We start from the raw sequence: 144,179 nt of genomic DNA, 5'->3' as shown, positions 1-144,179 counted from the left end.
CTGAGAACCAGCCTCAGGTTTCTCAAGAGCACTATCCATTCTTAATCACTGAGCCATCTCTCTAGCCCTTGTCTTTCTAATTTCACAAATATCAAATACTTATTGCAGTGGCTGAAGCAATTATGAAAAAGAAAATGGCCAGGCAGTGGTGGTGCCTGCCTTTGATCCCAGCACTCAGGAGGCAGAGGCAGGAGGATCTCTGTGAGTTTGAATCCTGGCCTACAAAGAGAGTTCCAGGACAGCCAAAGCTGTTACACAGAGAAACCCTATCTGAAAAAAAAAAAAAAAAAAAAGACAAAAAGAAGGAAAAAGATAATAAAACCCATACAGTTTAATCTGAGTGATAACAAGTAAGATCTGCTGGTTTATCCCAATCCTTTTTCAGTATATGTAACATATATATATATATCTGTACTTAAAGCAGCACTCAAGTGCCATTTCACCCAATGTTATGAACACTTCCCTATTTTGCTAAACTTCTTCAAATACATTAATATGATAATATGTTTTTATTGTTCTGTTGCTCCTGCATCTTCTTTCTTTTCCCCTTTCCTGATTTTTATTTCTTTGAGACAAGCTGGCCTGGGACTCACTCTGTAACACAAACTAGTCTCAGCCTCGCAGCGATCCTCCAAGAGCTGGAATGGGGACTTTCATTATTAAAAATGCCATGCAATAATCATGAATCTATTGATTTATTTTGAATGTGGAGGAAGCTTATTGCTGGGTCGAGGTACACACCAAGAGACAGTGCAGGCTTCTCAGGACACAGAAGCCACACAACTGTGGTTTTCCATGCAAATATATACTTTTATTTCTCACACATATTTTTCTGCTTTTTAGAGACAGGGTTTCTCTGTGTAACAATCCTGGCTACCCTGGAACTCTGTCTGTGAACCAGGCTGGCCTCGAACTCACAGAGATTCGCCTGCCTCCCAAGTGCTGGGATTAACGGTGAACACCACCACCGCCCAGCCTCGCACATATTTTCCTAAGAACAAGTGAGTGAAGGGCCAATGAGATGGCTTTGCAGGGGAGGGCGCTGAGAACAACCCCATGACCTGAGTTTGATCCCCTGGATTCTTAGAGCTGACTCTGGCAGCTGTTCTCTCTCACACTGACATTGCACATGCATTCATATGTGTGTGTACACATATACACATACATACACAATACATACATACATGTTAATTGTTTAAGTGGAATAAAACCCAACTGGAACTGTTAAGGCCACAGTTCATCTCTGCAGGGAGGAGAGATGATATTAACCAGATATTAAGATGGTACCCATTTCTTCAGTAGAGGAAGTTATGCATCTACTTAGTGTCAGGCCCGAGTCAGGGACAGAAGACATCTCAGTAAGCATAGGATGTGCACCATTGTTGCTGGGCCTGCATGGTTCTGGCAGAGACTAGAATGATTGAAGGGGGAAAAACCAAGATCTCTAGCCATGAAGGGGGAGGAAATGGACGGGATATCACTGAGTAAAGAGTCGGTGTGATGGGAATTATGCCCATGTAGCTGGGAGGGCAGACCATCCTGGGGCCTGCTGGGGCAATCCGGGAGAGATGCAGTGCTCAGATTTACCTTATCCAGATGCCAGGACCTAAAACAGCTGTGCCTTCAGCATCGTCGGCTGGCACATGGTGGAACGCCATCACCAGCGGCTGCAACTGGAACCTGTGATCAAATACTGATCAGATACATCAATAACTATTTCCACTGAGTACCACATTTAAAGACTATAAAGAGTTTCACATAGTTTGGATCACAATTTACCATCCAATCAGCTCATCAGTCAGCTTCCTGAGAAACGGTGTGAGAGGTACTTCAGAGGTCCTTAGATCTTGGAGCTAAAGAATGAGGGCCTGTGTCAATACTGAGATGAATACGTAAACCTATTGCAAACTATACCATTTACTGCTTTCTTCCTTCTTCTTAAAAGATCACCCCAGAAGCTTATGAGAAGCTGGGATTCCCTGGAGCGGACGAATTGGCCAATATGTTTCGTTTCTATCATATGAAGCCCAACCGTGACATCAAGCTTACCCACTGTCTAAACCCCAAAATCAGAAGCTTCAGCCAGTTCATCTCAGACAACCAGGGAGCCTTTAAAGACTTGTGAAGACCTTCAGCTGTTGAGTCAGCATGGCCTCCTGTCCCTCAGGTCATGCTGTCCTGGCAACACAACACTCCCCTTTACAGAGCAGCTAGGCCGGGGAGGCAATTATCTGCACCCCCCCGGGGGTTCCCTCTGCCTTCTTTCTGGGGGATACACTGTACTGGGGATCCAACACGGCAGTCTGATTCTCTTCAAACTTTCCAACTAGGAATTAATGGTGGTAGAGCTGCTTGGTAAATCGAGAAGTCCCAGAATGCATTGCGTTCTCCAGATCTTTCTCTCCAAGATCCAAGTTGTCTCAAAAGGCTAATGTGATGAACTCAGAGCATCTCCCTTAATATAAGTGGGAGGTCACTTAGCTCTCTTCTGAATGAGGGATCCCCTTCTGAAATTTCCCTAGCAGCTGTTTCCTCAGGTGGATCTCAAAACTTTCAGCAAATCGAAAACAACCTAAGTGGCCATCAAAAGATGGATAGACAACACAATGTTTTAGGTATAGTGAAATATTATTTGACCCTAAAAAAGGAATGAAGTACTGATGTATACTACAACATGCTGAGTTTTGAAAATACTGAACTAATTGAAAAAAAAGTCAGACAGAGCAAGATAAATATCGAATGATTCCAATTATGAGAGATATCTAGATGGGCAACTTCACCCAGATAGAAAAGGTTTATGACTGGGGCAAGGAGGAAGTGAGTCAGTGGTTACAGGGTTTCTATTAAAGCTGAGAAGAGGGTGTGGACAACAGAGGCCACAGAAACACTATATTGTGAATGAAGTTACTGCCAATGAATCGTATGCTTGAAATGGCAAATTGTGAATATACAATTGCATATACTTATTATGCCACAATAAAAATTTTTCCAAAATGTAAGTGTTACAGCTCTGAAGGGAAAGATATCCTCACAGCTGGAAGCCAAAGAATATCACAAAGTCACACAGCCTAACAAACTTCATACAAGATATTTGTTAGGAAAGATACAAGAGGGTGGCTGTCTCTGCTTGGGAATGAAGCAGTTGAGAACTGGCGGAGGGTGTGGGGGTTCAAACTCGGAGGTAGTTGCTTGTGGGAAGAGGAAGACTTTATTTTGCCCCATCTAGAGCCTTTTATACCTTTAGGCAGCTGGACTGAGGCCTGTTGAGCAGCCAGAACCTGAGGTCAAGGTCAGGGCATCGTGTAGGAAGGACACTTCTGCAAAACACCACACACCAGAACACAAACATCCTTGTCAAATACAGGGTACAAGGAAGTTCAGCTGTCGGTCGGGGGAGTGGTGGTGGCCAGGCCATTTGGGTGCAGCCAGATCACAACAACCATGTGGTTGCTAGGAATTAAACTCAGGACGCCTGAAAGAGCAGCCAGTGCTCTTAATCACTGTTGCTGTCATTCTTCAGGTTTGAGAGATGGTACCTGGAAGTCACTGGCTTGGTGTGGCTGTGCACACCTGAGGCTGAGGCAGGAAAGCCTTCATGGTGCCCAGGACATCCCCCTCCTCCTTAATTCACCAGTAGCAGTATGGCTGCAGAAAATTTAGTTTTGCAACCTCTGGTGTTTTATTTACAACGAACGCCCTTGTATACAGAAAGCATACATAGACTAATCAGTTCAAGTGAGTGGCTCTATAGAATATATTCCTTGGGAGCAGAAATAGATGTTAAAAGCTACAAGGTTTTTGTGTTTGTTTTCTTTTTTAAGGCAGGGTTTCTCTGTAGCCCTGGTTGTCCTGAAATTTACTCTTTGAACTCACAGAGATCCACCTACCTCTGCCTCACAAATGCTGGGATTAAAGGTGTGCACCACCACCGCCTGGCTGGCACATGCCTTTAATCCCAGCACGCGGGAAGCATAGGCAGGTGAATCTCCATGAGTTACAGGACAGCCTGGTCTAAAAGAGCTAGTTCTAGGACAGGCTCCAAAGCTACAGAGAAACCCTGTCTCAAAAAACAGAAACAAAACAAAAAAATTATATAGAACTCTCTGGAGAATGCTGTATTCAATGAACAAGCATAAAGTATTAGTCCTGAAATTCAAGTAAGTATAGGGACACACACCTGTAATCTCCACATTAAAGTGGAAGGACCACCTACAATTCAAGATCAGTCTGAGGCCGGGCGGTGGTGGCGCACGCCTTTAATCCCAGCACTTGGGAGGCAGAGGTAGGTGGATCTCTGTGAGTTCGAGACCAGCCTGGTCTACAAGAGCTAGTTCCAGGACAGGCTCCAAAACCACAGAGAAACCCTGTCTCGAAAAACAAAACAAAAAACAAAAAAAAACAAAAAAAACAAACAAACAAAAAAAAAGATCAGTCTGAGTTACGTAGCCTGGGCTACAGTGTGAGGCCCTGCCTCAAATGACCAAGACCTGAACTGTAACAAAACATTAAACACCTCTACAGTTCAAGCTTTGCTTCAAGACTGAGAGATCCCTCTGATTCGCTCATTAACGCATCTACGCATCCATTAAAATCACCGTTCGCTCAGCAGTTGCCCTGCGTTCAATTCTGCAGTCCGTGTTTTAGCATTGGTTGTGGGAGGGGTGCGTGTGTGGACTTCTCCCTTCCCTTGTTTGTGTTCTTACTGCATTGGTCCATTGACTAAGGGTGATAGGAAGCCGTCTCAGTTTTTGGCTACACTTATGACAAGCCAGAGCTGAGGTGGTCATCTAACCATCAGGCTCCCAGTGGAATCTAGAGCATCTGCCAAGGATGAGAGGGCAGGGAGCTGGAGGTGCGGCCTGGTCAGGGCAGGGAGAAACCATCCCACAGTTATTTGTCTCAGTTGCTATTCTTCTGGCTACGAGTGATTCGTATTTATCTTGTTCTTTTGAGACAGGAGCCCAGGCTGACCTTGACTTTACTGGGTACCAAGGATGATCCTCTAACCTCTGCTTCGCTGAGTGCTGGGGTTGCAGATGTTGTATGTCAGAGCTTTCCCTGAGAAGATGCGAAACACAGGTCCACTCACCCTAGATAGGGAGCTCAAGCCAGACCAAAGTATGAATACCACCAAAGTCCAACTTAGTGAACCATGAATTTTACTGGGGTTACTTACAGGAGTATGGATGAGGAGTTACTTACAGGAGGAGAGATGGCTCAAAGACAGCTGCATTGCTAAAGCTCACCTCAGCATGGGTGACAGCTCATAAAAGCCAGGAACCTGGAGGTCATCGCACAGCCACCGGGTTGAAGAGTGTCCTTTCCAAGTGACCTCTTGCACGCAGCTTGGCTTGTCTGAGAGTCCTATTTGCAGCTCAGCTGTGCTCTCTCTGAGAGGGAAACTCAGTGTTTATTCTTTAATCTGGCAAGGAGGGGGCCTAGTGAGTCTGGTCAGTTTCAGGGACTTCCTGAAGTTGTTAAGAGTTGTTTACCTTATGGCTCAAGGAGCTTCCGTTTAGGATGGAATGTTTCCACCGCACCTGCTCAGTGGTCCTATCCCCCCCCCCCCCCCCCCCCGCCCCAGCTAGTAAGCGATCAATAAATGTTAATTGAGCAAGGTAGTAAATAGAGTTAATTGCATAGCAATTTATTAGGCTTCGATCCCCAGCACCGCATAAACCCGACATAGTGGTGCACCTCTGTAATCCCAGTACTCAGGAGGTAGAGGCAGCAAGATCAGAAGTTCAAGGTTGTTATTGGCTACATAGCAAGTTTGAGGGGGCCTCGAATACATAATGCAGGGACACTAGCTCATTGGAACATGTGACGCTGGCAGGTCGTGTCCCCCAGTCCTTCTGCCACGTCTGTCTCCCCTCTATCCAGAGGCAGTCCTTTGTCCCTCTGGGGCAAATAGCCCTTCTCCCTTTCCCTATTTGCCTTCCCCTTCTCTTTCATCCCCTATCTTCATTCCCATCGCATCCTAGCCCATTCTAACACAGACCTCTTCTTCCCTCCCCTTAAAAGTTACACCTGCGAGGTCATTTGCTGCCTGAATCAGAAAGCAGCCAATTGAACTTCCCTGCTTAGCATAGGATCTCTCTGTGAAAACAGGTGTTTGGATGTGATCTGTGCCTCACCCAGGGTCTAGGACAGTTGCTGTAGGAGGCTCTCCTTCACATAAGACTCTGTTTCTAAAAGTCACAAAAAAATGAAGAGAAACAAAGGTTGGGATTGCGGGAATGGTTAAAACTAGCCACTAAGACTTCAAGGGCCAGGGCTGCCTACTTCTGCAGAGGCAGGGGACCCTGACTTCCCTAAGGTATGTGGTGCATGCTTCTGGGTTTAAGAAGGAACAGAGATGGTTGGTGTAATGGATTTGCTGCCGGGATCCTGGACCGTGCAAGTCCCCAGCAGTGGGCAGTGGGAGCAGTAGGTCCTAGGCAGGGACTGCGCACAAGGCCACTCTGGCAGGTCTCCAAAGGTGGCTGGTCCCCGGCCAGGCACGGCGCACGAGACCATGCAGCATATCTCCATGTGGCAGTGGGGGGTGGGCAAGAGAGAGATGGATAGGCACACCATACAGAGTGGAGTTGGACATTTATTTAGGGGTTATGGAAGGGAAGGGAGAAGGGCAGGAAGGGGGAGGAGAGAGAGAGAGGCAGAGAGAGAGAGAGAGGGAGGGAAGAGAGAGGAGAGACCGAAGCTGCCTCTCCGAGAGAGAGCCAGAATATATAGACTGAGGAGGCAAGCAGGAAGACCTGCCTGCCTCAGCGGATGGGGGAGGGAGTGGGCGTGGCTTGTCTCTTAAAGAGACAGAACAACCATTACAGTTGGAAGGAGATCGTGGGTTGGGATATGACCCAGTAAGAGGCCTTCAGGATGGCAAGCCGCCTTTCTGTAGAGATCTCAGCTCTGGGGAAATCACACTGAAGACTGTTGTCCTTCTTGGTGCCACTGTGAGCACTCAGAGCAGGAATTAGGTCTCAACATGTAGTCGAGATTGGAAAAAGAAACCCAAACTAAACTAAAAGTCGATGATTTGTTACTCATCTAGGTAGGCCATGTGGGAAAAATGGCTGCTAGCCTTATATATCTCCTGTGTTCAGTAGGATGGTGTGTGACTTCTTCCTCTCTGGGACAAGACGGGGCAGCCATAGGCCAACTTCCACTGCTCTGTAAGAGTGTTAAGTGCTTTTAGAATGTTCATTCAAGCTTTACAGAGGCCACCAGTGAGATCACCCCCTTTAGGGACTCCCGTCTCACACAGCAGGAAGGGAAAAGAACCTCACACATTAATCTAAGACATCTGAGGATGGCCAGGTATGGTGGCATTCTAATCTCAGGGCTGTACTCTGGGAATTCCAGGCTAGCCTGGTCAAGGCAGTGAGTGTAAGGTCTCAGGCCACAGAGCCGTAGAGGGAGACCCTGTCTCTATTGAGAAAGAGAGAGAGAGAGAGAGAGAGAGAGAGAGAGAGAGAGAGAGAGAGAGACTCCATTAGTCTCCAGAGACTAGAGACAAAGGTGTCTTTGGGGAGCACGGTGGGTTATCCACTGGAGCAAACTGCTTGGACATGGGTTTAAGACAACCGAAAGTCTTTATTAGCTGGCTGGTGACCACACTGGGTGTTCGGGATCCGAGTGCAGCACCAGCTCTTTCTCAGGGTGAGCTTTTATGCACAAAAAGCACGTCCTGAGTTGACACACTTCAGTTGAGACGGAACAACAGAACCCAAAAAGCAAGGTTAGTCCATAAGTGTGGGCTTTGGCAGGTTTAAGCCTTTGTTTTTGTCCTGGCAGGTGGAGCTGTGCACAGGCTGAGCTTTATGACCTGAGTGGTACTTTTATCATGGAGTCAGCTGTGCTGAGGTCTGGGGGCTGTTACAGGAGATGCTTGGGCTGCAGACTTGAGGACCCGAGAGGCCTTGCAGGTGGAATGGAACCATGCCACACAGTGAACATGAAAGATAACCTGCTGTGTTTGGTCATGGATGGAGGAAAGGACCGAAGGAAGGGGGTTTTGATGCTTACCCATGGTTGTTCTAGAATTTGCTCTGGAGACTCAAACTTTAGGCAATCCTTATGTCTATTTCCCTAGTGCTGGGATTTTAGGTATGCGCCACTAATCTCTGCTAAGAGTGCCATTGGATACTCTAAAATCCTTCCCCAGCCACGAAGTCAGATAACCCTGGATTTAATTGCCAAGTAAAGTGAACCCGGTCAAGTTCTTTGACCCCTGGGTTCTAGAACGTTCTGCCTCCTCACAAGGACTGCAGGGAGAACCAAAAGGCAGAGATCACGGAAAGTACTTTGTGTGGTGCTTGTCAGAAGGAAGTGATGGGGAAACGGGATCATTCTTGCCCCAGACTCCTTCATAATGCTCCAGCCCACCCTGAGTTCTGGTGAGCCCTGTAACCCCTACCTGCCTACCCTACCAATCTTGACCTCCCCAACCACCTGTGTCTAGTCTTTACCATTCCCGGTGCTTGCCACTAGATGGCAGGCCAGGCCAGGCTGAGAAAGAGTTACCGGAGCCTCATTCCAGGTAGATTTTATTTTTAAGGGCTTTTTTGGGGAACGGAGTCAAAGGAGATATGTAGAGCATATTAAAGACCTTTGGTCCCTTGTTTCTAGGCTCTCAGTCACCTCCAAGGCCTGGAATCTTCTCTGGGTCTGGCACTAGAGGTGTGTCTGTGGCTGATGTGGAACTCCCGGAAGTAGAGACAGAAGAGCTTATTGCCAAGTCTCCAGTCCACACAGAAGGAGCCCTCAGGAGGACAAGCCTTCAGTGTGGACAGAGGGCTTCACGGCCCTGCCTCATGAGCTCAAAGCACAGAGCCTGGGAGATGGGCTCTTTGCTTTGATGGTTGTGGGGCCTGCGGCAGCTACTAACTTCACCCTCCAGCATCTTCTTCCACCCCAGGTATTCTTGCAACTCTGAATTTGCTAGAGGCTGCACAGGAGCACTTTTAGAAAGAAATCAGCTTAGTATCCCTGCACCTTGTGCTTTCTCTGACAACACGGAGCTTCTTAAAGAAGCAAATAAACAGGCAATAATGAGCTTTGAGGATTAGCCTTGGAACTCTCTATCCCAGGCTGGCTTCAAACTCATGGCAATCCACTTGCCTCAACCTTGCACGTGCTGGAATTAACAAATGTGATTCATCACATCCAATTAATAGCATGAGGGTTTTTTTTCAAATTATGTGAATGGGTGTTTTGCTTGCACAGATGTCTGTGCATGCAGTGCCTGTGGAGGCCAGAAGAGGGCGTCAGATACTCTGAAATGGGCATTAAAGACAATTGTGAGCTGCCATGCGGGGTGCTAGGAATTGAACCTGGGCCCTCAGGAAGAGCATCTCTCTAGCTTCTAAATCTCTATATGAACACCCTATTCACACTTATCTCATTTTACAGATAGACGCACTTTAGAGAGTTTTGGTGGCTCATCCAAGCCACACAGCTGTTGGAGAGGTCTGTCTGCCAAGAATCAGCTGTCCAGTTAGAAAAGGATTGGGTCATCCTGTTTGGAGTTCAGAAGTTTGGGATTTGGACACGGTTTAGCAACCCCATGAGTGCCAATCTGCCGGCAACTCTCCCCACAGCTAGTGAAACCACACCCACTTACAGCTGATAAACCAGTTTTCTCCCACATGGACACATGGGAGAATAAGGAAACTAATTCTCAGCCGGTACAAAGCCGTAGCTGGGGATGGAGGCCAAGGGTCTTATATGGAGTCAGGGGATGGAGGCCAAGGGTCTTATATGGAGCCAGGGGATGGAGGCCAAGGGTCTTATATGGAGCCAGAGGGGTGGTACAGGCCTTTAGTTTTAGCTACAGAGGAGGCCAAGTGGGAGGGTCGCTCGAGCCCAGGAGGGCAGGGATAGTCTGGAAATATAGGGAGTACTGATCTAAATAGAGCAAAAATGAACACTTACACACACAAAGCCAGTGTTGTCAGCACGCCCAGTGCGTCAGCCTTCTGAAGGCTGAGGTAAAGGATGCGAGGCCAGCCTAGCAAGGCCCTGCTAAACCAAACACAAAAACCTAAACAAACAAAATTATTCTTTTATGTGTAAAGAAATTGAAAGCGGAGACATAGTGCACCTCAGGGTCCAGGTAAAGCCATGGGGTCAAATGTTCGACCAGTGGGCAAGACAAGGTTGAGGGTGGAATTCATAGAACTGTGTGGATTCCTACATAGAAGTCTCCCTCAGTGCTGAGAGTATATCATATGTTCCTGAGAGCCACACAGGCAAATGAAGGATGCAGGACAGAAGGGAGGGGAGGGGATTATGCCACGGGTGCCTGGGTCACACACCATGAGGTACGAGCAACACGTTTTAGTGGCAACACTGGCAGCCAGCAATTCCAGAAATGATTGTTTCCTGACATTGGGGCCTGACTCCTTGAGCTTGCTGACTTGGTGGCCGAGGAAGGACTTGGTGACCTAGGAAGGACTTGGTGACCTGACACTGTGGGTACCATATGGGAAGTGGCCCCATCAGGAGTCACGACAGGATGGCAGATCCTGCTGTTTGGAAATCGGGAAGTGTGGGCCAAGGACTATGGGGCAACAGGCGCTGGGCAGCTGCAGTTCCTGTCTGTGTCATTACAAAGGACAAAGCGCTTGGCCACAGTGGAAGAGGAGGAGCCACGTGACAGCTACACATTTGTGGTGTGCATTTCGGATCAGCCTCTTCTCTCTCAGTCTTAGTGTGTGTGGCAAAGACTCAGGAGACAGCGCCCGCGTTTCCTGGTACACAGCTGGGGTTCATTTCCTAGTGCAGTCTGCAGTGAATTGCAGCTGTGTGACTGACTTACAGATGCTCCGTGGATCAGAGACACTGCGGGACGCTTGTGGGCCTGCGCACAGCGCTTAACCCTGTGGTAATGCTCCACCGTCTTCCCGGGCGCTGGACTGATGCATACAGGAAGTTACATTAGGGAATGGTGGCCCCAGCTACCTAAATCCCATCTGAAAGGACAGCCCCCACCCCCGCAAGGCATCTCTTTAAGGAGCTGAAGCAATGGTTCATCAGTTAAGAACGTGCACTGTTCTTCCAGAGGACCCGAGTTGGGTTCCCGGCACCTTCATCGGGCAGCTTACAGCCACCTGTGATGCCAGCTCCAGGGTGTCCCAGTGCTTCTGGCCCTTGTCCTCGGGTGTTTCGTGTAACACGTACAACTGAAAATATATATAAAAAAACTAAATCCCGCAGATTAGAGATACCCACTCAGAACTTTATTTGATCCAGAAATAAATTTCCATAGTACTAAAAGGCAATTTGCTTGGTGCTTTCTGTATTACCAGTGGTTCTCATGCCAGGGTTACAAAGAGGGAAGTGAGTTCAGGAGGGTCAAGTCATTTGCATAAGGTCACACAACTGAAAGGAACTCACTTGAATGAACCTGATTGTCCAGCTCTCAAGCCCAAAATCCTGCCCATGGCAACGTCGTGTCCAGCGTGAGGGATCAGTTCTGCGGTGCCTAGGCTGTGATTTCTCTGCCTATTGTAAGTCACCTCTCCGTGTAATGGAAGCCTCAATTGCAAACCAGAGAGAGGAAAGGGTCCAGGACCCCACCCGATCTATACCAAGCTGCTTAGGGAGAAATCTGAGCAACACACTGTCGTGTGCCCCCCAACCCCCCCCCCCCCCCCCCGCAGCAAGCTGCAGCCTCCCCACAAGCGCTGAAGAGTTTTTGATCCCTTAGTGACTCGGGCTGGTCCTCTGTCCATTGTCATCTGTGTCCCTCCAATCTGGGCTCAGAGGTGAACTCTGTGAACTGTCCAAAGAGGTCCCTGCTATCTCTTTGTTCAGGGACAACGGCTGTGGTAACAAAAGAAAATCAGATGCAGGTGAAGGTTTATTTTTAACATTTCTGAGGCTGAATGGGGATTTAACATGAAAATCAGAGCTTTGTGGCTCTCGCCTTCCAAAAGGGGCGCTTTTGGCTGGCCGGGACGCCAGTGTGCTTGCGTCCTTTCCAGGGGCTAGGGCTGGGGGAGGGGTGGGATAGACAGGGAGTAGGGAATGTAGCTCAGTTGTTAGAGCACGTGATTGGCCATGCCTGTAATTTAATATCATCCTTGGCTAGCCTCGGTTCTGGGGGACCTAGCTTAAAAATAAATAAATAAATAAATAAATAAATAAATAAATAAATAAATGAATAAATACCTTTTACTTTTGTTTGGAGTGGGAGTTGAGCTTGTACTCTTTGGTGTGATCAGTTTAGGAAACCAGGCTGCACCGGCCACCCCCCCCCCATAAATACCATTTCTTTACATTTCAATCAAATCAGACTGACCCCTGAACACAAATGTGTAATGAAAATGAAGAGGCCATTTGTTGGGCACAAGGGCATGTGACTTTCGTCACAGTTGGGAGGCTGAGGCAGGAGGGTTGTACATTTAAGTGTATTCTACTTAGAAAAGTACAAAAGCAAATCAACCAATCAAACAAAACGCAACAAGACAAAAAAGACCATTCCTTGAAATTCTTAGCCGGCTCCTTAGCCTTAGTCTTCTCTTGGGCCCCGTGGAAGCCTACAGGTTGGCCTGGGGTGCGCGTGCACAGCAGTTGAGGTGCCTGCGAGCTGCTGCAGGTAACTTATCTGTCAAGGACTTAGCCCTCTTTGCTCACCCCAGTGACTCATCAGTAGCCATGCTTGGTCAGGGAGGGCATCAGCTCAGAGCTAATCCTCAGCGGCAGAGTGTAACACCACTCAAAAGCTTAGTGACTGTCCATCGTCCTGTGGTGTGTATATAAATGCTCATTTTCTTTTCTAAGATTTATTTATGAGTGTCTATCTGCACGTACGCCTTTATGCCAGAAAAGGGCATCCATCAGATCCACTGTTGATGGTTGTGAGCAGCCATGTGGTTGCTGGGAATTGAACTCAGGACCTCTGGAAGAGCAGCCAGTGCTCTTAACCTCTGAGCCATCTCTCCAACCCCCTGAACATTCATTTTCTTTTCTCTGATTTTGCCGTATTCGGGTGGTTGGGTGGATAGTGGGGGAGGGTCTAGTGCTGGCTTTCTCCCAGGAACCACCGCTACATTTTTCCTATCTGGATCTGCAAATGAGAAGTTACAGGTTCATGGTACCACAACTGCAATAAAATGTTTCCAGGAAACAAAACAATTGCTAGTAATGATAAAAAAGAATGGTGTGTTCTTCTTTTTGGACTTAAAACTAAATTGGCTTTCTGATTGGAAGTGATTTTCTGTCCTTTCTTTCCCTTCTTGTACTGGCAAGTTCCGGCAGAGTGCGGCAGAGAGAGAGGGGAGAGAGGAGAGGAGAGAAGGTGGCCTTTCTTCTTCACCTGGTGAATGTGCTCTGTCTTCCTCGTATTTTGTGTCTTTATTAGAAACGTGGAAAAGATGGGGTACTAAAGGGAAGGGTGGGGTGAGGAGGTAGAGTGGAAAAGAACAGCTATTTTGGCCAAGGGCTGCTGAGCTCTCCCAGATGGGGAGGGCAGCCTGCGGTGGCACAGACAGTCTGGGAACTGGGCCCCTTTGGCCGTCATCTCTGCCCTTCAGCAGCTCTGCGGGCCTCTGAGTGGCCAGGTCACCACCATCCTGCTCTTTTTCTGGATGGAGAGGTGGAATAATTCTTGTGAACACTGTGAATATGTATTACTCTCATTGGTTAATAAAGAAGCTGGAAACCGGGCAGTGGTGGCCCACGACTTTAATTCCAGCACTTGGGAGGCAGAAGCAGGTGGGTCTCTGAGTTCAAGGTCATCCTGGTCTTCAAGAACTAGTTCCAGGACAGTTAGGGTTGTTACACAGAGAAACACTGTCTTGAAGAAAAAAAAAAGGAGTTGGCTGGCCAATAGCTGAAGAGGATAACGTTAGTGGAGAAAGCCAAACTGAGAATGCTGGGAGGAAGAAGGGTGGAGTCAGAGGAGTCACCAGCAGATGCAGAGGGAGCAGAAGATGAATGTGCCATGCTAAAACAGGTACTGCCGGGGCGGTGGTGGCACTCACTCTTAATCCCAGCACTTGGGAGGCAGGGGCAGGCAGATTTCTGTGAGTTAGAGGCCAGCCTGCTCTACAGCATTCATTCCAGGACAGGCTCCAAAGCTGCACAGAGAAACCTTGTCTCAAAAAAACCAAAAAGAAAAAAAAAGGGGGGGGGAATGGTGCTGCCACTTGGCAGAGCATAAATAAGGGATAACGCTTAATTTAAAATTAAATGTTAGCTAGTAACAAGCCTGAGCTATTGACTGAGCATTTGTAATTAATATAAGCAGCACTTCCTCCACGGACCCCACATTCCCCCATTTTCATCCTTAGCAGCTCCTGTCAACCTCAACAAGGGTGAAGTCAAGGGTACACTCTCACGCAGCAACTTCTGTTTTCTCTTTGTTGGCTTCTCCTCCTCCTCTTCTTTCTGTGCTCTTTAGATAGTGTCTCACTATGTAGCCATTGTAGGAAAATTTCATACAATTATTTTGACCACATTTATACCCTATTCCTTCCTGACCCACCCTGCCTATCTCTCCCCCTAACTTCCTGTCCTTCTCACTTTTAGTAACCCACTGACTCCGTTTCTGATGCTCACATGCTCCTGGATGTGGTGCCATTCACTGGAGCATGGCCAACCCTTTCATAGCCGCAGCATTCAAGAGAACGGACTCTCTCTTCCCCAAAGCCATCTATTGGCCATAGCTTCTCGGCTGGGGGGAGGGGGCTCGTGAACTTGCTATACTCCATGCTAGAGTATTGACTGGCTTGATCTCCTGCAGGTCTTGAACAGATAGCTACAGCTGCTAGGGGTTCGTGAGCGCAGCACTCCGTCCTCTCTCTCTTTTCTTTTCTAATCAGGATTTCTCTGTGTGTAGCCCTGCCTGGCTGTCCTGGAACTTGCCCTGTAGACCAGGATATCCTGGAACTCACAGAGATCCTCCTGACTCTGCCTCCCGGGTGCTGAGATTACAGGCATGTGCTACCACCGCCTGACTCATCTCAGTTTTAATGAGGACTTTGCCTGAGCACAGTTAATACTGATTCTTCTGTTATTTTCATGTCTTTCATCGCAAAGCCTTTTACCTTTTCTTATGACTTGAACCTGAAGGAAGTACTGTGTATGTTCCCACATGGGAACTGAGGCATGGGGGAGCTGAAGGGCAGAATCTGGGTTGAATCTGAACAGTGTGAATCCGGAACCAGCACCTGTGTCCATTGCATGTCGGTGCGACCAGTCCACGTGGGCCTTAGTCACTTTGCCACACGCCCCAAGCACCCCCACTCAGGATCTTTTCCTTAGGGATGCCATTCTTTTTATGTCACCCTTGTTTCTTACAGCGGCTCCCTCCCCCCACGAGAAGGAAACTGGATCTGGACTTAGTTCTCTATTTCCATCTCACTTTCCATCTGTCAAACCCCTTGTCGACTCTCAGTTCCCCCGTGTCTCGGTGGCGCGTCGCTGTCTCCCTCACAGCCTTTATGACTGAGCGCAGATGCCTGCATGTCCTCGGTAAGCTCTCCAGATGCAAACCCCTTTGGTGTCTTAAAGCAAGGATCCGTCTTTTAAACTTTGACTTCCTCTTCTAAGAAGAGGACCAAAAATGTACATTGTGTGCTCTTCGGCCCTTGATCTTTCTTTAGCTGATGCTGAAACATTATTTCTGCCTCCTGTTCGCAGGGGAATAGTCCAAGACCACACCTTCCCACTTCCCCCATTCTCTGAATGACGGACGTTTGTCTCCTGGCTTAATTCCGCATCCACAGTGTGTTATTTGTTTACCAAAGAATTACCAAAGAAAAACACTGTGCAGGTTCCTTTGTGGCACCCACGTGGCCTTCCACCAACAGCCCCAAGCCAGTTCCGAAGCGGCAGAGCATTCTGCAAGCTTAGCAGCTCCATGACCCTTGGAGTGCTTGTTCAGCTGAAATTACCGGGTCTGGCACAGGCCTTCCCTTTTGACTTTGGCAGTGCATGAGGGAGCGAAAAAGCTGGGTTAGTGTTAGGGCTGGGATTAGAACAGATCATAGCGTTAACACTTCTCTCTTTGCTAGCTATATGAAGTTCAAGAAAAGCTTTCTGGGGACCGACACCGGTTCATGTGCCAAAAGCTGAGATGGGCCAAGGAAAATGTAGTCAGCATTTGGAACTGCCTTGCCTTAGAATTTGACAGCCAAGGTGGGGGAGAAGAGTCTGCTGGGGAGCAGGCGACCATGTGGGTAGTGTGTAAAAGGAATTTAGAAGGATTCGGGATGCTGAACAGGCTTGGCTCTTGGCACTCCCGCCCCCATGATGTCTCTCGAGCCATCTCTCTCCCTTCTAGCCCAGAACCTTGTCCAGGTCCTCGTCATCCTCACCAACTAGAGCTATAATTTCTGATGCATCTCCTTGTCCCTTGTCTGTTCTAAACCCCGATCCCTGTTTTTATGAAGCCTGTTCAAGTCTCCTTGGTGTTTGTCAAGTCATCACCTGTGAGCACTGCGTTCAAGCCCCTCCCCCAGGAACCACACAACTTTCTCTTCTCACAGAGTCCTTTATTTTCTCCAGACTCTGGTGCCAGCTAGATCCATGCTGTCCTCCACATGTGACATGGCATGCCCAGTCTAGCTGGCCTACTCTGGTTCCTCTGCCCAGATCGCCTCATGTCTGTTTTTGTCCTGTAGGCTTCCTATCATCCTTGAGGACGTGGTTCAGACGTTGCCTCTTCTGCAGAGCTCTCCTCACCTCCTCTGGGCAAAGCTTACAGCCCATTGGTTTACTCTGCAGACTCATGTACTACACTTGTGTGTGCCAGTAAGGGACCTTGGGGACAAGACTATGCCTTGTTCATAATTATACACCTTCGACTTTGTGCCAACTGTCTGGTTCAGCATGCTATTTTATTCATTCATTTATTTGTTTTTGTATTTATTTATTTGCACACTGATGAGCCAAACTCCCATGATGCCCGGGAAGAGCCGGAGTGGTAGGTTGAGTGTATGACTGTGTCAGGCTCACCGACTCTGTCTGCCCAGGGTACAGGCTCTGCCACAGCGTTCATCACGGGTAGCTGCTCATTATGAGTGTATCTGTCTCTGAGAGAGTGTCCCAGGGGCAAGCTTTTGACTCAACTCGGTTTACTGTATCAGTCACTTTCCTGGTCACAACGTGTCCACAGTCAAGAATGGTATCCGTCAGCTGACTGTCTTCTTTTTATTCATTCCAGGACCCAGACCATGGGGTGGTGCCACCTACATTCAGGGTGAGCCTTCCCACGTCAGTCAAGCTTTCTGGAAACACCTTCACAACCACTCCCAGAAATGTGACCAGATCCTAAATCTAGTCAGGTTGACACTGAAGATTGATCATGACACTCACAAAAGTTATCTTCATTGTGTGGCAGAGCCTCTGCGGACTCGGGGGACATCCTCAGTGGGATACTGAACTGGACAAGGAGGTCTTAGTGGGTGAGATTCAAACTCAAGTCATGAAGCTTCATAGGTTCTGGTAAGCCTGGGAGCATTAAGGTAGGCTTCCTGGAGGAGGTGACCGAGGCCTCGGACATTGAAGGATGTGTAGGAATTAGGTAAAGGTGGCAGATGTAAGGACGGTGGGCACTCAGAACTGGAAGATCATTGGTGGAGTGGGGAGGAGGGATCTGTCAGTGGGGAAGATGCTGGCATGTAAGATGGCTTTGGGACGTTAGACACAGCAAGAGAACACAGTCTGGAGAAACATCTGGGCAGAGGAACAGTGTGAGAAAATGCACGGAAAAGTAGCCAGCTTGCTGTAACAGTCATCTCCAGGCTGTTAAGAGATAGACTGTGGGAGGAGGGGCCTGGAGAGGGGCAGTGCTCTGGGCCGTGGAGGGTCTCAGTGTCTCCCAAGAGCTACTTTAGAATGACATGGAAAGACCTGCACTTTGACCAGGTTCCGATGATCTTTACCATCAGTGAACTCTGCAGACCCAGAGACAGGGACTCCTACTGACCTCTGTATTCACTAGAGAAACTCAGCAGGCTGATCACTTCTTTCCTTTCAGTGTCCACGCTGGTATGGTCAAGCCGACTCACCTAGTAGCAAAGGGGGGAGTGAAGGCGGTCTGGATCCCCACCACGCTGACAGGCTGCCCAAGAATGAAGAGTGTTTCCCGAGCGCCCCCTTCCTGCGTGGAAGTGAAACTCTGCACGTAGGACTGTTTTGATGGGCTGGCGGAATGGTGGGGTTTGAGAGGCTCTGGGCCTCCCCCAGATTAGCTGGGGTCCTCTGCTATAGTCCGCAGGAGAGAACTGTGATATAGCCTGTTAGCCTCCACCTCAGCTCAGAGGTTGGTCCGGTCATTGTCTCGCTGCTCCTTAGTCCCAGGCTTTGCCAGAGGTGAGGGTCTGCCAGAATGTGGGACTCCTGACCTGGCTGGAGGAAACATCAATCCTGGGGACCTCGGCCTCAGGTTTAATATCAGGGTCCCATGAAAGATACACAAGAAGGGTCCCGGAGCCACGTCTTCCCTTTCTGGGTTGGCTCCACTTTCAGTCTTGAGTTTGCGATTATAAGTTGCTCCACAAGGCTACCTATTTAGTTTGTGTCTAATGAGAAATGAGTAATGATTTCTTTCTCAGGACCATTAGCAAAAGCCTCACAATCTTTTCACTGTCTTTCAGAACTCTGGTCTTCTGTAAGAATAGCAAGATTTCTTAAATGTGGAGCCCTCTCTCCGTTTGTTTTGTCAAAATAAATTTATATCTTTGTTTGTTTGATTTTTTGAGACAGGGTTTCTCTGTGTATAACTTTGGCTGTCCTGGAACTAGATCAGGCTGGTCTCGAACTCACAGAGATCGGCCTGCCTCTGCCTCTGAGTGCTGGGATTAAAGGTGTGTGCCACCACCACAGCCCAGCTATTTCCTTTTAAATTTTATTTTGTTCATGAGGGCCGGTTACTTTCATCTGAAAGAATCCAAATTGTTATAGACTCAGACACCCCCAGAGTCTGTGTTTAATTCGGTTTTCTCTGTACAGCTTCACAGCACTAAGGGGTCGCAAGCGGAAGACTCCACATCATTCATGGCTCTGAAAGGTCATGGCAAATGGCTTCATTGATCTACTGTGAAGAGTGTGTTTGCTTATGGTCACGTTATGTTCTGAATTAGTTATGGGCTAATTATCTCTTCTCTAGGATTAAACAGCCAGGGGACAGTGTTGACAGAGGAAGGGAATCAACATTGCTCCTGGCAGTGTGTGTGCGTGTCCTCTTTGCATTTTTGCTTACTACCACAATGCCTTTTGAAATAAAGTCCTTAGCCCTGGCTACCTTGAGGACCTCAAGGAGTCCAGCACACCTCCCACAGGTAACCCCGCCCATCCCACTGAACCCCAGTTTCCCACCTGAAGACCAAGTAGAACCACATACCTCCTACAGGCCTCTTGGACTAACACACCAACCCCTAACTTTCAGTTGACTGGAACTTACTCAAGTGGACATGGAGAACCACACCAGAGGGCAGCAGGGAAGAGGACCTGCAAGGGTTGGATTGACCCTTGGATAGCGTCTGTCTGTGCAAATAGTGGCAGAGTCTCGGAGCTTGGGGGTAAGACCTGTAGCCTTCAGTCCAATTTCCACCAAGGAAAACAAGGTCCTACCCCTTTACAGCTTAATCTGCTCCTAAACATTGTATGTTTACACAGAAAGAAAGATACGATTAACAAACTACTTCAGATGCCCAAGTCCCAGAGAAGAAATAAAAGTAATATGAAGAACCCAGATCACATATTCACCCCCAAAGTTACTAATCCCATGGTAATGAACCCCAGGAAGAACAGCCTGGAAAGCCTTCCAGACAAAGAATTTAAAAGAACGATTATAACTTTGTTCAAATAAATAAAAGAAGACAAAAAACAAAGAGCTGAAAGAAATGTGGAAGTCAATCCAAGATAGGAAAATAAAAAGAATTGCTGGTCAGACAGTGGTGGCACACCTTTAACCCCAGCTCTTGGGCGGCAGAGTCAGGAGAATCTCTGAGTTTGAGGCCAGCGTGATCTATAGAGTGAGGTCCAGGACAGCCAGGGCTACACAGAGAAACCCTGTGTTGAGAAACGGAGAGAGAAAGAGTGAATTGCTGAAGAAAAACCTAACTGACCTGATACTGACATCCAACAAGCCAAATGAAAAGCTCGGTGAAGCTGGGTGTCGTGGCACACACTTCAGGTGCTCAGGAGGCATAAGAAGGCACCTCTCTTGTGAGTTCAAGGCCAAGTTGACCTACAAAGTGAGTTATAGACAAACAAACAGTCAAAACCCTCAGTTAAAAGCTCAAGAGTGTATAGTGCAGGAAAAAAAATCAGGGCTGGATGACAAGGTAAAGAAATTACGCAGTGGGGGAACTGGGGTTGGTATGTAAAATGAAAAGGAAATTCTCGAATAAAAAATATGAAAAGGAAAGAAATCACACAGTAAAAGTTAATAAAAAGGTTATACAAATCCATAAACAGAGGACACGAGAGCTTCAGGACACTGTGAAAAGACCTGGTTTTGAGATTATGAACACAGAAAGAGAAGACCTTCTCAAAGAGACAGGCCTGCTTTTCAGTTGAGTCATTGGAGAAAATTCCTCCAGGTCCAAAAGGCCTATAGAAACCCAAATAGAGAGGACCCGAAAGTGATTTCCTTCAGCATATTATACTTAAATCACTGAAGACACAGAAGAAAGAAAGGATTTTGAAAGCTGCAAGAAAAGCAGGCCCACCAGAACCACACCCAGTTTGTTGTTTTGGTTTGGTTTTGAAGACAAGGTTTCTCTGTGTAGCCCTGGCTGTCCTGGAACTCACTCTGGAGACAAGGCTGGACTCAAACTCAGAGATCTGCCTACCCAAGCACCAGGATTAAAGGTGTGTGCCATGACTGCCTGGCTGTAGCACCTGATGTTTGGACAGAACTTTTAAAGCCAGAAGGATGTGGCAGTCTTCTTAAGGTTACACGCTTTTTGGTGTTTCACCATATGACCCATGTAAAATTAATTTCTAAATCACCATTAGAATAATCAAATAAGACTTACATCCATGGAATGTACAAATCTTAGATTTATTCCCTGTTCTCCAACTGTCAACACAGGCAAAATTGAAGGAAAAAGATTTCTCAATAAGAACAGATTAAAGGAGCTGGGTGGCTCAATGGTTAAGAGCACCGGCTGCTCTTCTAGAGGACCCAGATTTGGTTCCCTGTATGCACATGGTGGCTCACAACCATCTGTAACTCCCGTTCCAGGGAATCTGATGTCTCCTTCTGGCCCCTGCAGGCACTAGGCACACGTGTGATACACAGACATGCATGTAGGCAAACATCCATATATATAAAATAAAAGTTAAAAAAATAAACTCAAAGAATTCATGACCACTAAACAATCTCTACAGAGACTACTACTGGAAAGATTAGTTTAGTATGAGGGGAAAAATAAAGACACCCAACAAGTTACAATATAGAACAGCTAAGTAAGAGAGGTCTATGAAAATGACCACAAAATCAACAAAACGACAGGAATGCATATTTCCCAACAACAACTCAATATTAATGGATTTAATTCCTCAATTGGTGTGGGACAATTCTGTATTCTGTCAATTATGTTTTAAATAAATGCTGATTGGCCAGTAGCCAGGCAGGAAGTATAGGTGAGATAACCAGACAGGAAGTAGAGGTGGGTAAAAGAGAACAGGAGAGCCGGGCGGTGGTGGCGCATGCCTTTAATCCCAGCACTCGGGAGGCAGAAACAGATGGATCTCTGTGAGTTCGAGGTCAGCCTGGTCTACAAGAGCTAGTTCCAGGACAGGAACCAAAAAGCTACGGAGAAACCCTGTCTCGAAAAATCAAAAAAAAAAAAAAAAAAAAAAGAAAGAAAGAAAAAGAGAACAGGAGAATTCTGGGAAGGAGGAAGCCCATTCCTCCAGACACCGAAGAAGCAGGATGTGACCTGACCCACTGAAAAAGGTACTGAGTCATGTGGCTAACATAGATAAGAATAATAGGTTAATGTAAGTTATAAGAGTTAATAAGAAGCCTGAGCTAATGGGCCAATCAGTTTATCATTAATATAGACTTCTGTGTAATTTCTTTGAAGCTTACCAGCTGTGGGAACTGGGCAGGACAGAAACCCCAACAAGCAGGCCCTCATGTTACACTTAGTAAAAAGACAGAGACTAGCAAGTTGAATTAGAAAGCAGGATCCATCTTTTGCTGTCACCAAGAAACATACCTCACTCCCAGGCGTGGTGACATATGCTTTTAATTTCTTTAAACTTGGGAGGCAGAGGCAGGGGGATGTCTGAGTTTGAGGCCAGCCTGGTCTACAGAGTGAGTTCCAGGACAGTCAGGGCTAAGGAACTTTGAAGAAAAGAAGAGAAAAGAAAAGGAAAGAAACAGATTTCACTGTCAGTCAACCATAGACATGATCTTAGGGTCAAAGGATGGAAAAGGGATTCCAAGGGAATAGAACTCAGAAGCAAACATAGTTATTCTAATGTCTTAAGAAAACAGACTTCAAAACAAAACTAATCAAAAGAGATAAGGAAGGCCACTTCATACTCTTTAAAGGGACACTCCACTGAGAGAGCATCACAGTTCTAAACACATACCTACCAAACACAGATGTACCCAACGGTGGTGGCGCATGCCTTTAATCCCAGCACTCGGGAGGTAGAGGCAGGCGGATCTCTGTGAGTTCGAGACCAGCCTGGTCTACAAGAGCTAGTTCCAGGACAGGCTCCAAAACCACAGAGAAACCCTGTCTCGAAAAACCAAAAAAAAAAAAAAAAAAAAAAAAAAAATGATGTTATAAGCTGCAGAGATGGCTTAGTGGATAAGAGTACATACTGCTCTTCCTGAGGACCCTAGTTCTATTCCCAGCACCATATCAGATGGCTTACAACTGCCCAGTTCCTGGGGGATTTGATACATCAGACCTCTGTAGGCACTTAATGTTCCCACATGATGTGGGAAGGTCATTTGCCAATCTGTTGTTTCATTGGTTAATCAATAAAGAAAACTGCTTGTCCTGATAGGTCAGAAAATTAGGTAGATGGAGTAAACAGAATAAAATGCTGGGAAAAAGGCAGTGAGGTAAGACGCCTCAGACAGACGCAATGAAGCTCCAGCCCAAGATGGACGTACGCTAGAATCTTCCTGGTAGGTTGGTGCTACATACATTAATGGAGGTGGGTTGATAAGGAATTGAGAGTTGGCCAGTAGGAGGCGGGAGCTAATTGGCCAAGCAGTGTTTATATGAATACAGTTTGTGTGTTGTTCCTTCGGGTGTAAAGCTAACCATGTGGGAGCTGGGCAGGACGAAAAACAGGCCTGCCCGCAGCTCTAACTAGATCTACCATGTAATCCACTATCATATATGTCACAAGCTCTAACTAAATCTCCACGTGATCCACTATCATATATGTCACTTCTGGGCACATTCCCAAAGGATTCTGTATCCTACTAGGGATACTCGCTCCATCCGTGCTCTCTTCTGTTGTATTCACTATAGCTAGGGAATGGAATCTACCTAGATGTCTGATGTGGGAAGGTCATATGTCAATCTAATGATGTGGGAAGGTCATATGTCAATCTATTGATTTCATTGGTTAATAAAGAAACTCCCTTGGCCCATTTGATAGGCCAGCCCTTAAGTGGGTAGAGGAGACAGAACAGAATGCTGGGAGGAAGTGAGGCAGACGCCATGCCGCTCCTCTCTAGGGCAGATGCGATGAAGCTCCAGCCCAAGATGGACGTACACTAGAATCTTTCCGGTAAGCCACCACTTCGTGATGCTACACAGATGATTAGAAATGGGTTAGTCAAGATGTGACAGTTAGCCAAAAAAGGCTAGATATAATGGGCCAGGCAATGTTTAAAAGAATACAGTTTCCGTGTTGTTATTTCGGGGCATAAGCTAGCCAGGCGACCGGGAGCTGGGCGGCAGGAACACAGCCTGCAGCTCCTTCTACAGATATCCATCAATGAATGAATGGATAATAAAAATAAAGTCCACACACACTATGAAATATTATTTAGCTGTAAAGAAAAACGAAGTCATGAAATTTGCAGGTAAATGGATGAAACTGGATTGATCGTTCTGAGCGAGGTAACCAGTTTTCACTTTTTGAGATTTTTCTTTTTCCTCCTATGTGGTTGGGTGTTTTGTCTGTGCACCACATACATGCAGTACCTCCAGAGGCAAGAAGAAGTGGTTAGATCCTCTAGAACTTGAGTTATAGAGTTGTTAGCCGTCATGTGGGTGCTGGGATTTGAACCCTGATCTTCCAGAAGAACAGTCGGAGTTCATGACTGCTGAGCCATCTCTCCAGCCCAGATGCTGCTAGCTTTGAAACACTCTGGATATCTGTGTTAAGTTGGAGTATCCAGATAACAGGAAAGATAGCCATGGGGGAGTTTCAAGGGAATGGGGTCTAGAATGAAGGTAGAGGGAAAGGCATAACAGCACAGGAAGGGTGGGTGGGGGTGGAAGGGCAGGGTGAAGGAAAGCTAACCAGCACTAAATACCTTTGAAAACACCATTACTGTAGAAGTTTCCTTAAACAGATGCACACACACATATAAAAGGGGTTTACACATAGCTACCCTATAATGGGAGACAATGCCTCTCCCCAGACACTATAGACTATCAGATAAAAAGCCCAGTGCCAAGTATGAATTACATCTTTTCAAGTTGTTGGTGAGTGTGGTTCCATAGTGCCCCTATCAAACAATATTGCAGGTTATTGCCTTTGCTTTTGGTTACCCTCCAGAATTTGATGGTAAGCATCTGTTGCTTACCCCATATTTAAGCCATAGAACAGGCAGAAATCAAGCTAACTTGAAGAAGTATCACTACTAGATATGGTGTTTATACATGCTGCTAGGGGAGTTCTACCCACTGTAAAGCCTGTGATCTATCGTAACAACTAGCTTGCCAACATATGTTCACTGGCGCAACAGTGGCACAAGTACTGTGGGGACAACCAACCACTTTCTTATTAGATTTTAAGTCCCCTCCACAAGGCAAAACTGCTACCCAGTACCCTTAATTGGATCAAAAACTCATGGCTGGCTAGGTCAGAGGCTCCAAAGGAGAAACGGACACTTTGGTTCTACTAAATAGACACAGTAATAAATGACATATGTTCTTATCTTTATACCACAGATCAACCCATTTATCTACCCTGATGAGTGAAGTTTCTTTTGGCAGAAGATGGTAACTAATACAGAGAACCACAAATGTCAACATGTAGAGACGAAGAGACTGTGGGTCGGCCAACTCTAAGTGGGACATTTATATCACAATGTTCCCCCACCGCCCTCCCCACCCCCTGCTTAAGGCTCGGGGATCCTTGTGGAAGAGTAATGATCCTAAGAGCCAGAGAGAATAGAGGCCCACAGGGTAGCAGTATTGGCTGAACACATCAGGGCTGTTACACATGAACTCAGAGCACCTGGGGCTGCCTACACAAGACCTGCACAAGCCAGCTGCAGTCTCAGCATGGATCAGGGAGGGGCTCGTGAAGTCCCACCTCTAGCTGAGAGGCCGCTTTTCTTTTTAAGGATGCAGGCCATGATCCAGTAGATGGGCCCACATCATATTCATACGGGCCACCCTGCATTGCCTCAGTGGGTTAAAAACGTTGGAAGAAGTGATCAGAATAGGGAAGGAATTGGAAGGAAGGGGACGGGGGTTGGATTTGATCAAAACACATGATATATGTGTATATGACATTCTTAAGAACACCACCAACAAAACAAAGCAAAACAAAATGAACAGCAACAACAAAGGACCAAGGTCCCTAGAACAGCAGTGGCTGCATCATGAGGGAAGTTGTTGGAAATGCAAATTTTCCACCTCTACCCTAGAGCCCTGGAGCCCACACAGGTGCACCCCAGGGGTCACCCCCAGTGTTGGGGACTAAAGCCAAATGCGATGGTAGCTCTCCAAGGCCGCTGCAGTATTTGGTCAGGAATGAGGAAAGTCTTAGGAAATGAGCATGGCTTTGTGAGGACTCTGGAAAACGAAGCAAATGGATTGAAGCGAATGCAATTTCATAAATAATATTCCCACTCCAAGGAGGAAAATTTTGAAAACTCTCTACGCAGGCAAATTAATTGCCTCTTTTATGTAGCTGCCTTTCCATCTTTGGCTCTTGAGTCCATACACACACTTATTTGTAACTAACAAAGAATTTTTCTACTTTGGTTTGGTTTTTGTTTTCTGAGACAGGATTTCACTCATCACTATGTTAGCCCTGGCTGGCCTGGAATTTTCTCTGTAGACCAGAATGGCCTCAGAGATCTGCCTGTCTCTACCTCCTGAGGGCTGGGATCAAAGATATATGCCATCATGCCCAGCTATTAACTAAACATTTTAAAAATCTAGAATACAATTTGGGAAATTTATTCAGGAAAACTTTGAAGTTATCTGTGGATTTATTATCTTAACCTATAATTGCTATTGCCCTCTAATCTTTTTCTCTTGGAAATCACTTACATAATTGGTATAGCAGTAGACATATATTGTATTTGTAGCTATATATAAGAGGCTAGTAAATAAACTCACCATGGTTTGTATTTAGACAGTGTCTTATCTCCGACTCCTTCTAATGTCTGTAGTGATAAACATCTTTGCTTGTGAGGTGCTTTTCCCCTTGTTCTAGGTTAAACCCTTAGCCTAGATTTCCAGAAGTGGAATTTCAGGGTCACCGGATAGAAATTGGTTTATGATTCCCAATACATTTTGCCAAATTTCTTCCAAAAAGTTTTGTGCTGGTTTATATTGCCACCAGCGATGTGTGAAGATGCCAGCTTTCCCACACCCTTGGCAAGTTTAGAGATTTTAATTAAAAATTTCTGCCAATTTAATAAGCATAGTTTTTACTCATTTTAATTTGCATTTTTATTACTTTACCTAATATGTTTTTCCTATGTTGCTTTAAAGTTCTCAATAAATCCTTTTTTATTTGCCAAGCCCTTTTAGCGTTGGGGTTCGGGTAGAGCCATCCGCTTTAGAGACCCCCACACAGAGCCGGTGCTGCCGGCCTGGAGGGCTCACATGCTGCCTTTCAGGCTCAAACTCATTGTCTTCAGCTCCCGCCTCCTAGCCCGCCTCCTCAGTAAACAGTAATACCAGCCATCTCGATTTTTCCAGACAAAACCCAGGCATGGGAATCACTGTCAGTGCCTCCCCGCTCGTTCCTAACCAGTTTCCCTCCATTGCTCTAGAGATTCATTTTATTCCCTTCATCCGCTCTTCTACCGCCCAAGTTCAAAACCCTACCCTCTTCTGAAGGACAGCAGTCAAACTCCTGTGGATCAGATTTTCTTCTAAACCGTGCTTCACGCTGCAGGTGGACCTATGGTTCTAAGTTCTAAATATAAATCAACATTTTGTCTTTTTTTTTTTTTTTCAACTTCTCTTTGCTTCCTGGATCTAGTTCCCAACTTCCAAGTCCCTCTTGCGGACCCTGTATCCTCTGAACCTCACGTTGCTCTTAAACTTTTATTTCTTACGGGTGTTTAGCCTGCTTGTATGCCTGGGAACATGCATACCTGGTGCCCACAGATGCTAGCAGAGGGTGGCAGATCCCCTAAGACCGGAGCTACAGATGGTTTTGTGTTTCTATGTGGATGCTGCGAATCCAACCCGGGTCCTCTGGAAGAGCAGCCAGTGCTCTTAACCACTGAGCCATCGCTCCAGCCCCGGCTGTCCCGCTCTGACCTGCGCCGTGGCACACTGTCAGGAGGCTTGCTTGCCCCAAGACTTTGGACACGACAGCCATGTATTCAAAATTGTTAACTGAGACCAAGGTTAAATGATGGGAAATAGAATCGAATTCCGCAAGCGACCTCATTAACATGCCTGCCATTGCTGAAGGGCGGTCATCAGAGTGGTATTTTGTCTAACTCTGGCTTGGTCTCTGAAGGTTTTGCTACTGGTACAAGATGGGACGAATATGAAGATAGTAAATAGTGCCAGGTGGTGGCGCATGCCTTTAATTCCAGGACTCAAGAAGCGGGTGCCAGCGGATCTCTGTGAGTTCGAGGCCTATCTGACCTATAGAGCAAGTTCCAGGAAGAAAAACCCTGTCTCAAAACAAAATAAAAGAACAAACAAAAACCCAAAACCAAACTGAAGAAGAAGAAGGAGGAGGAGGAGGAGGAGGAGGAGGAGGAGGAGGAGGAGGAGGAGGAGGAGGAGAAGAAGAAGAAGAAGAAGAAGAAGAAGAAGAAGAAGAAGAAGAAGAAGAAGAAGAAGAAGAAGAAGAAAGAAAGAAAGAAAGAAAAAGGAAATAGCCTTTAGAAACTGTCACAGCAACTGGGATAGAATAATTCTCCACTTAGGGGCTAATAACAAAACCTGGGTTTGTACTTTGGTTCTTAAATTTTTGTACTTGCTGCTGGATGGCACAGAATAACAAAGGGGTTGGAAACAGATGGGTGACTGCGTTATTTGCCAGTGTTAATTCTGCTTTCTATATGTTCAGTGTACATGCGGACATATGTGTGCATGTGTATATGTATGTGTGTGTGTGTGAGTATTTGCTTGTGAAGACCAGAGGACAACCTAGGGTATGGTCTACAGGTAATCTCCGCTGGTTCGCCAGTGAGCCGCAGGGGTCTGGCTGCTTCTGTTTTCCCAGCTTGGGAGCTACAGGTGCATGCCTCCACTCCTTCCTTCCTTCCTTCCTTCCTTCCTTCCTTCCTTCCTTCCTTCCTTCCTTCCTTCCTTCCTCCCTTCCTTCTTTTCTTCCTTCCTTCCTTTCTTCTTTCCTCCCTCCCTCCCTCCCTTCCTCCCTCTCTCTTTCTTTTTTAAATTTTTTTGGGTATATTCTGGGGATTGAACTCATGCCCTCATGTTTGAAGGAGAACACTCTACCAACCAAGCTATCGCCCTAGCTCCAATTTTTTTCAGTGGAGGGAAATGCCAAGCCTAGAGTTATTGATCACAGACTTGGTGCTCCACCTTAGAAATGGCTGTGTGACTAGGCTGGATTTTCTTTTTACTTGTCTGTGCCTTGTGCTTTGCACTGAGGGCCACAGTTGTGTCGCCGGCCTCCCTAATGTGCCACAGGCTACAGAGGAGAACCAAGCGGTACTCCCTGGGAGGTTTCCTACCCTCAGCCAGATGAGCTCCTCTTCTGTGTTTAGAAGTGGGCCTTTGTGTAGGGTTTAACTACAGGTAAGATTTCATTGTCACTAAGTAAATGGTGAAACAGGCTAAATAATTACCAGTATCCCTGCAACCAACCTTCTTTCCTTCCTTCCTTAGTTCCTTCCTCCCTCCTTCTCTCCTCACTCCCACTCTCTTCCCTTTCTTCTTATTTAAAATGTAAATATATTCTTTGACAATTTCATGCTTATATACAATGCGTCTTGATTATGTCCACTCCCCAGACCCCCTCCACTCTGTTTGAACCACCTCCCCACTTCCAAACAGATGCCTCATCATCTCTCTCATATTGATCTCCTCCCCCACCTCCTCCTCCAATTAGTGCTACTCACGTGAGCATGGCCCTACCAAAGGAAAAGGACTTCCCCACCGCCGGCAGCCATTCTCTGATAGCTCTCCGTCGGGCACTGTGACATGTAATGCCAGACACCTGACTCACAGGCATAATGCAAGGTGTGGGGATTGGATATTTGAATGCATAGAAGACAGGCATGACATCCGACTGGTTACACACCCAATAGGCAGCAGGTTGACTGTGGTGGATGGAGAAGTGCCCTGTTTAGGGCTTCTGCCTATGGCTGCCACGCAGCATATGAGCCTATTCACCAGGATATACAGTCTAGAAGCTAACCGTGCCTCATTCCCTCTGGACTCTGTAGTTCTGAAATTCTTGGAAATGTTTTAATGCTGAATAAGTGAGGCATATGAAGTATCCAGCTAGTGGACCGGTGGCCTCTGCAGTTGCTTAGCACTGTGTCTGGCCCACGCTGAGTCGACTATGGATGCTAGCTGTCATTATCATCATCATCATTATTACCTAATAATGGTGTAGCAGACTTGAATCTGCCTATAATTGCCATGGAGTTGCAATGTAATTATACAATTTTGTGCCATTCAAATTTAATTCCTCTAAAAAAATATCATAAAACTGGAACATTTTGGGGGAATTATTGACAGCAGGAAAAAATAAAGTCTCAGATGAATTTGGGTCAAGTCCAAGGTGAGTCTTGTATTCTTCTGCCAAGTGTAGCCCTTCAGATTCCTGATTGCTCACAACAAAAGTGCGTGGGCGGCCGATGCATTGTCTCATTCTGTGTGCCAAGTCAGGCCTATTCCAGAGCTCAGTGACAGACAGGTGTCTAGATCTGGGGCTTCTTTCTCACACACGACTGCTGCAGTTTTAAAAGCAACATCCTGTAATTCTATGATAAATCTATGATAGCAGGATTAAACCCTCTACCTCTGCCTTACTTACAGAGAATATAAATGCCCAGAGAATGACTTCATGTATCGCTGTGAAATTTTAAGCAGGCTTTGGTTTTGCTCTTTTAAAGTCACAGAACAAACAGAAGAGGAAATAAAAATGTTCTCTCCATCCTAACCATCTTCTAAGACGATTGTTTCTTCAGATGCCTTCTCTTGCCTGTTTTATATTAAATAAAGTAAGTCATAACATTACTGAATTTGTTAAAGATTGGTAAAGGAATATGGTCATGCCACAAAATTGTCTGTCTCTCTCTCTCTTACACACACACACACGCATGCACACACAAAAGCAAAGCAGCAATGAAAATCCTACACAAACAAAGCATTCAGGTAATTTCTTTTTGGAAAAAAAAGTGTGTTGTTCCCTAACGCAGACCAGAGAACACACAAGGCCAAGAAGGCCTCTGGCTTTTTTTCTAGCATAGATGGTGACTGAGTCTCATTCTCTTGGTGAATGCTTGATTGCATAGTCTGACGCGTGGCACAGGGGAAGGGTATGGCAGATGTGGGGAAACAGGCGCATCAAAAGATCACATTTCCTAATCAAGTCTATTCCAGTGCTTGTCCACCAGCATAGTTACAAATAGACGGCTCAGGTCTGTGGTTCTTAGCCATCGCTGCACATGGCTGCTGCAGTGGGGGCTTGTGGAATGTTGGCTGTTGGAGGGCCGAATGCCTTTGATAGAAAAAACATTTCTCATGTCACAAAAGTGGGTAGGATATAGTGTACTTTTTGTGGTTTTGTTTTTTTGTTTTTGTTTTTTTTAACTCTTTGGCGCCCATTACCCAGCTCCAAAATAAACACATGGAGAGCTATTCTTCTGGATGAATGCCTGGCCTTAGCTTGGCTTGTTTCTAGCCAGCTTTTCTAACTTAAGTTATCCCATTTCTCTAACTACGTTTTCCCTCTGGGCTTTTTCCCTTCCTTATTCTCTATGTCTTTCTTTCCTTCTTACTCTGTGGCTGGGTGGCTGCAGCCGGTATTCTCTTCTTTTCTCACTCCTCTCTCTCTTTCTTCTAGCCTGGATTTCTTCTATTTATTCTCTCTGCCTGCCAGCCCAGCCTGTTCCCCTCTCCTGCTTACCTATTGACTGTTCAGTGCTTTATTAGCTCAATCAGGTGTTTTCTTTATTTTTTAAAAATATTTTTAAGGTTTTTTTAAAAATTCATTTAACTTTATTTTATGTGCATTGGTACAAAGGTGTCGGACCCCTGGAGCTGGAGTTTCAGACAGTTGTGAGCTGCCATGTGGGTGCTGGGAATTGAACCTGGGTCCTCTGGAAGAACGGCCAGAGCTCTTAACCCCTAAGCTGTCTCTTCAGCACCAATCAGGTGTTTTCAACAGGCAAAGTAACACAGCGTCACAGAGTTAAACAAATACAATACACACAAAAAAATGCAATACATCTTTGCATCATTAAACAAATATTCCACAGCATAAACACATGTCACACATCTTAAGCTAATATTCCACAACAATACAGTTTTTACTGGGGTGGGGGTAAAGAGGGTGGTTGAGGAGGAAAGGGCCTGAGACCTGCTGGAGAGCACACCAGAGGCTTCGCTGGATGAGCACGCCACAGCTGACCTATTGTGGCCGTCCCAAAGAACTTAAAGCAGACTGAGAAAAAAAAAAAAGATGGCTAAAAGAGATGAGCATGAAGAGGAGGGGCTGATCGAGTCTGACTGTGGAATGATGAGTCTAGAGATCCCAAAGATGTCTCTGAAACTTGCTGTCGCGATGGAGAGGCGGCTCGGTGGGTAGAAATGCTTGCTGTGCTTTGCTTTCCAGCCATGCAGCTCACACTCCTGTAGTCATGCAGCTCACACACCTGTATTGTCCTACGACTTCTGGAGAACCTGATGCCTCTGTTTTAGAACATGTTATGTAGATCAGGACGGCCTGGAACTCAGGGAGACCTGCCTCCCTCTGCCTCCTGAGTGTTAACAGTTCAAGGTGGGTACCACCTTGCCTAGATTAAAAGAAATAAAAGGTTGTATTTTATTTCAGTTGTGTGTATGTGTGTAAGTGAATGTAAGTGCTGGGAACCACGCTCGAATCTTCTGGAAAAGTGGCAGCTGCTCGCGCCGGCTCTACTGCGCCTGTACTATTTCCTATAGTTCCCCAACACACAGCTTGCCTTAAGGTATTTCCACCCCCCATCTTTTTTTAGACAAGTCTCATTGAACTTAGAGCCTTCTGATTGGCTAGACAAGCTGGGCTGTAGCACCCAGGAATCCTGTGCCTCTGCCCCCCCGCCCCCAGTGCTGGGATTATAGGTTTTTTTACATGGGTTCTGAGGGTCTGAAATCCTCTTACTCGTTGTGGCAAGCACTTCATTGATTGAACTATCCCTCTAGCCCAGAGTTTCAGTATGTGTATTCATTGCAGAACAATTTGAACAATGTAATTAACATATTTATCACCCTTTTGTGTGTGTGTGTGTGCTGAGATTTGATTTTTTTTTTCTCTTAGCAACTTTGAAATATACTGAGTATCGGGCTGGGCATGGTGGCGCACACCTTTAATCCCAGCACTTGGGGAGGCAGAGACCAACCTGTGAGTTCAAGGCCAGACTGGTTTACAGAACGAGTTCCAGGATAGACAGGGCTACACAGAGAAACCCTGTCTCAAAAAACCAAAAACTGACAACAAAAACAACAACAACAAATACTTAATACAAGAGAGACAGCTTCTTGCTCTTCCAGAGGACCCAGGTTCAATTCCCATCACCCACACTGGGTAGCTCACAACTACCTGTAACTCCAGCTCCAGGGAAAATCTGATGCCTCTGGCTTCCACAGGCGCCTGCACTCCACATGCGTATACCACTGCCCACCACACACAAACACACTAAAAAAATAAAACCAATAACACATTGCCACTTAACAGCGTCACCTTGCTGTGCATTGGAGCTCAAAACTGCATCATCCCCTATGTCAGAAAGGGACACCGATCTGTCTGCTAGGGGCAGATCGATCTCTAGCCCTTTACCCTGCCTGCCTCTAGCCTTTGGCCATTCCACACTCTTCCTTGGATTTATGGGTTCATCATTTTGAGATTATAAGGTAAGTGAGATTATGAGTCATCTTCCTGTAACTGATTTTTTTTCAGGGACCATTGTACAGTTTGAGCCATCATTTTGAATTTCAAATAGAAATTCTGAGTAGAGGGAAGGGATGTGGATTTTCTTCCTCCACTCCGGAGGAACTGGGGACAGATCCTGGCTGACCCTGTGGGGAGCCTGACAGTGGAGAACAGGCCTTCTCTCTGCTTGGGCCTCGTCCAGGACTCTGGTCCTTTTCAGAGAGCCCCTTAGGGCCTGGGTGGGCAGCTGCTTTCCTTTGGTGCCACTTTCTGGGCAAAAGCTTCAGTGTTGGGATTTTTATTAGCCAATAAAGTTAAGGGGGAAATGCTGGGAGGAAAAAACTCCCAGCACACTGTTGCTACTCTTATGAATGAGCAACTAGACTATTAATGTCTAAATGGGTTTTCTGTGCTCCCAGCCAAAACACATTTCATAAAGTTACACAGAGATGGACTGTATCCCAGTTAATAAAAACAGTCGTGTGCAGAGGATGCTGGTCCAACCAGAGGGGAGCTGACTGCTGGGTGGTTGCCACAGTTACTGTTCCAACTGTGGTTTGAGTTGACTTTTCAAAAACAAAGCATTTCATTAAATCATTAAACTTAAACATTATTACCAAATTTTAACTCCAAAAATTTATTTATTGTGCAAGATGTTGGAAAGATGTGGACGGGCTTTTTTAATGAATTACTCTATCTATCTCTTCGTAAGGCAGGGCTCACATATCCAAGGCAGGCCTCAAGTTCTCTGTGAGCGGAGGATGATCCTGAACGTCTCATCTTCCCATCTCTACCTCTCAAGTTCTGGGGTCACAAGATTGCCATCATGTCTAGTTTATGTGGTGCTGGAGATCAAGCCTAGGGCATTGTGGGTTCAGCGAGCACCCTCCCAATTTTCAGCATTCTATTAACAGCCGCAACTAATTATTTGTAAATAGATGTACTGGTTTGAAAGAAAATGTCCCCAGAGAGAGTGGCATTATTAAGACGTGTGGCTTTGTTTGAGTAAGTGTGGCCTGGTTGGAGGAAGTGTGTCACCCCGGGGGTGGACTTTGAGGTCTCCTATGTTCAAGATACGCCCAGTGACACAACTCAAGTCCTGTTGCCTGTGGATGTAGAATTCTGAGATCCTTCTCCAGCACCATGTCTGCCTGCATGCCGTCATGTTCCACCATGATGCTAATGGGCTAAACCTCTGAAAATGTAAATTGGCCTCAATTAAATGTTTTCCTTTAAGAATTGTTGTGGTCATGGTATCTCTTTACAACATTAGAAACTCAAACTAACACAGAAGAGATGTTCCTTTTTCTCTTTTATTCCCTCACTTTTTTTTTTTTTTTTTGAGACAGGGTCTCACTATGTAGCCTTAGCTGGTCTGAAACTCTTCATGTAGACCATGCTGGTCTTAAACTTGCAGACATCCTCCTCCTGTCTTTGCCTCCTGAGTGCTGGGGTTAAAGGCATGGACTACAACATCTGGACTTTTTCCTTTCTTTTTAAGATGATATCTTCCTATGCACCTTTGTCTGACCTCAAATTTACAATGCGCTAACTTCAGCTTCCTAGTGTGAGAAACACAACTTAAATTACATGGGTTTGTCTGCAAGAGATGACAAACATCTTTCCTGCCCCTTCCCAGACATAATATTTTTGTTAATTATTTGGGAATTGCATACAATGTACTCTGATCATGTTCGCTTTCCATTCCTCCCAGGTCCATCCTCCCATCCTTCCACCCTCCTCCGAAAAAGAAAAAAATACACCAAGTCCATTTTGTGTTGCCCATATCATCACTGAAGCATGGTCAAACTCCTAGCAGCCAGTCAGTCCCTTAAAGGTAACTGGGTTGTGCCCCCTACTACCACCAGAAGCCATCAACTGTGGAGAACTACACTGCAGCATCTTTATTCCAATTTTTTAAGGTCTCTCTGCAATAGCTTCCTGTCCGGACTATTTCTTTTTTTTTTTCTTTTCTTTTCTCTCTTATTTATGGGGGGCATTGTCAAAGAAGCCTTCAATGTCTCCTATTCTCAATTATGAATCTGCAGTCGTCCACACCATGCAAAATGAGCTTCCTTGCCCATAACAGCTAGTAGCTGTGTGGAACATGAACCTCAACATAGTCTTTGGGAACAACATGGACCACAGACATCAGTATGGTCTCCTGCAGCAGGCCTGATGGTGGACCCCAACATGTTCTCTGGGAGCAGCATGGACCACTGACATCAGTACAGACTGTGGCAGCCGCACAGGTCATACAACATGGTCTCCAGCAGCAGCATGGACCATGGAGGTTTCTAGGAGACTTAATCTGGAAAACGAATCATTCTTCACCTTAGATATTTTTTTAAAGATTTATTTATTTATTATGTATACAACATTCCTTCCATGTATGTCTATATGCCAGAAGAGGGCACCAGATCTCATTATAGATGACTGTGAGCCACCATGTGGTTGCTGGGAATTGAACTCAGGACCTCGGGAAGAGCAGTCAGTGCTCTTAACCTCTGAGCCATCTCTCCAGCTCTTCACCTTAGATATTTTGTTGTTGCTCAGAGTCAGGGTGATCCTGGGGCTGGGCAGTGAGTTCAGGGGCAGAACCTGTGCAAGCTCCAGGTTGGTGCACACCATCCGCTGGCCCTGCTCAGCCCATTCAACCATCTTTCCCATCTCTCTATTGAATATTCATTTATTAAAATGACGCTGCAAACTGCTGCGTCACACAGCTTTGCGTGCAAATACTTATTGTGTCGAGTCTGGTTCAGGTTTCTGAAGCACCATAGGTACTGGACTAACTCTGAGACTCATCTCAGATAACCTGCTCTTGTCCAGAGTCAGGGCCATCTTGCAGCTGGGCAGCACATTCTGGGACAGGATCTGTGTGAGCCCCAGGCTGATGGCAAACACCTTTACTCCCAGCATTCAGGAAGCAAAGCAGGCAGATCTCTTTGTGAATTTGAGGTCAGCCTCACATATATAGTGAGTTCCAGACCAGTCAGAGCTACACAGTGAGACCCTGTCTCAAAAACCAAAACAGAATAACATCAAAAAGAAAGAACAAAACCAAAGGATTTGATCCAAAACATATTATATGCATAAATGAAGTTCTTAAATTAAAAATTATAATAAAACAAATACAGAGTAAGTAAAAATAGCAATATCAATAAAATGATCCAGTTAATTTTATTGCTGAGGAAATGGAAAAAAATAAATAAAATACAGGGTAACAAAATTTTTAAATTTTTAAATTATACATGGCCCAACTGGTAAAAGTGCTTGCTTGCTTCTTGGGCCTAATAACTTGAGTCTGATCCCTGAAACACACGGTGGAGGGTGTTTTAAAAGGAGCAGCGGGCCACTTCCCACTGCCCGGCTCCCGGCTGCTTGGCTAGCTTATATCCCGAAATAACAACACACAAATTGTATTCACTTAAACACTGCCTGGCACATTAGTTCTAGCCTCTTATTGGCTAATTCTCACATCTTGATTTAACCCATCTCTAATAATCTGTATATCACCACGAGCTCGTGGCTTACTGGGAAAGATTCAGCATGTCTGACCTGGCAGCTTCATGGCAGGCAGCTCTCTGTCTCTGTCTCCTTTCTCCCAGCATTCTGTTCTGTCTACTCCGCCTATCTAAGTTTTGCCCTGTCAAAAGGCCAAGGCAGTTTTCTTTATTCAACCAATGAAAGCAACACATAGAAAGAAGACCCTCCTACACCAGGAGGGAGTAAATTGACTCCTAAATGTTGTCCTCTGACCTTTCACATATGTGCCATGGCATGCATACATATCCTAATAATAAATAACAAAATTAAAATTGTATTTAATGGACTGGGGATGTGGCTCAGTTGGTGGAATGCCTGTCTAGCATGCTCAGGGCCCTGGAGTCAACCTCCAGCACTGCAGAAAACTAGGTGTGATGGTACATACCTATAATTCCAGCAACTGGGAGGGTGAAGCAGGAGGATCGGGAGTTCAAGACCATCCTCAGATACATAGTGTAAGGGGGGCCTAGGTTATATGAAGCTGTCTCAAAACAGAAAACAAAATAAAAAGTTTTAGATGTCTACATCAATCTGGGAAAGGCATTCATTACATTAACGAATAAATCCTATTTTGTTTATTGATTGATTTTCGAAACAGGATCTTATGTCTCTCAGGATGGCCTAGAACGGCTCCGGAGACCAGGCTGGCCTTGTACTCATTGAGATCTACCTGCCTCTGCCTCCCGAGTGCTGCAGTTACAGGTGGGCACCCCTGCGGGCTGCACGTAGGACTGTAATGCTGAAAATGACACTGATCGCTGGGGGGTCCTCAGCTTGAAGAGTTATGTATGTGATCGCCTCCCGTGAATGGGGACAATATATTTCAGAGCTCAGCATCCCCAGGCAAAGAAGAAAAGAGAGAAGGAAAGGTGGCTGCAGAAAAGGCCCAGAGTTCCTCCCGAGAAGCCCACCTTGTGTTCTTAGAAACCCTTCCCCATTCCAGGACCACACAGAGTTACAGCGGCCTCCTCGGCGAGACTGAGAAATACACGGCACAGGAAAGTGCTTGCACAAAGCCAGGTGTCTTCATGCATTCCTTTCTTCCCTAAAACGGAGCATGGACAGAATGTGGAATATTAGCAAAGTACCAAAAATAAATTCGACGTGTATATGGAACTATATCAGACGTACGCCGCCAGATCATCAAATTCGGAGTGATTTTACTTTGCTGATTTATTTATTATTTGTGCAGTACTGCGAACGGAGCCCAGGGCTTTGATGCATGCTAGGCAAGGCTCTACCACTGAGCCTACCCCACCCCACCCCACCTTTAAACTTTCAATTTGAAATAGGATCTCTTTAAGTTTCCCAGGATGGCATCAAATTCACTGTGTGGCCAGATTGGCTTTAAATTCCCAATCCCCCTGCCTCAGACTCCAGACTGGCTGGGATTACAGCTGTGCAGGACTGTGCTTGGCAGGATGGATATCGATTTGATTTGTTTGTCCTTTTATATAATGAGTCTGTCCCTCTTAGGAAAAAAAAGCTTATCCCCCACTGTGTGTGTGTTGTGGTTTTTGGGTTTTTGTGGGGGATGTTCAAGACAGGGTTTTACTGTGAAGCCCCAGCTGTCCTGGAACTCACTCTGTAGACTGGGCTGGCCTTGAACTCAGAGATACATCTCCCTCTACCCCAAAACTGCAGGGATTAAAGGCGTGCACCACCACCTCTCAGTCTCTGCCAACTTCTAAGTATATATCCCCAGACTGGGAAATGACGACAGGGTGAGTCTGGGGTCCCACTGGACCTACTGTGAATTGAACTTCAACCAAAACTCCATTAATCACATGACCTCTATCACTGTGGCCCTCCAACTAAAGTAAGGGATGATAGTGTCATTTCTGAACGAGTATCCGACGGACCTCAGAAAGTCTGATTGTTTCCTTTCCCCCAGTGTACCATTGCCTTTGTAGAAGGTCATAGGTCTCTCTAGGGAAGGGCAGGAGGAAGGCTAACAGTAAAACTCTTAGGTGTTTAGCAGAGTCTTTCCTCAGGGAGACCTGGCATCCCCTTAACTCAAGAGGTTCTGGTTCTGCACACTGGCTCAGATCTGGAAATTAATTCACAAGCTGAGATTCCCTTCTGCAACAATCCAATATAGTCTTTCTGTCATTTGTCTGAAAATGTTTCTTCCACAGAGCAAATAAAAATGCAGTAGATTTCCTATCTATTTCACATCTGGAAACACCATGATTGATTAGCCAATACCATATGAGTCAGGTGACCATAAAAATCACTTTGTCTATACCGACCATTACAGGTCAGGCCTGTATGGACATTTCTTTGTCTGTGCTGCCCATCACAACAGCTACAATCATCTTGCTTTTGGTGATGAAGTGCTGCCAGCTGGCCCCTGCTACTTCAGGGCCCAATGCACTTATTGCATTCAACTGAGCAGTGCATCTCTAACACTAAGGTCTGGCACAAAGAAAAGGGCGACAACAAAGCTCAGCTGTGCTGGTACCCTTCTCACCGTTTTGTGTCTGATGGCGTTAGTGAAGGGCATATCTTTTGGGCTTCCCCATTGTGGAGGATTAGGTTTTACCCATCATACCACCCTAACATTGCAATTTCCCTGAGCCTTCACCACCCTTCATCAGCCCTAAGCCAAAAATATCAGGAATCTCCAGCTCCTTTCAGTAGGCCATCTTTTGACAAATGCTTCAGCGAAGCATTCAAAGAAACTTTTGGACATCCTTCTCCTTCTTCTTCTTCTCCTTCTCCTTCTCCTTCTTCTTCTTCATCCTTCTTCCTTCTTCCTCTTCCTCTTCTTCTTTCTCCTCCTCCTTCATCTCCATATTTTTATGGCGTCCACTTGGAGCCAGCACAGCTCATGCGCCAAGTCAAAGCAGATGACAACAATTTAGTGTGATCAATCCACTGCTGACGGATCAGGTCCGCAGAACTGATCTGAACTTGGCGGTTGAACTGCAACCCTGAACCAGAATGTTGCAGTTTTAAAGTCTGAAAACCACAAACATCTGTGTCAAGTTACAGTTCCACTTTCCACCAGTCAGGATCCGGGACAGGGGACTTTCCTAGGAACACTGTTCTGTGGTCCACTTATCCTGTTTTCATTGGTTGGTTTACCTGAGTGAGTTAGGGTGGCTTGTCCACCATTCAAGTCTCACCTTGGCAGTCAGGACATCAGCGAAGTCAGTTACACAGGGAGATCTGGAGAGGTCTTAGGAATTTAAACTTTATTTGAGCTTTATTCAAAATTCAAAATGGCTTCAATTTGTTTCCTTCTTACAATAGTAAACCTAGATCTCCACACAGTGGGTCCATATCAATAAACTCAGACTGATGGAATTTTATGTTCCTTCTGCCATTATCCCACACCCTTAAAATATGTTCCCACACACGTTCCCCAGACTTCAATTTGCATGAATTAGCAAGCTCATTAAGCTCTTTAGTAGTGTGACGCACCTCCTCATGGACTACACTTTCTATCTCCCCTCTAGGAGCCTGCTTAACGTTATTATAAGGCAACTGTTCTTGGACCCTGAGGGACATCGGTAATGTCTTGTCTAGCATCTCCTTCAGGGAAAGTCATTGCTGGTTTAGCAGACAATCAAGGATTGATTTCTTCTGTTAAAGGTGGGAAGGCAATATTTTAGGGGGTAGAACTATACCTTCTGCTGAGATAAAGAGACTACTTCCTCAACGAGATAAACCCTTGAGGATCTGAGGGTTCAATGTTCTCGGCTTCATCAGTGTGCTCCCACACAACCCCATTCCAAGTTATAAGATCCCATTCTTTATCAATTAATGCCCTTACTTTAGCCATTGATACCCTCTGAGGCTGAGACTAGAATTTTAGCAGTAATCCAGGCAACCTTATAATAGCGGCTTCTGTTTGATTTTTCACAACTTGATCCTTGTGGCTGCTAGAGAGAAGATTCTCTTCCAGGGTGCACTTAAAAACCTGTAGAGTCTGAAGGTTAGACTGTTTATGTGCATCTGGAGGTGGTCAAGTTTATCACCGAGTTCACTGTTGTCCTTCACTGTATTCTGAGATGCTAGAAGCTGATTAATGCTATAACAGAGCTTAGTCTTTTCCTTCCTCGGTTTACCCAGAGATGCTAGGACCAACTAACCAGCATCATTATCTTCCTTATTGTTTCCCAATTTGTCAAAAGTTATATATACAGAGTCAACAAATTCCTTTCCTCTCACAACTGGTGAATCAGGATAACCAATTGCATTTGTCTTAATAATTTTGTGAAGTAGTTTATACCACGGGCTTTCAGGACTCTCCAAGTTTGTAGGAGAGGCTTTAGCAGATGTCAGCAGGTTGGAAAGCCTATTCCAGATATTTAAACTCATCCTTATACTTCTGTTATTCTAGCTCCACTCCCAGTACCAAAATCTGTGCTAGTCAGGTTTTCTAGAGGAACAGAACTGATAGATAGATGGATGGATGGATAGATAGATATAGATACATAGATAGATACATGGATAGGTAGAAGTAAATAAACTATCTAGATATATCAAGAGGATTTATTAGAGTGGCTTACAGGCTGTGGTCCAGTTAGTCCAACAATGGCTGCTCTAAGAACTGAACACAACATTCATAAGTGCCAGTGGATTGAAATACTATATACATTAAGAAGCACACATACGAGAAAAAAAGACATCGAAATACATAGATAAAAGGCCAACATTAAAAACATCTTTAAATGTATTTTATTTTTACTTTTTACTCATGTGTGTGTGTATGTAAGTGTGCTCAGGTACATGGGGGAGCTTGAGGAGGAAGAGCATCAGATCCCTTGAAGCTGGAATTACATGGGGATTGTGAGCTGCCTGATGTCTTTGCAAGAGCAGTATACACTCTTAACTTCTGAGCCATCTCTCCAGTCCCTAATAAATTAATCTTATCTTGCTTACTTATAATATACAAAAAGTCCTGAGAAGTATAATGCTGTGTGACTTGTTTGTTTGTTTTGAGACAGGGTCTGGATCTGTGGTTCAGGCTGGCCTGGTATTTACCATGTAGTCCATGCTAGTCTGGAATTCAGGGTGATCCTCCTGTTTCAGCCTCTTAAGTACCAGGATCATGTGTGTGTGTGTGTGTGCGCGCGCGCGTACCATCATTATGTGCCGTTTTAAAATAAACTTTTCATTCTGGAATAAGGTCACATTTATAGAAAAGCTGCAAAGATAGCACAGCAAGTTCTCCCTGCTGTGTGTGGGACAGATGGTGCCTCCCGGGCCCACAGGCAGCTGGGATTCTGAGGAGAGAGCCCTGGCTCATTCTCCACACAGACCCCAGAACATCTGACTGGTGATGGGTTACCACCATCTTTCCACCTCCGTGTCTCATTTGGGAAGAGGAACACAATCACTGGGAAGGTGGAGTAAGTCCCTGCCCAGTGCCAGGCTAGCTAAGTGGCCCTGAGAGGACACTCAGCTCTTTGAGCACAGGCTCCTCCTACTCAGAGAAGTGAAGAGAGCAAAGCCTTCCCTCCAGGTGCGAGTGGAAAGGGAGCTGTTTAACGGCCGCCTTCTGCGTGCTTCTGCTTTTCCTTTCTTTACCCCTAAGCTATGTTTTCCAAGCTTCTCCTTATGCTGAGCTTTATTCGTGGGGTGAAAATGGTAGGTCAGACATCTGCACGGTACATGCTGACACTCCAAGAGATCCTGTTCTGAAATGCTTACAGCTCCTGACACACACACACACACACACACACACACAGAGAGAGAGAGAGAGAGAGAGAGAGAGAGAGAGAGAGAGAGAGAGAGAGAGAGAGAGAGGAGAAAGACAAGAGAGCACGGCAGGGGAAGAGAGTGTGTGTTGGGAGGAGTAGGTGAGAGAGGAGAGGAAGAGAGAAAAGGAGAAGAAAAGAGAGGGAGGCAGGAGCAGAGAAAGAGGTGATTTTGGTGACTCTTAAGGACCTTCCAACCTTGAGGTTCTTCACACCAAGAGAAGCAGAATGTAGGCTGAATACTTTTCTGCTAGGAGTAGTGCCTAGCTCTGTCTGGAAATTTCCAGGAGGCGGCTTCTTCAGTACATATGTCTGAGAAGAGCTGATTTGTTCTAAAACGAGCAAGTGCGTGGGCTGCTGCGCACCGCTGCTCCTCCTCATCACCCTCCCCTCGCCCCCACTTCTCCCAGCACCAGCTCGGCTTCAGTTTAGGAACTCTGCTGCCACCACTCTTTTTTTTCTGGGCTTCCTGGGCCCTTTTCTTCTCTTCCATGATGGCAGAGACCATGGGCCACCCATTTTAGTGCTGGCTGTCTCAGTCTTGTCTATATTTTACTTTGGAATCTCTTGGCGGGGGGGGGGGTGGATATCTGAAACCCATGGAGAGTCTGATAGCTTTGAGACAGGCTATGGCTGTGGACCCCAGACTGTCCTTGAACTCATCTCAATCCTGCTTCTTCAGCCTTCCTCATGCTGGGATTACAGGCACACACTACCATGTCTAGCAGGCAGTTCTGATTTATCTGGACAGGAAGAGGCTGAAGGTTTTTGTTCGTTGTTTGTTTGTGTGTCTGTTTTTCCAAAAGCACCCTCCTGGTGATTCAAAAGTTCAACCAAGATCGAGAACTACTGCTTTCCCCCACAGGCTCCCAGATCTCCTCAGACAGAAGGCAGAGACAGCAGTGCTCTCCCCAGCATGTTTGTTGGACAGGTGAGCAGACTTGCTCAGCAGAGCCCTAGAGAGGTCTTTGGAAGCCGTGGAAGGATGGAGACGGTGTTAGTTTTTGGACTCTAGGCCCCATCTTTAGTTCTACTGGAACAGCTCCTGTTTATCCGTTATTATATTTTTTAACTGCTTCCCAGTAAGTTATGTGCTATACTCTGGATCAGAAGTCTCCATAGATCCATGTGTTAAACACATGGTCCCAGGTGCTGTAACTGGGAAGTGCTGGTGCCTTAAAGAGGTCGGGTGCGAGTGTGATTGAAGCGGGTTGTGTGGCCCTGTCATTTCCTCTTTCTCTTTGGCCTTACCTGGAGGCAAGGTAAGCAGATGGTCATGCCAGATACTGCCTATCATTGTAGCTTGGCAACCCTCCAGAGGCCTGAATGCAGGGGCTGCCTGACTGTGGGTTAGAACCTACAAAACTATGGGTCAAAACAACACTTTTCGTTATGTTGCCTGTTCTAGCAGTGGGACGCTGCCCAGCACCGTGTAGAAGCTGCTGACTGACACACAACTCCGAGTTCTGTGCAAGGGAGCAAGGGATGGTTCTCTTGATATGTAAAAATAGCCCACAGAAGCAGGAGAAAAATCCAACATATACTAATTAACAAGTTAAACTGGGATTTGTTGTTGTTGTTGTTTGAGAAACAGGTTTGATGTGTAGCCCCAGACGACCTGAAACTCATTCTGTAGACCAGGCTGGCCTTTGCCTCCTAAATGTTGGGATTAAAGGTGCTTGCCACTATGCCTGGTCCACAAGTTGAGTTTTGTAACTCAAGAATAATTTAAGGAGTTGGAGAGAGGTTCTGGTTAAGAGCATTTACTCTTCTTCCCAGAGGACTTGGATTTGATTCCCAGAACCCACATGGCTGTTCCCCAACGTCTGAGGAACCCAGCACTCTTTTCTAGCCTGTAAGCACACGGTGCACACATGCATGTAAAAACACTCATAGACATAAAATACCCCCCTCCCCCCAAAAAAGAATACTGCCAAGTAGTGGTGGTGCACACCTTTAATCCCAGCACACTGGAGGCAGAGGCAGGTGAATCTCTGAGTTCCAGGCCAGCCTGGTGGTCTACAGAGCCAGTTCCAGGCCAGCCAGGGCTACATAGAGAATCCCTGTCTCTAAACTTGGGAGGTTATGGCCATAGGATTGCTGTGAGTCCAAAGCCAACCTGGGCTACATAGTGTGTGCCAGCCAATCCAGGCTTCAGAGTGAGATCTCGTCTCAAAAGCCCAACAAAAAGAGAAGACTTACATATATATAATTATGAACTCAGGGTAACCTGACAGCCATTTCTCCTAGCAGACTTTATTTTTGGAAGATCTTAAATCTAAATGTACAGACAAATTGCCTCTGGTGTTTTCCGACCAGACAGGCCATTTTCGTAACAAACACATGTCAGAACAGATGAGTTAATACGGACACTCTAAAGTTTCTACTCTTAGTGTGTTTCCTCAAGTCCTTTTCCAGAAGCTGACATTATGTTTAGTTATCATGTAACCATAGGCTCTTCTTGGTTGTGACAGGGTCTCCCCCCTCTTTTTCTCTTTCCCTTCCCACCCTCTCCCTTTCCCTCCCCATCTTTGTGACCAAGTTTGACCCTGTTAGCCTAGGTTGGCTTTGAGTTTGAGATCTTCCTTCCTCAACCTCCCCAAGTGCCGGAACTGCCACCATGTGTAGCTATGCCTGGCTGCCCTTCCTCTCCTCCCCTGCTCCTTCTCACCCCCTTCACCTGTCCTGAGTCACAGGTTTATTTATGTGTGGTCCTCGGGTGGTTTTCCTTAATTTTGCTGCCTTCGTTGTTTTCGGCCACTGGGCAAGCTGGTGGAGCTCCCGGTCTGTGAACAATTGCCACCCCCACTTCCTTGCTTTCTGGCACTGGGAGCTGCCACAGATTCATCTCATGTATTTTCTGCTACAGATAAAACCGTTTAGAAAGACATTTGAATTTCTTATATACTTCTTGAGTTTAGATTAATGTATTTTTTTCTCAGAATAATTGAAGATTTAAAAAGATATGATTGGAGAGGTGTGTGAGGCTGTTGGGGTCTACAGTATGGGCGAGCTTAAAAGCTCGGAAGTTTTGTCATTCTCTTTCTTGGTTGAAATAAATACTATTTTATATTCAACCTGGTATTCACGACTTTGAATATTCTCTTTAACAGCGTCTGCCTGCCTGTATAGGTGTTAGGCCTTAGCTTTTCCCCTGGTGAGTCCCCAGGGTCCTCTGGCTGCCTACGTGAGCTGGAACATGAAGTCTAGGTCTTGACTCGTCGTGAAGTGGGACAAAGACAAAAGTTTAGAAAAACAGAACTCAGGCCAGTAAGATGGCCCAATGGATAAAGGCGCCTGCTGTCAAGTGTAATGACCAGAGTCAGACTCGCAAGCCCCAGAGACTGGAAGGACACCTGATCCCAGAGAGGACTCCTCTACACCCTCTCTGAGGTATGTACCTGTCCCCCCTGACCCTCATGATCACACGCACACAGGCACGTGCACACACAGCAAAGAAGGGAAGGAGGAGGATCAACCATAAATGAAAATGTAAACATCTATCTCAGTTTGTGAGCCAGGACTTCTGAACTTTCCTTCAGGTAACGGCTGAACATGATACTTTGTACACAGGCCTTCTTTGCCAACAGTGTGGCTTCGGTTGTTTCATTCATTTTTAAAGATTAAAACATGTATGTAGCAGGCGGCGGTGGTGCACACCTTCCATCCACTCCTCCCGAGATAGAGGCGGGTGAATCTATTGGGGAATACTATTTTCAGGTGTATTGCTTTTATTTACGCTGTATTTGTCTAACTGTAAAGCTGGGCTACTGTGCCTGTCTAAAATACCTAATAGTCCTAATAAAGAGATGAACGGTCAACAGCAAGGCAGGAGCAAGGATAGGCGGGGCTGGCTGGCCGAGAGTATAAATAGAAGGAGAACCGAGAACAAAGAAAGAGGAACAGCAAGAGAAGGAGAGGCAGACAGCAGGGGCCAGTCACCCAGCCAGTCATGGAATAAGAAGTAAAGAAAGGTATGCAGAAATAGAGAAAGCTAAAAGCCCAGAGGCAAAAGGTAGCCAGGTTAGTTTAAGTTAAGGAAATCAGGCAAGAAACAAGCCAAGCTAAGGCTGGGCAATCATAGCTAAGAATAAGCCTTTGTGTGTGATTTATTTGGGAGCCGGATAGTGGACCTCTCAAAAAGCCAAAAGAATAAAACATCACACAACGTGGATCTCTGAGTTTAAGTCCTGTCTGGTCGACAGAGAGTTCCAGGACAGGCAAGGCTACACAGAGAAACTGTGTCTCAAAAAACAAAACCAAAACAAAACAAAATTACATGTATGAATGTTTGCCTGCTTTTATGCCTATGTACCATGGGAGTGCCTTGTGTCTTCGGAATACAACAGAGGGCATCAGATCCCCTGGAACTGAAGGTACAGTCAGGTGTAAGACACCATGTGGATGCTGGGAACCAAAGCCAGTCCTTTGCAAGAGCAGCCAGTGCTCCTAATGGTTGAGCCGTCTCTCCAGCCTCTTGAGTTTTCTTATTTAGTATTTCATTAAGCACATGTTGTTGGCAGTTCAGCCAGGGAACGCTCAGTAAGAGCAGTCTACGTTATATTCATCTTCCTGAGTATAGCTGGAAATAAAGCGAAACAATGTCACTAACCCCAAGAAGCAAATAGTGGGGAGGGCATAAGGCAGGGTAGCATGTGGGTAATTACAGACGGACCATGACGGGGTCACACTCTAGGAGTAGCTGATTCTCTTCTGGGGCATCAGGAAGCCACCACAGAGCAGAGGCTCTTTGCACTAGATTCTGACAGATGAGTCAATGTTTATAATGCAGAAAAAGGGTCGCTGTGTTGAGGTACTTCCTCATTGGGACAGCCAGTCTACAAATAACGACATGGAGGCTTACTATTAATTATAAAAGCTCAGCCTTAGCTTAGGCTTGTCCCCAGTTTAAATCAACTTATATTTTTAAATCTGTGTTTGTTGTGGGCTATTTTGATTGCACTCAGATGACTACTAACCAACCTATATTTCTTAATTATTGTAAACAGTTTGCAATACCAGCCTTTAAGGGCTAGAGCTTTACGTACAATCTTCTACATGGCTGGTTACCGCATCCCCCAACTGCCCATCCTGCTTATTCTGAGTCTGACTGGCGACTCCGCCTTTCTTCTTCCCAGAGTTCTCTCTCTGCGTGGAAGTTCCACCTATTCTCTCCTGCCTAGCTATTGGTTATGTAGCTTTATAGTAAACCAATCAGAAGGTGCCTTAGGCAGAGACACATCGTGACTGTGTAAATAAATACTCCACAGCATTTTGGGCTGCAGAATGGAACGGAGCTGGATGAGGAAGGCTTAGGGTTGTAAAATACGTCTTGCCAGGCATGTGTTGAACCCTGGGGGGGTGGTGAGTGAGCTCGAAACAAAACCAGGTCTATTTCAATGCCTTTCCTAGATTAAGGCTTCCTGTGTCAGATTCCCGTCTGCACCCATAACCTCTGTTCAGTTCATAGTAAGTGGTAGGTGAAGGAGACCCCCACATAGCAGGGGTTCTCTCCTAGATCCCGGATTAGGCACAAACCACACCCAAACACCTGTTTTCACAGAGGTCCTTTATTAAGTGGGGAAGAAAAGTTAAAGTGGCTGCTTTCTGACTCAGGCAAAAAAACAGCAGCAAATGGCCTTGCAGGTGTAATTTTTAAGAAGAGAGAAAGGAGAGGCCTGTGTTAGAAGGAGCTAGGATGCGGTAGCATATTTTATATGGGCATGTTAATTAGGTGAACCAGAAGGGGCTTTTGATTGCTGGACTTTAATACTTTGATAGCGTGACCTTGGCAGTCGGTCTCAGGAGGCCATATGACGAATAGACTTTGGTGGCTAGGATGTGATCTAATGGTTTTTAGCAAGGCAGAGGGACTGGAGAGAAGGGCAAGGCCTGCCGGAGCCACGCTCGCCGCCACGCTCGCCGCCACGCTCGCCGCCACGCTCGCCGCCACGCTCGCCGCCACGCTCGCCGCCACGCTCGCCGCCACGCTCGCCGCCACGCTCGCCGCCACGCTCGCCGCCACGCTCGCCGCCACGCTCGCCGCCACGCTCGCCGCCACGCTCGCCACGCGTCCCTTCAGTAGGCGCTTAAGATAATTTGCTGAGTGAAAGAAAGAAGACAAACAGCCCTGTTCTAAACTGACTTCTTTAAGTTATAGGAATTTTTAAAGATGCAATTTTATTTATGTGTTTGTGAGCTTGTCTCTGTGTATCTCTGTGTGTGGACATCATCTGTGTGTACACTATCTGTGTGCAGGGGCCGCTGAAGGCCAGCAGAGGGTGTCAGGTCCCCGGAGCTAGAAGTAGAGGTGGTTGCAAGCTCCCTGACATGGATGCTGAGGTCTGAGCTGAGGTTCTTTAGAAGCACTCCTGTGCACGCCTTTAATCCCAGCACTCGGGAGGCAGAGGCAGGCGGATCTCTGTGAGTTCGAGACCAGCCTGGTCTACAAGAGCTAGTTCCAGGACAGGCTCCAAAACCACAGAGAAACCCTGTCTCGAAAAACCAAAAGAAAAAAAAAAAGGAGCACTCCTGTCCACGAAGCCCTCTCTTAAGCTCTGAGCTCTACGAATATTTGGACATGAAAATGACCTCATTAAGTTGCATATGATACCAAAATTCTCCAGAGAACTTAAGTATCCAGCAGAGGTAGAACGGCTAGAAAAAGCATTGTATGTTACTACTAAAGCCAGATCCTATGTACTATTAATAATGATAAAGATGATTGTTATGAATTTAGAAAGGTTGCTTATATTGTGGTATTACATGAGGAAATGAGAAGAATAATTATGTAAAATATGAACCATTTATAAATTGCACATATACACATATGTACATGTGAGCTACCTGGAGGAGTTTTGCAAATAAGTTATGGATTAATTCAATTTCATCCATTATGATTATTTACTTTTCCTAATTTCCTCATCTATGTGAAATGTACAACAATAGAAATGTTCTTAGAAAACAAAAATTTTGTGTAAGTGTTTACTGAAAAACCAAGTGTAGGGTTCCCTATCAGAACACAAGCATTGTGTGTGTATGTGTGTGTGTATGTACAGCCATGAGCATATGATATAATCATATGGATATTTTAGTACTTTACTGCCTGACATCAATTAATTGTTCCCTAATCACTCAGTGAATTTCCATGATAGCCCTGGAACATAGAGTAAGTGAGAAGCATCTTAGTACTGCGGTTTGTGACTCAACACCCAAGTTCGCATGGCCAGTACCTGGCTGACCCTGAAGCCATCCAAGGCCTCTGCACTTAGAGGACCACTGTGTTTTTCTTTCCTATCCCAGCGATTATCCTGAGGGAGGCCTAGGGCCATAGTAATATTTCATGGCTTTTTTTCTGTCATCACAGCCTTTGCAAGCGATAGCATAAATGTCCACACAAATCCTTAAGGTAAAAAAAAAAAATCACATTACAGAAGTCTCGTCTGATGTCAGTAAAAATTCACTGTCTGCATAAACACATGAAAAATGCATGCATTGGAATGCAGTGCCGAGTGCATAGAGCCATTCTCTGCTGTAAAGTGTGAAATAAGATTTGTGTTTGTTAGACGCTCACGGGCCAGCAAGTCTGGAGTACACAGCGAAGCGGAGACAACAGGAGGATGCTACTCAAAACGACACAGAAGCAGGGCGTTCATCCGAGAGTGGTCCCTAACCACTGCGGCACGAGCACGTTCACACACACACACACACACACAAGTTTTGTTTTGTTTTTTAAGAGAATAAATTTGGGGCTGGGGATGGCTCAGTGTTGAAGGGCACTTGCTGCTCTTGCAGAGAACTCGGCTCTGCTCTCAGCACTCAAGCTGGGTGGCTCACAATCATCTGTAACTCATGCTCCAGGAGATCTGACGCCATAGCCCCTTCTGATACCTGCATTCTCGTGCACATATCCATATGTAGAAACACAAACATACATGTAATTTAAACTAATAAAATCTGGATGTGGTTGTGCACGCCTTTAACCTCAGCATGCAAGAGGCAGAGGCAGGTGGATCTGTGTGTTCAAGACCACCCTTGTCAGCAGAGTGAGTTCCAGGAGAGCTAGGACTATACAATGAGACCATGTCTCAAAACAAACAACAAAAATAATGAAAATAAATTTATTATTATTATTATTATTATTATTATTATTATTATTATTATATTTGAGACAGGGCCTCAATGTAGCCCTGGCTATCCTGGAACTCACTCTGCAGAACTGGCTGGCTTCGAACTCACAGAGATCTGCCTGCCTCTGCCTCTTGAGTACTGAAAGTAAAAAAAAAAAAATTTTAAAGAAAAGAATTTGTGTTTATGCTTATATTTGTATAAGAAAATATTAGGGAGGTAGAAATACAAAATTTCACTTCTCAAAAAGTATTTTTCTAAACACCATTTTTATCTTGAACCATTCAAAAAACTCAAATTAAGCCAGGCACCCCTGCAATCTGATTGCTTAAGAGGCTGAGGCAGAGAACTGTGAGAACTGGGATGAAACTGTCTCAAACAAACAAATATCTGATTGGTTTTAACCCTAAAATTAAAACACTTTAAAATGCAATAAGTACAACAAAATGCTCCTTTTTCACAGTAGAGAATCGGGAATACTTATTCCCTTCTTGGCACATCTGTATTTTCTCAGTGCTTTACACGTGTGAGAAAGGAGTTATTTTGAAACAACTTTCAAACTTATTAAAGTCTTTCTACTTATATTTGAAGACAGGCGTTGATTAAGATTTCTGAAGGGTTCCATGGCATCTTGCAGGCTCCTGAAAAGGAAGCCCGATTTTTACCTGAGACTGCTGCTGCAGCTGCAGCTGCTGCTTGTCGGGCTGCAAAGATGCATTCTGGACCAAGCTGCCATTCCCAGAATTCCCTCTGGAATTACAGTCCCAACACCACTCCACTCAAAGGTGAAATCAGGTCTTCCATTTCAAAGGGCCATTCCTCCTCTGCCCCAGGCAGACCCAGATAATGCTTAAAAAACAACCCAGGAAATCGAAGGATTTCCAAGCTAAAGTCCAGAGATATTTTCTGGGCCTTTCGCTCTTGAGTGACTGTGAATTTAAAGTATTTTTAACTCCATTCAAGCGCTTTTCCTAGGGAGATGCATCCCTGGTTTCTCGGCCGAGTTGCTTTGCGTTGTATCCGTGAAATTTGGCTGGGTGTTTGTTGACACATTTTTCTGGGCAAGGCTATTTGAGAAACTGACATTTGCCTAACTTCCTCTCCAGGCAGAAGCTGGTTTGTCTCCCGGGCCCTGCTGGGGCTCCAGTCTCTGTCTTGGAAGCGAAGACTCTGCTTTCGTCTTTACAAGCACTTTGCGATTCCTAGTCTCCTTCCTTTATTTTCCTCTCCTGATTTGACCCAGCCTGGACACTTCCATCCACGCTGTCTTCTGCTCTCCCATGTGAAAAGGACCTGTAGGGATCTTTTCAGTTTTGAATCAGGAATCACCTTTGCCACATGATCACCCAACAACTTCTTCTCCAATTTTCCCCTCTATGTAAGTTTTCCATTCATTAAAGAGGAAATCTATTTTGAATAATAAGGAGGGGCCCGGTATTTGATATGGCAGGACACACAACAACTTCCACATTTTCAAAGCTGATTGATATTTTGGTTTCATGATGACCACAACACCCAACACTGGAGTCTACACCTTGTCTAGTCTTTGTGTGTGGGCCGCTTGGAGGCCCTATTGTTTACCCTTTAGTTAGTTTTGTCTAAGGGAGAAGAATTAAGGAGGATAAGGAAGAGGTAGACAGAGCAGTACTAAGACAGACATTTGCCCCAGGGGCAGTAGATGGTCTAAGAAGAGCTTGGCATTTGTCTTTAGACGAAGATTTGCCCTAGCTCTCTGCATCACTTACCGACCAGGTGGCCTGGGCCAGCCTGTTTGTAAAGGTGGAACTGTTGTGACTGCTCCATGGGCAAATGGGAAGACTGAAGGAAATGGTGGAGGGGAACCTTTCTGTAACCAGGTTTCCTCAAAAGAACCTAATTATTATCTGGATGTTATAGATCAAGGTTCAGAGCACCCATGAAGCTGCCAAGCCCCAGGAACTACAAAGTGGCCAGTCTTAGGCAGATCTATAATTAAAAGGGGACAAACTGAATAAGGAAAAACACAAAATGGAGAAAAAGGGTACCAGGAAGTACAAACAGGTTAAAGAAAAATCCTGTGGCTAAGTAGAATAAAGGGAATGGTGACCTCGGAGCAAGATTACACCTTGTGACAAGGAATTAAAAGAAAAGTATAGAACCAGGTGTGGTGTGAACATTTGGAACCAGGCGTGGCATGCACATATAGAAGGCAGAGTTTGGGGGATCTCTAAGCTCAAGGCCAGCCTGGTGTACAGAGCAAGTTTCAGGCCAGTGAAGCTTAAGCACTGAAGGAAACCATAGAAAATAGGAAGCTGGTGAAAAATGTATTTGAACAAAGGGACCATAGCCCCGGCAAGCAGCAAAAGTTAGTAGCTTCAGCTATGCGGTTCTGACTTTAGAGTAAATGCTACAAGAAAGCGGTTGTGGGATCTCCCACTGCAACTAAGAAAAGCTGCTGAGGCTGGGTATGTCTGTGGGGTGTCCCTGTCAGAGGCCCAGAGAAGCCATTGTGTGAAGCTGTAAAGGTGAAGCCTGGATCACCTTGGAGACCCCAAGATGTTGGAGATGCCAGAATCGTGGGATACCTAGTAGGAGAGCTACTAACAGGGAGTGGAACCAGCCCAAGAGAGAGGTGTGTGCTGGATCAACAAAGCTGAAAGGAGTTGGAGATCAGAAGAGCATTTTGACATCAGACCTAGAGATGCCAAGTCTGGAGTTTGCTCAGCTGGTTTTAGGTCTTGCTTTGATCCAGTATTTCCTCACTATGCTTCCTTTCATCATTATTCGAATGGTAATATATATTCTATGGACATTGTATGGTGGAAATATGTGAACTACTTTTTCATTTTGATTTTACAGGCAGTAAAAGTTAAGAGATTGCCGTGAGTCTCAGGAGAGACTTTGAACTTTTAGTGTTGAGACTGTGATAGATGATGGGGACTTTTGAAGTTAGACTGAATGTATTTTGCATTATGATATGGCTACAAACCTGTGGGAGTCAGGGAGGAGAATGTCGTGATTTGAATAAGAATGGCCCCATAAGCTCACAGGGAGTGGCACTATTAGGAAGCCTGGTCTAGGAGGAGGTGTGACCTTGTTGGAGGACGACTGTCACTAGGAGTGGGCTTTGAAGTTTTAAATGCTCCAGCCAGGCCAACTGTCTTCCTCTATTCCTGCTCCCTGTCCATTTAGATGGCAGAGCTCTCAGTTCTGCTCCAGCACCGTCTGCTGCTCAAGGCCTTGCTTCCTGCCACGACAATCATGGACTAAACCTCCAAACTGTCAGCCCCAATTAAATGTTTTCCTTTATAAGAGTTGCCATGGTAGCTGGGTGGTGGTGGTGCATGCCTTTAATCCCAACAGGAGGATCTCCCAGCCTGGTCTACAAAAGCTAGTTTCCAGGACAGGCTGCAAAGCTACAGGGAAACCCTGTCTCAAAAAAAAAAAAAAAAAAAAAAAAAAAAAAAAAAGCAACAAACAAATGAAAAAGGTGCCATGGTCATGGTGTCTCTTCCCAGCAATTTGAAACCTTAACTAAGACACTGTCTGTGGTGTTAGAAGGTAGGGTTTGGGGAGATGATTAGGTCATAAGGATGGATCCCTCTGACTAGGACTAATGTCCTGGGAGGAGACTTCAAAGTTTAAAGTTCTTTTACCCTTTGTCTGCTTCAGGACAACACAGGAAGAGGTCAGCAGAACCCCACTATGCTGTACCCTGATCTCATTCTTTCAAATTCTAGAATTAAACAAATTTCTGCTGTCCATCAGCTACCCAGGCTGTAGTATGTTGCTGTAGTAGCAGCCTGACCTAAAGCAACCAGCAATCTTATATTGAGTACTTGTGGCTGACTGGTTTTCCCACTGTACAGACACCGCTGCGTCCATCAGAGTCGATGATTATGTTTGGAGAGTTATTCTGAGCTTTTAAAAAAGCCTTGTCGGCCCTCAAACTTTTCACTCACGTCTACTGATGACTCTTAGTTTAGTTTAATCCTATTTTAATAGTGACTTTAAATCCTCACCCATTCTATGTTTATTAGTGATTTACCTATTTATTGGTTTTTCAAGACTGGGTTTCTTTGTGTATCCCTGGCTGTCCTGGAAATCACTCTGTAAACCAGGCTGGCCTCAGAGTTGGAGATCCAGCTGCCTCTGCCTCCTGAGTGCTGGGATTTGGGATTAGAGGTGTGTGTCACCACTGCCTTGGTTACTAGTGATTTATTTACAATGCTTCAGAATCTTTATTTTATTGGTATAAGTGTTTTGCCTGTATGTATATATGTAAGTATGTATGTATGCATGTATGTATGTATGTATGCTTGCCTAGTGCCTGGAGAGGTCAGAAGAAGATGTCTGTCTCCTAGAACTGGAGTACAGACAGTCGCAAGTCACCATGAGGGTGCTGGGAGCAGAACCTGTGTCTTTGGGAAGAGCAGCCATTGCTCTTAATTGCTGAGCATTGGTGACTTGAATGTTTGTTCTCTAAATTTTATTAATTTAGCATCTATAAAGAGGATGATGTGAAGTTCCCACTGATGTATTTCTTCACTGTAAGTTGGCATACACAGTAGGTTCCATCTCAGCATCTCAGGCCTTTCATTATTCTTTCATTATTCTTCATTCCCATGTCTTCTCCTCCCACCTCATCCTCTTCCCATTCCAATGACTCCCTTTCTTGTTCCTATTTAGTTCTCCCTCTCTGCTTTCCTATTATATGTACTTTATTGCCCTCTCCCACCTGTCTTAAGATCTCTTCCTTTCCTCTCATGAGCACCTTTCTAGTTTTGTGACCTACAAACACCTATGTATACATATAATTTGAAATTTAGGTATTCCATATGAGAAAACAAATGGTATTTGTCTTTCTGAGACTGGCTTACTTCACTGAGCATAATGATTTTGAGCTCTGCCCATTTTCCTACCACTGTTATGATTTCAATTTTCTTTAGGATTACATAACTTGTTTTTCTTCTTTCTTTATTTTCAATATGTAAATTAAGATATGGAAGACTGTGTGGATGTCTGGCTTCACTTCCTATCCCACAATCTTAGTCTTGTGAATGGCTTGAGAGATGTTTAAGCATCTTAATGAAATAATGCATTGTAGTAGACATCTGTTGGTTTTTGCCTCTTGCCCCCAGCCCCTCGGTTTCGCCATTTTAGTTCAAGCTGTCATTGCCTAGATCCTCCAGAATCTGCCCCTTAAAAGCTGGGATTATAGGTGTATACTGTAGTTGTTGGTTTATTGTTTGGGTTTTTGTTGTTGTTGTTGTTGTTCGTTTGTTTGTCTTTACTCTTTGGGAGCTCACCACCCAACTCCTAAATAAATACACAGAGACTTACTCTTACTTATGAATGACCAGTCTTGGCTTGGCTTGTTTCTAGCCAGATTTTCTAACTTCAGTTATCCCATTTCTCTTTAACTACGTTTTGCTTCTGGGCTTTTTACCTTTCTTTATTGTACATACTTTCTCTTCTTCTTATTCTGTGGCTGTCTGTGTGACTGTGGCATCCTCCTCTCCTCCTTTCCTTGCCCCTCACTCTCTTTCTTAGATCTCTTCCTGTTTGTTCTCTACCCACCAGCCCGGCCTTTTTCATTCTCCTGCCCCGCTATTGGCCGTTCAGCTCCTTATTAGACCAATCAGGTGTTTTAGACAGGCAAAGGAACACAGATTTACAGAGTTAGACAAATCCAACATAAAAGAATGCAACACATCTTTTTATCATTAAACGAATGTTCCACAGCATAAACGAATATCTTAAACTAATATTTCATGACAGTGCACCCCCACACCTAGCTTGTCTCTTTCATTAGTGGCGCCTCTGCCTTTTCCTTGGAGGCCACTACTCAGCCCATAGAGTTCATCTGGAAGCAATCCTACTTCTCTTTCAGATCAGGCATAGAAATCAACCTCATCATTTCCCTAACCACAGGGATGGGTTTAGGGGTAGGTTCTAAGTCAAGTCAAGCCAATCAGAGTCAAGGAGACTGAGCTCTAACTCGTTCATTGTCTTTTTTCAGAAGTCTTTTTCTGTGGGGTTTGGAGCTGTGAACGTGTAATCCCAGGCTTTCTGGACCCATCACTATGGACAGCTCAGGCAGAAAGCAGCGCCGAGAGAAGCAGAGATTTCCGTGGTAGAGACACAAAATCCTGGTGGTTACCTGAGTCTCTGGTGCTGAGGCTGACCATCATTTCCAACAAGTCCTACCCCCTGAAGACTCTGAAAAACAAAACCGTACCCCCATCATCCCCAGGCCAATTATTTGAAATAATGCTTTCGTTACAGGTAACATTCCAAATGTGAGTTTGTCCCTGCAGTACCAGCTTTCAACATGGCCCAGCGGTGTAATGATGGAGAAACCTTATTCAGGCAAGCCATTAGATCAGAAGCTGCTAAATACCATTAGGTCTGCCAGGCAGTGGAGGTGCACACCCTTAATCCCAGCACTCAGGAGGCAGAAGCAGGTGGATTTCTGTGAGTTCAAAGCCAGCCTGGTCTACAAAATGAGTTCAAGCACAGTGAAGGGTATTACACAGATTGAAAACAACAACACAACAACAACAGAACCAAACAAACCAAAACATTAGGTGATGCTTAGTTGGTGAATGGGCTGTTATTATTAAGCAATAGGAGAAGAATTGTATTCATTTATTTCACTATTTCTGGAACTGGCCAGAAGAACTGTTCATCGGCATGGGTACAGGGCACTGTTTCAATACAGTCAGACCCTGTACGTGACTCAGGTGCTGAGGCTGTCCATCATCTCAAACATCCAGCTGTCTTTGTGATATGAATGTTCAAAATCCTCTTCTAGCTATTTTAAATAGCCATATTGCTTATGACTAGATTCGCTTGTCTGTTCCCCTTCTCTGGCTAAGGTTTCATACGTGTTTAACACTTATCTACCCTCAATGGCCTCTGGTGGTTCCTATCCCAACCTCTGCATCTCTGAGCTCTGCTTCTTCAGGGTCCACATATCAGTGAAAGCATGTGACATCTGGCTTTCTTTCTTTTTTCAAAAAAGATATATTTATTACATATACAGTGTTCTGCTTGCATGTATACTTACAGGCCAGAAAAAGGTACCAGATCTCATCACAGATAGTTGTAAGCCACCATGTGGTTGCTGGGAATTGAATTCAGGACCTCTGAAACAGCAGCCAGTGCTCTTAACCTCTGAGCCATCTCTCCAGCCCGTGACATCTGACTTTCTATCTTGGGTTATTTCAGGTAACGTTGTGTTGGAAAAAACTAAGACAGAATTTAAAATTTAATTTTTTAAATGGCTGCAGCTGGCAAGATGACTTAGAGGGTGATGGTGGCTACCAAGCTTTGACAACCGGGGTTTGATGCCTAGGACCCACGTGATGGAGATGACCAACTCTCACAAGTCGTTCCCTGACTGCCACACACACACGGCCCCCACAACACACCCACAGACACACACAGGAAATAAATAAAATGTTCTTGAAAACTTGGCTAGATACTATTCTATGGTGCATCTGTACCACATTTTTAAAAACCTGTTGATCTATAGCTGGACACATTTAATAAAAAAACCTGTTGATCTGTAGCTGGACACCTCAGCTGAATTCACAGAACAGGTACTTAATGGAACCCAAACAAAGTCATCAATGCCAGCATTCCTGATAGCGACGCCATCTGTAGCTGCCAGTGTAAGTGATGGGAAGCACACAGTGACACTCCAGGTGCATCCCTGGCAAAAACACTGGACCAGAATCCCAGCATGAGAGGGTATTAGACACACTCAGCTTACAAGACAATCTCCTCAACAACGTGTCTGGGGAATGGCCTGGCATCCAGAAGTTGAAATTCATTAAAGAGTGAGCAGATAGGCACTTACAAGAATTAAAGTCAAGTGCTGATTAGTGCTCATGATGCTATTTTTTTCTGCTTTTCGTGGGTTTGAAGTTGTTTTAAGTCTGAACTGATGAAACGAAATACGTGTTCACAAAGTACGTGCTATATGGCATCTCAAATGATTGCATACATACCGTGCCTTCAGTTACAGTCCTTTCTATCAGCTCGTACTAGGAAATGTTTGTTATAATTATAGCTGATACTCATTCTGCACCTTCTATTAACAAAAAATAAGATTATATGCTAGCTGCTTGGCTCGTTAGTTTCAGCTGTATATACCTTTCTTTTTCATTAAATACATGGGAAATTTAATCACAATGTCTGATGAAATTAAAGAGACTATTTTGGCTTTTTAAATGAATAACTTAATTGCATTATTCCCAAAAGCTCACCACCAGAATTCACAACCCACGGGAACACCCATTTGTCAAAGAGGTACCTTCCTTTTGGCATCACCGGTCACATTAATAATAGCCCATAGCGCAAAGGACTGGAGAGATGGCTCAGTGGTTAAGTGCACTGGCTGCTCTTTCAGGAGACTAGGGTTCGATTCCTAGTGCTCACATATGGCTCACCATTGTATGTCACTCCAGTTCCATGGGATCTAACATCTTTTCCTGACCACTGTAGGCAAAACACCCATACACATAAAATGAATTAGAAATAAATAAAAAATGATAATCCATGGCTTGAGTCAGTTCTACAGTTTGGATAACTGTAATGAGGTCACCACTGTCATCTTGTGTTGGCAAGTTGATAGATGAATTATATTTCTTCTCAACCAGGTTTATCTGCTTTAGTAGTCTTTTTTATTTATAAGGTCTCACTGGGTATTGTCTGAACTCATTCATGATCCTCCTGCTTCATCAGCCTCCTGAATGCTGGTGTTCCGTGCATGCAAAATGGTGCTCTGCTCTTCCGTAGTATTTCATATGGCAGGAGCTACAAAAGACACCGCTCCACCTGATGACGCTGCCATTCCTTCCCTTTCTTTTAGCATCTCCTCATCCTGTTCCTTCTTTTGCCCCGCGGGACTCTCTCTAATCTCTCTTCCTGCTAACCTGGAAACACTTTCTTCCTCATGCACTATTTCAGGAACTTTAGGAGTTCAGGAAACTTCTGAAGCAAAGTTACCTTCAGTACCTCAGAGAACATTCTTCTGATTCATGAGGTAGCCGGTGGGGTCCTGCACACTGTCTGGGCAAGCATCCCCTTTACCATGTCTGACCTACTCTAAAACATAAGTGTTGTGGGCCCAGCCGCCACCAGTAGATTTAACACCCAGTCCCTATCCAGCTTGAACCCCTGGAACTCTCTTCCCTTGGACCTCAGCAAAGTAGCCATTTGCTGTGTAACAGCGACCCCAGGGTTGATGTATTGCTTCATCTCTATGCATCACCTTTCCTTTTGCTTAAACTGAAACAACACACTGTCCAAGGTCCTTTCTTACCAGGAACTCTGGCGGATCACAGAGTTTTAACACTGGAACTCTCAAATAGACTGGACATTGTGAATGTAATTCTTACCTGATAATTGCTTTTATTCTATATAGTTTTACTGGGTTAGAGTTAAAACATTTCCTTTTCATTTAGACAAAAAGGAGGAAATAATGTGGAATAATCAAATCTTTTTGTACACTGTGAAGATGTTAATAAAAAATTGAACGGCCAATAGCTGGGCAGGATTTCCAGACTCAGAGAATGCTGGGAAGAAGAGAGGTGGAGTCACCAGCCAGATATGGAGGAAGCAGCATGTAGATCAGAAGATATGGCTTAATTAAGTTATAAAAGGCAATTAGAAACAAGCTTAAGCTATTGGCCCAACTTTTATAATTAATAATAAATCTCCATGTCATTTTTTTCGTGAGCTGTAGCCCAAAAGAAACTACCTGCTCAGACTCTTCATATTGCGTGCACATGCACGCTCGTGAGCACGAACACACACACACACACTTTGTAAAAAATCCAAGTGGCAATAAGGTCTGCTGAAGACCACCAGCAGGCAGGAACATAACAGTTTAAGAATGTGAGCCTGCCATCCCATGCTGTCATAAATGTAATTTAAATCCAGTGTTTTCCGTAAGATGATAAATTTGCTGTGTCCATCTTATCATCTGTCTCATTAAGGAGGGGATAGAGTGTAAAAGGGCAGGAAGAAGGGAAGGGAGGTGGAGAAGAGGCAAAGATGCCTCTTCAGTAAGAAAGATTGGAAGGAAAAAAGACAGTATGTTTTGGCTAAGAAAGGATTTTTTTTTAATATTTATTTATTTATTATGTATACAATATTCTGTTTGTATGTATGCCTGCAGGCCAGAAGAGGGCACCAGACCCCTTTACAGATGGTTGTGAGCCACCATGTGGTTGCTGGGAATTGAACTCAGGACCTTTGGAAGAGCAGGCAATGCTCTTAACCTCTGAGCCATCTCTCCAGCCCTAAGAAAGGATTTTGTGGGTGGGTTTGTGCATGCCCTTAGTCCTGGTGCTCATGAGGCAGAGGGAGTGGGCAGGCAGGGCTATAGTGAGATCCTGTGAAGAAAAAAACGAGAGAGAGAGAGAGAGAGAGAGAGAGAGAGAGAGAGAGAGAGAGGAGGGAGGGAGGGAAGGAGAGAGGGAAGGAAGGAGGGAAGGAGGGAGGGAAGGAGGGAGGGAGGAAAGGAGGGAGGGAGGAAAGGAGGGAGGGAGGTAAGGAAGGAAGAAACCCTTGTGGTAAAATAGATTTTGGTCCTAAGGCGAAACTGACTGGATTTTTCCACAGTGGGAAAGTAAAGATGATGACACACCGGAAGTCCTAGTAAGTCACAGGTCTATGAAGAGTAAAACTTAGACCTTAGAGAAGGTGAATTAAATTCAGTACAATGTTATAAACCTAAAATCTAATTCTCTGGTTAAGCTATGAGGTTTTCTCATAGTTTGTTCTTGGTAACATGTATCAGAGTTGGCTTTAAAATATTGTTTGTGCCTGGCGGTGGTGGCACACACCTTTAATACCAGCACTTGGGAGGCAGAGGCAGGTGGATCTCTGTGAGTTTAAGGCCAGCCTGGTTTACAAGAGCTAGTTCCAGGACAGCTAGGACTATTACACAGAGACCCTGTCTCGAAAAGAAAAAATGTTTATTTTTATCAAGATAATTATTTATATTTCTAATAACCTTGTCAGGCTTAACTAATGGGGAAATTGAGTCTTAATGAAATTAGCATTTAATTAAAATTCTCTTTGTTTTTTTGTCTCAGCTTTACCTAACTGTTAACACAAAAGTTGAACCTAAAATCCATTTTCTCCTCAATGCTGGTAAAACTATCCTGGCTATTGAACAATCTAAGCTTGGGGGTTCTAAGTCAAAAGCAGTCAAGATTCTGGCCTTTGACCTCCAAAGTCAGCCAGGACCCTGGGATGATGAATCTAACAGGGCTCTGCAGCTCCAGGAAGTCACTTGCCTTTTGGCTTAGAGAGCCACGGAGACTTCGGAGGTGGGACTCTAGCCATTGCTCACCCACACAGAGAAGAGAGTCCCCTGTGCCTCTATGGAAGCCACATCTTCAGCAAGACTGGCCCGTCCCAAGGGATGGCACAACTCAGAGAGAAAATTAAGGAGCCTAAGAATTCCTCATAAGTCCCTAAGAGTAACCCTGAGGGGTCTTGACTGACTTTAACAGTTAAGGGAAATGGTTATGTGCTGGTCATTTACACGGTATTGAACATGTAGTAGGAACATATGATGAAAGAATAAAATAATTGGTATTATTAATAACAAAATTCCAGGGTCTGGAGAGGCAGTTCAGCAGTTAAAAGCACTTGCTGCTCTTGCAGAGAACCCGAGTTCAGGGCCTGACACCCTTGCTAAGGGGCTCACAATTCTAACTCCAGACCCAAGGACTCTGATGCCTGACAGCGTTTACATGCACATATTTATGTGTGGACACACACCTACACATGATTCAAAGCAAAAAATAAACACACATTTCTCTTTAATTACATGTGTATGAGTGTTTCCCTACATACATGTATGTTCACCATGTGCACACAGTACCCTCAGACGTCAGAAGGTGGAATTGGATCCCCTGTAACTAGGGTTACAGGTTGCTTCCTACTGGAGTTACAGATCCCCTGTAACTGAGGTCACAGACTGTTGTGAGCCTCTGTCCCTCCAGAGCTAGGATTAAAAGCCTGTTCCACCACTCCCAGCTTGTGAGGGACATTTCACAGGCAAATCTCAGCTCCCATAAAAATCTTTTAAAGATAATCTATTTAGCTGGGTGGTGGTGGCGCATGCCTTTAATCCCAGCACTCGGGAGGCAGAGGCAGGCGGATCTCTGGGAGTTCGAGGCCAGCCTGGTCTACAAGAGCTAGTTCCAGGACAGGCTCCAAAACCACAGAGAAACCCTGTCTCGAAAAACAAAAAAAAAAAAAAAAGATATTCTATTCTTCTTCTGCCATAATTAATTGTCTGGATCGGAGTAAAGAAAAAAGCCAGTTCTCTGTTTAATGTCTCCTCTCTGACTGAGGAGAAAATCTCTATCGTACCAGGGCTTGTCATTCATCCCCGGGCTAGGCACGCAGGCCTGTATAGCCCCAGTCTCCAAGACAGATCCTTAACTCCACCTGTGCATCTCAGACTCCGGGGACCCCTGGAACATCACCGGACAACTGGCACACACTAACTGGACATTTTAAAGCCTGTCTTTTATTTTGCTTCTGCCTCCCAGGGACTTTAAATACAGACATAGACACACAGAAGCACACACACACACACACACGTTGGGGAATATTATTTTAAGGCGTATGACTTTTGTTTATGCTGCACTTAACTCTGTGAAGCTGCCATTCTTTCTTTACCTGTCTAAGACACCTGATGGTCTAATAAAGAGCTGAAAGGCCAATAGCAAGGCAGGAGCAAAGATAGGTGGAGCCGTCAGACAAAGGGTATAAATAGAAGGAGAACTCTGGAAGAGAAGGAGCGAACAAGAGAGAACCAGGAGAGGAGGATGTCGGGGCCAGACACCCAGACACCCAGACACCTAGACACCCAGACACCCAGCCAGCCATGGAGTAAGAGTGAAAGTAAGACACACAGAAATAAGAAAAGGAAAAACCCAGGGGCAAAAGGCAAATGGGACAATTTAAGTTAAGAAAAGCTGGCTAGAATCAATCCAAGCTAAGGCCAGGCATTCATAACTAAGAATAAGCCTCCACGTGTGATTTATTTGGGAACTGGGTGGTGGGCTCCCCTAAAGCCAAAAGAGTAAAATATCTGTCCTTTCTGACACTGTGATTGTAACCTTTGGAGACTGCAGAGTGGAGGACTTGGCCAAACTATGTGGAAACCTACAGAAATTAGAAGAAAATAATATATGATTATATATAATATATGAATAATATGTGATTTTAAATTTGGGCTGTTTTTTCTTCTCTCTCTCTCTCTCTCTCTCTCTCTCTCTCTCTCTCTCTCTCTCTCTCTCTCTCTCTCTCTCTGTGTGTGTGTGTGTAAGCCAGAAATTGACATGGGTATCTTCCTCAGTTGTTTGCTACCTCAGTTTTTGAGACAAGGTCTCTTATCTAGCCTGGAGCTCAGCATGACTGGCTGGCCACAGACTTTGCCTCTCCATTGCTGGGATTACAGGCTGTTGCTCTTGTGTTTGACATTTTATGTAGGTGTTGGTATTTGAACTCATGTCCTCAGACTTGCACAGCAAACCCTTCACATTTCCTTTGAACCACTCTCCTAGCCCTTGAGATGGTATTTATTTTTACATTTTTTTATTGATTTTATTGAGCTCTATATTTTTCTCTACTCCCCTCCCTTCTTCTCCCCTACCCTTCAACGTCCATGGTCCCCATGCTCCCAATTTACTCTGGAAATCTTGTCTTTTTCTACTTCCCATGTAGATTAGATCCATGTATGTCTCTCTTAGGGTCCTCAGTGATGTCTATGTTCTCTGGGACTGTGAATTGTTGGCTGATTTTCTTTGCTTTATTTCTAAAAGCCATTTATGAGTGAGTACATGTGATATTTGTCTTTTTGGGTCTGGATTACCTCACTCAATATGATGTTTTCTAGATCAATTCATATGCCTGCAAATTTCAAGATGTCGTTTTTTGTTTGTTTGTTTTTGTTTTCTGCTGTGTAATACTCCACTGTGTAAATGTACCACATTTTCCTTATCCATTCTTTGGTCAAGGGGCATTTAGGTTGTTTCCAGGTTCTGGCTATGACAAACAATGCTGCTATGAACATAGTTGAGCACATGTCCTTGTGGTATGATTGAGCATCCTTTGGATATATACCAATAAGTGGTGTTGCTGGGTCTTGAGGAAGGTTGTTTGCTAATTTTCTGAAAAATCGCCCCACTGATATCCAATGGGGCTGTACCAATTTGCACTGGTACATCCCACCAGCAATGCAGAACTTTTCCATTTACCCCACAACCTCTCCAGCATTAGTTATCATCGGTGGTTTTGATCTTGGCCATTCTTAAAGCCCTAACATGGAATCTCAGAATTGTTTTGATTTGCATTTTTCTGATGGCTAAGGATGTTTTAGATTCTTCTGTTGGGAGTTCTCTGTTTAGGTCTGTACTCCAATTTTTAAATTGGATTATTCTTTTGATGACCAATTTCTTGAGTTCTTTGTATATTTTGGAGATCAGACCTGTCTGATGTGGGGTTAGTGAAGATCTTTTCCCATTCTGCATGCTACCATTTTGTCTTGTTGACTGTGTCCTTTGCTTTACAGAAGCTTCTCAGTTTCAGGAGGTCCCATTTATTCATTGATGCTCTAAGTGTCTGTGCTACTGAGGTTATATTTAGGAAGTGATCTCCTGTGTCAATGCGTTCAAGTGTACTTTCCACTTTCTCTTCTATGAGGTCAGTGTGGTTGGCTTTTTTTTTGAGGTCTTTGGTCCACTTGGACTTGAGTTTTGTGCATGGCAATAGATATGGGTCTATTTTCATTCTTCTACATGTTGGTATCCAGTTATGCCAGCACCATTTGTTGAATATGATTCTTTTTTCCATTTTATATTTTTTCCTTCTTTGTCAAAAATCAGGTGTTCATAGGTGTGTGGGTTAATATTTGGAACTTTGATTTGGTTCCATTGGTTCTCCTGTTTGTTTTTATGCCAATACCAGGCTGTTTTCAGTACTGTAGCTCTGAAGTAGAGTTTGAAGTCAGGGATTGTGATGCCTCCAGAAGTTCTTTTATTGTACAGGATTATTTTGGCTATCCTGGGCTTTTTGCTTTTCCATATGAAATTGAGTACCATTCTTTTGAGGTCTGTGAAGAATTTTGCTGGCATTTTGATGGGCATTACATTGAATCTGTGGATTGCTTTTGGTAAGATTGCCATTTTTACTATGTTAATTCCACCTACCCAAGAGCATGGGAGATATTTCCGTTTTCTGGTGTCTTCTTCAATTTCTTTCTTCAAAGATTTAAAGTTCTTGTCATATAATTCTTCCACTTGTTTGGTTAGAGTTACTCCAAGATATTTTATGCTATTTGTGGCTTTTGTGAAGGATGATGTTTCTCTGATTTCTTTCTCAGCCCATTTATCATCTGTGTAAAGGGGGGGGGCTACTGATTTTTTTGAGTTAATCTTGTATCCTGCTACATTACTGAAAGTGTTTATGAGTTGTAGAAGTTCCTTGGTAGATTTTTTGGGGTTGCCTATGTAAACTATCATATCATCAGCAAACAGTGAGAGTTTGACTTCTTTCCTGATTTGTAACCTCTTGATCTCCTTTTGTGTCTTATTGCTCTAGCTAGGACCTTGAGAACTATATTGGACAGATGTGGAGAGACTGGACAACCTTGTCTTATTCCTGATTTCAGTAGAATCATTGTGAGTTTCTCTCCATTTAGTTTGATGCTGGCTGTTGGCTTGCTGTATATTGCCTTTATTATGTTTAGGTATGTTCCTTGTATCCCTGTTCTCTCCAAGACCTTTATCATGAAGGGATGTTGTATTTTGTCAAAGGCTTTTTCAGCATCTAATGAGAGGATCATGTGGTTTTTATTTTTCAGTTTGTTTATATAGTGGATTACATTGACAAATTTTCATATATTGAACCATCCCTACATCTGTGGAATAAAGTCAACTTGATCATGGTGGATGATGTTTCTGATGTGTTCTTGGATTCGATTTACCAGTATTTTATTGAGTACTTTTGCATCATTGTTCATGAGTTGCACCAGACTGGTCTGTATTTCTTTTTCTTATGTATGTAATTCTCTTTTCTTTATGTGGTTTGGGTATCAAGGTAATTGTGGCTTCATAAAAAGAGTTTGGTAATGTTCCTTTGTTTCTATTGTGTGGAATAATTCAAGGAGTATTGGTATTGGTTCTTCTTTGAAAATCTTGTGAAATTCTGAGCTGAAACCATCTGGCCCTGGGCTTTTCTTGGTTGGGAGACTTTTGATGACTGTTTCTATTTCTTCAGCAGTTATAGGTCTGTTTAATTTGCTTATCTGGTCTTGATTTAATTTTGGTAAGTGATATTTATCCAGAAAGTTGTCCATTTTCTTTAAGTTTTCCAATTTTGTGGAATACAGGTTTTCAAAATATGACCTAATGATTCTCTGGATTTTCTCTGTGTCTGTTGTTATGCCCCCCTTTTCATTTCTGATTTTGTTAATTTGAATATTTTCTCTCTGTTTTTTGGGTTGGATAAAGGTTTGTCTATTTTGTTGAATTTCTTGAAGAACCAACTCTTTGTCTCATTGATTCTTTGTATTGTTTTCTTTATTTCTATTTTGTTGTTTTTTAGCTTTCAATTTGATTATTTCCTGTGGTATAGTTCTCCTGGGTGAGTTTGCTTCTTTTTGTTCTAGAGTTTTCAAATGTTCTGCTAATTCACTGGTGTAGGATTTTACCAGGTTCTTTATGTAGGCATTTAGTGTTGAACTGGTATTTTTATACACCAATAGATAACTTCTACGAACAGCAAAGCTTTTTTGAAATGAGCATCTTGATATTGAAATGATTTTGAAACCAGCAGATTAAATGGTGCTCTGTAGATGTAGTTACAAGCACAATGTGTAGTAATTGTCCTCACGCTTGAATACACATTCTAATCACCTGCTAAAACGCAGATTGTTGGGCCTCAGTGGGTTTGGGTTTATTATTATCATTTACTTTTATTCATACTAAGTTATTTCTATGTTGCTCAGGCTAGCCTCAAACATGTAACTGTCAGGCCTCAGCCTCCTACGTACTTTGGCCAGGTCCAGCATCTCCCTAGAGTTTCTGATCCCTCATGTCTGGAATTGGAGGGTCTGTCCCCTAACAAGCTGTTTTGGATGTTACTGGGACCCTCTGGAATCTTCCCTTTGACAATCAAACATGTAGAGTCATTTGGTAGCTACGTTCTGGTGACGACTCTTTGGTATACTCCCCAGAAGTCCAGTTTCTTATTTCAACAAAATTGAGGAAGGACCTAGAAGAGCTAGTAAATCATTAAAACTGGTAAATTAGACCTGGTAAATCATTAAAAGTAGTTCCTGCTTGACAGCACATGGAAAGATCTTTAGTTCTATCCCCAAGACAAAAAGAAAAGTTTCTGGTAAAAATTTTGCCTGTGAATTTTGGCGTACGACTTGAGAAGTCATCCAATCCTGGGTAGCATTATTGTTAGACGTGCATATGGTAGGGATGGAGAGATGGCTGGGCCTGCAGTTGAGAGCACTTGCTGCTCTTCCAGAAGACCTGGGTACATTTCCCAGCATCCACATGGTGGTTCACAAACATCTATAACTCTAGGTCCAGGGGATCTGACCCTCTCTAATGACCTCTGCAGGCACCAGGTAAACAGACATACGTGAAGGCAAAACAGTCACTGTCTTAGGGTTTCTGTTGCTGTGAAGAGACACCATGACGATGGCAACTCTCATAAAGAAGACATTTAATTGGCACAGCTCACTTGCAGTTTCAGAGGTTCAGTCCATTATCATCAGGATGGGCAGCATGGCGGTGTGCTTGCTGACATGGTGCTGGAGGAGCTGAGGGTCCTCATCTTGCAGGCAATGTGAAGTTGACTGAGATATTGGGCAAGGTTATCCTGAGCAGAGGCAACCTCAAAGCCTACCCCACAGTGACACACTTCCTCCAACAAGGTCACACCTCCTAATAGTGTCACTTCCTAAGCTTATGGGGGCCAATTACATTCAAAGTACCACACTTATACACAGACATACACACACAGACACATACACACACTTTTTTTTTAACCGAACAAAGTGTGTTAGAGAGGGTATGCTGAACTTCTGTTATTCCTTAACTAGCTCTTGATAAGCATGTGGTGAGTGAGCAACCCAGGCTTCTTCCATCTCAGAGCTCCACCATGCATGGGGTCCTACCATCTACATCCAAATGGAAAGACACTTTCATCTTAATAGCGCTATACCATAGATAACACATCTTGTTTTATCTTTAACTAGAGAGAAGTGACTAACATGATCACTGAGTCCAAACTGAAGAAACCATGAAGTAATTTGCATAGGAGAAGTTCCATCTGAGGTCTCACTGAGCTCCCAGGGACTTGAGAAGCAGGAGTGGCTGTCCCCGAGCCTAGAGAAAGGGCTCAGAAGAGGAGAGGACGTGAGGAGCTCCTACATTGCTTTTCAAGATTCAGACTCCATGGGAGAGGTGTATTTGAGGGTCAAAGGTTACCACTAGGCTTAGCCATTTGTGAGAAAAACTCAAAGAGCCCAGAAAAACAGCAACAGGTTGGATTGGGGCCTGTTGCAGTAAAAAGATACAGACTGAAGTCAGCCTAGGGGACGGGCACATAGCAGGGTCTGGGAGACACTGACTTCCGCTTGTCCTATGCAGTCAAGCAGCATCTAACTCAGCAACGATGTGTGGGGACACTAACAAAGTGTTTCCCGTCACAGCGGTCTAACGAGACTTGATGTGCTGGGGTTAATCACGTAGCTATGACCGGCTGCCCACACAGCCGGTCTTTGGTTATTTGGTCCCTAGCTCCTCCAGAGACCAATGCATGCCACACAGATTACAGACCCCACCAGGAATTAGACTGCTAGTAAAGATTGTTTGGTACAGCTCCAAGGTCCAGGTAAGTAAAGCCTGTCTTATCACACAGGATATCCCAGGGGCTTAAAGACTATTTTCTGGGAGCCAGGTAGGGGCAAACCTTTGTGGAATGTGCAATGTTTAGACAATGCAGAATGAGTTAATCCTTTACTGACCAGAGGGCATGAGTCCAGTTTACTCAAGACCCAAAGTGCCTTCCTTGCTGGTGGAATCTGCTAGAAACCCACCATGATGGGTACTGGTGGATGCTGATGAGGAATTCTGTTATAAACCTGCCAGGGAAGGAAGTGCTGACACTGTGCATGGCAGAGGCCAGGCACTGAAGGGCCAGTGAGCTGCACAGGAGTCAGAAACACTCTGCTCCAAGGCCACTCAAAACCAGTTACTGTCTGTGCACTTATAGCAGCCAGGTCTTGGAGAAGCTGGACTACCCGTTGCAGGATCATGTACATGGGAAGAAAATCCTTTTTGTTTAATATCACTCCAGCATCTTCTCCTGAAATAGCTAATCACTAAAGGAAAATGTTTGAAGGTCTAAAGGACTCAAGCAATTTCAGAGATGCAAAAAAAAAAAAAAGAAAAAAAAATGATGCATTTGAGTCGAGAAGCCATATCTTAATAATAGGCACAGCTGCATTGCAAAGGATGCTGGGAAGCATAAGGTAGTTGTGCATCTGGCTACAGTCTTACTACTAACTAAGCAGAAGAAAAATCTTCCTTTGGATATTTTCGCTACTCCCCTCAAAACTACTAAGTCAGAATAGAAACAACATGAAGTCCGGTATCATTCCTGCAACAGACTAATGGGAAAGCAGTAATGTCCCATTGAGCTCACTGAAATATTCATTTATAAAATTTTTGTTTAATAATTGTGTGTCAGATTTGGTTATATCTTTGTTTTTGAACTTATTATCACAGACACTCAACCCAACATGATTTTAAAAATATAAGGCCTTATTGTCAAATAAATATAATTTTAAAAAAATATTTAACTAAAAATTTTACTGGTTTGTGTGTATGTGTGAACCACATGTGTGCAAGTGGCTGATGAACCAGAAGAGGCAGAACCTTGCACACAAATCTTTAATGTCTGAGGGAACAACGCAGCTCATGTTCCCTGTCTACTAAGTTAAATACTTTGAAAATATATTTTCAAACATTTTATTTATCGTGTGCATGGGTATTTTGCCTGCATTTGTCTATGTGCCACATGTGTGCAGGTCAGAAGACCCCCTGGGCCTGGTGTTGTAGACAGTTAAGAGCTGCCGTGTGGATGCTAGGAGTTGAACCCAAGTCCTCTGGAAGAGCAGCCAGGGTTCTTAACTGCTGAGCCATCTTTCTAGCCCCTCGGTTAAGAATTTCTGCTTTAGAGATAGCACAGTTAGCCAGATAGATATGTTCTGCTTTCGTGGAGTTTCTACTCTGCTGGGGAAAAGAGTCAGCTAATCTTGCACATGGGTGAATAATTAGTCAGTGAGAAGTTCTACTTTAAGAAGCACTAACCACTGGGAGCAGCAACAACATGGGATTAATCAGTGTTTTGCAAGACGCGTGGAGTATCTTCTCCTTGGGTGAGGTGTGGTCACGTGGACTTTATGGTGGTTAGAGGTCAGGGCTGGAGGTGTTGTAACATTGTGGGTCCCGGGACTTGGGAATGTCCAGGCTGGAGCAGGAAGGAGACAGCTACAGGTACATTGTTACAGTGCGCATATAACAATGATCTAAACCAGCATACGGACCTTCAGCCCTGTTTAGCTTTCTGATTTCTATTACTATACCTTAGTTTTGTCTATTTCAGACTTCACGTAAATAGAATTAGACACTATTGTTTGCCATTTATATGTTTTTAAGTTACTCTTTTTTTAAAGATGATCGAGGTGCACGGTGCATAGTTCACACTTTGCAGAGGATCATTTGGCAGTGTAACCACAACTTCTTTGTGGGGATGCCCTGAGCTTTAAAAAAAAAAATCACTCAGTACCTATGGAAAAGAGGTTGGGGTGGAACAAAAGTGTCACAGCACATATGTGGAGATCAAAGCATAAACTTGGGTGCTAGTCCAAACCTCTATCTTGCTTGAGACTAAAGCCGCCCACCCCAGGCCCTGGTTTTTGTCAGACAAACCAGTTGATGGACTTCCAGAGACCTTTTCCTGTCTCTGCTGAGAATTCTGGGATTACAGGTGAATGTGATTCCACATTCAACTTCTGTGACTTCTGGGGATTTGAACTCAGGTCTCAAGATTGTCTGAGAGCTTTACCCACTGAGTTTTATGACAAGGAAGATCTTAAAACAGTTTATTTAAGAAACAAGTTACATGATGGTGTACAATGTAGAGGGGGCAATATGTGGGAGGAGGGGAGGGAAATGGGAAACGGGGAGCAGGTGGAAATTTTAATTAAAAAAGAATAAAAATAAATAATAATAATAAAAAATAAAAATGTAATTATCGAATAAATCACATATACTCTGAAAAAACAAGTTAATGAACTGGGCAGTGGTGGCGCACGCCTTTAATCCCAACCATTGGGAGGCAGAGGCAGACGGATCTTGATGAGTTCGAGGCCAACCTGGTCTACAGAGCTAGTTCCAGGATAGCCAAAACTATGCAGAGAGACCCTATTTTGAAAAAAAAAAAAGAAAAAGAACAAAAAGCAAAACCAAACAAAGCTAAATGATGAATTAATTATCAGTGTAAATGTCTGTAGGTAAGCATACTCCATGGCACGCGTGGAGTGGGCAGTGGACAGTGGGGAGCTGATTTGCTCCTACCAGGTGGGTTCTGGGAATTAAACTCAGGTTTGGAGGCAAATGCCTTTCCTCCCCTGAGCCATCTTGCCGGCCCAACCTTGTATATTTTAAAAACAGTGCCGAGAGCCAGGCGGTGGTGGCGCACACCTTTAATCCCAGCACTCGGGAGGCAGAGGCAGGTGGATCTCTGGGAGTTTGAGGCCAGCCTGGTCTACAAGAGCTAGTTCCAGGACAGGTACCAAAAGCTACGGAGAAACCCTGTCTCGAAAATCAAAAAAAAAAAAAAAAACCAAAAAACAAAAACAGTGCCTAGAAAGCAGCGCGCTGGTGTCAAACATGACCTCCAGTTTGAATTTTCAAAGCGGTTTTAAATTTTGGCTATAGATTCTTCAGATTTTCCACAAAGAACATAGGCTAATTATAAGCTATGAAGAAGGTAATTACAAACATTTAATGTTCCAAAAGTAGGAATGTGCTCTAAGAACATAAAACAAGAATAAACAGAACCTCACGGGGCGGGAAGGTGCTAGCAACAGCAGCCTGCTCTTTTCTCCTCCTTCCCCAAAAGGCTTTCTACTCTACGAACTGGTGGGCAAGGATCCTACCACTTATTCAGAAGTTGTGCCTGGAGGCAGCAGGCCGTGCAAGAGGCTAAGCTGAGTTCAAGCCAAGGTTTTGAAATCCATGGGGCTTCCCCCGGCCTTAACTCCAACTCTGAATTCCAGCAGTCCTGAGCTGTTATGTCGGCCATCCCAAGGAACGTCCTGTACAAGTCAACCTGGACTATCTTGCTATTCCGGCCTCAATCCTCTTCTGTCATGTTAGAAGTATGCAGAAAGCGGAGCCTGCCTTCCTCCGGAAGATGCTTCCTGGCTACCCTCCCTTCCCTGCTCCGGGTTTCCCAGTCTCCTTTGCTGACTCTTGTTTCTCCTATGTGGTAGTTGTGGCGTATCAGAACATCCAGCTCCTCGATCTATGCGTGCGTATTCCTGTAAGGATTCCATCCAGTCTTGGCTCTTAGCACTCCCATACACACTTCTAATTCCTAGCTCCCATGTGGAGTTCCTCCCTCATCTCCAGACTCGGCAGCCCAGTTGATGTCCGTCCCCCCCCTTCCCCCCGGACCTATTTTCTCCTAATTTATTATTTTATGTGTATGACTGTTTCGCCTACGTGACAGTATGTATGGGCACTGTGTACATGCCTTGCGCTCTTGAAGATGGTGCCAGAGCCCTGGAACGGGAGTTACAGGCCGTTGCTAGGAACCACGTGGGCACTGGGAATTGAACTCAGGTATTCTGCGAGAGCAGCCAAAGCTCTTCACCGCTGAGTTCCCCATCTGATTTCTAATGGGTGCATAAGTATGTCCTGGGTGGAGGCCCGCCCGTCCTCACCCCCAAATCATTTCTCCTTAAGTTTATTTCTAGGTTTCAGTCCACAGCTTCAACCTGCCATGGCCCCAGACCTTGGAGCTGTAATTAAATACCCTTTGTCCCAACAACCGTCGGAAACTTATTGGCTCCAACTTAAACCTGCATCTGGGTCTGCCTCCTCCTGCCCGGTCTTCTGCGTCCAGCTGAAGGTTTGGCTTTCTTGCTTCCTCCCTTGCCCTCTGCAGTCCCTTTCAATTTTAGAAGTCAAAAGATCACTTCTTAAAGTAAACAGCCGATGAGGTCACTCCTGAGCTCAGGTAATTTTTTTTTTATTGATATTTATTGATCTATACATTTTTCTCTGCTCCCCTCCCTGCCTCTCCTCTCTCCCCTTCAATCCTCCCCCAAGGTCCCCATGTTCTCAATTTACTCAGGAGATCTTGTCTTTTTATACTTTCTGCTTCTCATGTAGATTAGATCTATGTAAGTCTCTCTTAGTGTCCACATTGTTGTCTAACTCTGGGATTGTGGTTTGTACACTGGCTTTTTTTGCTTTATGTTTAAAAACCACCTATGAGTGAGTACATGTGATAATTATCTTTCTGTGTCTGGGTTACCTCATTCAAAATAATGTTTTCTAGCTCCATCCATTTTCCTGCAAAATTTAAGCTGTTGTTATTTTTTTCTGCTGTGTAGTACTCCATTGTGTAAATGTACCATATTTTCCTTATCCATTCTTCGATCCAGGGGCATTTAGGGTGTTCCCAGGTTCTGGCTATGACAAACAAAGCTGCTATGAACAAAGTTGAGCACATGTCCTTGTGGCACGATGCTCAGGTAATTCTTAACAGCTAAGAGCAATGCAAACCCTAGCGTCCTGAATGAGCTGCCCATGGGGGCAGAGGCGTTGCTCCTCAGCTCTCCCTGTGGACCGCCCAACGTTCACCTGGCAATGCAGTCCGTGCCCAACACCCCCAGCGAGCTCCGATCGGCTTTCAGAGTTTTTACAAGTCTTTGCTCAGTCATGCGGTCTTCCTTAACCTCAAGATTTAAAGCTGCAGCCTTCCACCCCCTTCCCACAGTGGTTCACGTCTTCTGGCAAATGCTAGCACTTGTTTATTCCCTTTGCCACATAAGGTCCCGAGCACCAGGATTTGTGTTTGCTTTCCCTCAGCTACACATCCCAGAGCGGCCCCTGCCAAGGGATGCTGCTGTTTACCGGACGCTGCCAGTCAGTGTGTCACGTGTTCAAGTTTGGGCTGGGGAAATGTTCTGTCGGTGGTCCGAGAGCTGCGAAAGGACTGGGTGGGCTCCACTGTGATTCTCCCAGACCCAAGTGTCATTCCCATAATCGGCAACCTGCATATCAGTGAGTGATGAAAAGCAGACGCATTCCCCGTCACTATGGAGACAAGACCATCCGGGAGAGGCCTACTCGGAGTTTAAAGGGCAACACGGAGGACGCTGCGGATGCTCTGCGAACACCTGAATGTGCCACACCGGCCAACAGTTCCCAGCACATCAATCCCTGCACGACTTTCCCCCTTGTTCCTGGTAGACAGCACACAAGGTGTTGATATCCTGGTGTTAACACGAACTAAACAGGGGTAAAGGTTAGTCACGATGGTCAGAAGAAGATGTTGGAACAGTGCTTGAGTACGAGCTGGGAAGGGGAGCATTAACCCCTCTGGAGGGTCATCTTAAGCAGGCCACAAAGCAACCTTGAATCCGAAACTGCTGTTTCTAAAGCCTTTAGTAGTGACTGCATCCAGCAGGTGCTTAGACAATGAACGGCGCATGCTTGAATGGAGAAGGGCACTATATAAAGGTGGAGCGATGATATTCTGAACTGTTCCGTTTACCCTCAGCCCCAAGTACACATACACCTTAAATTCCTTGGGAAAGGCCTCCTCCTCCCTTCCTCCTACGTACGAGTTCTGGGAAGGAGCCCCTCACCAGTGCCTTCACTGACCCGGGATGCCCTCCAAGATCTGAGTTGGGGCCAGAACTTAGGCACCCAGCCTCCCAGAGTCTAGTCTGGCGTTTCCGGTAGCCACTGTGAACATTCTGAAGAGAATAATTTTGGAGGCTGTGAGCCATATTTTCAGATTTGATTTCAACCAAGTGTTTCCATTTAAGAAGGCCTGCCAAAAAGATAATGGAGACTTTAAAAAAAAAAAAAAGACTTTAAAAAAAAAAGCTCTGTAAACTGTAAAGTGCTACCAAATGGTTAGTTATCTGAGGATCACTGCCAAGGTCAACAAATTGAGGCCTGGGTATTGAGCCAGTTCTTCAACTGGAAGGGTTATGGAAAGGCTGGATACAGGGTCTGTGTTTGCCGAAACCAGAACATAACTTCCTGTGTCCCCACCACAGCCCCCTCCACCTATGTGAAGCACAATGCATTTTCAGCCAACTGAACCAGTGTTGATTTTAAATTCGCACTAGAACCCATTTTTAGAACTCCTCCCACCCCCGCCCCCTTTGCTTACCTTTTGGAGATGTGCTAAGCTCCATCTACCTGACTGCGGAGGAAATAGCTCTTCCCAAAGTTCCCAAGCCTCTGAGTGCTTTTCTTCCATACTTAGCCCCCGCTGCATTACAATTGAGACTCTGGCTTTCAAACCACATCCTTTCGCCCTCAGACACCTCTTTGTCATCTAGCGGCTGAATGGGCCTTGTTCCTCTAACTTGGCTGGTGAAAGGGGACCCCACGAAGAATAAACTTCACATTTTCTGGCTTCCTTATCCCAGCATCCAACGCTGGCAGGGCAGCAGTGTTGTTGGGTGACCTCTGGCATTAGGTTAATGATCTGGGTCAGAGCCTGGCCTAGAGAATGAGCCCGCACACAATGGGGAGATGCCTGTCAAAGCTTTATCACCAGGAATCTGAGCGCAGAGGGAGAGCCCCTTTGTCCTGTACACCCTGCCCCCGATCCCCGAGCATCTTCTCTTCATCCGCGGAAGCTAATGGGTTTTATGTGGCATTTATTGACTCTCCACGAGTTCCCATTGAAGGGGCTCGGCACCCAATTCACTCTCGGATGTTTCCACACTCAAGGGCTTGTAGAACAGCCAGAGAAAAGATAGTAGAAAACTTACAGAAAACCTTCTGTTCTGGGCCCGGAAAGGCTCTACTTTCTTTCTCTTCTGCAACAGGAGTCAGGAATGCCCCAAGTTAGATGTGCATTAACAAGGATGCAGCAGGCATCCTGCACACAAGCTGCTGCCCAACTCTGCCAGGGACCTCCTTCCAGGGTTCTCAAGTGTTCCGTGTGTGGCATTACAGGTATCTACCAGTCCGTCCCCCCCCCAAGAGTAAGAGGTGGACATGGATGCAAGATACCTATTGTTACACAACTGGAAAGAAAATACAAACTAGTTCTTTTGAGGGACTACCATCAATAAAATAACATCACTCATCCAAAGAAAAACCTATTGGGAGAAAATGGTCTCCGTGCTTACAAGTTTTCAAAATATCAACCAGAGGGGCTGAGCTAGAAAAAGATGCTGCGCCTCAAAAAGTAAAAAGCCCTGGCAAGCCAATCTTTTCACACAATCCAAGGTTCAAATGAATCATGCTTTAAGGAGAGAAAATTACTGAGCGCTCCTGGGGGCAAATTTTGGTCACCTTGTGTTAGGGTAGGAGGATTTCTGCCTCCATCCTCTTGGATCAGATTTGGTTTGGTTTGTTTTTGCTTTGAGACAGGGTTTCTCTGTATAGCTCTGGCTGTCTTGAACTTCCCTCTGTAGACCAAGCAGGCCCTCTGTGTAACAGCATTAGCTGTCCTGGAACTAGTTCTTGTAGATCAGGCTGGCCTCGAACTCAGAGATCCACCCGTCTCTGCCTCCCGAGTGCTGGGATTAAAGGTGTGCGCTACCACCGCCTGCCTGTGGATCAGATTTTAAACCCTTCACTTCTTTCTACTCCATCATCCATTAAGGCTAAATGCTGAAGGCAGGGGTAGGGGTGGGGGATTGGGAGGAAGCCCTGGGGCTCTTGCTTGCTTGAAAATGAGAACGCCGAGCAAGGGCAAGAAAGAGGCAGGCATCAGGAGCTCCTAATGGAAAGCAAACTTCTTTATTGTACACAGTACAGAATATAACGCAGCTCAGCAGGATGTACACAGCCCTGCGCAGGGGGGGTATTTCAAATCAAAGGCGGGGTAAAGCCTTTCTGCACTGTAGACTTTCCACACTCTGGAAAAGCAGCGAACGAATGGAACAGCCCCCACAACCCTGAAGGAAACATCTATTTGGGGGGGCACATGAGTCCAGTGGGAATGCAAATGATGCTGCTGTCCTGTGTCCCTCGACAGCATAGGCTGTGCAGTCCCAGCAGGGGAGGGGCAGCTCAGGTTACAGAAGGTTCTTTTCATACCCAATAAAACAGCATAAACATGGAAAAAAAAACCAACAACAACAACAACAACAAAAAACCCCAAACCAGTAGAAGGGAGAAAAGGAAAACAAACAAAGCAATCTATACAGCATTTACAACAAATAAATCTCGAGCCGGCTGGGTAAATCTCGCATCTATGTATAGGCTATGTGTAGATTAGAAAGCTATAAATATCCTTTAGGAAGAGGCCTTTCCTTAGAGCACAATGCTAATTAAGGCCCAAGCTTCAGGCTTGACACCTCTGAGGGCTGACTAGCTTTCAAGAGGAAAACCTTGGTTTCCCATAGCTATAAAAATGCACCCCTCGTCCCTGTGAAGCTCTTCACAAGAGAGGGCTACGGAGTGCCTCAGTGTAGGACAGCAAAGCCTGTCCCCCCCCCAGTCAGTTCTGGGTCCTGCACAAGAGAGACACCCTTAACGCATGTGGAGTGTCAAGAACAACAGGCCTGTCAAAAGGGTGGCAGGCGGGCAGCAAGATGCCGGCGCTCCCCGGTGACTTTCCCTCCACTCCGGACCCGACTTTCATACCTCTTCAGTATGGATGTTTAAAACATTCCCAATATAATACAGCAATCAGAATAAAAATGTAAAAACGAGTAGCAGGAAAGCCAGAATGCGAGCTAGCACTATCTTACCTGCCTGTGACAGGTAAGTTTCAGATCCAAGGGAACCCTTATGCAGGGGTGAAGGTCCAAAATGGAAAGAGAAAAGAAAGCAGAGACGATGCCTATACGGCTCCCACCAGGTGACCCAGTTGTTAAGTGGACATGACGTGTAGTATGTACATCTGCTTCCCAGAGAGGGCAAGTTAGTGAGCAAGGAGAACTATACACAGAGAGTCGAAGCTGTGTCCAGGCTGCCCTGCACACTTCGAGAATGTACAAACCAGGTGCAATGTTTCAAGAGGTTGTCCGGTGCACAGTGCACCAAGCAGGCTTCTACATGGCGAAGGGAAGCCCCAGTCGAGCCCCTCTTAAGCTGCAATGTCTTCGTAAGTGGGCACGGCCCTGCCTAAGGGACATAGTGCAGTTACCAAAAAGTTTTTGTTTTGTTTTTTGTTTTTTTGCTTTAAATACCAAAACTACAAAAATCAGTTTATAGAAACTGTTTTCTTTTTTTTCCCAAAACAACCACCAAAACAAAATGATCCCCCTAAATCAAAGCGAAACAAAATACTGTCAAGTGTTAGTCTTTCTTCTAAAATGAAAAGCCATCCGCACTCAGCCACGTGACTGGGATGAGAGGGGCTTGATCTACTTGGTGACCACTCTGGCTGAAGGCTCAAGGGGAGTGGCGGTCAGAGAACCATGGAGTGGCTAACAGCCGCCCCGGCCTCCCCAGTTCTGGGCTAAGGGGAACACATTTCAGACTAAGCTCCAGGAGTTTTGTGAATTTCAAGCCTTAACGATCCAAGCCTCCCCAACCGAGCCTTCGACTTTCCTATGGGTGTGCGGTTTCTTTCCATAGAATTGTGCAAGTCAAAGCCCTTCTATATAAAGGCATTTAGTAGTCCATGGTCATGGCGGATTGTCATACACTCGGCCCCCTTTCGTGGGCACTAATCTGAACAAGGGACTGCTCTGCACATGTTGTCCACAATGGCAAGTAGGCTCCACTTTCATCTCTTCTCACCAAATCTCAGAATCACCAGTCACGTAGTGGTTTTTCTGTCTCTCCCTGTCCCCACTCCCTAGCCAAGGTTATTTGTCTTTAAGGGTGTCAATCCAGAGATGGCTTGGGTTCTCCAGATAATACTCAAAGGGCAAGCTTTAGGAACAGCCAAGAACACAAACAAAACCACTGCCCTCATTTGCCTGAATGGGGACTGCTAGCTCTAGGGTTTGGCCACTCAGCCATTTCGGAAACTTAGTAAGCGAAGCCTTCAGCATAGGGGAGGCTGCTGCAGCGATCCATGTCCAGGAGGTAAGCAGGGTTGTCTTCGAAGTGAGTCAGTGGCAGGGTGTCCTCGTCGTTGAGGGGGCATTCTGACTCTGCCTTCAGGAAGGGACGCTGATTGTCTGGGAAGGCCATGGAGAAAAGCGCATCGGGGTCGCAGACAAATTTGTAGACGTACCGTTCCCCGGCCACCTGCATTAGAGCACACAACGCAAGACTCAGCTAGGACAGGGTGTGGGGCTTGAGCAAAGACATTTTTAAGAGGCTAATCTCTCAGGGAGTCAAGAATGGAAGGGCTAATTAGTAGCTGATTATTCCAATCACATCTCAGGGACCTATTACCTGCCAAGGGTTTTGTTGACACCATAGTGCAGTATTATAGAAGATGGCATTTGAATTTCAAATGCAAGCCTGTTAAGCTCTTTCAGCAGCAAGCCTCACTGTCTTACACTGACAGCTCAGTCAGCCTGGTTGCATTAGGGGAGATATGGGGACTTAAAGACACAATGCAGATGACAGACCCACATTTCCAGTGACCTCCAAACCTTACAGTTTTCCCAGGATGGATGTGCTATTTTGAAAGGTTTGGAGCCCCTTGCTACTTTTCCCTTCTTTGTGTGTGTGTGCGCGCGCGCATGTGCGCGCGCGAACATCCGTATGTGCAGAGGCCCACGGCTGCGACCAGCAGCCTTCTTCATCACTCTTCCACCTTATTCTATGAGGCAGGGACTCTTCAGTCAAACCCACAGCTTGCTGAAATAGCTTTAGAGATTGACACAGTGGAATTCTGAGGCTGGAATTACAAGGGAGTCCTATACCCATGTACTATTTATCTGGGGGATCTGAACTCCAGCCCTCTTGCATGGAAAAAACATTAACCATTGAGCAATCTCCCAAGCCTGGGTTAAGATTAAGACAGCCTCTGTGGACCTAAGTCTGTTCCAAGCTCCACACCCTGCTCCCGACACTTCTGCTTGTGCATGCGTCTACTAAACTGGAAACTCACTGTGCAGCTCAGGCTGGCCTTGGGCTTAAAATTCTCCCGCCTTAGTTTCCACATACATCTGCACTTGGTGACAGTACAACCCAAAGGTCTTTGTTACTCCAGGACCTTGTCATGCTGCTAGCCCAGGCTGTTGGTTCTTCAGTAACAGTGAGAGAAGGAACAGGCAAATTTGTCAGGCACTGTAGGACCGCAGCTACAATTCCTGATTACGAAAGCACACCAATACTAAAACACCCCAATGGTGGGTTAGGCCAGATCTGTCATTCTGCTGAGATCTCACATCTCTTGGGCTTAACTCTGCTGTAGCTGCAGGTGCAGCCAGAGGCAGAAGGACAACCAGACATCCCAGAGCCCTTACAGCTGATCCTCAGCGGCACTTCTTCCAGTCACCAACGCACATCTGTGTCAACATTCCCTGGCACTCTGATACTAGAAATCAGGGATCATGCTTATCAGCACAGAGAATACAAGCACCAAAGCAAGCCCTAGGGGCAGCAGATGGATACAATTAATCATCCTGACTATTCATTTGTTTGTTCATTCATTCATTTATGTATTTTTTTATTTTTAAGGTGGAGTCTTTTTGACGTAGCCAAAGCTAAACTGAAACTCACTATGTAGCTCAGGTTAGTCTTGAATTTAAAATCCTCCTGCCTGAGCACTGGGACAAGTCTGTACTACCAAGGCTCTCTCTATATCCTGTTCTTGGGTGGATGGCACCACAATAATCCAAAAGCAACATGGCTTCCATCACTGGTGTCATTGCTGTCTCAACTCGGTTTCACTTAGGAGGGCACGAACCACCTTTGACACTGACAGGCCCCCTTACCTTTAAATTACCTCATTTAGTCATGTTAACAATAAAGCAATGGGAGCACATTATTATCACGTAGAGATTTTCAGGTCTATTATCCTGAGGTTGGACCAGAGCCCTGCATTTTCACTGTAAGGGATAGGAAATGGTACATGACCCAACAGGCTACTACTAAAGAAAGTTATATGAACCAGCCAAAGCCGCACTTCTGGGCTTTCCTATACCCAGAAATCAAGAGTCTCTTTGTCCTTAGTTCTAAGCTACTGTGCCTAGAATTTACACTCTTTCATATTTGATCTGGAGCTCTGGGACTAACTGAGGAATGACATCACTTGTAGTGGTTTGGACGGGAAATGCACCTATAATCTCAGGCATCTGCTCGGTCCCTAGTTAGTGGCACTAACTAGGGTGTGCTTAGGAGGTGTGCCCTTGTGGGGCAAATCTATGTAACTGCTGAAGGGCTTTGAGGTTTCAAACCCTTGTGCCACTTCCAGTTTGCTGCCTCAGCTTCCTGCTTGTGGCCCAAGAGGTGAGCTCTTGGCTTCCATTCCTGCTGCACTGTCTGCCATTTCCTACCGTCATGGACTCTTAAACCCGCCGGAACCATAAGCCCGAATAAATCCTTTCTTCTATGTGCTGCGTTAGTCATGTTGATTTTTTTCCCTCTTCCCAAGACAGGGTTTCTGTGTATAGCCTTGGTTGCCCTGAAGCTGACTCTGTAGACCAGGCTGGACTTGAACTCACAGACCTGCCCCTGCCTCTGGAGTACTGGGATTTGTGTTACCACCATCCAGCTTGGTCATGGTGTTTTAATCAGAGCAACAGAAAAGTAAATGATAAAACATTTTCCCCTGTATTGGAAATATGATCTGATATTAAATGGGTTGGGGGAGATAAAAATCTCCTAAAATTGACTGTAGGACAGAGGCACAGATTAACTGGTGAAGTCTGAAAATACTCCAATTTCTTTTTAAAATTAAACTTCAAAGCATTAAATGCTTCTTGTTCTATGCATTTCAGAGAAGGATACACAATCTGTGTCATAAAGACTGCCCCAGTGTGTAAATGTTAGACTCTGGGGAGACGTACAGCATATATGTGCCACTTAAGAAAGGTACAATCAGTCCTACCTTCCTCTCATGGTATTTTAAGGTTGTGGTCCCTTACCCCCTATCCTAATGAGGACTCTGTAGTGGCTTTTCCAAAATAGGCTTTATTTCTATACTGCAAAGAAAAACCTCATGCTGAATGACTGTAGCTGCTATCTGACAAATTCTGGGGTCTCTTAAGTTACAGGCTGCACAGGTTTGAAAGAGAAACAGATGCTGGGTGGGTGGTGGTGCACACCTTTAATCCCAGCACTCGGGAGGCAGAGAGAGGAGGATCTCTGTGAGTTCAAGGCCAGCCTGGTCTACAGAGTGCATTTCAGGATAGGCTCCAAAGTCACAAAGCAAAAGCGAAACCCTGTCTCGAAAATCAAAAAAAAGGAAAGAAAAAAAAGGAGAGAAATATATTGTCTATTTTTCTAACTCCTTGAAAGGGTTTCTTGCTGCGATGACAACAATGTAGATGGTTGTATCCCAAATGTTTAAACAACTAAGGTTTCTAGCTCTGTGGAGTAGAAATCTTAGGTCAATTCCTTCATGTGTTTCTTTACATATACAACAGCAGCTGGCCCAAGTGTCTGAGTCTTTTGTAACCAGAAGCAGCGTAAGAAAAGCAGAGGAAGTCAATTTCCTCTTGTGTCTTTCACATAAAACTGTCATATACTCAACAACATTAAAAGCATTTTTTTTTAAAAAGTGTCCATTTTTAAAACACGTATGCATGTGGACCCGAGTGTTATGTGTATCGCGTGTACAGTACCGGTGGAGGCCTGTGGTGTTGGACCTCCCAGACTGGAGTTACAGAAGGCTGTCAGCTGTCTGACGGGGGTGCTGGGATTTGAAGTCAGGTCCCTGGAGAGCAGCAAGAGCTCTCAAATGCTGAGCCACCTCTCCAGTCCTAAAACTACTTTAAATACCCTATTTGTCTCCTTTCTATTTTAAGTTTTTGGAATCAGGATCTTATGTAGCCTGGGCTGGCCTAGAAATTGCTCTGTAGGTGAAACTGGCCTTGAATTTCTGATCCTCCTGCCTCCACGTCCCAAGTGCCGACATTGTAGCTATGTACCACACCATCTTATGATTCCTGTCTTTTTGTTTGTTTCTAGGTTCTCTTCTACCACAGACTCACTTATGAGGCTCGCGGGTTTCTTCTAGTTACTGTAAATGTCCTTATTGCCAAGGCTAGGGTCACTTTCTCCTTGAAAGCGGCAGAGGGCTGTAAGCATCTGCAATTGCTCACCTTCTGCATGATGCCCTTTTCATAGTAATAGCGTAGCGAGCGGCTCAGTTTGTCATAGTTCATGGCTGGCCGATTCTTCTGGATGCCCCAACGCCGAGCAACCTGAAACAAGAGAGCAAAGATGCAAACACATTCCCAGGGGTGACTGTTCTATAACTCAACAGTTCCGGCTGACGACGGCTTCTCTCACTCGGAAAGTAAAGCGTTTACTTCTCTCAAGATCAAATACTAAGCAAAGGCGATGATTCGGCCACAGTTCTCGGGAGGTGAGACCTGGGGGTAGATGCCTCCTAACACTGTAAGGCTGTAGAGGACTTGGTTAGCATCCCAGAGGAGACCAGCTCTCTACTATTTCTCAGTTTATGAATTATTGACCAATACTCACGGACCATTAACATATTGCCATTAAGTGCTATGGTTTCTGTAGCAGTCAATAAGGGATAATTAGAACGGTCATTCCTGAGACATTAGGAACATGTTAGCGAGCTGCTAATGGGCCTGCAGAGCCGAAGTTCAATTCTAATAAGATTGGAGAGGGGCTGTGAGATGTTTACTTATTGCAGCTCATGGACTAAAGGGATTCAGGTCATTTCGGCCTCCTGCCATCCCACCTTCCCTCCCCGCAGACCTGAGGATGGACAGTAAAGCACACAGCACCATTAGCCATTTAATGAAAAATTAACAGGGCTTCTCACACAGCTCGAAAGTGCATTACAGCAACCCGGTCCACTTGAGGTGCAGGGATGGGGAGATGTAATTGGAGCTCTGGGCAAAGGCACTACAGCAGGGGAATTTCCTACTGGGCTCTACTCAATTATCAGGGCAGCAAGTTCTGATCTCCACATCTAAACTTTCACATTCGCACTTGGGAGGGCAGCTGTCAAGGCAGATCGACCGTGGAAACGTGGGATGGCTGATGTCTTCATTTCAGTCACCTTTGGAAACTTCAGAACAGACCACCTAATGACATCCTTTTGATGTTTTTCTAAATTGTGTTATTTGGAGACAGGATCTCTCTATATTGCCCAGGCTGGCCTTGAACTTTCCATCGTCCCATGGCCGCTTCCCAGTTGCTTAGATCATAGGCACGCACCACCACTAACCCCAACTTGCTCTTTTAAGACAGACACACAAAGAGAAGTTCACATCAGCTATTCGAGGGGCAGGGGTGTGACAGAAACTCCTCCTGACTTCAGGATTCTACAGTGACCTCTAGCCAATACCAGAGACGATCTGGGAAGGAAGAACTCATGTCCTAATTATACCAGGGCAATCCACCACAAATCTTGGATCTCCCCACTGTTCCATTTTTTTTCTGTCAGTTCAAGTCTAATGTCAAAAAAAAAAAAAAAAAAGCAAAAAAGCCCCAGAGGCAAAATTTAGCTAAAAGCGAATCCTGTTTAGCAGCCATTTTTATTTGAGACAGGATCTTATTATGTAGCTGGGGCTAGCCTGGAACTCACTATGTATGTAGCCCAGGCTGGTCTCAAGTCACAGAGATCCACTTATCTCAGCCTCTGAAGTGCTGGGATTAAAGTTGTGTGCCAATCTATCCGGCAAAGGTAACTATTTCAAATCAATGGAAATACTGGTAAGAAGAGAAATTTGCTAAGGTCATCTCAGTCCTGCAAGGTTCGACAGCAAGTCACACTCTGGAGCTGTTAACGGGTCTGCCACAAGTGACAGGGAGTGGCCGGGCGGTGGTGGCGCATGCCTTTAATCCCAGCACTCGGGAGGCAGAGTCAGGCGGATCTCTGTGAGTTAGAAGCCAGCCTGGTCTCCAAGAGCTAGTTCCAGGACAGGAACCAAAAAGCTACGGAGAAACCCTGTCTCGAAAAATCCAAAAAAAAAAAAAAAAAAAAAAGAAAAGTGACAGGGAGTGTCAAGGCAGCTGGCTTCATCTCTTTCCTCCACTGGGTGGTAGAAAACGATTTTGCCCTGTCTTCCTTCGGCTTGAATGGTGACCCCTTTGCTGTCAGCGCATGCGACAGCTTCCTGAAGAGAGGCTTCGTGCAAGTGCAGATTCCAAGCTGCTCTGGTAGCTATAGCTACCGACTCATCCTCCAGGCTGGTGCCCTGTGATTCAGTGGCCTTGCCACACTGCTCCCTCCACAGCGATGCGTGATGCAGCTGGCTGGAGACTTGCTGTCCCTATTTGGTGTTAGGAGGAGCAGGCAAGAGAACACTGCCAGCTCGCTTCTTCCTTCTGCTCCCCAAGTAGTAAGTTATAGAATACACACTTTGGGAGCCGAGGCTAACGGGGGGGGGGGAACCTCACCTATTCCTCTTCTAAGAGTAAGCGGTCACAGAACAAGGTGTGGGTCTCACCAGCAGCCCAGCCTCCCATGGTATCACTTATCTGCCATGCTCAACAAACAACCCTGCCCCCCCCAAATATTCCTATTAATGCAGATTCACAGTTAAAATGGCTCCAGATTAAAGCCGAGTCAGTCATAATTGAGAGGGTGCTAAGCTGGGTGACGATCAAAAGACATTTGATTAGGGGGCCTGCCAGAACGCAGAGCTACAACCACAATTTCCATGCGCAGTGTAATGGATATTATGGATAATTACCCAGAGTGCACTACTCAGCCACACAGCTGCCTACAATTACATCCCCAACAGCTTCCTCCTCGGCTTCACCCTTTAAGCTCCCCCTGACAAGTTCTTCCAGCTTTCCCTGGGAGCTGGTGGTATCTTCCTGACATTAGCAAGGACAGGGCCGTCACAGTTACACAAGGCGTGGAAGAGGGAAAAAAAAAAGATCAAGCACTGTGCAGGCCAAGGCTCAGGGCTCCAAAGATGTCAAAGGGCTCTGCATCGGGGAGCATGAGCACGCCAGGGACCTCAAGGCTGGCAAAGAAAAGCAGTTCCTCAAGAAACAAGGGTGGGGTGGCGGGGTGGCTCAGTGGGCAGAGACATCTGCTCCCCTGGACTGGATCTTCTGGACCCACATGGTAGAGAGAGAGTTCACTCCTGTGGGCTATCCCCTGATACAGCACATGCAAGCGTGCACGTGTCACCCCCACAATAAAAATGCATTGATGCAAACCAAAACACCACAATGAAGACTGCTGCTCAGTCAACAGAGAGGCTCAGGGCTGCCATAGGCTTCACCCTGGTGCCTTGGGAGCCGCTTGGCATTTATGAGCATTCTGGGTTAATATTGGTTCCTTACCCTGGTGCCTTGGGAGCCGCTTGGCATTTATGAGCATTCTGGGTTAATATTGGTTCCTTCATTAAAGTAAGAAAGCAGGGGCCCTCTGCCATCTGTCCATCATTTTCCTGACCGCTGGCAGGAGAGCGGAAGATTCAATAACAGCCTTGCTGAGGTTCATAACCAGGTTTACCTGCAGCTGGACAGCCTGTGCTCAGGCCCGAGGCGGTGGCAATAAAGCCATAAAAGCTCCTGTTTGTGAATGAGATGAATCAATAAGAGCTGCCCACACGGACAGGCTGCCTTCCATTTCCGAAAGCCTCAGTGAGTCAGGGTATGGGCCTATCACCAAACCTCGTTAGCCAGGCCACACTATTAGGAAAACAGGGAGGAAGGGGTAGCCTATGTGGGGCAGTGGCCCCCCAGCACGGCTGGTGGCTCAGGCTCCATCTCCACACAGCTGAGCCCAATCAGAGGCTGTTTGTAGTACTCCCCGTTGAGAGCATGTCTGCAAATAAACAGGAGACAGGGAATGCCACAGACATGGTGTGCACACAAGTGTGTACGTGTGGTGCTATGCTCACAGGGAGGCCCGCGGTCCAAGTTACACGTCTTCCTCAACTGTTCAACCTTCTGAAATCAAGCCTCTCTATCCCTGGAACTCATCCATCTGATGAGGCTGGACAGCCAATGAGCTCCAGGGAGCTGCCTGTCTTTACTCTGGGATTACAGATGTGTGGTGCTCTGCCTGGATGTCTCAAGGGTGCTGGGGATCCACACCGGAATCGCCACTCTTGGGTGGTAGGCGCTCTGCTGATTGAACCTTTTCCCTAGCCTCAAAAACCCATGTTTTATACTACTTTAAATGAAGCCTGCCTTTTCTGACCAAGTTTCTATTCCACGTTTTCTCCTTCTTTTTCTATCTCAGCCTTCAGACCACCTTCTTCCAAACACAGCGTCAGGCTGTTGCCTTCTGCTGCTCACTCTGCAGTTCTTAATGGGATGCTTCCCAAGAGGGCTGTTCCCATTTCTATTGTACCAGCTCAGGAGCAGTGGCTGCCTAACCACGCACTATTAAAGAAGCGTATGTCGGCCAGTGAGCGTGTGTATGTGTGTGTATCTTTTCCACCTACAATTTTTGAAATCCTAAACCAAATGAAAAAGAAAAATCACTCCCTTTGGCCTGCGATGCACTAATAGCCTGGTTTAATTCCCTGTGTTGTGTGTTCAGAAATGGGTCCTATGGGGACATGGTACTCACTGAAGACAAAGCCGTGGGTTCAGTTTTAGGTTTTTCTTTGAAAAGTTCTGGGCAAAAAGATGGTGACAATGTTTCCTTTTTGGAGGGAGCCTCAATGAAGAAAAAGCTTCCATAAAATTGGGCTGACAGGCGAGTCTGTAAAACAGCAGTTATTAATCTATGGGTTGTGACCCCTTGGGGAGGGGTCAACGACCCTCTCAGACGATCTGAATACCAGATATTTACATTATGATTCATAAAAGCAGCAAAATTACAGTTATGAAGTAGCCATGAAAATAATTTTATGGTTAGGGGTCACCACAACACAAGGAACTGTATTAAAGGGTCTCAATTAGGAAGGTTAAGAACCACGGCTAGAGCCGGGCGGTGGTGGCACACGCCTTTAATCCCAGCACTCGGGAGGCAGAGGCAGGCGGATCTCTGTGAGTTCAAGGCCAGCCTGGTCTACAAGAGCTAGTTCCAGGACAGGCACCAAAGCTACAGAGAAACCCTGTCTCGAAAAACCAAAAAAAAAAAAAAAAAAAAAAAAAAAAGAACCACGGCTAAAGAGTATTTTCTTAATTAGTGATTGGCATGGGAGGGTCCATTTCATTGTGGGCAGGGACACCCCCGGGCTGATGGTCCTGGTTTCTATAAGAAAGCTAGCTGAGCAGCACTCCTCCATGGCCTGTATCAGCTCCTGCCTTCAGGGTCCCGCCTTGACTTCCTTGGATGATGAACAAGGATGTGGAGGCATTAGTTAAACAAACAAACAACAACAACAAAACCAAATCCACAACAACAAAACCCATTTCCTCCCCAAGTTGTTTTGGTCATGGCGTTTGATCACAGCAGCACAGCAATAATAACCCTACACTAACTCAACAACCAGGATCCTACATAACATACTTAAAAAGAAAAAAAAAGTATTTAATTCTCGGGCTGGGGAGTTGGCTCAGCAGTTAAGACTCTGCTCTTGTAAAAGATCCAGGTTTGATTCCCAGCACCCACATACCGCCTAACAACCACCTGTAACTCCAGGATCCAATGTCCTCTCCTGGTTTCCATAGGTACTGCACACATATGGTACACCAACATACACCCAGGCACAAATACATACATGTTTATAAAATAAATACTTTAACCATTTAGAGACATGGGAAGTATGTAGTGGGGTCAGTGAGACGGCAACAGGTTAAGGCACCTGCTGTCACCACCAATTCCGGCAACCTGAGTTTGATCCCTGAGCCCCCCCCCCCACAGGAAGAGAACTGATCCCCTAAGTGGTCCTCTGCCTTTCACACATATGCCACGAATTTAGTGCATGTGTTGCATGCAGACCCACATTAAACAAACTCATGTTAAAAAGGAAAAGAAATATGTAGTAGGATAAATGCATTACACAGTATGTTCATACAGCCTCAGCTGCGGGCTGCAACAGACTAGGGGTGAGCTAACAGGCTGGAACACACGGTATGCTCATACAGCCTCAGCTGCGGGCTGCAACAGACTAGGGGTGAGAGCAACAGGCTGGAGCACACAGTATGTTCAGACAGCCTCAGCTGCGGGCTGTAACAGACTAGGGGTGAGAGGAACAGGCTGGAGCAGGCTATAACACACAGTATGTTCAGACAGCCTCAGCTGCGGGCTGTAACAGACTAGGTTTGAGTCTGTGCTGCAGAAACAGCATTTCCAAAGCCTTACAAGGAAGAACACAGCCTGGTATCATGCCTTCACCCCTCACTTTTTTTCTCCCCAGGAGTGTTAAAATATTGTTCATGTTCTACAATGAACCCTGCCTGTTCGTTTGGCAACATGCAGAAAACTGACCTACTGATGGGAAGAACGCTGCTGTGCCCACCAGCTGGAGAGAAGACGAGAAGGCAACGCACACTTGAAACACAAAAGCCTCACTCACATCCAGCATCGGCCGCGGTGGTTTAAACAAGAAACGTGCCCCACTGGTGCCCAGCTGTGGAGCTGTTTGGGGGAGATCCCAAAGGCATGGCCTTGCTGAAGGAAGGATGTCCTTGGAGATGGGCTTTGAGGTTTCACAGTCCTGAGCCGTGCCTGGTGCTTGCTCTCTTTGCTTCATGTTAATACCTGAGCTGGGAGTGCTCAGCTGCTTTCTCCTGCCACCATGCTCCCCGCTGTCCTGCCTCCCCGCCACGGCAGAGTCTAGCCCTCTGTAGTGTCGAGTCTAAACAAACTCCACGCTGTTTCATTGAGGCAGCAGAAATAAAAAGGAAGACGCCAAGACTTACCTCTTCCGGTTCTATCAGCTTAAATTCCATGCCTCGGCCAGTCCAGGCGATGAAGTGGGCATTGGCTGGGTCATCAAGAAGGGTGACAAGGAACTGCCACAGCTGAAGAGAGCCTCGCCTCTGGTAAGGGGGCCCCTCTCGATACAGGGTGGGCTCTTGCTTGACCTTGCCTGCAGGGGACAGGGGTCCATATGTTATAATTGGGGTTGGAGCTTCTCAGGGATGTGCACAGAAAGCAGTGGTTTCCAGTGGCGGCACCAAGTTGTGGACAGGCGTCTTACCTTCCAGTCTCTCGGGCACCACGCAGGTGTCATCGAAGTATAGCCTGGGGTCCTTTTCATACGTGAATCCTGAAAGTTTAAGGAGAGAGACCAAACTGCTTAACATCCTGTGCTGTATGAAAAACTATGGCGTTAAGGACTAAAGTGGGATTCTTTAACATAACCTAGAAACATTATTATCATCATTTGTGTGCACGGTGGGGGGGGGGCATGCGGAGGTCAGAGGGTAACTCTCTGGGGTTGGTTCTCCTCTCCTACCTTGTACAAAGATTCTGGGACCGAATTCTCTCACTGATGCACATCCTTTCCTTTTGTGTTCCTAAGTTCTCCTGTAGTACCTATGCCAGATGGAATTTCCAGAGACTTCCAAAGGACTCAAGCATTCAAGTTCTGATGTCACTTCCCTGGCCTCAGTTCGAGCTATCAGGGCTCAGGCTGCTAAGTCACGTAGCTTCCCTCAGATCTTATGAAGTTTGGAGGGGCCAGTGTTGCTATGACTAACCTGTCTACGCTGGTCACCCTGGTTAGCTTTGCTTTATTTGTCTATAGTGTTATCATTTTCCTTTCAGCTAATAGTAGCTCAATCTTCCCAGCAAGCTTGCCCAAGCCATCCATACACCTTACGGGCTACAGCAAAATAGAGAAGGGAAAGAAGATGGGTAAAGATACAGGCCTGCAGGAGACCGAAGAACAGCATAACTTAAAACAAGTGCGGATCGCTGTCCTCAGACACAGCAGAAGAAATCAAAGTCTTCCTTGTGGTAGAGTTGACAAAGAAAGGAAGGGTCAAGAAATGGAAACTGTGCAGTCTGAAGAAAAATATCAAGAATGAAATAGTCGAGGCACAAAGTGAAGGGGCCATGGGAAAGGATGGCCACACACCCTCCACATACACACGCTGGCCTGCGTGCAGTCTGGACCACCAGGTAGCCTGCCTCCCACACTGCAACAAGATGTGTGGTTCACATCCATGACAGCTAACGACTCCTATGCTCTCTGCCTGAAAGGTATTAGATTTGGTGTACAGTCCTTCAACTCTAGGTTCGTCTCTGGCTTAGTCCCTGGTTGATTCACCTGGCTCAAGATTTAGTCTGTGTGCCCTAGGCATGCAGAGGGGACAAAGAGGGGACTCTCTGTAACATGAAAACCCCACAGGTGAGGGAGCCCAGATGTAATCCCTTTCCTGTTATCCTTGGCTTCTTCGGATCAGGCGAAGAAACGCCTTGGCAGGCCTGGCACCATCTTAAAAACAGTGAAACGTGTAACAGATTGTTTTGATCTTTGTGGGCTTTCATCTTTCTGTCTTTAGCCTCGGGCATGATTTTTTGATGGTTTAACAGCACCACATAGGGGCTGGAGAAATGGCTCAGTGGTTACAAGCACTGGCGACTACACCAGAGGACCTAGGTTTGATTCCCAGCATACACATGGCGGCTCACAACCATCTTTAGCTCTAGTTGTAGGGAAATCCACCGCTCTCTTCTGGCTTCTTCTTGTATGCCATGCACATGGTACAGCCATAAGCTGGCAAAACACCCACAAACACTCAAAATTTAAAAAAGAAGTGTATTTTATTGGCTTATCCCCCACTGATTGACTTCACTAAAAATTTAGGCCACATACCATGCTGATGTGAGCAGGTACTAAGAACACAGTCACGTACCTTATTCTATTAGGTTTATAATGTCTATCAGATTAAAGCAGGAAGCAGGTAACAAAAGAACAGGAAATAAATGACATAGTATAGCATAGGGGTTAAAGAGTGCAGGCTCTAGAACGAGACAGGTTGGCCCCGCTTAGTTGTGTGACTTCGAATAAATCAGTTTCACTGTGTTCAAGTTTCCCTGCTGGTACCGTTAGGAGGATTTAATGACTTAGTGAGTTTCCTGCGCTATCTTCTCAACAGAGTGTAAGCATAGCTTCTGGTCCGCAAGCGTGAAACTAATGACACCTGAAGAGAAACAAACGCAGTGGCAGACTGTGACAAGCACTGTTGAGAGTCTGAATGATCCCGTGTCAGGTGTGGAAGGCCGAGCCTTCCACCCCAGCGCTCTGAAGGCAGAGGTAGGTGGATCCCTTTGAGTCCCATTCAGCCTAGGCTACAGGATTAGCAATGAGATTGCCTCAAAAACGAACAACCAACCAAGCGACCCTAAAAGACAGCATGGTAACTTTAATCCTGACATCCCCTGGCACGGAGTCAAAAACTCTCAAGTCTAAGGGTCCTATCTTAGGCAAGGGTCCTAGGTGTTCTCACGGCACCTTGCACACAGTAAGTGTTCAAGCAATATTCGAGGTACCACAAGAGCTTCTGACAGTTTAAGCAAGGAAGGTAGACAGGGTCTCGTGTAGCCACATAGCTGTGCATGACCTCCCAAGTGCCTAACACCTGGCAAACTGAATTTTATGACAAGCTGGTGTACTTGACGCTATCAGCAGGACAATTCCGTGCGTCATGCCTTTGCCCTCAGCTGCCAGGAGGTGATATATTTCCCACCTTCCATATGTGTTTTGCTACCCTAGTGCTGTTTAAATGGTCTCATTATAAAGCCATCGGCAGTGAACTGCTTTCCGGCTTACACGCCCGTCACACCTGTCACACGTGCCCTGCTGTTCTCAGTGCTGTCCTCTGAGGGAAAGAGAACGCATCCACAACCCCACCAGACACTAAAGTCTTGTTGGTTTTCAAAAACTTATAAGGAACATCATTCGGGAACATTCTGTGGTTTCTAGTTATTGCCACACGAGGTCCTCTAGCACACCTGGAAGAGGTTTCTGGTCTGAGCAATAAAGTCAGCTGAGCTCACATCTGCAGTTATTTCGGTTGTGGCCAGAACCATCTAATCACCCAAATAAAGGCGCAGGAAGGAAGAGCCTGCTTGAAGGGCGAAGTGGAAATGAAAGACTCGCAATATCACACAAGGATGCCAGGTGAGTACCCGAGGCAGGCCGGCTATCGTAGCAATCAGAGATGCCAATCAGAAGCGCTTGTTTTGATTAACTGTTTCCTAGGCATCTGTGGTCAGGACAGCGAAGGAAGGAGAGACAAACTGGGCCAAGATAATTTAGAGCAGTTTAAAAACACTGGCTTTTTTCAAATTTACTTTTTTCCCCCCTCAATGTGTGCGGTCAGCTGGGCAAAGGAATAGGTTGGAGGGCGGAGGGTGGAGGTGGCTTCACAAGATGGTTGTGTGTGTAGTAAGCAACCCGAAATCTTACTAAAAATATTTCCCTTGAGAGCATGCTCTTTGCTAAATGTTGTAATTATACAAACTGTGTGCCTCCCTCTCGTCCCTGCTCTCTCCGCATGTGCTTGGTACAGACATCAACCGCCTCGACAGGAACAGGGAGGGATCTGGAAGCAGCCTACACAGCTGTGTCTACACAGCCAGGGGGCCAGTAGACAGCCTGCTGGCCCCAAGGCACACAGCAGGGAAGAGGCCCTGGTCTTGCTTAGCCTGGGGGAAGCCCCTAGTCAACTGGTCACTTGCTTTTGTTTGTTTTTGTTTTCCAGACAGGATTTTTCTGCGTAGCCCTGGCTGAAATGGACTCACTCTGTAGACCAGGCTGGCCTCGAACTCACTGAGTTCTGCCTGCCTCTGTCTCCTGTATGCTGGGCTTAGAGGTGTGCACCACCACAGCCCAGCTTCAACCAGTCACTTGTAAGAAACAACCAATGCTTTCGGAGTATCTAAAATGCCACAGGCGGGTGGTCAAAGTCTCAGGTACATGGGATCTCACCCTGGAATTTGGGGGTCTCATCACTTAGAATAAAGCCTTACTTCAAAACTTTAATTTAAAAGCCCCCTCAGGTGAGGCTAAGGTACAGTTGAGGTTGAGTGTGGGTTTCAAAACTGAAAAGAGAGACTTCTGGGCTCCATGTTGGAGCCTTTGACTCAATAGCTACACTAGGTGGTTTTGTACGTCAACTTGACACAAGCTAGAGTCATCAGAGAGGAAGAAGCTTCAGTAGAGGAGATCCCTCCACGAGATCAAGTTGTAAGGCATCTTCTCAATCAGTGATCCACAGAGAAGGGCCCAGGCCATGGTGGGTGGTGGCTATGCCCGGGCTGGTGATCCTTGCTTCCTATACCCAGAGCAAGGTATAGGAAGCAAGCCAGTAAGCATTCCCCTCCATGGCCTCTGCATTGCCTCCTGCCTCCGGGATCCTGCCCCGACTTCCTTCAGTGATGAATAGCAATGTGGAAGAAGTCTGAGCCAAATGAAATAAACCCTTTCCTCCCCAACTTGCTTTTTGGCCAGTGTGTTTGGCCACAGCAACAGGAACCCTAACTAAGACAGGGGCTCTTGGGAATTTGTCTATCCAAGCTCTAAGGGAAGCTGGTGCCACCAGTGTGGGGGAGACAGAGTTCTAATGTGGATGGATGTGTTTGACAGAAATGAAACATACTTCAGGAGATCCACTCTATGGAAAAGTACTTCCCTATCTCCACGCTTGGAAAGGAGGTCCTCACTCCACCACGCTGCCAAGAAGAGTAACTTCTAGCCCAGTGTAGACCTCTCGGGCCTTTCAGCTTGGAAATTTCTTCTCCGCCCCACAGGGCTCCTTCCCATCACATGAATGGACTGATCTGCCATTGCCATCCATTGATGCAGGAGCTATGCATTCTGCAAATGGTCCTTGCAGCTCTGACAGCTCAATTATCCTCCTCCCCCCACACTGTGCCCCCCCCCCTCCAATTCCCATCCAATTACTTCTTCAAACAAGTCCTAAGACTTAAAATCTGGCAACTACACACTGGAAACAGACAACAAATTCTGGTCTTCATGAAACCTGGCAGTAGACATCTCAAAAATGTCTTGGCCCTTTAAACCAGAAAGGTCAGGAATTTAGCTTCAAGAAGTAATCAAAGAAACATGGAAAGATTTAATTAAATGAATTAGATGAATGTTCATTTATAATTATTTTGCTGAGGTATCTGTGAATATTTAAAATTTAACAAGAAGGTCATAGCCAAATGCACCCTTCACACAGTACGCACTATGCAGCCACCATGGAAGAGGCTGCTGAGAGATACTGGATCTGGGTGATTTCACTGGACAGATGTGGAGTGAGATGAAGGCTGGGTTCTGGGCCCTGAGGGGCTTGTCTCAGAATTTGGGGTCTACCACCTTCCAAGCATATCATTTAGAGTGAATCTTGTGGAGTTTCAACAGCTAACAACATCCATCTTACAGGACTGTGAGATGATCAAATGGCTTGCATGCAAGTAAACCGCTGTCATGCAAGAATGACTCCCACTAGAAGACTCGATAAAAGGAATCCTGGCATGATCTGTACATTCTGTATAGATGTATGCACAGAAAAGCAAGTTCATGACTTCCTGTGGACAGCGAAATCTGAATTTTATATTTGTGTCTGTCTATGTTCTCTAAACCATGTGTAATCCATATTTATTGCTGACGGAAAGGATAAGCTATGAAGGTTTGTACTGTGAACAAAAGTAGCAGAAAAGCAAAGGAAGGTTCTCTAGAACCGCTCGGATTCCAGCTCCTTTCTGATCATTTCCTTGAGGCTACGTGCTACAGGATATCTATGCATCTTCTAAAAACTCTATGCATGACATTAGAGGGCACACTGTGCGCCATACTGAAGGCCAGAGGACAATTTTCCAGAATCACTTCTTCCACCACGTGGATCCTGAATCAAACTCACGTCGGGAGGCTTGGCAGCACCTCTGACCGCTGAGTCACCTTTGCTAACCCTTACTCTGTGTTTGCCAAGGATGACCTTGAACTTCTGATCCTCCAGCCTCCACCTCCTCCTGAGTGCTAAGATTATAGATATGTGCCTCCGAGCCTGGCTATGTGCTGTGCTCACAAGCTCAAAGAGAGCCTTCTTGATTGGTAGGTGGCCCTCTACCAGCCAGGCTACACCCCCGCCCAGCATCTTGACTGCTTTGTATTACTGTTAGTCCAATTAGCTTGGTGTTATAAAAGATAAGGTCACAGATCCAGCTCTGCCCACCACTCTTGCTCCTAATTAAAAGTATCTCAGACCAGTTAGTCAGTTCTAAAGGGACTGTGGACTAGAACCTGAACAGACAGCATCCAGCGCTCATCCTTTGTGTACGTGGTTGTTTGAAATCTTACGTCTGGAGGTCAGAGGTCAATGTCAGACATCATCTATCACCTTCACCTCATTTTCTGGAGACAAGGCCTCAAACTAAAGCCAGAGCTCACTAACTGGCTAGACTGGCTAAACCTTAATGTGCATTTATTCAATAAACATCAAGGCATTAATTCATGCTTGTCGGCAAATCACTTCTTTTTTCCCCTCCTAGCTGTCCTTAGTTTATCCAATGAAAAACACCTCTGCTACGCCCTGATGTGTTTTGTACAGAGCAGACCCCTGCAGAGTCTTCGCAACTGTCCTATTTATTGCCATCCTTTCCTGCGAGCAGCCAGCTCTCTCTCTCTAGCCCTCTCAAGGCCTGAAGAGCTGTGACTTCCCTTTCAACAAAATCATCTATTACATCACCATTCCGATGATGTGCTACCCACCCAAACTAAGGGAAAAGCGGAAACGCGCCCTACAATTCTTTCCCAAGATGTCCTTGGACCCATGTAAAACCTCCTGACCTGAGACCTAAGGGCCAGTTTAGGCTGACATAGCTGGAAACAGAGAAACCAAGTTCCCCTTTTCTTCGTGTTGTCCTAGGAACTGTGCACAGTGAGGGCCACTGCCATTCACAACGATTACAGTCTCCGTGCTTAGGCAGCTGGCTCACAGTAACTGCCGATTCCTATCACGAAGCTCTCAGACGCATGAGCTGCGGAAGGCCTAACCACTGACCTCAGAGCTCAGTTTGGAAACAGAATAATTCTAAGTTAAGCATATGCATTACCAAAAAAAACTAAAGGAGAAAAAAAGAAGAGGAGGAAGAGGAAATCCTCCAACTTCCCCGTGTGTGGTGGCACATATGGCCCCTGCCCCCAAACAAATTAACTGTAAAAGGGCAAAAGCGAGCTCCTTACCGTCATGGTTGCTGGAGAAATACCCTCCTCTCATGTAGGATGACTGGCAGTTAGGCACTTCTGAAAGGGAAGCACAGATGCACACATTCTTCACTGTCTCTACAGAACAGCAGACGATACGCCGGGCAGCAAAGCCCTTAAACCCACGTTCCAGGGCCATGCTCTTTATCTCTTGCCAACTTGACCCAAATTAGAGGTACTTGGGAAGAGGAGCCTCCAGTGAGCAACTGTCTCTGTCAGATTGGCCTGTGGGGCATTTTATTGATTAATGATTGATACGGGAGGGCCTGACCCATTGTGGGAAGTGCATATCCGAGACAGAACATCCTGGAAGTGTGTAAGAAAGCAAGCTAAGGAAGCCATGAAGAAAAAAAACCAATCCAGTAAGCAGCATTCCTGTGGCCTCTACTGCAGTTCTGGCTTTGGCATCCCTCAATGGTGATGGGCTATGTAATCCCTAAGCCGAATACCTAACCCTCAACACCGCTCCCTGCACTACCAAGTTGCTTTTCATGAATGTTTTATTACAGCAACTAAGAACCAACCTAGGACAAAGGGCAAGTCTTTGGGGCCTTGTTCTGTGGAAGGGTACCATGCTAACAAACAATATGGTAAACACTAGAACCCAACACCTGCAAGCAAGACTGCCTCATCAGGACTCACAGGAGAAAGAAGAGAGAAACTTTGTCCTCATCTCACGCATTTCAGAAACCGGCTAACAACTCATCTGGCCAGAAAGCTAATGGTAACACGAGAAGCCAGCTTTCAAAGGGGCTTTAGGATGGGGTGGGGGAAGAGGATCGCTTTAGACCTTTCCCAGTCTGCTCCTTTGGCCACTGATGCTCACAGCCAATTCTGCTGCCAGAGATGAGGGTATTTAAGGCCGAAGGGATTAGTGGAACTAAAGCATCGAAGCCAGGATGAGAACTGGCAGGGTGGGTACTGTAGTTTGGCAAGCATGTTTTCTCCATGCTGGATCTGCTATGCTGAAAACTAAACCACACTCAAGCGATCTCTTCTTCAAGTCCCATGAGAAGAGAGTGACCCGGGGGAGCACTGGGACGAGGCTTCCAATGTGATGCTTGCTTTTCTTCAAGGGAATGGGATGAGACCAAAAATTGATGGAGACAGATAAAAATTTGTCAATGGAGGGACGGGGGCACTGGAGAGATGGCTCAATGGTCAGGAGCACATACTTCTCTTCCAGAGGACCTGAGCTTCAACTCCAGCATCTACATCAGCCTCACAGTCACCTACAACTCTAGCTCCAAAGGATCTGACGCTTCTGGTCTTTGGAGGAACTCACATACACTGATACTAAACTGAACTAAGCTTGAAATTATATATATATTATATATATATAATATATATGTAACATTTATTATATAATAAATATTATAAAAATAAATGTGTGTCAATGCTAACCCAAAAGGATAAATGTTACCATCATGACTTTCACCAGCAGCTATTTTTCCATCATTATGTGGTAAGTTTCTCCCTTACCCTACCTTCTCGATTCCCCCAAATGAGTTTCTACCCAAATGGTGCAATCTATGTGTTCTCTCAGAGACCAAGAGCCAATTCTATACCCCACTCCACCCACAAGGGCCATTCAGCTTCAGATTGCTCCAACCTTCCAAAGGGGCTTAACGAAAGTCCACAGTGAAAGGCAGAAGCACCTAACAGCCAGGAAAGACTGGGAACGCTTCAGCAAAGGGGGGCAAACGTGTTTTTATACCTCCAGTCTGCAAGGTTCAAGGAGTGCTTTCCTCTGGGGTCCCAATGGGTCTGGCCCACAAGACACAGAGAAGAGAGATCAAACAGCCTCTTCATATGCTGAAGCTCCTAGACAAGCAGCAGTGACCCTCACAGGTCACAGCTCTACCTGGGTCGGCTGTACTGACAACAATGCCACAATATATGAAAACACAAATCGTATTCCTTGTGTCCAGTGCCATTAAGGGTAGGGCATCACCCAAGTGTGAGTCCAAGCAATCCTCAGCTTTGACTCAGAGGTATATTATATACCCTTCTGAATATCAGCAATTAATTCATTAAATTCTTTGAGGGCAGTTTTTTTTGTTTGCTTGTTTTTGGTAGTGCTGGGCATGGAACTCAGGATATTGTATTCTATATACTGAGTTGCACACCAACACCTGAAGACAACTCTTAAACAATGATTACTTAAAGCATCACAGACAACGGACTCAATACTGATCAGACAGATGAATTTGAGAATATAGAAGCCAATACAATGAGTTTATGCTAACCTGAATCGGCGCAGTAATCTCGGGGTTCCTGCTTGATTCCCATTGGTGACTGGAACCCATGTGCTGGAGGACCAGGCATCCCAGGGACCCCATGTTCATAGAGTGGGTCATGGTATTCCTGCTTGAATCCCTGAAGGGGTGGGGGAGCAGCGGGGACAATAGGCTCCGACATCTGTCGGTGGTAGCTGGGGCGATTATCTCCAGGAACTCCTGACTGAGGAGGGAAGGGGTGGCAGGGTTCAGACAGCTGTCGCTGAAATCTGGAAGAAGGAAAGAGTTATATTGTTTAATACAAAATGAATACTTACTATGATTCAGCATTGGGGATTGGCCACATATCTGGTTTAAAAAGATGAATTAATGTCTAAGTTAAGAAAGTATGTTGTTCCATTATTAATGTGTGTATGTATATGGACACGGGTGGGTGGGTACATGTGCTGTGACACACGTGATCAGGGATCACTCTGTGGAGTCATTCTCTCTTTCTGCATTTACATAGGGTCTGAAGCCGGAACCCAGGGCATGCTGAGCGTATATAACATGTACCTTTAATGGCTGAGCCATCTCGCTGGCCCACAAATTTTGAAAAGAACTAATGACCTACTTGGTACGGGTACACACCATAAAACTGCCATAATTACAATAAGAAATGAAAAGTCAACTGGTAGATCAAAGAAACCGAATTTTTTTTTAAAAAAAAATCAAGAACTGTCAAGAATATTGCAAAATATACTTTTATTACCTGTTAAATTAGGCATTTCAAATTTGTAAGGAAAGTTAGGTTCCATTTTATACTAAGTCTACAGCATCGTATGGCTAAAAGATTTCGTACTATGAAGTAAATATACATGAGGACTTACACAATACAGGGGTGAGAGAAGTTATGCTAACATCAGAAACCATCAAGATAAACATGGACATGAAATCAAAAGTAAAACACAAAAGCGGGAAGTGAAAAAAGTCACCTGTGATAGCCAGAAAATGCCAGAAACAAAATCAAGAGTAAAACTGGGAACACAGCATGTTGACAGGGCTCTTCCTTTCATTTTATCTGTTTATTTGTGAGTCTCAGGACTCACAGATCCTCCAGCTCCAGCCTTCTGAATGCTAGGATTACAGGTGAGTACCACCAGGTCTTTCAAAAGCTAACTCCATCTCAGCGTGGTGGTTTGAATGAGAATGGCCCCCACAGGCGCATTTATTTGAATGCTTAGTCACTAGGGAGTAGCAGTACTTGAAGGCTTACAAGGATCAGGAGGTGAGGCCTTGTTGGAAGTGTGTACCACTTGGGGGTGGGCTCTGAGGTCTCCAAAGCCCAGCTAAGCCCAGAGTCTCTTTCCCATAGATCAGGATGAAGCTCTCTGCTCCGCTCCTCTGCCAGCACCACACTTGCCTGCCGCCATGCTCCCAGCCACGATGATAATAAACTCTGACATTGTAAGCAAGGCCCCAATTAAACACCTCACTTTGTTAAGAGTTGCCTTGGTCATGGTGTCTCTTTACAGCAGAAGAGTGGGTAAGTCACTGAGTGCGTGAGGCAGACAGGAAAATCAGTCACGAAATAGTAAAGGCCATAAATAAAAAGTTTATTAGCGATCATAAAAGGGGGCCAGAGAGAGGGCTTGGAGCACTCGCTCCTATTCCAGAGGACTCCAATCAGTTTCTGAACCCTACTGGGCAATCCTCAACTGCTCCTACTCCAGCTCCAGAAGATTGGATACCCTCTTCTGGCCTCTATCCTGTACACAGAGGAAAGAGGGAGGGGAGGGGAAGGGAGGAGAGGAGGAGAAAAAAGACCAAGTTGGCTAGTGAGATGTTTCAATGGGAGTGGCACTTGCCACAAGGATTTGGTCCAAGACCCACATGGTACAAGAAGAGAACCAATTCCTATAAACTGTTCTCTGGCCACACACATGCTGTGTGGTGTACACACTCACACAGCAATAAATAAATATAATAAACATTTTTTTTGACTAAAAACAAAAATTACCTTGGGATCAGACTAACCGAGGAAGTGAAAGACCTATACAATGAAAAATTTAAAATTCTGAAGAAAGAAACTAAAGAAGTCACCAGAAGATGGAGAGACCTCCCAGGCACATGGATTGGTAGGGTTAATATTGTGAAAATGGCCATCCTAGCAAAAGCAATCTAAAGATTCAAAGTGATCCCCATCAAAATTCCAACTCAAACATTTTCAGATATTGAAAAAAAATCTTAAAATTCATAGGGAAACAATAAAAACCCAAACGGCCAAAACAATCCTAAACAACGCAAACACTATGGGAGCTATCATCACCGCTGATTTCAAGTCAGACACCCCGTAAGCAGAAACAGCATGCCACTAGAATAGAAGCTGACATCATGGACCCAAAAGTAAGTTCTCGTTCCTGTTGTATTCAACAGATAAAGCGGTGCTGGTCAAACTAGGCAGCTCCTTGCCACTCACCCTGCACACAAGTCAACTTCAAATGGATCTCAACGTCAGACCCAAAACTCTGAAACTTCTAGAAGAAAAAAAAGTAGGGACTACACTTCAGGAATACAGTCTTAGGTAGGGACTTCCTAAATAGTAGCCAAAGCCATCCATCAATCGGGACTCCATGAAATTCAAATTTCTGTATTGCAGGAAGCTGTTGATGAGGGAAGAGGCCATCAAATGGGGGGGGGGGGTCCGTCTTTGCTAGGTTACCTCTGACAAAGGATTAGTATCTAGAATATACAAAGAACTAAACACTAAAGCTAAACACCAAGAAAACAAAAGATCCCATTAAATCACAGGCTAGAAAAAGAACATGCGCGGCTAAGAAAGACATATAAAATGTTGGCCACCCTCAGCCAGAGAAAGGCAAGCTTATAAACTATTTTAAGATTCCATCTTACCCCAGTCAGAATTGCTAAGATTAAGAAAACAAAAGACATGGTTCTTGTTAATAGATGTAATCAAACAACTGGACTTAGATTTGAATCAATCTGTGTCAACAGGTGGCTAACAGATTTCTAGAGCATCAAGACTTAAACCCTTAACCTTAGAGATCTGGGCACAGATAAAGCCCCAAGATCAGTAAGATCAACGCACAGCACGGGACTGCTCTTGGGTGAGTTCCTACTAACCCTGCCGGAAAGCAGCACCATAAAAACCACCACGTTAGAATGTGATCCCTGAGCAACTTACACATGTATGTTCTTCTGCCTTCCCAGACAGAAAAGCCAACACTCTCAACACCCCACCACTGTAAGGTTCAGTGGGTGCAGGTGCACTATTTCAGCAGAAACCCGAGTTCTAAAGTTCCTGTCATTTAAGAGTCTCCAAAGGAGCACACATATGCATGCAACTCAGGCTTGGGCAGACATTTCAAATACAGCCTCAATCAGCAGCTCAAAACCTGAACTGGGGTCTTTCAAAATAGCACAAAGATATTGCAGAGGCTTTATTCTTTTTTCATGTAATTTATTTTACTTTTATTTCATTTTGCACTGGTATTTTGCCTACACATACGTACGTCTGTGTGAGGGCAGCTAACAACTGTCTTTACTCCCAAAATCTGACACCTTCACACAGAGGCTTTATTCTTATTAGCTGTCCAAACCCTTTGTCACTGGGAAGAACAGCAGCAGGAACAGCCTCTCCCGGGTTCTCTTCTCCTGCCCCTTCAGAGGTGACCGCCACAAGTCAGTTCGTCTGATGGCTCCAAGATGGCCCACACCACTCAGGTCTGTAACCAGAGCCTTGGCAGCTGGCGGGACCAACGGTCCTGTTTCCGCTTATCCTCACCTTCTCGCCTTCCAGAATGTAACTCTAGAGCTGGCCTGGAATGGCCTCCTTAGGATGCTTCCATGGGCCCTATTCAGCAACTGTTCCCTCCCCTAGCTGAGTTCTAGGATTTACGAAGCCAAGGCCTGGACAGATCTCAAAGACAGGGCAGTCTTTCACCAGCGCTGATCCACACTGCATGTTTCCAGAAGGGGGGTGGAAAAGGAAGCCCGGGGCAGGTCACGAGACCAACATATCTGAAAAAAGATTGGCTCGGAGCTTGCAGCTGTAACTGCTATTCTCAGAGATTAATAAAGTAATTCAGTACTCATCCTCAAAACACATCCTGTGAACTTTACTCATTGGCCTTCATCTGAATCTCACCCCCCCCCACCCCAGCGATCTTTTTGAAGCATCTAAGAACGTGTGGTCCACATAAAACAGTCCCAACCAAGATGCTGCTGGGATCATCCCCAAAGGAGAGCAGCCCAATCACACCAGCCTCTCCTCCTCCCACCCCACCCGTGATCCCAGTGCAGCTCACGGGGGGCACACTGGGTGAGCAAAGGGACACAGACTCCCGCGCAAAGCTTCTGAGTGCCAGCTTATTTAAAGGCCAAATTATTTATTTATTTGTCAGATTTATATAGCGCCTTCCCTCTCAAGAGCACGCCCACACCACCAACATTTGGTTTACGTTATGAAAACTGTTAGGTTCTCTTTCTGCATTTCCTTTTTGGTCTCAGCTGCCAGCACACAGAGTAAACACAATGGCAAGAGAAGGAAGAGGAAAAGTACAGCTTCAATGCAGGGCATCGAGTGTCTATGACTGGCAGGTGAAATGTGGGCGGTTCAGAGGTCATGTCACCCCCGAGATGATGGGTAAGGTTCCACGAGAACCGCGCCACACGCTTAAACCTCACTGGTAATGGCTAAGACAACATGATGGAAAACAGAGAAGCAGCAGAGGCAAGCGAGAGAGGCTGGCGGTGAGGTCACAACTGAGCTGAAAGCCAGTCTCTACCACTGGCTCCCCGCGTGACTACAGGCAAGTTATGTAACTGCTCTGAGCCTTCGTTTTCTTCTCACCAGCGGAATAAGGATGACCAGGACACCTGCCCCAAAGGTCTGTTGTAAAGGATCACGTAAGATAATGCATGTTATTGGGCAGGACACACTAAGTTCTCAATACACGCGACCTTCAGACTCCCAGCCAAAATCTACACATTCCAAGCTATGCAAATACCAAGGCCTCATAGGGTTAGGGGATGGCCACACATACTGATCAAGGTAAGGCCCATGAATTGTCCACCATATCCCCTTTTGAGGGACAGAACATTGGGTTTTAGTTTTGTGTGACTCATTTATGCCCACCTGAGAAGAAAAGTGAGGCAGATTTGGCGAGCTGCAAGGGCAAGAGTTCCCACACCCAGGCATAACTCCAATAGTCAAAGGACAGGGAGAAAGACTTCGCAATGCAAAAGCTGTAAAAAATACAGCAACTGAAGTCTCTACGTTTGTGGTATCCATACTGTAGGAAAGAATCCTCTTGTTAAAAGAGTATTTATAGTAATGTCATATTTTAAAAAATTATTTGTTATTACGTGGGTGTGTATGATTGGGTAGGCTCATGGCAGCAGAGGTCAGAGGTCAAATATCATGACCTACTTCTCTCCTCCCACCTTTCTTTCATGTAAGTTCCAGGGATCTAGGCTCAGGTTGTCAGGCTGTGTAGCACTTTTACCTGTTGTGACATCTTGCGGGCCCCACAGCAACATTTAAAAAGTTTAAAAGCCAGCGAGATGGTTATCTCAGCAATAAACACATCTCCCAAGCCTGACCATCTGAGTTTGTTCCCTGGGACTCACACGGTGGAAGGAGATCTGACTCTATGAGCTTTGGGGCTCCACAACCACCCCCCATCCCATAAATCTGAGAAAAGGGGGGGGCAAGTAAAATCAGCCAAGTAGCAGGATGGGGGTTCAACTCCAGGCCTCTCAGTCTACATAACTCCAGAGCTACAGGCCTACAAGTTTTTGTTGCTGTTGCCCCCCGCCCCCGCCCGAGTTTCTCTATAGTTTTGGAGTCTGTCGTGTAACTAGCTCTTGTAGACCAGGCTGGCCTCGAACTCACAGAGATCCGCCTGCCTCTGCCTCCTGAGATTAAAGGCGTGTGCCACCACTACCCGGCTTCAGTTTTTGTTTTTTAAAGATGTATTTTAATATTTTTATGTGTGTGTGTCTGTGCCCTTGAAGGCCATAGGAGGGCATCAGATTCCCCGGATTGAAGTTGCAGGCAATTCTAAGCAGCCTGATGTGGGACCTGCACTCAGGTCCTGGGCAAGAGCAGCAGGCACTCTGAACATAGTTCTCTCTCCTGCCTCACCTAAGCAGTTCCTGCAACTGCTTTCAACACCCTATTAGTGACAACTAAATACAAATCACACTGACCAACGCACCAGAGAAATGCAGCTTTAGAAACTAAGAATAAAGTTGCACAAGGTTTAAAGTTAAAAGCTGTGACAGCAAACCCTTAAAACGACAAAACTCCCCAACTCAGGCGATGTATCTTATGATATAGATATAAATAATTTACATTGGTATGGATTATAAGGTCAATTTTGTTATATGTATATGTATTTCTGATCTTGATTAAGGTATTGTGATTATGTAGTTCATTTAAAAATGTAATGTACAATTAGAAAATATAGGTTGCTAATGGATAATCATCAATAATAGTAAAGCTTGTAGTCGTGCTAGTTAGATTTTCTAGATGAGCATAGATATATTTCAGTTAGATAGGCATTCTTCATATCTTTCAAAGGCTACAGAATATGACATTTAAATGTTTTAATAACTTAGGACTGTTATAGTGAGATACGTCTGCTCCTGGCAGTACCAATCTACTTCAAAAAGAAGATGGGCATCAAAGAGGCTCCTTAAGGAGTTTAAAAGCCATTTGGGCAAAAAAAATCTAGAGGAGGGTTAGTGTAAAAGAATTAGAACTGAGGCAGCCGTGTAACTGGGGACTCATTTACAGAAGACAGACAGACAGACGGTACTTGACTCGTGAGGTTAGATGTTTCTGCCAAGAAGCCAGCAGGGTCTGTCAAGGCTTCAAAAATTCTAAGTCAAAAAGACAGAAAATCCGATTTTTAAAAGATATTATGGACAACTCTGTGCTAATTAATTTTAAAACACATAAATGGGCAAGTATCTTAAAGCTTTTATTAGATTATGTTTAGCTGGGGGCTTCACCCCAGCTCCTGGCATCCATTTTGGAATGTGGGGTGGAAAGTTCCGTGTCAAAGCCCCCTCCCCTGGGAGTTGCCTCAGTCCAAACTCCACCCCCGAAAAAGCTGCCAAACAGTGACCCCTCCCCAGAGAGGGTCAAGACCACTCCGACAGGCTATTTTAACAGCCCCCTCCCCCCAGAGAATAAGCACATGGTCTCCCCTTTTCCCTCTCCGGTGGTCTGGTCCCCCCCCATGTTTTCCTGGGGGCCACTCCAGAGTGTTTGTATCCATTAAACCTGGACATCTTTTAGTTTGGTCTGATTTGGATTACTGCGTCGGTGGAGAGGTTTGCTGGTCAGAAAACACTTAACAGATTAAACTACATAGAAATTTAAAGCAAAACTCTAAAAGATAAAAAAATTTAAGTGCTAGCCACAACAAGAATGCCAAGAATAAGTTTACCAGTAAATCTTGAAACAATTTCAAATAATAATTCAGATTTTACATGAAATAGTCCAAATATAAAGGCATCCTCTAACTCATTTGACGAGCACAGCTCCAGTGCTAAGCCTAACAGAGCCCCTGCGAGAATGAAACACCACCTTATTCTCAATCACAAATTAGATGCAGAGGCCCTAAACACACGAGAAGCCAAGTTCAGCAACTGCATATGACTGACAAGCAGGGAGGACTCAGCCTGCAAGGAGCTTGTACCAAGCCCGACAACTTGAGTTATCCTTTAAAACCCATAGTGGAAGGAGCCAACGGACTTTCGCAAGTTCACCTCTGACCTCCACACACGTGCTGCGCCACAAAGCTCCGAAATACAAACGTAAAAAAAGAAAGATCAACTGGGTTTGTCTCATAATGCAAAGGTCGTTTCATATAAATCAGCGCAATGTACATTATTAAAGGCATTGACAAATTTCAACACTGACTCCATTAACTTTTCATGAGGGGTGGAAGGAAGTTTTCTTTAGCTTGACAAAGGGAACAACAACAAAAAAAGAAAGTAAGCCGTGAAATGCTGGAAACTAGCTTTAGGAGTCAGAACACCCTCTCCGTCAGCTGCCAGGAGAAAGGTCTTCAGTTTGTCAAAGAAGGTTTCATTAACAATTCAAGAAACAACAAAATAGAACTATGTGCCTTGCCTTTGATTCCAGTACTCTGGAGGCAGAGGCAGGCGAACCCCTATGAGTTGCAGGACAGCCAGAGCTACATACACAGAGAAACCCTGTCTCAAAACAAAACAAAACAAAACAAAACAAAACAAAACAAAAGAATCCCAGACACTTGGTTTCCATCCCCAAGTGAGCGTGCTGTTAGGCAGCCATGTGGTGAGGATACTGAGGTCTACACCCCAGGCCGGGTCACACGCGTGACTCTAGACAATCTCTCCTGTAACTACACAAGATCTGAAGGGCAATGGTGAAGGGCGGGCTGCAGGGATGGACTCCAAGAGGAAGTCAGGTTTGAGAAAACAGCTCAACCCAGGCTTTATTTAGGCCTGGATTACACAGCTCCCACAGCAGGATGCTGTTCTCAGCAGTTGGGACGGTCCTCTTCCAAAAGATGCTGACCAACATGGCTGTACTGACCCACATGGCTGTACTGACAACATGGCTGTACTGAACCAACATGGCTGTATTGAATGAATCAACATGGCTGTGCTGACCAACATGGCTGTGCTAAATCAATCAACATGGCTGTACTGAACCAACATGGCTGTATTGAATGAATCAACATGGCTGTGCTGACCAACATGGCTGTGCTAAATCAATCAACATGGCTGTACTGAACCAACATGGCTATATTGAATGAATCAATATGGCTGTGCTGATCAACACGGCTGTGATGAAACTGACCAACATGACTGTGCTGAATGAATCAACATGGCTGACCTCCTGGAGCTTAGGCTCTACAGATAGCGACTGAACACCCTAGCCCCACAGTACGGATGCTCTTTCACGCTACTCAAGAGCACTTTTGTTTTTGTTTTTTCTTCCCCCACCTCAGGAACATTTTCTTAAGTTTTTGTCTTGAGTTTCTACTTTTCCTGATGTCAAGTGTGGGAGACCGCATGGCATTTCAAGATTCTTAGGGGGAGCAATGTTTTCGGTGAAGCTTCTGCAGCTACACTGTGAGGCTTCTTCAAGTGGAGCTACAGTGAGATAGGATACGAGGAAAGACGGAAAACACACGCAGCCACGCTGTGGGTAGAATACAGAGCTATGCTCTCAGCACTTGTGACCATCAAGACTGATCTGACTGAAGGACAAACACAGCTTCAAGGAGCAGAAGATGGAAATCTGCTGGCGCTTGCCAAATACACGAAGATTCCCTCCCACGCCACGTGGGAGGAACCACCAATATAAATCACAGCTTGCAAATATGGTATTTCTCTTCTAAAAATAAACTGCATTGTGAAGAACTCTATAGGCAGATCATACGGAGCACTAAGAACATAATTTGACTATATTGTGTTTTAGCTGCACAGAGCACGACCACAGCAAATGACCAAGACTCTCAGCAAACATACTAGGGGGCAATTAGGAGGCCGTTTATGGAAGAGGACACAGACTCGTCACCTGGACAGACCAGGTGCATCACGAACAAAACAAACACATCTTGTCCTATGGACTGAGACTAGATAACGCAGGGAGTCCAAAGACTGCCACTTACGAGAGGAACAACGTTCAGGGATAAAATGGTCTCACTGAGGCCACTCAGCTGTTAGTGTGGGTCCTTGCAACTCAAAAACAATCAGAAAAGCAAGGCAAATGGCATTTCATGCTTTGCTGTCCCGATGTAAAATTAAAACAGCAGCAGCAACAACAGAGCTGTGTTCGCTTTAGCATACAAAAAGACTACACTTTAACAAAGGCATGCGCGGCTGAGGTAGGAGAGTGCCTTCTTCATGTTTTATCAAAGTGTTACGGTGACATGAATGTCATGGCCAAGATCTGCCAACGCAGTCCCAGGGGTAGAAGAACAAGGAATCTGTTTCTGTGTGTGTGTGCACGTACAAGGTAGTGGTGGTGGGGGAAACAGAAGGCCAACTTCAGGGTCATCCCTCGGGTTCTCTTCCGCCCCCTCCCCCACCCCCAGCAGGGTATCTGACTGGACCTGGACCTCACCGAGCAGGCTACACAGGCTAGCATGCCCCAGGGATCTGCTTGTCCCCAGCAGGAGGATTACAAGCAGGGACCACCATCCCTGGCTTTTTCACGCGGGGTCTGAGAATCCAACTCAGTGGTTGTGCTTTTGCCTCAGTAAGCACTTTCAGACCGAGTGACCCCTCCCAGCAAGAATCTGCATTTTCCCTCCACCTCCTCATTCCTAGAGCCTCCTGTGTGCACTCAGCCTGAGACTGCACGGCTCTGGGGGAGGCTGGAGCATGGGAAAGCACGGCTCTCATTTTGTTGCTGTAGAAGCTTACACACTACTTCACCTTTCACCCCAGTTTCCTCGCGTCTCCATCACCTCCATGAGGTCTTCTAGTTTTAGGACCATCATCACTACAGGCCAAGGGTAAACAGCAGGAAGTTCAGGACAGATAGGCCACTTCACACAAGAGTCATCGTGGAAAATACCTCTGTGCTTTCCCTCTGGACCCGAGGGCAGGCAGTCACAAGTCCCAGGGAGTCAAACCTTGTTTCTGGAGGGTGGGCAGCCAGGAGGCTAGTCTACTCTACAACTGATACTTGGGCTTCTCAGCCGGCCATTGTGACAACAGAGACTCCAGAGAGGGCTCTCCCTCAGCTCTGGGATCAGTTCATACAGGCTTTCACGTTGCTCAGGATAAGAAACAAGGGCTGAGAGGAAAGTGCGAGCCAAACAGATTTAATAAGGCAATTTCCCTTTGCCCACATTTGCTAGGCATTTCTAACACCGGACAGAATCACTACAACCCCCACCCCCCCGTCCCATTAGTAACTCCTGCATTGGAAATCAGTGAGATGCCGTTTAAAAACACAACACCCAAACCAGTAAAATAAAAATGGAAACGTACAACTACTTTTGACCCAAAAATCCATTTTCCATAAAAACACCAACTCTCTTGAAAAAGAACGAGGTTACGAATATATGACAACTGCCGAGGCCTGGTGGCGGCTGCTCTCTCTCAGATGGGCTTCTGTGCAAAGGAAGTTCAGGAATCAGCATATCTGCCCTATGGCACGTCTCACCCTATCTATCCCTGCTTGGCGTTCATCCCGGTGTGTGTGGGGGGGGCTATACAGCACAAATGCTCATTGGGGCTCTTGGCTTGACCATGGGAATGACTATCAACCAGCTCTATCACGTAGGTCAGTCAGTGGGGGCAGGGCCATAACCAACTGAGTAACCTCTGGACAGACACTGGGCTGAACCACCCACACCCTCCTTCCTTTCTCCGCGTCCCTGACCCAACCCACACACATGGTGTGACGGACATGAACAGTGCTCTCCACCTCGCAGTCCTTAGTAACGCCACTCCACTCATTTGTCATGATCGAGTTATCTCATTATCCAACACAGGTGGAAAATGTCTGACACGCATTAGTCTACAACCAGCCAAATTCCTAGATCCCACAGAGCGGCAGCTCTCAACCTGTGGGTCACAACCCGGGGGCGGGGGTGGGGGGGGTGGAGTCCAAATGACCCTTTCACAGGGGTTGCATACCAGATATTTACATTACGATTTATAACAATAACACAATTATAGTTATGAAGTAGCAACAAAAATAATCTTATGTTTGGGGGTCACCACGACACGAGGAACCGTATTAAAGGGTCAGAGCGTTAGGAAGGTCAAGACTCACTGCCACAGACAAGGAACTCAGAAAGCCAGGTTCCCCCTCTACCTTTATTTTTGATAAATGAAGGACTCTAGAGACAATTTCCTCCAACGCAAACATAAAACTACCTTGGAGGAAACCAGGAAATTTGTACCCTAAAAGCAGATATTATCACTAACCGTTGATTGCAGAAATAAGCTAAAATCTGAGGAATAATAAATAATGCCTCCTAGAACTCAGAATTTCCCCAGGATGCAAACAGAATGATAATACCACAGTTAAGAGAAGCATGAACTGAGAGGTTCAGCTCAGTCAGAAACTTGGGGGTAGCGGTCACGTGACTGTGCACCCAGGGCAAGCCATCCTCCTTTGCGGCTGGAGGAGGGTGGACGAGCTTCCAAAGGACACTGCTGCGACCCTATAAACCATCTGAGTACCTCTGGATCACGGTGGTCCATAACCAGCCCACACCCACCGTGGACCAGCAGTCTTACTTGACTGCGGCCTCAGTGGAGTCACACTGTATAGTAACTGGACACCACAGCTAACTGCTTCTCTCCTGATGAGCAGAGGAACTCCCAGGAGAAGGAAGCAAGGACAGCCCAGAGCAGTACCCACCTCTGTTCTGATGCATACTGGCTTTCTGGCATCATCTTTGGCATTTGCAGGGGCTGATGTGGTGGCCGGGGGACCACGAACGTTTGCTGCTGTGACCCAGGTTCTGGAAGTGAGTGAGGGGTGGGGGCGGGACCCACGCCCTGAACTGGACCGGCTCCAGGGGCAAGAGCTGAGGTGGGCAGGGTTGCCTGAGGTGGGGGAAATAGGGAACTCTGATGGGTGGGTGACAGAGGAGTGGTAGGAGGGGTTAATGGCTTGAACCCAGAGGGAGGCTTCCTATCGTAGGCACTGTAAAAAGAAAGAGAGAAGGATCCTTTAAGCTGCAGTCAAGCATTTGCATGGTAACCAGGTCCAGCAGAACACCAGTTTGCAGCCCATTGTTGCCAGGAAATGACATCATTAACATAGTTAAATCGCTCCAGCCCTGGGGGAATATTTGTACCTCTGAAATGTGACAAGCGTACTGCGTCAAAGGACGCCTTTAACACTTCTAGTGATTTTTCTCAAAGATAATTTTAGCCCCTGCTTCCGGTTTCCTTTTTCCCTCCTTCTAAAAGAATTCTCTGTGTCTGCGTGTGCAGGGGTGGATGGGTGAGGCTGGAAACTTATGGGCCTTCTCCAGTCCCCTCTCCAAAATATTCCAGGGTTCCTAGGAACTGGTCAAAATCTTTGTGGAAGGTAACAGCACTTGAATTAAACAAGCCTTCTTGGGTTCCAGGCAGATCTGTGTTTACCTTCTGAGTGCAAAGAACGATTAAAATTAAAGCCTCATTCCTAGGGCCTGGATATTCTTAAGTAAAGGGCACAAGCGTGGGGGCTTTTTTGTTTATTCTGATTTGAAGATTATTTCCTTGGTGCTTAAAGTTCACATTAACATATGATAGACAGGAAGAAATGTAGATTACCTGCCTCACAGATCAAATGGCCCAGGATCCCAGGCTCTTTCCCTAGCTGGTCTTGTTTCCCTGTGGAGCCACAGCGTTTTAATGAAAGTTTTGCCTTTCGTGGATAGCATATAATGTGTACTGGCTACACCTAGATTACGTGCAAGGCAGACGTGCTCTGCCCCAGGCTTGCGAGACCATACCTGGAACTCTGCGCAGAGCCTCCCTGAGCAGCTCTCCCCGCCCCGCCCTTCCCTCACCTCCACTTACCAATAGTTGTAGAGGCACTTTTCTCCGTAGTTAGCACCAAGAGCCTGCTCGTGGCTACAGGATGACAACTCAGAGGAGGGGCTATGCAGCTCCCGCTTGATCTTGGTAGGAGGTGGAGCGTGAAGCACCACTGCAAACACAGGAGGAGCCAGGGAGGGAGAGAGAGGACAGCAGTCAATAAAGGACCCCTTCTGAGTCAGGCCAGCACCTGGAACTCAAGGTCAAGGACAACAGCCACACCTGGGTGCAACCTTTTGTCTGAAAACAAAGCAAGCCTGTGAGCGCCCTTCACCCAGCACTTAGGCTAGCCAGGGATGCTTAGCGAGACTTCTCCAAAGAATCCTTTCTCAAAGGCTTCTAATGGCTGCGGTAATACATTTCTTCCTTCCTTTCTTTCTCTGAGACAGGGTTTCTCTGTGTAGCCCTGACTGTCCTGTCCCATTCTATAGGCCAGGCTAGCCTTGAGCTCAGAGATCTGCCTGCCTCTGCCTCCCGAGTGCTTGGGGTGATTAAAAGCATATGCCGCCGCCACCACCTGGCTACAATATATTTCTGATTTTGAATCATCTTTTCAAATTAAATATGATTTTTTGAAGTCTTTTTCAAGTAATTCTAAATATTAGTTCTGAATAGGAAGCATTCAGGTTTAGGGGAATTAAAGGAATACAGAACTAAGCGGCCCTCCAGGGAAAGACTAACAACAGAGTCTATGAAGGACTGTGCTCACCGCTTCTGCCTGCTCCCAGCCTTTCCCAGCAACCAATCAGGAAGGGCCCGTCTCCATAACAGTGCCTTAGTACCCAGTGATGGTTTGGGCTTGTTTTGTCCCCCCTGAAACTCAGACTGTAATCTGTCTCCCCATGTAACGGTGATGAACGGCGGGGTCTGGATCGCGAGAGCTCCACGTGGAAGGAGCAATGAATGAAGAATGTTCTCCAGGGGTTGAATGAGCAACCACAAGGTTACCTACCCTTCAGTGCACCTAGCTTAGCCTCTTGCTCTCGTCTCTTCCCATCTACTTCCCTTTCCCTAGGCTTAGCACGAAGGCTTCACCAGATACTTCTCAATTCCCAAAACCAATAACTAAAATAACTATAAACTAGAGATATGCATATACATAGATACACATATATAATTATCTAGTCTTAATAAATTACCCAGTCTGGATTATTCCGTTAACAGCAACAGAAAATGGACTAAAACAATGGAAATGGCTCCTCCTGAAGTCACGAAGTGAGTACAAGTGGCTGGGGCTGTGTTTGGAAGCCCACCACAGATTCCACATGAACTCTCAGAGGGCAAAGAAATAGACTTTTCAAACTGAGGATGAATTATCCACAGAGGCTCCACACTCCTGAGTACAAAAAGCTAAGTTTGCCCTTTCTGTCTTACGTAGCTGCTAAACTGCTTCAGAGTGTACCCCCCCAATAGGATGAACCCTAACAAAGATACTGTACCACAAGGGCTGTTCCTTCCAGCAAGGATTTAAATGGCTACCGCCCGCCTAGCTACCTGCTGTTGGGTGTGTGAGGTCACACTTCTCAGAGGACTACTTAACCACCTCATCAGGAGGCTAACCCACAGTAAGTGTTCTGGTGACCCACCAAAAATCTTCCTTGACTCAATGTTTGCTCCTAAAATACTTTCAGGAGTCCGGCTAAGTTCTAGTGATTAAACTAGACAGAATTAGCTATGTAATTATCCTTTTCTTTCTACCGAGACCGAGACAATTGGTTTCTCTCATAACGTCAATTCCGACAACCTGAATCCGACCCCCAGAACACATGGCGGACAGAGAGAAGTAGCTTCTGACACTTGTTCTCCAATCTCCACACAAATGCCACTGAATATGCAATGGCACACACATGCATTAGCACCCACACGTGTGCACTCCCACTGACCCCCATACATGTGTGTACACCCCCCCACACGCACATATAAAGACAAGAAAAGGCTGTCTTGCCAACAACAGACTGGAGAAGACGGATTTTCATAATTCCTTTCTTACATAATACCAACTGTGTTTTCCTGAATCCATGAAATAAGTTGAGAACTAGCGGATTATATTTAGACATCTAATATTAGAGTCTCTCTCATGGGTTTCTGATGGTGACATCATGGCAGTCGAGAGTCAATTGTTATCAAATGTTTTCAGAGCCCCCCACAAAAAGCAGCTAGGCTTCTCTGTGTTTTGTTAATAAATGAGAAACTTTGGCGGCCATCAGGATGGCCCCTTGGTCACAGCCTCTTTTCTTTTTCTTATTACTTTCCTGCTGTCAAAATTTCTGGTTAAAAAAATAATAATTGGAACAGTATCAACTCTCCAATTTAAAGAAAAATTATGTGTAGCCTTCAAAGTCTAACTTTGTCTAAAATTGTCATTTATAATCATTGTTTTATCTAAATTTAGAAATGACTGTGGCAATGTTAAATGTCCTCATTTTAAGTTTTAGAAATATCTTCATTTTCGCAATATTTTAAAATTAAAAAATTTATTTTATTAACTAAAATATTCTATTAAAATAGTTAAAAATTTTAAATATTTCAAAATTACCACTTCTCCTGACAAAGCAAACTCTAGAATGCAAACCAAAGCTTCCCAGAGAGAAAACTTCATTATAATGTCAGAAAATTCACAAGTGCCGGGCGGGCGGTGGTGGTGCACGCCTTTAATCCCAGCACTTGGGAAGCAGAGGCAGGCGGATCTCTGTGAGTTCGAGGCCAGCCTGGTCTACAAAGGGAGTTCCAGGACAGGCTCCAAAGCTACAGAGAAACCCTGTCTCAAAAAAAAAAAAAAAAAAAAAAAAAAAAAAAACCAAAAAAAGAAAACTCACAAGCCATTTCAAAAGGCAATCTAATGGTGCTTGCTGGCTCCACCTCAGTCAATGTCTCCCACGATCGGGCTCTCAAGGAGTGGAATCTCATGTTTTCGAAAGAGAGCAATCAAGAAATTCGGAATTGCTGTAAACATGGTGGTATGCTCCTACAATCCCAGTACTCAGGAGGGGGGAGGATCCAAAGTTTGTGGCCAGGCTGGATACATGGTAAAGCCTCTCAAAACAAACAGACAAACAAACAACACCCCCCCAAAACTATCCCCCTTCACAATTATTTATAAATTGACTCTATCACCACCACTTTTAATGCTGAAGGCAGGGTCCACATTTACTCGTTAATTCTAGCTACGATTTAGCCATAACTACCCCCTCCCCTCATATCAATTATCTTGAGAGAAAAGGCATGGCAGAAAAACAAGTCATATTTCACAAACCCAAGTTGACAGCAGAGCTGGGGAGGCCTGAAGCAATGAGAGGTCCCAATTCCTCAAGTTCTGCTGGGTGAGGGCTGTGGGCGGAGCCTACTTGCGGCACATGCCAGTGGGGGGGGGGGGCACTGAAGTCAGGAGTTCCAAAGAGGACGAATGTTCTGAGCTTCGCGTTTCCTCATCTGAATATCGCTGTGGAATAACCTTTCTGTACACTGAGAAGATGTGTCACTTGGACTGGTTTAATAAAAAGCTAACTGGCCAGTAGCTAGGTAGATTTCTTGGGCAGAGAGGACACTGGGAAGAAGAAGGGCGGAGTCTCCAGGAGACACCATGAGATGCAGAGCAAGCAGTATGAACACTACAGAGATGAGGTAATAAAGCCACGAGGTAGAAAGTAAGTTAATAGAAATGGGTTAAGTTATAAGAGTTAGTTAGAAACAAGCCTAAGCTATAGGACAAGCTTTTGTTTTGTTTTTTGTTTTCTTCGAGACAGGGTTTCTCTGTAGCTTTGGAGCCTGTCCCGGAACTAGCTCTTGTAGACCAGGCTGGCCTCGAAATCACAGAGATGCACCTGCCTCTGCCTCCTGAGTGCTGGGATTAAAGGTGTGTGCCACCACCGCCCAGCCTAAGATTTTATAATCAATATTAAGTGTGGTTATTTGGGAGCTGGCTAGCAGGACTGCAACTTCCGCCTATGCAAAGCTACTTTGAGAGTGAGGGAAATGACACAGAACTCTAATAGAGCCATATAAAATTGCATAATTTTATTCAGCGCTTCAAAAAAATTCAGCACTCGCCTCTTCAAAATGGACTTACTAACGGATGCCAGACATGTCTAGCTGTAAAGGATGGAACTGGATTAGATGGAAGGGTCATGAACTCCCCAGAAGTCTGCAATGTTCAAAGTGTAGGCTATTTGAGCTGATAAACATCTCTAATTAGAAACCTTTGTGCTCAATGGGAGATGGACCCACAAAGTGAGCTGCCTCCACAATGGTACTGCCTTCACTCTCGGAAGATTTCACTCCAGTGCTGACCATGTGAGCGTGAGTGAAACAGCAAGGCCTTGTGGCACACACACATTAGAGATTTGATGTTTTAGCCTTCTGCTCACAGAGCAGTTGAGAGACTGCCTGGGGCCTCAGTCTGCTTCCTTCAATGCCCTACATATAGGACCCCTGAGGCCCACAGGACTTGAAGGAATTGTCCCATCTTAGCTCTGCTGTGTGTAGAGGACACCAAGAGCTCCCTGCTGTCACTCTATCAGCTTTCTATGCCATGCTCAGAAACAGGAGACACTCCCATCACCTACTCTGTCCATTAGAAAGAAATAGAGGACATGAACTCCCCCCCCCCGCCCCCGCACTAAAACAATAAAAGTATCACATTATTCCAGGCTGAAAGTATTTTTGTGTGTGGGTGTGGGGGGGTGGGGGGGGTGGGGGGGGTGCATGTGGAGACTGGAGGAAGGGCATTAAGGTATCCTGCTCAATCTTTTTTCTCTGAGGTTCTCTGAGACAGGATCGCCAGAGTGGCTAGAGCTAGGCTGTAAACCCCAGCAATTCTGTCTCTAACCTCCGCCCCGCCCCACTGCACAGTACACGACACTGGGGTTCCAGGCATGCACAGTACACTACACGACACTGGGGTTCCAGGCATGCCCACAGTCACACCTGGTTTTCACTCTCCTGTCCTCATTCCCTCACCATTTGAGGTTATAGGCACACGCAGTCAGACCTGTTTTTTGACCTGGGTGCTGGAAGTTTGAACTTAGGATCCTCATGCTTGGTCAGCAAACGCTCTTAGCTGCTGAGCCACCTCCCCACCCCCAAAAGTACTCCCGAACAAAGGAAAATGGACAAGAACCAATAATTCTGGAAAAGAACAAAGGAGACAGATCGCAAAAGATGCAACCAGGCAGACCCGCCCCCATTCGCACTCCCTACGTGCCAGATGCCACGGTTTACTCTATTCCATAAAGTCTTTCCAACCTAATGGAAACATTATTTGCACTTTTGCCATTTACAGATAGAGGGGGGAAAAGGAGCTGACTACGGTCTCTCAGCTAGTATGTTGCCAGAATTCTGCCCAAGCAGTTCTTAGGTATTTTATTATAGTCTCCCAGAGGTAATCAGAGAAAAAAAAGTCTAGTTAGAAAGGTAGATGGAGCTGGGCATAGCGACTCAGGTGTGTAATACCAGAACCTGGGAGGCAGAAGCAGGAAGAGCAGGAGTTCAAAGTCATCCTCAGTCACAGAGCAGCTTTGAGACCAGCCCGGGGCCATAGGAAACCACGTCTCAAAAACAAAAACAAAACAAAACAAAAAACTACAAAGATGGAAAAGAAAGCCAGCCATGATTGCAGGCGTGGTGGGACGTGGCTAAAGTCCCTGTACTCAGAGGCTAGAAGATAAGTTCAAGGTTACCATGGGCTGCAAAGCAAGATCCTATTTCCGGGAGGCAGTTTTTAAAAAGTAGCTTAAGAGATGGAAAAGAAAATCCATTCAGAAAACACATGAAAATTCTTTTGGCCAAATCAGGTGGCGGTGGCCTCATGTTTACCATGCATTTTCCAGACGGGGCACACCTGGCAACCAATCCACCCAGTAACAGACACCTTGCCCTCCTCTACCACACAGATGTCCGGGATCCTCCTTTACTCCCACTGGCTGCTAATCTTCCCCACGCCTACAGTCTTCAGGCTTTGCAATCCATGCCTTCTGTTCGCGTGTTCCACCTACAAGGTCTCATTCTCCCTTCTACAGTCCAGTTGGCCAAAGCCTTCTGCTTGCTCAGACAGCTGCCAACATGCCAGAAGACCTGTATCCTGTCCCATCCTCTCTTAAACCACCTCTGCAGCAAGAATAATGAGTCCTCTCCAAGTTCCTATTTGACCACAACTCTATAGGCCCAAATACAGATTAAAAAAAAATTAAGACAGTAACATTTAATTAAGCCCACATCTAGGCATATATTACCAAGTACAGCACTGTCTCAGAGCCACTATAATACCATTTTAAATTTAGATACTGTGTTTATCTATCCAACTCAGCTCCATAGCTTTTTATCACATCAGACTAGGAAACTCCTCACATGGGGCACAGGAGCAATCCACAAACCAGCTGGTCCTCAACAATGGAGGAAAGGAAAACAACCAAAACCATACACACAGAGGGATCAGAAAAAACTGAACTGCCATTCTTCAGATGGGCTGGATGGGTACAAAGAAAACATAAATACTCTTACAAAAAATAAAAATGAATAGGCTCATCTGGCATTGTCATTTGTTACAAGGTCCATATAAAAAAGAACTCTATCTACAGCTGGTAACCAAGGCAGTATGAAATAAGAAAATATATTTACAGGGCTGGAGAGGAAGAGAGGCTATTCTGTTGTTAAGAGCACATGGTCCTCTTGTAGAGGACTGGGGTCTGATTTCCAGCATCCACATGGTGGTTCACAAACTTCTGTAACTCCAGTTTCTGGGATCCAATACCCTCTTCTGACCTCCAAGGACACCAATGCATGGTATTCACACATACATGCAGTCAAAACATGCAGTAATAGTCTTTTTGTACACCGTGAAGATGTGTTGCTATCATTGGTTTAATAAAGAGCTAAACGGCCAATCCCTAGGCAGGGAGAGGTTAGGTGGGACCTGCAGACAGGGAGAGAGTGGAGGAACGAAGAAGGGTGGAATCTCAAGGAGAAGCAAGATGATGAACATCCCATATGAGGAAAGGTTCTGAGCCATGTGGTTAAACATACATAAGAAATATGAGTTAATTTAAGATGTAAGAGCTAGTTAGTAATAAGCCTAAGCTACTGGCCAAGCATTTTTAATTAATAAGTCTCTGTGGTTATTTGGGAGCTGACTGGCAGGACAGAAAATCCCACCTACAAAAACATACATAAAAATGAATAAATTTAATAAAAGTCAAGTACATTTAGGGCCAGTGAAAAGGACCACTGAGTGCCTGCCAACAAGCTCAAAAACCTCAATTTGATCCAAGAGCCATATGATAAGAGAGACCCAATTTCCAAAAGTTGCCACCTGATGGCCACATGTATGTTGTGGCATGTGCCACCTGTAATGTTTATGCACAAGAGGGATTTTGGCAGGAAGGAGCCAAGAGGCCCCATGGAGGGCAAAAGACAAATACACCATACAGACAGAGCTTAAGTGGGGAGTATATTGGAGAAAGGGAAGGGAAAGGGAGAAGGGAAGGATGAGGGGGGGCGCACAGAACAGGACAGACAGACTCATGCCTACCTCTTTAGAACAGCAGGAAAGAGTGGGAATGGGCTGAGCCTGTCTCTTAAAAAGAGGCCTTTTGTGCATACAGAGTAACGTAGCAGGCCTATAGGACCCTGGGCTGGCCAGGGTACTACCTGAGTACATTCTATCAGGTGACAGGCTAGTATAATGCCTGAATCCTAACACCCCCAACAATTAAAATGCAATGAAAATTTTAATAGCAACAAAAATAACAATGACCTAAAACAACCTGATAAAAGATTCCTATAAAGCACTAGCAAAAATTAAAGACAATAAACGGAAGGATATATCATGGACTGAAAAGCTTTGTTAAGAAATCAGTTCTCTTCAGATTTATTTATAGGTTCAATGTTACACTGAACAAAACCTCAGCCCCGTGCAGACGTTAGAACTGAGTAAATCACATTTATTCAGAGATGGACCTCACAGATATGCTAAACAAAACAAGCAAGGCACTGACACAGGGAGTCACCCTGTATCAATCTACATACAAAACCTTTTAAGAGACCAACCTAACCTGCGGTGCTCAATGTCCGAAAGGAGACACAGGTCACACAGCTAACAATCATAAGGAGTTAGGAGATGGCTTGCTTCTCAGCTGTATTACCAGAAAGGGCAGAGAGACTTCTCCATTTAGGAATAAGAAGACTGGAAATTTATTTCAGGCATTTTACACACAGACAGACACACACACTTTCTGACGATTTCATACATACATACAATGCATCTTGATCATACCCAACGTTAACTGCCCCCACCCCCTCCCACTACCCCAGACCACCCCCATAACACGTGCCTCTTATACCCTCATGTTCTGTTTTTATAATAATCCACTAAATCCATTAGTGCTTCTGGTGTGAGGGGCTGTAAGCTACCAGTAGGTATACCTATAAGAAGGTCTCCCCCTCCCCCACAGCCATCACTGCCCACAGACTCTCAGCGGGCAGTGAGGCTGGTGAGCCAGAATTACTGACTGGCTGGATCTCATGCAGATCTTAGGCGGATATCCAAAGCCGCTGTGGCATCCTGAATGCAGCAGCCACCCATGATTGGTGGAGACGCAGGCAACACCCTGCTCTGGAAGAGGAGCTAAGGAGACAGACTTTATCATTGAAAGGGATATTTGGAAAAGGAGGTATCTAAGATTTTCCAAGCCCAATAAGAGGCATGTTCAGATGTGCAGCAGGGCTGAGGGGCCACTCTGTCTGATAACTGTCTCAAAAATTAAAAGCCAGGAACATTACCAACTATAATTAGGAGGCACAAGTTCCAAGAGTGGAAATGAAAGAAATACAGGGAACCGCACCATGTTCATAGCTAATACAGCTAACTTCTATAAGAACTCTCAAATTTAATATAGTGAAACCAATTATTAGATGAGCTGTGCTAAATTCTTAAAAATGTATTTGATTTATTATGTATGTGTGGTCCCTCTGCATGTGTACACTCGGCATCACCAGTGGGGAAGCTAGAGATGGATACTGGGGATTCTGCTCTGTTATTCTCTGCCTTATTCCTTCGAGATAGGCTCTCGTTGAATCTGGAGCTAGACTGGCAGTCGACAAGTCCCAGTTACCCTGTCTCCAGCCCCTCAGCACCGGGGTTACAGGCACGCACAGTCACACCCGGCTTCACTTGGGTGCTAGAGATTTGAACTCAGGTCCCACGCCTGCACAGCAAACTGAGCAATGCCTCAGCCTTGTGCTAAAAGCTGCAGCGAGTTTCCCCAAAGATCTCTCCTCAAGTACACGCAAGCTCTTTCTGATAAAAGTCTTCTCGACATCAGATGCTATTCTTTTAAGCTCAACACGATAACGCCGCCGAGTGCGAAGCGAAAGGCTCAACAGGGTAGGAGATTTCCAAAACCAGCATTTTCACAAGCTGTTTTCACTTCTACACATTCTTTTTAAATAGACCCTTAAAGTGGGTCAGCAACTATAAAGCAACTGAAAACCCTCTGAGGTGGCCCACACCCGCAACCCTGGCGCTAGGGAGACAGCAGGATCATGAACTTGAGGCCAGCCTGGAGTACATAGCAAGACCCTGTCTCTAAAAAATTGTGGTGTTATAGGGGAAACCATGGGCGGAATAGGGAGGACCAGACTGGGATGCTGAGACCCCGGGCCCCAAAACAAAATAAATAAATAAACAAATCGGGGAGAGTGTGACAGATTACATAGTCATACGAAGCATACACACAAATGACTCTTATTCTAAATCAGAAGCAATGTCAATATTAACTATAAGAAAAATCCTTGGGGACAGCTGGAGAGTTCAGAATAGGACATTACTTTCCTTGGACTATAGGGAAGAACTGCCCCAACTTTCGGAAATGTACACTAAACTATTTGGAGGTGAAATGGCAGTTTTTACAGCCTGCTTCTAGATGATTCAATGAGAAAAGAGAGAAGAACATGCAATGAAACAAACGTATAAATCTAGTGATCTGTTTTTTAAAAAAGAAGGGGACAGAATGGATCTTTTATCTGTGGTTGAAAAGTTAAGAACTTTGAACCTGGAGACAGGGAGATGGCTCATTAGGTACAATGCTTGCTGTACCAACGAGGACCAGAGTTCAGATCCCCAGCACCCACTCAGAAAGCCAGGCGTGGCAGTACCCACCTGCAATCCCAGCTCTAGCCAGCTGATGAGGTCCAGCTTCTTCAGTGAGAGACCCTGTCTCGAGAAAAATAAATAAATAAGGAAAGACAGCTCCCGCTGAACTCTCTCACCAATGTATGCATGGGCCCGCACACCTGCACACACACACATTCACACCTGAACCTACACGGGGTGGGAATGGGGGCGAGGGGAGACACACAAAAAACCTTGAAGCCCATGCATTTATTTACACATGAAGAAAGGCAACCTGGCCTGTTACCAAACCAGAAGCAGAAGATAACCTTGGGAATCTAAGAACAAATGCTGAGTGCACCCTAATGCTTAAGACTGTGCTTCTCAAATACTTTGTTTGGCTCTGACCCACTTAGAAAAAATAAGAAAAAAACCTCCTTGAGAGGGCAAGAAGCAAACGGCCACTGTCACCACTACTCTCAGTTGCCCTGCTGCAGAGTATAGAATGACTGAAATAAAACCTATCCGTAATTTCATACACATATGGAACCACACAGAGCAGGAACTAAAGCATATGTCCCACTCAGAACCTCAAGCACTCTTGGGGGCAGGGAACAGAGAGAATTTCCTCCCCTTTTGAATATATATATATATATATATATATATATATATATATATATATATACATACATACACACACACACACACAAAACAGACTTTCACCATCACCAGACCAGCTGGACAACTCATTACATTTATGCCCGCAGTCCTCAAGGGAGCACGAAGCAGTCATCAACAGCCTGTGACAATTAAAAAGACTCTGAAAATTTTAAATCTCCCCCTTGAAGGTCTCCTATTCAATCTCTTTCCAAGTAGCTGCCTTGGCCCCCCACTTCTGCCCATAAAGTCTGAACAGGGCCAGAACCTGGAGAAGAGCAACAGGCTGGGGGAATCAGAAAAAGATATAAAGTCAAAGATCTAAACTGGATTTTAAAACAATGGATGGCCGGATGGTGGTGGCAGGTGGACCTCTGTGCGGCTACAAAGCAAATTCCAGGACAGCTAGGGTTGTTCCACAGAGAAACCTTGTCTCAAAAAACCAAATAGATAAGTAAACAAGCAAACAAATAAAGCAAGAACAGAAACAGAAGTATGCTGAGCTGAGCATGGTGGTTTGTACCTTAACTCCAGCATGAGGGAGGCCGAGGCAAGAAAGTTAAAGTGCAAACTGGGGGCAGCCAGGGCTATACAGTGAGTTCCCTCAAAGCAAAAAAAAAATACACATGCCAGCTTAGGAAATACAATGGAGGAAACACAGATGGCAGTGGGATCCTGGTATGGCACCAAGGCTCACCATACAATAGGAGACAGGACAATCCCCTGGTACAGTCAGTACCGAGGTGGGCATATGTCACATAGGGGCTAAAGTTTCAGGGAGGTTCAGTGTGCAGTCTTAAACTACAAGGACGGACAGACTTGTCCGAGGCAAAAGTCTTACACGAAGAAAAGCCTAGATTCTGCTCTGGGATAGAACTGGCTGGCGATTTGTGTGCACTAGGGAAGGCTGCCTCAGGACTGGCAGTTTTATTCAGGAACTTAGACTGGTGATCAACCATGGTGGTGTGAGGGGGTTTAGCATTGCTTATTACTGGATATCCATATTCTCTCTATGCTTCTCTCCCTCTCCATTTTCCTCTCCTTCCCAAATAGTCTCACTATGTAGTCTTGGTTGGCCTTTAATTCTTTATACAGACAAGGCTAGCCTCAAATTTTCTGGGATCCTCCTGCATCTGCCCCCTCAACGCTGAGATGACGGGTGTCTGCCACCATGGCCAGATGGGTTATTTGTCTTGTGTGTCATTTCAGCGAGGATCACAGGACTGTCACCCTGGTAGTAGGGTTTAGGAAAAAGCAGAATTCATCAATGAACACCTACAGAAGACCTTGTCATACAGCCAGCACCACCCTCTGTACAATAAATAACTTAACGGCTAAAGGAGGAACCAATAAAGCTGGCTCCCGGAACATTTGACTTCGGGAGTCAGGTCTCTCTGCTGCAGGCAGCAAATCAGCTTCAGCAATTAGTATATGGAGAAAAAAAACAAAAACATTGCTATTCAGACCTAAACAAGGTAATAGAATCACCTAAAGAAAGGCTTTGCCAGAGAAGTGAATCTGGGGGAGGGAGAAGGTGGGGGAAGGGACTGGGAGGAGAGGAGCCAGAGGAGATCGCTGTTGGAATGTAATATATGAGAGAAGAAAAATAATTAATTTAAAACAAGTCAGCAGGGCTTTAAATGTAAAACCACAACATGGACTATGGAAAAAGGGAACAAACAGGGCCTAGGCTATGCGGGCATAGGACCCACTGAAGACTGAGGGTCAAGCTAGCTGGAAGTCAAGCGATGGGAAATAACCAAAAGCAGCAGAGGCAGACTTGCTACAGCAGGAACAAACTGACCAGAACCTTTGGGGGCACTACTTTTGGGGTATAAGCCCAGGAATCTTGTAAGTGAACTACCTAAAAATGCTAGGCACCTTGAAAGACTCTGTGGGAATGTGGGGACAGGGGCAGTTACTCTGATCTAAGTGGGATGGTAGAGATACACAAGTTGTCAGGACAGTGGAAGACTGGCTTCAAGTTCTGAAAATGGACACCCAGGGTCTCCACATGCAAGACTTAGAATTCTGAAGAAGGAAATTGAGCTGACCAAAGAACTGAACTCTGAAATTTTGACAGTTCCATGAAGCTGCCTGGGGTAGAGTCTCTCTCCCAAGACACAGGAATTAACAGTTCATTGGCTTTACTCCACTCTGCTCAATAGTCAACTGAAACCACAGATAGGGTAAGACAAAGACACCACGCTGTGTAAACCTTCCTCTTGAGGTCTGTTTATCTCTGATAAGCTTAGATTTAGGTAGTGGACTCCAGGCACCAACACAGCAGGTGCTGAGCTGTGGCATGCACACTGTTGGGCTTTGCAGGGCATGCTTCCTCTGGGGACATGCTAGAGGGTAGGGGGTTAGTCTTCCCTGACAAGAGCGCACCTGGGCTGGGGACAGCATGTCTAACTTTGGCTTGTGTGGAAGTCATGTTATTTTATGGTCTTACTGCTCCTGGAAGTACGACAATAACAAGAGGCACGAGACAGATTCAACAGAGAACTCTTGTCTAGTTTTGAAGGTGCCTTAGCACATGGGGTGATGCCAGCCTTGGGGGCTCTGGGTTAGAGTGCCATTTAGCTTCCAGAACAACCATCTGGCTATGACCAAAGCAGGGTAAGATGAAAATGGGGGCTTTACAGTCCCAAGGCAATTTCAATTTCTTTATGGGCAGGGACATTGACATGATAGGGGCTTTAGATGTGTGCTGGTACATTCTAGGAACTATAATGTTTATTTTAGCTCTTAACAAGATATAAACGGGGAGGGGAGGGGAATTTAGAGGTTTGTTCCTGGTAGGTTTAGCTCACTAAAATGCTGGCTGGAGAGCACTTGACATCCCATAATTAAATCATCAAATCCAGAAGGTAAAAAAATTAAAGCTGCCCATGAAAGTAAATTTAAGAGACTACTGTGTGATGTGCGACCCATCAGAAGGGAGAGTACGACAGACCAGGAAAACTGTGGTGGCTCCAGGAGAGGCTTCCTAGCAAGGCCAAGGACACAACAACTCTTTGGTGTTCTGAGGATCACACAGAGAGGAAAAGCCTGGCTGGGAAGAGCAACAATGGTCCTCAAAGCGCCCTACCTCATCTGCTACATAAGACTGGCAGCTTCCACCAAGGGAGCTAGTGGGTTGTACCTATAGACACACAGACTGGCCTATTCCAGACCTTTATTCAAAGCCCTTCAAAGGGAAGGGCGTGGTGGCATATACCTGTCGTCCCACTATAAAGGACGTTGGAACAGGAGGATTGTTTGAGTTTCTTACTTCTAGAGCAGCCTGGAGACTCCATTTGAGGAAAAAAACAAAAATCTCGCATTGTTGGCTAAGCTACAGCTCAGTGATACAGGACTTGCCTGGCATGTGTGAGACTCTGGGTTCAACGGGTGCAGCAGAAAAACTGGCCAGTCTTGTCTGTGGTCATCTATTAGAGGTTGCCATGGATCTGGAAACACTGGCTTTGTCCTTTCTTTGACTCTATCAGTACTAACAACAATGACGGCGGCTTTCAAAGAAAGCCTAGTTCAAATGGAAAGATTAACCAAAGTCCCCTGTTGTGAATCATCTTTTGTACACTGTGCAGATAGATGTGTTGCTCTTATTAAAGGGCTAAGTGGCCAATGGCTAGGCAGGAAGAGGTTAGGCAGGACTTGCGGACAGGGAGAGAGCTTGGGGATAAAAGGAGGAGGGTTATTAGGAGACTCGGGGAGAAGCAAGGTGAGCCTGCCTTACTGAGGAAAGGTACTGAGCACGTGGTAGAACGCAGATGAAAAATGTGGGTTAATTTAAGTTGTTAAGAGTTAGTTTAACAAGATTCAAGCCTCTGTATGGTTATCTGGGAGTTGGCAGGTGGGACAGAAAATTCTGCCGACAGTCCCCTCCTCTTCCCAAAGTTGCAAAGTTGGTCTCAGGAGTGAGAGGAGCCCACCATAGACATAGGTACCATATCAGACACCTCTTGACTCAGACCTCAAGCTACGAATTGTCTACCAGTCTAACTCTGAACAGCTGCCTCTGGCTCTATATCAAATTGCATCACTTACAATTACAAACAGAAAACCGGTTATCAAATAAGGAAGGAACTGGGTGACAAGGACTACAGCTGCCAAAGCCAATGATAGCACTTTTTTTTTATTTTTGAAACCAGGTGTATTACTTTCAGATTCTTCCCTTCATCACCACACTTCAGCATTGCTCTCAAAGCAGCCCAGAGCTGTGTGGTACCTTTCCTTCAAAGGATGTGTCTATGTATGCCAACAATGCAAGCCTGGTGCTTTGGCATTCTAAGAGAGGGACTCTGGGGACCTCCAGTCCAAAGGTTAGAACTGAAGGGAGGAAACGGAATAGAACACAGACCCAGACTGAGGGTATCATGCTATGGGTCTCTTACTCTGGGGGCTGGAGAGAAGGATCAAAGGCTGAGTGCCTGCTGCTCTTCCAAATAATCTAAATGTGGTTCCCAGCACCTAAGTCAGGCAGCTCACGGCCTCTTGTCCCTTTAGCTCTAGGGGACCCCATGCTTCTTTTGGTCTCTATATATGTATACAAACACACAGACACACACAGACACACACACACACACATACACACACACGAGGGCTTTAATTGTCAAGGAAAGGGCTTGTCCACCTGCACAGAGCCAATTCCAAGGAAAGCCAAGGCTTCTGGACCAAAAACAGGCCAGTCACCCAGTTAGTCTTTGCAGAGTAACAATGTAACTCATGGGTTTGATCTGAGTGTCCTGCAGACTGTCTTACTACTTCCCTTCAGCAACCATGCCCAGGACATTAATATTCAACCTCTACCAGTATGAGATACAACAGAAAAACAACAGAAAAAGAGGCCCAAAGAGGGTCGTGCGCTCCGAGCTCTAGGTGGGAGACAGCAGCATGGCTGCATCGACCATGGTAGGCCTGGCTGTGAAGTTAGTCACAGAGTATTATTGTGAGGGAGTAAAGCTGGGGGTGTGTGTGGTTCAAAGTGAACCTTTAGCTTGAACCTTAAGCATCACTGTCTCGATAACTTTCTGTCACTCTACATAGCTCTCATCTAAACTGACATAGAAGAAATTTTAGGAATATTAAAACCAGGCTATGTAGAGAGACCCTGTCTCAATAAAACAAACAAACAAACAAAAGGAACATTAGAAGCGTTTGAAATGCATTAAGGCTTGTGCAAACTCTTCGCCTTCCTAGTCTGACAAACTTTAGCAAAGTGGCCTCTCCCTAGAGCTATTTCTTTGTGTCACCTGCCACCTTTCCCTGCAGGCAGGGCATCTGGGCACCTATGCTGGGCCGGCTTCTCCAACATATGCAGATTTCCCTGGAGGGACAGAAGCAGCTGCTCAACCTAGGCCACCAACAAACACGGCACAACACGCATCCAAAAGAGCAAACAGAAGAAAAAAAAATACCCCGAATTCACTTTTTTTTCCCTAAGGTCATCATTGGAACATAGGCTTTGGGATCCTTTGTAGAGTTACTTCCTACTGTTTGGAGACCAGCACTGGTAGGTGAGGTGGGGAGAGAATGGAGGGTATCATGCTTGGAAGGTACCCTGCTCGCGTGCTGAGTACATGACCAGGTTCCTCTGACCTTGCAGAGCATGGGTTCATGCCTGAGGAACGTATCAAAAAACATTACAGGACTTTTCCACTGTTGGAAGCACTTGCAGACTAAAGGATTCTCAAAGTGAACAGGAATGGAAAATGGGAAACAGGGATTAGGATTAATATTCATAAAAATAAGGATGCTCAGCATCTTCACACAAGTAAAATTCTATGGCTGCTGAGGCAGGAAAGGGATGACAAAGGACCCGAGGACAATCGGAAAATGTCAGGGTATTCAGGTGACACAGGGTAATTATCTCTATTCAAGTGTATCCTATTAAGATTCAGATTAGGAAATCTGAGCAGGCTCCAGAACCTGGCCTTCACTATGGGTGGGTGGCTGTGAAAAAAAGGGACACCCATGTTGTAGAGTATTTGTTTACACTACGAAGATATGTCTTTGCCAAGGCACCTTCTGGTTCATTTAATAAAGAGCTGAGTGGCCAAAAGCTAGGCAGGAAGAGGTTAGGTGGGACTTCCAGAAAGAGGACTCTGGGAAGAAGAAAGGAGAAGTTGCCCGGCACATGGAGAGGAAATGAGAGGAACAAGATGGAAGAGAAGTAACGCCACATGATGGAACAGATGAACATAAATGGGTTAACTTCATTTTAGGAGCTAGCTAGGAACAATCCATGCCATTATTTGGGAGCTGGCTGGCGGGACAGAAGGACTCATTACCCATCCACCCCCTCTGGTGTATACACGTGACTCTTGGGAATTGCTCTTCAGACCATTTTCAGGCCTGCAGCTGAAATGCGGATGTCCTCAGCCTGGAGGGGGCAGTGCCTGCGTACCCAGGGTGGGAGAGGGGGGCATCACCAGCCTCCTGACAGCAGACACCTAGAGCCACCTCTAGACAGGTTAACTCTGGCAAAGGACAATTTACCAAGGTCTATTCTCCTAGGAAAAGGGGTGGGGTTGGGGGAGGGCACCCTTGCAAGGTCAACTGCCAGAGAAATAGTCGGGATAAAAAGCCCTTATAACAAAACATAAACAACTTTATTTTGGTCATGAGGACGAAAGACAAATTTTAAAATCCTGCAGAAACAACATCCACCATTACTGGTTAAGCTTTGCCCTTTAACTGTGTTGTTCAGTGCTGACCTAGCCTAGCTCACTGGAGGAGCTGGCTGTTAGCCAAGATGCTGGAGGATACTGAAGGGTGTATCCTATTGAGTTGGGTACCCCTAAATCCGAGCACTTCCTGCATGAGGAGGTTCTTCTGGCTCTGGAGTTGTTCCAAGGCGGAGTTCTTTTTGGTACTCCCCGGGTATTTAATTGGAGAGGACCAACCCTTTCATTGGTGTTCGGGAAGTGGCAAAGCCACAGTGAGGGTGGCTTGTAACTAAATCCTGAAGTTTGGGAAACATTTTAAAGTGACGCTTTCTGAGCCCAGACGAAAATTAACAAAAGAGAGGCCAAGGGGTAGAGAGAATACAGTTTTATTGGCCCCTATGAAAGCCTAAAAACAAGAAACGTCCACCTTGGCCTTGCAAACATTTATCCTCTAGACCTGGGAAAAAGGGCAGAGTTTGGGAGAGGGGCAGTCATCTTCGGGAGAGAAGTAACGCCACAGCCACAGAGGAAGTAAAGGGCTGACGTCCTCAGACCAGGTCTCTCTGAAGAAAGTAGCCTGCCCTGGCCTCCACCACCACTTTAGACTACTGCCCTAGAAAATGGAAGGCAGATCCTCTGTAACTCGCTCTCTCTCAGCCCAGAACAGCGGCCTGGTAGCGAGAGAGTTAAAAGACAGCCCTTAAAAGAAAACTCATACTCCATTAAGCTCAGGCTTGGAGAGCAGGGAGCAGTTAGCAGGCCAAAGGAAACTAATTCTGGAGGCTCTCCAAGCTGCCAATCACGGGCATATTTCTAACAGTCGCAGCGTTGTTGGAGTTGGTTGTTTTTCCACAGGCTGCACAATGGGGTCTGGTTATTCATTGAAAAAGTCTGCCAGTGGGCCCCGCCCTCCATTCACAACCAATTTGGAATGCTCCATTCATGCAAGAGGGGGAGTCTGCAGCTAGCTGGGACAGACCCACTACTAGTGCCCAGGGCTCAGCTGTCGCCACAGAGAAGCTTGCTCGCCCAGTGTGATGTGTTTATATAAGAAATTCAGCCGCAGTAGGGGCTGGCTGGGTCTGCACCCTCCCTAGGACCCAAATGGCTAGGATTACCGCTGAAATCTGCAAGGCTGAGCAAAGAGATGAGCTTCAGAAGACCTGCTATCCCAGGCAAAGGGGTAAAGGAATAGCAGGACTTAGAATCACTGTAGCTTCCAGGGGAGAATACCGGTTTCTACTGCCCTGGTTTATATTAAGGGGCAGTTCTCTCGCTCTCTCTCTCTCACTCTCTCCTCTCTGAGAGCTTTCCCTGCCAGACATCTTTTTCTCTGGTAGCTAACACAAGACGCCCCATTGCTCCCCAGGGCAGAGGGACTTGGGAGACATTAGGAATTTCAACAATTCCTTGGCTTCTGAGTGGCCCCTGAAGGGTTTAGCACACCCTCCTGGATGTCCAGGCAGCAAAACAGAAGACTGAGCAGATCTGGAATAGGAGGATAAAATCTCTCAAGACTTCAGAGGGTACAAGCCTAAAAACTGGTTTGGTGTCTTTAGGGGACTTTTTTTTTTAACCCCTCCCTTTTGATTCCTCTAAACACTCAGTAATTACCCCGAGGGTGAATGGAAGGAACCTATCTGCCAACCCAACTTGATTTCAAGGAGAAGTAGACTTCTTCAGGAAAATGATGGAAGGAGATCATTTTGTACTCGCAGGCCGCTTTCTTCATAGCAGACTTATGTTCAAGTGTCTCATGTTCACTGCTTCTCACTGCCCGTACCCACTTCTGAGACCTTTCTCAGTATCAAATTCCCACACAACGCCTTGCTGTTTGGGAGGTGAGTCTGGGACTCCTGGCCCAGATCTCTGCCTGCTCTGAGATCCTCTACCCCCTGCTGCAATCCCCTAACCTCCCCTTTCTAAGCTGAGGGAGCCTCAGTAGTCTGCTGGGCAGGGTCTTTTTTTGGGGGGGAGGGGAGTTATTCTCCCAAGAAGGCCTGAGCACCACGTCCACAGTTACCTCATGTACCCGACCCCTAAATGGACTTATGCCCACACACACTCACACACCATGCCCACACCAGGAGTCTACAGTCTTGCTGTTCTTTTAAAAGAAGCCTAGAGAAGGGACAATGGCGGGAACTGACGACCGGAGCCCCCTGTTAACTGAGCTTGATGAGTTCACAAAATGAATTTTTTAAAAACCAACCTAATCCGGTAGTGGCATCAGCACACCTGGCATACATCCAAAAACTGGGAGCCGCAACATGACGAGACTCTGAGCTCCCTGGATTCCAAATGGAGAAGCACTGAGTGCCAGGGGACAGATGGGGCCCAAGCTGCTCAAGGGCAGTGCCCGCCCAAGAGGGGAAGTCAGTGAGGCTGCTTCTTCCCACCATTAAAACCCAAGAAACGCAGCAGTCGCCTGTCTCACACACCCCAACCTGCCTCACCCCCAGGAATATTCTTTTCTGGGGCTGGGAATGCAATAATGATTCAGTAAGACAGAAGAAAGGGCAGAGAGACTCTCAGCTTTTCAGTTCCCGTATCTTGGTCTTGTAAGACCCAAGGACGCTGGAGAGCAGGGGCTAAATGGTGAATTCCTGATGGACGCCAGGATTTTGTTCCTTTTGGCACCCACACAACTGATCTGCCTGACAGACAGATTCATTTCCCTGCTCAAGGTTTTTTTCACCAGATACAAAGGACTGGAGAGGCTTCCAGGCTCTCTTGGACAAGAGTAAAAGAGAAGCACCACTGTTTTAAACATGCCTAACTTGACCATATGGCTTTCGTTTAGGCCAATGGTCTTAGGTCACTAGCAGTTCTCAGGATGCTAGAGGCTATGAGACCAGGAACGGGCACTAATCATTGAGGGCCCAGTCTGCAGCAAGGCAGAGGACTAGTTAGCAAGGCCTCTGAAAGTCACGAGTAAAGTCCGGGGCCGAATCATCTCTCCTCCACGTTGTTCCTCTGCTTTCTTCTCTGTTCTCTCCCTTATTTCAGTACTAACACATACCCCCCACCCCCCCACCCCCCACCCCCCCACCCCCCACCCAAGAGCCCTGAACAGCCACCCAAGTTCTCTTTCTTCCAACAACCAATCTAGGATCCTTTTACTAGGGTGGTCTCGTTCCAAAGAGCAAGGGCTGCTGCTAGCGCCCCCTCTCCACAATCCACGGTGACAACTGTGTTCTCAGAAGGGCCTCAGTGTCACTACTGTGCCTGGTGTTTGTGGCTTCAGGGTTAAACCCAACCATTAACCCTGTGTCCCACTGAACTTAGGAAAAGCTGATTTTAACAGTTAATTAGCTGGTCCTTGGGAAATTACTTGTTATTTCCTGCAGTCATTCCTTGATTATTATTATTGAAATAAATATTTTTAAAAAGAATTTCAAGGGGAAGATGGGGTCATTCAGATTTTAAACCAATTTTGTAAATTGTATGTGGGACAGAGCTATGACTCTATGAAGAGATTTATCATCCCCCTCTGCATTAACTATTTCCATTACTCAAGATACTGGTAATTACTCACAATGCCACCCCTGAAACAAATGAGACGTTTAAAATAAATCAGAATTGAAACCTGCATTTAAAAAACACTCATTAGTACCCAGGAAGTCAGCTCAGAGAAATGAACCTATACAGCTTCCTCATTTCCACATCAAAGTCCCAAAGTACTCTGGAGTCCCGATCTTAACTGTGCCTCAGACTTAACTCTGTAAAAAGACGTGGGAAAGGGGTAGAGAGACCCTAGAGCCATGGTTTGTGTAACATGTGGTCTGTGACATATTTATTCTCTCTCTCTCTCTCTCTCTCTCTCTCTCTCTCTCTCTCTCTCTCTCTCACACACACACACACACTATGCAAGGCATGCAGTTTTAGACTTTTCTTTACACTAATGCATCTTTAAGGAACTACGCCAGTTGTAACAATGTTTTTGCTTTACATTTCTTCCAAGTCCTAAATGGAAAATGTCTATGCCCTAACTTGCGTAACAGCATTCTCTGAGGTGCTGACAGGATGGCCAGCTATCGCCCTAGCGCCTGTCTGAAAATCACGAGTCTGATCCACCCAGGCAGGCTGGCAACAGGCCTGCAGCTTTCCTTGAGGATTAAAAACTGGTACTGTTTATTTCACTGAATTCTTCCTGATTGCATCCAACCTCCATGTTGGTTTTCTCAGACTTCCTCTACAAGAGATTTCCAGCTCAAAAGAGCTTGGATCTTCAAGTCACTTCCTAACACTAAGGGATTATATGGGGGGGGGGGGGGGTCGTGGCACACCGGCAGAGCCCCTAGGCTCTAGAGCAGCAGTCTTCAACCTGTGGGTCTCAATCCCTGGGGGAGGTCACATATGTTATCCTGCATACCACGTATTTACCATTACAATTCATAACCGTAGCAAAATTAAGAATCACGAGGCAGCAATGAGAGTAATTCTATGGCTGGGGTCCCCACAGCATGAGGAGCTGTATTAAAGGGTCGTAGTGTTAGGAAGGTTGAGGACCTCTGCTATAGAGGTGCACTTTCTGTTCTCTTGATTTTAATTTTTAAAATTTCCAACCAGGAGCCAGTAAGAGGGCTGAGAGGATAAAAGAAAGAGCTTATCACCGAGCCTGATCACCCACACACAGGGTGAAAGAGAACCAACCCACACGCTATCCCCCAGCCACTGTGAGAAAGCCGAGTCCAAGCGCAGGAGTGTGTATCCATGAGACAGATGGAGTAAGCCGTTAAACTCACAGTGGGTTCATTTCTTTAAATCACATCACAGGTAGATGTCTACAGGCAAGATACCCAAATCTCTTTTAGAAATTGGGCCTCTGCTGTTTTTAAAATAAATAAACAACAACAAACATGTTTTTCATGTGATCCTTTCAAAAGACAGTTGCAGGAGCTGATCTTTCACACAAGGCTATGCCAAGTGAACGTATGCAGTTTGATAGAAGGGCTCCACCAGCTCCCCTGGGGATCCCTTGCCAGTCTGAGCCTGACCAAACACAGCAACCTGCAAGAATGAAGGGTTCCAGGCTCCCAAAGCCATACTGGGGCTCTTGCCTCAACACTCCGGTCAGTCTATTTGATTCCACCTTTCCCCAAGCTCTACCTCAGAAAGAGTCGGGATGAGATTATTACGAGGTTTATTTAGGCTACTTGAGCATCTATATTATCCTTAAAATACAGACAAGCTCAACCGTAAGCAGTTATGACCAAAAGCAAAAAGACAAAAGTCACAACAACAAATAACCATTATATCTGGTAGGCAGGGGCAGCTCCCAAAGTACCTGCACTTCAGGTATGGTATTTTAATTAAAGAACCCAGCGCATTCTATCTGCCGAGCAGGAATCATTCCTAGAGCACCAAGACACATTTATCGATTTCTCTGCTCAAGACTACTCCCACAGATAAGAATCTCTGCAGGAGGAACTCTGCTCTGCTGCCGTCACCCCCACCCCCCACCCCAAGACCAGGCACAAAGCATGCAATCAATCTGAGGTCAGCTGTCTCACCTCCCTCTTAACTCTTGGGGGTTACAGAGAAACAAACTGTAATGTTCAAAGAACCTCTGCCATGAGAGCCACCTCCCAAGCCAACAGCAGCCTACCCTGCTCTGGGTAGGAACTGCAAAGGTTGGGCCAAACTGTCAAGACAGAAACAAGTTTGAGTAGATTCTATCTCTCCGCTTGAAAACACTCCCCCTCCCCCTCAACACACACACACACACACACACACACACACACACACACACACACACACACGCCCCCTCCGGTTATCTCTACTTAGCCTTTCAATGGTAAGTTCCCCAATCGCTTGAAAGCAATCAAAGAGCAATAATAAGCATTTCCTTTTGTACAGCCAATCTCCACAGCAAGCCGTGACAAAGCTAAGGTAGCTGCTAGCGATTCATCCACGGGCTGCAGCCTATCCCCTCTTCAAGTTTCATGGCATTCTGCCTTGAACACGAGGCCTATCATTACAGATGCTTAGCTGGAACCTCTGCACTTTTATCTAACAGATTTAGAACACCCCACTTTTAGGCAGACCCAGATACTCGCTCTGAGTGGCATTTTTACACACACATGCATACGTACGCCCCAGAGGTAAAACAAAAGCTGAGAAGAAACTTTGGAGCAAAATGAGAACTCAAATCCCAGTCTGGCTCAGGTGCTTGCTATTATAAAGCATGACTAAGAGACATGAATTTCTCTCTATGATGCAACTCTCAAGAGAGGCAGCGTTCTCCAGCCCGCTCTTAAACCTGCTCATTCGCCAGTGACTAATGCTCTCTAGAGCAGCCCGGTGCTGCTCCAATTTCATCAGCCAGCTTTGTCCTTGGTAGCTCTGCCTGGACCATAAAGCCCCCAAATGCGTCCAGAAAGAGCAGGGCAAAGCCAACTATGCGCTGCCAGCATTAGGAGCCATTGTGGAACTCTGCATCGATTATTTTAAGGAACGAACACTCAGAGACCATGAGGAAAAAGGGCTTTAGTCTTCTCAACAGTGAGGTCATAACAACCACATGACAAGCGCAAATCAAAGCCTTCTGTGATCACCCTTCTTCCTTGGCTTAGAAGCAAAATTGCCGTGTTAGGTGGACCCACAATCAGCAGGAATTTTCCATTAAACAAGTGCTGTATTTTTCAAAGGAAGAAAAGTGTCTTCGCCTTAAGTATACCTCTGTTTTTGCAATGCTAGCGACTGGGCTTGGAACCCTGTATACGCCAGGCATACGAGTGAGCTACATCCTCATCCCAAGAACTAAATTTATAAAACAAATAGACATTTAAAAAAAAAAAAGGATCAATGGACACTAGGGGCTGGAGAAATGGCTCAGCAGTTGAGAGCACTTGCTGCTCTTCCAGAGTTCCCAGCACCCACAAAAGGTAGCTCACAACCACCTGTAACTCTAGTTCTTGGGGATTTGACACCCCCTTCTGGTCCCTGCAAGTACTAACACGCATAACACACAGACCTCTCACCCCCAGATAAATCTTGAAAACAAAAAGATGTTTGACACACAATCATATATGGTGAAATTCTCATTACAGCCACCATTTGGTGGCTGGGAATTGAACTCAGGACCTCAGGAAGGGCAGGCAGTGCTCTTAATCGCTGAGCCACAAAGATGGAAAACTAGCTTAACATTCTGGAGTTCAAGTTTTTAAGGTAAAAAGCAGTTTTATTAAAATTATCTTGAGCAAATCTTATCTCCAAGAGAGCCCGAAATGATTAAAATACAGGTATACCACTGCCCAAAATCCTCTGGCTATTGCTGAAGAACGCATTCTACAGGGAAAGATCCAAGACCAAACAATTTCAAAACAAGTGTGCCAGCAACAGAAAAGAACTTACAGTTATCAGACTGGAAATCTGGGACAAATTGTTCATCATCAGGAACTTGAGCTGGAAAAAGAGACCTCTGTTTTAGATCTTTGTGCTGCACGGAAAGACACAGCGGAATGTTTCACATAAAGGACAGCACAGTCAAGAAACTTGCCTTCAGCTAACCAAGCCTCTTGAAGTTGACTAAGATCCTGAAACAACTCTGCAATTAAAAAAAGAAAAAAAGGATTCAAAATGAGGTTATTTCTTGTGCTTAGGAGGAGCATGGGAGGCTGCGCACTGGTGATCTAAACAGTCTGAGGAGGCTGCAGCACACAGGGAAATCTCCACTACCTTCAGAATCGTGAGCCAGATCCGTATCCAAAAACTTCCTCTTTCTGTCCGTCACAGGTCGCCCTCGACAGTCCTCTGAGCGAGATTTCTGAAAGAGGTCGACAAACGAAGACTCAAGTGCAGGAAAAGGGGTGCAGAGGGGGTTCCACCCACTCCTCCACACCAAAGAGCTCAGGGACAAAACAGCAGAGATGCCAACTCACCCCTGGGACCATAAAAGGGACTTGCTGATCACAAAACCCATCCATGGTGCTTCCAAAGTCTCTGGTACCACGGTGAAAGGCTTCAGCATTGAGTAGTTTCTGGGGTGTGTGTGGGGGGAGTATAGAGATCCTCCTGTAACATGAATTTGGGAGATTTAAAGTGTCATGGGGGAGTGGGATGTAGTCTTTCCTTCTTGCCTGTGTAGTCGGTCACATCTCTGCGTCCCCAAAGCCTACTCAAGGTGTAAACTTTCAGGGTAAGTTTTCAAAGCTTACTAGGCACTCGGGGACAAATCCATTTACTTGATCATCAGGGGGATGTTGTGCATGGTAGAACACTTAGCCAGCTGCATGCACAAAGTCCTAGGTTCAATCCCCAGTAATGACGGAATAAAAAAAGAGAGAGAAAAAAAATGCCCGTCTACCACATAAACCAAAACCAACCAACCAACTAAATACCTCAACTTGTTAACTTATTTTTTAAAGATAATTAAGTTTTTGATAGTGCAGTAACAAGAACTAGAGAAACTGGGTTAAGTATTCCAAATTATTGGCAATTAAGAAACTATGATCGATGTGTTTTTCAAAGTATTTTGTAGGTCTATTTGTAGGTCTCTGGTAAAAACACTAGGTACAGTTCCAGGAACAAACTGATCAAAAGTATACTTTCTTCACACACAATTCTTTATTTAAAACTTAAACCTTCTGTCCAAACAGGTGTGTATACCTGAAATGACATAAACATCTCCATGGCAACTTACAAAAATTATCTGCCATCGACTAAACTTGTAGATGAAACATCTTTAAGAATAAGAGATAAAGGAAACTCAATTTCACTTTATGTATTTATGCACCTCTATCAAAGCACACACCCCCACACTCCAAAAAAAAAAAAAACAACTTTCAAAGTAAAAAGATCCATGGAAAGAAAATGCCCTTTACTGAGCAGTGAAGTCAAATTTCCCAACAAAAACAGTAAAACACTGGTAAGAATTGGACAACAAAAGAAGAAACTTTTCTAATGTGGGAGGGGCTTATCAGCAAATTTAGGAAGGGATTGCTTTCTTAAACACCTGATTTTCCAACTAAAAACTCAGATCAAAGCAATGGGGGGGCATGATCATTCACTCACCCCAGTTCTGAATAACAGAAAGGCCTAAATAGCCATTTCTTTTAACTTGTACACAAACTAGGAAACTTTTTTCACAGTAGCCCTTTCCATCTGACTTGTTTTTCATGCTGTGAACACCATATCAAATTTTCATAAGCGAGCAGGATGCAAGAAAACTCTTCGCAGCCAGTTCTTGGCCCAAGTAATCAGATATTTTCAAAGTCAAAGGAAAGAGAGTTCATAACTTCCTAGAAAAACAGCCCTGCCAGCTCGCCCTCCACACAGTGCAAACATCGTTCAGAATGAGGCCTCTCTCTAGTACCCAAATCTGAAAAACCTTAGTAGAGTCGAGAAGCATGAAAGAATTCTGTGTTGTATTTAAAAACCTATCTGATTAAATTGTGGCCTCAGAAATTCTTAAATGTCTGTTGTGGGTAAGAGGAAAACGTGTAGGAAACTAGAGGGTAAAATATTTTTAGAATTTCATGGTGCACAAAAATATCTTTTGAAAAAAATTAGTAAAAGAAACTGCCCTAAGAGAATCCAAAAGCAGCACCGAGGATCTTCTAAGTAGCCCTTAGAGTTCAAGGGCTGGAAACACTGTGTTCAAAGTATCTTTTAAAAGCCTGCAGGGAAGGCGCTCCAGTTCATCCTGGAGTTTTAAACCACTTCCTTTGTGTCGTCGTCGCTCCCCCCCCCCAAAAAAAATCCGGGCGCCCCCAGGAAAACTAACTCAGCGCAGCGACCCGATCGAGGCCCCTCCCCGTGGCGCGCAGCGGGCCTGGTTTTATGAATGGGAGAACAAGCCGCGGCCGCCACCGCAGGTAGAGGCTGTAACTGGATCCCTCGCGCCGGGCCCCATTCACAAAACAAGACACACTTCCACCCAATTCCCAGCCTTCCCATTCATGAAAACTCCTTCAGCTGCGCCCCCGCCCCCACTCCCAACGCACGCCTAGCCTCCGACGCAGGCCCCTCACCCCAGCGTCTTAGGAAAAAAAAGCTCACTGCTTCATTCACAAAAAAAAAGGGAGAGAGAAAAAAAGCCTCAGCGAGCTCCGAGTCCACGAAAGAAACCTGCTTCATTCATAAAAGTCACCCACATTCAGAAAACGAGGTGCGGCGCTCTATTTTACTCTCGACCCCACACGCCTTCTTTCGTCGCCCCCCTACTCAACCCCCACTCCGCTGAACGCCCCCCCCCCGCGCGCACCACCCCAATGCAAGCCAGTCCCCGAATCCTGCACGAGGCTCCAGCATCTCTCGACTGGCTCGGCACCACTTCTCTGCCCTCCAGGCCGCAGCTCAGGCGGCCCCAGGCACCCTCAGCCCGCAGAGGAGGGAGTGGGGGGCTGGGGGCCCGCTGCCCATTCTCTAACTTGCCAGGTCCACAGAAGTTCGGGCCGATCCTGCATCCGCAGGCTGCACACGTCGGTGTCATTTAACTCTCGGGGTTCTGGAGCGACACCCCTAAAACTGCTGCTCGCCCCCCTCCCATCTAAGAGTCGCGGAGCGTTTCTTCTCGCGAGCCTCCCAGGGCCCTCGGGGGCCCACAACTCGGCGCCCCGCACCCCGTTCTTGCACCCCGTTCCCGCAGCCTGCGCCCCGCACCCCGCTCCCTGCACCCGCTCCAGCATCCCGGGTGCCTCCTCCGCGACGTACGGAAACCGGCTCTCCGCTCGCTCCGGAACCGCTAGCCGCCCCCGCCCGATGCCTCCCAGGAACCGAACCGAACCGGGCCTGGGGGGGAGGGGGCGGCTAGCTCCGGGAGTCACCCCAGGCACACCCGACGGAGGACTCGGAACCGGCCCGCACCTGAGCGGCCACTCCGCGCGCCCGCCTGCGCGCCTCGGTGGCGGGCTGGGCCGCAGCGATCAGAGTTGAGGACCGATCCGCGCGCCGGCCTCCGGACTCTGCGCCGCCCTGCAACCGGCTGCAGCACTGGCCCGGCCCCCGCCGGCTCCGCCCGCCGCCATTGGCGCGTGGCCCAAAGCAGACACGTTCTCATTGGTCCCCGGTCGTCCCCCCGGCTGCCCATCACCTCTTGTTTACCCTGTCTTCAGGCAAATCCAGCTGGGCCGCCCCACCAACTGCGGCGCCCATTGGCTAACGGTCGGCCTCTCTCACCGCCCTCAGAGGTCTGTTTTACATAATTTATGCACTGGGCTCCATTGACCAATCAGCACCGGCTTGTTTATATAATGAATGTAAGGACGTTTTTCATTCATAAAAAACGCGACCTGAGGGGGAGCTGAGCTGAGTCAGTGAAGCTCTTAAAGGGGCCACTCGCGAAGTCCCCCCCCCCCCCGGCCTCCGCCTGCGCCTCTCCTCCCGCCACCCCCGCGCGGGGCCGCTTGGCGCCAGGCGTTCGCAGCTGCAGCAGCGAGCTAAGTTATCATTTTAGAACTCAGGCGAGAGGAATTCGTCATTCCACACACCGAAACTCGCTGACCCGCCTGGGCATTCGGCCCATAGAAACACAGAAAACGGAAACCGAGCCCTCTAATCTTAGCTACCTTGAAAAGGAGAGGCTTTAATTTCTTTTAACCAGGTTTCCAGTGAAAAGAATAAGCAGTTATCTTCCTTTAAAAACCGAGCTCTTTCAGTTTTTAGTTGATGTTTCATATTGACAAAGCCCGGCCTGATCTCGCCTCCTCGGGCTAATTGACTCTGAGCTCTGCAACTTAGAGGCTCCAAGCAGAAATCCGGTTTTCGGGCCGCACGGGACCAGTAGAGGGCCTTGGAAGCACAAATCCCTCTGAAACGTGTGTGCAGAGTTAGACCGTTTGCTTCCCTCCCGGGCTGCTTGTTTTCCGTTTAATGCAAGATGGTGTATTTGCGAATTAGATGCCATGCAGCTGGGAACTGGGAGAAGCAGCGTTGCTTGCCAAAGGATCGGGCACTGACTGCAATCGCTGAGATTCTTAACAGGGTGTTCCAGGAAACAAACAATCCTCTACCCTCCACCTTCTCGCCCTACTCCTGCAACCGACAGCGGCCGTTCTCTTCTCTTCCCAAGGATGCTAGGCCGCCTGTAAGGGAGTTCACTGCCAGCCGGAGAGCGGGACGTTAAAGTTAGAACTTCAACAAAGGGTTACTAAATTGTTAAACTATCGGTGCCGGAACCCCCACAAATGGGAGATGCCGTGTGGATTTCTAGGGTCCGCGGTCTTTCCCCTCTCTGCTTGTCTATCAGAGCTGGCCCTTGATGTGTTGATCACAGTCTTTGATCAGATTGAATGCTGTTGTGAAACCTGGTCCCAGGCCCAGAGGGCTGAGTTATCGGTTTTGCCAGAGACTGGGAAGGGCACCAGTTGATGTGTGGGAAGGAGCTTTGAACTTTTAATGAGCAGTTCCTTGATATTTAATTTCCTGCTTGAGGACTGTGCTTCGCTTAGCACCAATCCTACTGGATGACTGGAGAGTCTGCCCTTTTCTGTTAGTTCTTCCAGCTTGTTTCTGACGTCCCTGAAGGCTCTGGATCCAGCTCCTTGCAGGGCTCCCACTAGCTCCAGATCCTCCCTTGCTACTGGGTCCACTTGCCACCACCGTCCTGCCCTGTTCTCATTCCAGGCCAGCCTCCTTGGTTGACTTTCTCCA

The 144,179-nt window shown here is 45.8% G+C and overlaps 2 protein-coding genes across 5 annotated transcripts in view; one reads left to right on the top strand and one right to left on the bottom strand.

The window, feature by feature from the left end:
• The window catches only part of LOC130872148 (nmrA-like family domain-containing protein 1), a 12,965-nt gene extending 10,840 nt beyond the window's left edge, over positions 1-2,125 (top strand). For both annotated transcript variants that reach the window (XM_057765967.1, XM_057765966.1), the window contains one exon: positions 1,946-2,125. In XM_057765967.1, coding sequence (XP_057621950.1) covers positions 1,946-2,125 — 180 coding nt within the window. The remainder of the gene's footprint in view (positions 1-1,945) is intronic.
• A 77,234-nt stretch (positions 2,126-79,359) lies between these two features.
• Etv5 (ETS variant transcription factor 5) lies at positions 79,360-142,528 on the bottom strand. 3 transcript variants are annotated; one of them, XM_057765630.1, is made up of 14 exons: positions 142,395-142,528; positions 139,469-139,601; positions 139,266-139,353; positions 139,087-139,134; positions 138,942-138,992; positions 124,300-124,353; positions 114,132-114,261; positions 112,978-113,265; positions 100,593-100,852; positions 98,323-98,382; positions 91,324-91,392; positions 91,043-91,212; positions 84,382-84,483; positions 79,360-80,407 (listed from the first exon to the last, which is right to left on the bottom strand). In XM_057765630.1, exons 2-14 carry the CDS (start codon positions 139,511-139,513, stop codon positions 80,186-80,188), a joined length of 1,587 nt encoding a protein of 528 aa, XP_057621613.1. In that variant the 5' UTR covers positions 139,514-139,601; positions 142,395-142,528; the 3' UTR covers positions 79,360-80,185. The 3 variants fall into 3 exon arrangements, with proteins under 3 accessions (XP_057621613.1, XP_057621614.1, XP_057621615.1); XM_057765631.1 differs by lacking the exon at positions 142,395-142,528 and adding an exon at positions 142,242-142,371; XM_057765632.1 differs by lacking the exon at positions 124,300-124,353.
• Between the last annotated feature and the right edge of the window lie 1,651 nt (positions 142,529-144,179).

Source organism: Chionomys nivalis, chromosome 3 (assembly GCF_950005125.1).
Source record: "Chionomys nivalis chromosome 3, mChiNiv1.1, whole genome shotgun sequence".
Lineage (NCBI taxonomy): Eukaryota > Metazoa > Chordata > Mammalia > Rodentia > Cricetidae > Chionomys > Chionomys nivalis.
Note: the sequence above shows the minus strand (reverse complement) of the source record. Positions and strands in the feature narration are given on the sequence as shown.

Excerpts from the sequence above, each read along its gene's own strand:
- Etv5 (XM_057765630.1), bottom strand. The coding sequence starts at position 139,513 with ATGGATGGGTTTTGTGATCAGCAAGTCCCTTTTATGGTCCCAGGG. Across the intron at positions 139,135-139,265 it reads TCTGGCTCACGATTCTGAAG|AGTTGTTTCAGGATCTTAGT; the intron begins GTAGTGGAGATT and ends TTTTAATTGCAG. Across the intron at positions 100,853-112,977 it reads CAGTATGCATCAGAACAGAG|ATTTCAGCGACAGCTGTCTG; the intron begins GTGGGTACTGCT and ends TCCTTCTTCCAG.